Raw genomic sequence first — 122,961 nt, forward strand, 5'->3', positions numbered from 1 at the left:
GTTCCAGTAAGTAGACTTGAATATCTGTCAATAAGTGCCATGATAAATGTGAGTATAACTTACGTTTAACTTACTAAGTCGAGTAAAGGAGGTCGAGCCTTCTCATTTATAGCTCCTAAACTCTGGAATAGCCTTCCTGATAACGTCCGAGGCTCAGACACACTCTCCCAATTCAAAACTTGATTGAAGACCTATCTGTTTAGTAAAGCATAAACTCAATGCACCACTTAGCGGGTTCCCACACAGGTTCTGCATCTTGTTTATATACACTATGAACAGCAGCTACGCTAATTATTCTCTTTATTCTCCATTTCCATCTGGGGATACTCCTCCCGAGGACCTCAGACTATGCAGAGTCACTGATTCTATCCAAGACCAACGACGGGATGATCCCAAGGTTTCCATATCCTGGACCAGGCCGTATCCTGAGCAGCTACTGTGGTGGTCATGGAGGAGTGGAGAACATGAGACTGATTCCTGTGACGCTCCAGAGACAAACGAGTCTTCGCTGAAGCCAGCTTCCAGCCTCCGCCGCTGAGACTGCAGCTCTGCACAAGACGTTCGGCCAGCGGAGAAATTAAAATGGTCGTGCCCAACTGAGTCTGGTTTCTCAAGGTTTTTTTCTTCACTTTCGCCAATTATTGAATTTTTTTTCCCTCTCCGCTGTTGCCACTGGCTTGCATGGTTCGGGATCTGTAGAGCTGCGCATCGTTGGTTTTGCTCTTCAGTGTTTGGACTCTCAGTAGTGATTTAAACCTGAGCTAAACTGAACTGAACTTAAACACTACAAACTGAACTACAATGTTCCTATTTACTATGACCTTTTATGTGAAGCTGCTTTGACACAATCTACATTGTATAAGCGCTATACAAATAAAGGTGAATTGAATTGAATTGAACTTTCACTTTAGAATGGGGGGTCAAATTGCCTTTATTAGTACTCTGTTAATGACATTTTAGCCTTAATTATTAGCTTGTTCCAGTAAATAGACTTGATTATCCTTCAATAAGTGCCATGATTAATGTGAATATAACTTTCACTTTAAAATAGGGGGTCAAATTGCCTTTATTAGTACTCTATTAATGACATTTTAGCCTTAATTATTAGCTTGTTCCAGTAAATAGACTTGATTATCCTTCAATAAGTGCCATCATTAATGTGGATATAACTTTCAGTTTAGAATAGGGGGTCAAATTGCCTTTATTAGTACTCTAATAATAACATTTTAGCCTTAATTATTAGCTTGTTCCAGTAAACAGACTTGATTATCCTTCAATAAGTGCCATCATTAATGTGGATATAACTTTCAGTTTAGAATAGGGGGTCAACTTGCCTTTATTAGTAGTGTTTTAATGACATTTTAGCCTTAATTATTAGCTTGTTCCAGTAAATAGACTTGAATATCCTTCAATAAGTGCCATGATTAATGTGGATATAACTTTCCCTTTAGAATAGGGGGTCAAATTGCCTTTATTATTAGTGTATTAATGAAATGAAATTTTAGCCTTAATTATTAGTTTGTTCCAGTAAATAGACTTGAATAAACTTCAATAAGTGCCATGATTAATGTGGATATAACTTTCACTTTAGAATAGGATTAGTACTGTATTAATGACATTTTAGCCTTGATTAGCTACTAGCTAGTTCTAGTCAATAAACTTAAACATGATTTAAGTGCCATTATTAACATGGATACAACTTTAACTTTAGGACATGAGGTTAAATTGTGTTTATTAAAGTATTTTAGCCATATATATTTGCAAAACAGCAGTAATTAAACATAATTACTAGCTTATTGTTCAGTTAACTTACACAATGAATCAAAAAAATAATAAATGGCTTATCAAATTTTAAATAATGGTTAAAATGCCTTTATATTCAGTTAATCATGAATTATGTGTTTGCTCATGCTTAACTGATGCATAATTGTGAACAAGTTAATCATGATTTACAAGTTTAACTGAGCTTAACTAATGCGTAATTCGGGACTCTTAAAATATTTAGTTAACCATTAATTACTAGTGCTTTTGTTTTGAACTAATGCTTAATTGTGAACAAATTAACCATTCATTAATGCTTAATTAATGGACCCTTAATATAAAGTGTTACCAAATTAACTCATAATTATCTGTGCATTAGTTAAGCACTAATTAGTGCATATAAGTGCACCTATATAACCGTGAAACAAAAATTGTCCACCAGTGTCTGCATATTATAAGAGTGCTGATGGCTGCAATGACAAAAGAACTAACTAAAACTAACATAAACAGAGCAGAGCTTGGGGAAAACCCAGTCACTCGTATGGAAAGTTAATCTAATGGTCTTCCCTCTATAGACCCCCTGTAGGGCCAGGCCAGGGTGGGGACAGTCAAACGTGATTAACACCCAGGCGGGAACAGCTTGTTGGAACATGTCCCTTCCTGGGCTCCCTTTCTTTGACTGCAAACACAGATCTGGGATCAGCTTCTTTTGTTTGTCTGCTAAAGCATGCAACTCAATTAGCTGAGCTCAGATCAGAGGGGAAGGGACTGTCGGCACTTCTCAAGTCAGTGCTGTGGCAATTGGGAAGAAGCTGGAAGTGCTGGTCCCACAGAAAAGGCAACCCGTCGAAACACTAATTAGGGTCAAAGATTTGTTTGCAGAAGAACGCAATGTGGTGGACTAATTCTGAGCAAACGCATGAGAAAGCAATGAATCGGAGAGTTGAAAAGCCATTACATCCATATATCAGGGTGATTTTAAAGTTGGTATGATATAAATATTACGGTTATAATCAGAGTTTTTTCTGTTTTTTTTTCTCAAAACTCTGCTGATATTATTAGTAATACTGAGAAATGTTACTGTTGGAATATTCAATAAATTCTATGCGTGTTCAATAAAAAAGGTCAGGAGAGGTTTTAAAAATGTAAAAATCGCAACAATTTATTGGATACAAATGAATAATTTGATTCACAGAATTCTGTTATCCTCAATGCTATGCAAAAGTTACATTAAGGAGGTGCGCAACAACTTTCATTTCCTGACTTCAACTTACCTAGGCAGCTGATATTAACAGGTGGAGTTTAGTTGAATTCGTCCAACACATGCTCATTGTGAAAAAGAAGTCCTGCGGACATTTCTGGAGATTGCGAATTACGTAGCTGGAGGTACGTGTGGCTGCATTTCATTTTTTAAAACGTATGCTACAGGGCGGTGTGACGCCGTTCCTTTTCAAGCTTACCAGCTGACCGCGTACCTCCGTTTGGACGGCTTTCCGGTTGCAACCAGTTTGTCCCATTAGTGCACCATGTACGTCCACGGACTTGAGACGTAGAGAGGAGTTGACCACGAAGACAGGGTTCGAGTCCGGTGAAGAGCGGTTCCAGAAAGCAGGTAAGACAAAAACAGAATCCAAAAAATAAATGAAGAGCAGGGTGAGAATGTGGTAAAATCTGAAAATGTGGTAAAAAAAAAAGACATGAATAAATCAGACGAGGGCTTTTATTTATTTTTTGATTGCTTTTGAAACGTGTTGGTTGGGTTTAGGGAAGTAGGTGGGTGGGTCAGTCGACAAAATTGCTTGGGTTTAGGTAAGGGGGAGGGTGGGTCAGTCGATCGTTATAATTATCCAGCATATGATATTATGCTGCGGATGCCCTTCCAGCCACAATCCAGCACTGGGAAACACCCATACACTCCTGCACTCACACACATACACTACAGCCAATTTAGCTTATTCAATTCACCTATAGCGCATGTCTTTGGACTGGGGGGTAAACGCGAACACCAGGAGAACATGCAAACTCCACACAGAAGTCGTCCCACTATTACTATATTCTATTTTATAACTATATTACATATATTTTAACTTAATTTGAGTGGAATATTATTACCATACCGATATAACAATACAAACAAAAAGAGAATATCTTCAATACTTATCAATAACATAAGGTAATTATGTTGATGATAATTCACTATTCACACTGTGTTTTAGCAATTCTACATGATAAATAAATCCAAGATGGTTTTACCCTCTTAAATACAGGCATTTTTTGTGGACAGCTAATAAAGTTTGAATTAGGTCACTATTATGTTTTGCATTTTCCCAAGATTTAATTTTGCACCTTTAGCACATTTACAAGACCTTGACAGAATCCTCTCAAATGTGGCAGAAAGTGTTTGCAAACCTGAAAAAATGACAAGACAATCAAATCAGAAATTGTGAACGCAATCTTAAAACTCTTTAAAAACATTTTCACCCCAACCAATTCACAGACCAACCAATTTACAACTCTGTCTGCCACCCAGACTAAATACACCTGGATGTGGCGCGATTATTCACACTCGCTCACATTCCACCGTACATGGGGCACAAGCGCTTTACCACACTCTTTAGGAGCACTGTGCATGCAGATATACAGGTTGATATTAAATCTGATACCCGATGGTGTTTATCCTGCCAGACAGGGCAATCCAAAGCTGTAAAACACATTGAGGTTTAACTACACGCTATTGTTATCCGGTATGAGACTGTGAGAAAGACAAGGTTCAGCATGTTTAGTCCTGAGCTTGAGCACGGCTTGTGTTTCAAGTTAATTAACTCCATGTAACAGCAACCAACACAGTAAATCTGTGTAATAATGAAGCTGACATTAGCTTTAATTAAACTTGCATAGAATTCTGAACATTTATGTGTTACATATTTTACTCTGGATATAGTTTACAACATTTTATTGCCTTTTTATTTTTAAATTTTTGAAAATCAACACTTTGTCATCATGTTCGCCTAAACTAGGAAGAGAATTTTTTTACAAGGACTGAACCATAGGAATTTGCCCAAGACATGCATTGAAATTCATAGCTGTGAGAGATAAAGTAGATTCAGACTATGGTAAGCTTTCTGCCTTTGAGAGCTCACTGTAGGAGCATATGGGCAGGAGGTGATCGCATGTTAATGGGCCATGTGAATGTAGCGTGGAGGATGGAATTGGGCATGGCAAGGACCCTTGCAGAACGTCCACTGTCAACACCTCACAGAGTCTTTCCATGCCACTCCGCAAGAGTGGTTAACTCTTTAAGCCATTGAGTAGTGTTGTGCCAAGCTTTGTGAACCAGATTACAGGAACTGTTTTCATTCACTGTGAATCAAACATTATTGAATGTGGATAGCTTTGTGACAAAAAAAAAAAAAGTGAGAAAAATGCATAATATTAAAAGTAGTGCCTTTTCTAGCTGCATACTGTACAGTATTTGTTTGTGTGTATTTTATCCTTTGAATTATAAGGTTCTATCTGCGTTCTAAATGAATTTGAGATATTGAGCTTCAAAGTTTACATTCCAAATAGCAAACAACATGTGTGTAACAGTTCTCTTACATCAAGTAACATGACAGAGACCCTAAATGTACTCTAATTGTAAATTATCAAAACTCTCTTAAATTTGCAAATTGGGGTTAAAATAAAGCAGAGCAGATGGAAGCTTCTTATTCTAAAAAGTCATATTCCACTTGGAATTACAGGGTTCTGGCAGATCATTAATTAAAGCATTACTTATCAAGAAATACAATCAGTCTGCTTATTGATTTAATAATAATTAAAAAATGATGTTATTCCAATATGTTGATGTTTGAAAAAGCTTAATTTTTGCTTTCTATAACATTTATTCCATGATTTAGGATGAATATTTTTCTTGTTCAAACGAAGTATACAAGGCTGTGCTAAATATTTTGTCCAGCGCAGATGTTAATTTTATGTAATTAATATGGTAATACTTATTGAATTATATGCTTTATATGAATTATTGAATTTTTTTTTACTTATTTGCCCCATGAATTAAATTAAGTATTTGCCATTCAAGGCTTAATATCAAATTTAAAGACTTTAAAAGAAAATGAGCAAATTAGTTGCTTAACTATATATAAACACATAAAACTATTTCATATTTAATATATAACATTTTTAGCTCCTGTTTATTTTTCAGCAATGTAGCATTGCACATTTCATCTCAATCTCAAAACATGCATCTAAATCATCTTTTCAGTTCCAGGTTTCTTCTCAATTTTGTGTGGTGCGGCATTATTTAGTCGACTGTGATTTTGTGTTTCTTTCTGGTCTTTCCCGCTGTCAACAGAGCAGTTCAGTGGAATGACAAAGAAAGCTGATCCTGATTGGTCCTCATGCGTGCAACTGAAATTCTGATTGGCTCACAGAAAGAACCTTATATAGCCAAGCTAGAGTTCGTTTGTTTGCTCATTTGTTTTGTTTTTTTTTAACAAAAAAACCTAAAATGTAAACAACTTATATAATTCCATATAATTCTAGAACCATATAATTCAAGGTGATGATATAATTTCAAGAGTTCACATTTACTGTAGCTGACGATTGATTATAAAGCCTGTTTGGCATGCTGTCCCGGGAGAGAGTACTGATCTCATAAGATCCTCGAGCCTGGGGCTCCCTCCCGTTTGCAAGGCGAGAGGTGAGTTTGAGCTCAGGTAGATCTTGAGAACTCCCCTGCTGTAGTAGCTAATGAACAGATAGTGATTGCTCTTAGGAGATAACTACATACTAGGAGCATGTCTATGGTCCCGATTTGGATTAGTCAATTAACTTAAGTTGTGTGTTTTTGGACGGTGGGAAGAAAGCAGAGGAACCCAGGGGAAACCCATGTGAGCACGCAGAGAAAGTGTAAACTCTGCACAAAAACGTCGGCTGGCTTGGTAAGAACCAGTGACGTTTTTGCTGTGAGGCAACAGTGCTAACCACTGGGCCACTGTGTCACCCATCTAGGAAAGGAGGAGGAATAGAGGTGGAAGGGGGAATTCTTCAAAATGAAGATGGCTGATTTATGGAACTTAGGGTATTTATAATGGCTTAGGAATCGTCTGATTGGTGAATCATAAATTGGATAATGCAGGACCAGCTGGAAGCAATCATAAGCATGTGATCCTTTCGAAATTAGTTTATAGATAAACTATTTTTATCCCAACTTGTTGTGGCAAGTCCTGATAAAGAAGGAAGCCAAAGGAAATTTGTGTAACTCTTCATTTTTACACTTCTCTGATCATCTTATATTTTAGTTTTGGGAGACCAGAAGTCCCGTAACTCATTCTAGGGCATAACATTTCATCAATGGCAGAAAAGAGTTGTCTCCTAATTGATGAGTTATCCTCCCAGTGACGGGAGGGAGTCTGAAAAAAAAAAAACCCTGCCTTTTCTGAAGTGCAACAACTATGTTTTAATTAGCGCTCCACAGAAACACAACCAGTAAACAATAATTTCAGGGTGATTAATCAGTTTCGTGTAGATCAAGCATTGGGTCTCTGTCTGAACAAAAACAAATTCAGCCATATCACTTCTGTGGCATCAAAGCTTTCTACTGTGTGTCTGAATCCTACTGGGACAAGGGTCGCAGAGGGCTATGACCACAGCTCCTCAACATCTCTCATCGTTTGGACCTGATCGCCACTTCGTTGACATTCCTCCCTCTCCAGGCAGAACGCATTCCCATTTTCCAAACTCAGTGCCAGCGGCGCAGACCCCCCACCCTGAGGCTGGCATTGTGCCCGCATTAAGTGCAGAACAGGCTGGATGGCGCCACTGGTGCTTAAAGAAACATTTAATGTTTCATAAGGCAGTAGGAGTGAGGATTACACTCCACAGTTCTTTAAAGCCTGCGGTGCGGGAAACAATCAGTGTGTGGCTTTTGCCTCGGTACATGAGGGCACAGCTTGTTACGAGACCCGGCACTGGGGAATGAATCCAGATCTGGAGGGCTACACCTGCACCTGGCATGGGCATGAAATGACCAATAAAAACAAGGACTTAAAAATGCTCCCAGTGCCGCCAGACATTCGATCTAACCAAATGCGGCCCATTGCATTTACGTTTTCAAACTGCTTCACAACTGATAATAAAACCTTGTTTGGGAAGAAGAAGGTGCTTTAAATGTGGAGAGCTCTGTAGAGACACTCAACATGGCAGTCAACAAGAATGATGGGAGCATTATAGAATCTAAAGGGCACTGTTCTGACAAAGCTCAGAATCCCTTCAAAAATTATGCCCATCCATTGCATGTTCAACTTAAGGTGGTTATCCCATCATTTTAATTGCTATTTTCCCCATTTGTTGGTACAAAAGCTCCTATATCATCTCCTGAAACCTCAACAGTGCCTCCAGAGTTCAGCTCTTTAATGTACAACTTGCTTTCAGATTGTTTTGCTCTGTTTGACTGAAGCCAGTTGGGGAGATTTGGCAGACAGTGAGGTGCTGATAGGACAAGGTCCATAATGTTGCACACGCACGCCAAGGTTTTCAGTAATGGCAGCACTGACAAAAAAGAGAATTACAACGGGATGGCGTAGCTGAGAGGTTGCCAAAGGGGAACTAGCATTTTGGATGTGGGGATATTAGATGTCAGCATACCAAAGAAACCATATTCAAGCTATCATATAATACATGACCTATACGCCATTTGTGCCCAAATTTTTCTGAATGATATCATGCATATATGCATGTCATGTTGAAATAATGTCTAGAAAAATTTGAAAATAAAAAAATCAACAACTGTGAACTCTATTAAGTAACTGTAACCTGTTTCAACTATTCAGTAGTTGCCGACTGGACAGTTTACCCAAAAGTCTGTCAACATATAAAAGCGACAAGTCTGTCAAGATATATATATGTTGTTTCAAACTAGCATTTTAGCTCATTAAAATTAAAACCTTTTGTCACATTGGAATTATAAGGTTAAGGCCCAATCCCAATTCTATTTTTGGCCTTATTCATCTTTGTAAACACACCAAAAACAACATTAACATTATAGCAGACACTGTAAAAAGCCCATTGACAGCCACTAGACTTTTCTGACAGGGTATTCCAGCGTCATCGAGTGTCAGAATGTTGTGGGACTGCTGTACAGGAGTTATTATTAGGGATTTTAGATTGCAATTTTTATTTTAGCGGTTTTTTTTAAAGCATGATGGTAAAACACGAACGCGATGAATATCTTAAAACATAATGTTTGTCTGTTGTAAAAATTCGTAATAATGACAAAAAATACAAATTTGTGGATGTCATTTCCTCTGGGTGCAGCTGTGGCTGGTGTATTCTGGGAAATTTTTCTTACCCCTTGGTTTCGATTGTGGTCCGGAAAAATTTTTATTTGAAGGGGTGTATACCCCTTGCCCTTACTCCTACGCCTTCAAGCTAAAGAGAATTGGGACACCACTACCCCTTCATGGGCACACGCAAAACGAGGGGTAGGGGTAAGGGGAAGGGCTAGGGGTAGAATTGGGATTGGGCCTAAATCTAAATGTCATTTTTGTCAAAATGTTGTATTAATATATGATGTAGTTTTATGTATCGTATATTTATTTAAATATGTGTATATTTTGGGACTTTTCATTCAGAAAAAGTAGTCCCCATAGCATGTTTGCTATATAATGCAAATTTTAAAAAATAATGCAAATATAAAAAAGTCTCAGACCCACTTAGAATACAGATTGAACCCAAATTCAATAGTGTTTTTTGTATTATTAATAAAAACACAGGGGTTTAAATCTCTCTCAATACATTGAACAATTGTAACCCGTTAAAACCAGCCTGATCTCACGAGAAAACGTATTTTACGTTTTGTCAGTTTAGTGACTAATTCGTACGAATACGTACGAGTTCAGTCGTACGATATTGTATGATTTTAAAAAGGAGGCGTGGCACTAAACCCAACCGTCATTGGTGGATGAGCAAATCGTACTAAATTGTACAAATTAGATCGTATGAATTCGTATGAATTAGCCACTAAATCAAAAAGTTACGAATTGCCGTGAGATTGTGTTGGTTAAAACACTTGGATTTAACAGTGTGATTCACATGGTAATGTTTAACATGCATACATTTTTTACATAAGATTATCTTAATATGGATATATTAATATGGATTTTAAATTAAATTGTGGTGATTAAATCACAGAACTGTGCTTGAACTAATCCTTTAAAATGCAACTTGTGGACGCCACTGATCATAAATTCAGTTTAGATTCATATTCAGATGTTTTCTTCAACTAAGGGCACATTTATTCCAGTGTAAAATTTAAAAGCTTAGGCATAAGACCCCTAAGAACAGTGTTCAGCAATGCACATTCACACATTAAGGGAAAATAAGTTCAAGTTTCATTTCCATTACATCTCAAATTCTAAAGTGTTTAATAGTATTCTGTTGTGGAAATGACTTTTTAATCATTTTGTGTAGAAAATGCTGTAGGCTAGCATTTGTAAATACACAAAATTCTTAATTTTCTTAATTGAGGTGACAGTACAGAATTATGCTTTATTACTCTGTAGTAACTGTGTTTTTACTATAAAATAATCTATTTTAAAATTAGCTAGTTTTCATACTATTCAATACCTAAAAGTGCCAATGCGTTTTACAACATAAAATGGTTTCTAGAACAATATTTTGCAAACCCTAAATCAGCCTTTAGTCAGAATATGAATGTAATGACAATGCTAAGCACCCAACGTACATTTTTAGGTTTTACAACCTCAAACCTGAAGGCGCTCACTGGCTATTGTGAAGTTCACCCTGCATGCTCATGTAACCTAAGCTAGCAGTATTACAGGGGTCCCGACACCTCGCATTAGGAGGGAACTACATCTCTCTGGCTATAAACACCAAGGTAGACTCATAACTGTCCACACCAAGCACATTCCAGGGCTTTTGTCACAGCCACGCTTAAGATTAGCATTAAATTATTTGGGCAGTAACTAAGTAACTAAGTCATTTGGACTTAGTTAAAGCAGGAAAATAAGATGTAAATGTCTATACCTTAAGTAAGGAGAAAAGTAGGTTTGCAGTCAGTTTGCACTAAAAATTGTCTGATGCTGCCAGACGCGTATCATTAGCTGTTTCCATTCTAAGATTTATGCGCAAAACTGGAATAAAGCATAAAACATTTGCAAATAAAGCTCAGTTTTCATCCATTGAGTTAAAGAGAACAAAATCTTAATTTCTTGAGAAACTGGTGCCAAAAATCAAAAGGAAAAATTTACTTTGCTCTGGTAGGACAAGGCCCTGTGGCCCTTTTTTATATAATAAATTACTTGCACCTCAGAAGACGAAGCTAAATATAATCAACCCAGGTTCATTCTGAAAACATACCTGTATATACATTTACGAAGATCGTCAAATACATCCCAGGAGCTACGGTTTTTGCAGTTTTTGTTTTCGCGAATCCACTAGAGGCTGCTGTATACACTTTTTCATTTATTCATTCATTTTCTTTTCGGCTTAGTCCCTTTATTAATCTGGGGTCGCCACAGCAGAAGGAACCACCAACTTATCCAGCATATGTTTTATGCAGCAGATGCCCTTCCAGCTGCAACCCATCACTGGGAACCACCCATACATCCTCATTCACACACATACACTATGGACAATTTAGCTTACCCAATTCACCTGTATAATTTAGCTTACCCAATTCACCTGAACATGCAAACTCCACACAGAAATGCCAACTGACCTAGCCAAGGCTCGAACCAGCGACCTTTTTGTTGTGAGGCGACAACACTACCTACTGCGTGTACATTTTTTGAGATCTCAAATTTCCCTCGCGATTGCCATTCATGCCTGGTCTTCTCGTGTAAATCCACCAGAGAAAGCTGTTGACTGACTGTTTGACCCCACCCTTGATCCTCCTTGCCTAAATCCAACCAATAGTATTTCCAAAAGCACAGATCGACCCGCCCACCCACTTCTCTAAACCCAATCAACAATTTAAAAAAGTTTTAAAAAGATAAAAATATATATTTAAAGGTTCTAGAAAAACAAAAGCCCTCACCTGATTTTTACCACGTTTTAAGATTTTACCACATTCTCACATTGATTTTTACTCTGTAAATATTTCTGTTTTAGTCTTGCCCACTTCCTGGAACCGTTTTTCTCCAAACTCGAACCTCATTGTTGTGGTCAACTCCTCTCTGCATCTCAAGTCCACCAAAGTACATGGCGAGCTAACTGGACAAATTAATAACAGCGGGAAAGCCATCATACGTAGGTATGAGCTGGTAATCGGGAAAAGAAATGGCGTCATACCACCCCGTAGCGTTCGTTTTAAAAACGAAATCCATACGTACTTCTGGCTACATAATTCGCGATCTCAAGAAACGTATTTAGGGCTATGTTTTCAGAATGAGCCTGTGTTGAATATTATTTAGGCACAATGGCTTTCAGAGGCACAAGACCTTTCTTTGGGAACACAGTTACTCAAGACATCTCTGTGAGGTAATAATACCAAATACACCTTTAGAACGATTCGATTATAGAATGATCAAAATAACATTTCAGATGTTTTACAATGGAGTCGGTCCACTTGTATGTCCATTAATGCATGCCCCTTTTTGTTATCACATGATCTGTTAAAACAAATCACATTAGATTTTTGATGTGCATGCTGGAAATTATTCAGTAAATGTGTTACCGTCATGGTTAACCCACATTTTTTATCAGATAAAAAGTTCATCCGGTACCACTTTATAATAACTACACACTAAAAACCATTTATTAAGCATTAGCATCTAGTGAATTCCTTATCCATTAAGCATTAACTCTACATTATTAAATGTTAGTAAGCAGTTTATACCTGCAGATACTGATGCTCTATTCTTGACTTACAAACACATTTATAATGTGCTTAATGATTGTACTTTCATACATTGCTAATGATTTATTTTTCATAACTAAATTAAGTATTGCATTATTTACAAACCAGTTATTTAAGAGTAGTTGGAGGTTTTTAAGATAATTCAGAATTAGATAGTAAATGATTAATAAACTATTGAAATTAATGTTTATATGTCTTATTATTCAGGCATATACTTATAGTTAATTTGTATGTTAATAAGTGCTTTATTAACTCAACTTGATGCAGTTTTGTGACCTAATGTAAAGTGAGGCTATTTATCCTTTATAAATCCGTTATAAATAACAATTAAAGGCAAATGAACAATAATCTTTGCAATCTTATCTAAAAAGTAAAATTACTGTAAAGTTTAAACATTGCTGAATAACCGGAGTGTCAAAATATAACATCAAATTGGATAAAACAACAACAACAATATAATAATTTAACAATATAATAGGATGCAATATTAAAATCTGTACAGTAATTTTATTTTGGATAAGGTTGCAAAGATTTATTTTTTATTTGATGCAGTTTAATTTGTGTATCTTCAAACAAATAGAAATGAATAAAGTCATTTTTTTTTCTTTTTTCATGTTAAGAATATTACTGAGCCTTTAATTGTCATTTATAAGGAATTTATAATCCTTTATAATTTATAATTTATAAGTATAAATAATCCTCACTTCACATTAGCTCACAAAACTGGATGAAATTGAGTTAATTAAGCATTTATTAACATACAAATCAACTATTAATATATGCCTGAATAATAGTTTATTATCTTTAAAAACAACCAACTTTGCCTTAAATAAATAATGCAAATAATGCAAAAAAATTTGTAAATAATGCAATACTTAATTTAGTAATGAAAAATAAATCATTAACAAAGTATGAAAGTACAATTATTAAGCACATTATAAATCTGGTTGTAGGTCAAAGACACAGCATTTGTAGCTGCAGTTATAAACTGCTTACTGACGTTTATTAATGTAAAGTTAATGTTTAACAGATAATGAATTCACTGTTTGCTAATGCTTAATAAATGGTTCATAGTGTGTAGTTATTATATAGTGTTACCATTCATGCTACACTGTCAAAAAAATCCGTAATTTCATGGTTTATTTTTTAAAAACCGCAAAATAACGGCCGTTAAATTACAGAAATTTACTGTAAAATTAATGGAAATCAAATTACAGAAATGTCCTTAAATTTACATTTTTGGTACATTTCTGTAATTCAACCTCTGTTATTTTACAGCAAATTTCTGTAATTTAATGGCTGATAATTAACTTTTTTTCTGGCACTGCAGTTGCAGGTAATAAACCTTAAAATTACATATTTTTACAGTGTTTTCATCTTTGCACATACGTTGTTTATGCACATTTTTCAAAATGTACCTTTCCATTAAGCATTTTTATATAAGCATTGTTTGATATTCCAAAATGTGCATAAAAATAGGTGAATAGAAACATATTGATGACAGAAATGTATACATTTTGTATAAAGGACATCAAATAATAAATCTGTGCTACTTGATTTGAATTAATACAGACAAATTTATAAAATCAAACAGTGCTAAAATGCATTTCTGAACAAAAGCTCCCATTATTTATAAAAACTTTAACCTCTACTGATAACCGACTCATCTTTTAAGGACACACCCAGTGTTAACAAGTTGTACCAAATGCTATCAAAGACCTTCATCTCAGCTTTCCCAAACTGTAGGTGGCAGGTAAGATACTGTCTTCCTCCCATGCGATTAGTGACAGGCAGTAAACAAGCCAGGGGAGGAGATATATGCCCACATCACTAATTACTGTAAATTAGTGTAATTAGCAAGAAGCACCTTCTGTTTCACACTATCCCTTCTCAGTATGCATATGACATCCATTTAGCATCAGCACGCTAATTCTATATATTAGCCTTGTAAAACTAAATGTGTCAACTATCTTTGACTCAGCATATTTTCAGATAACATTATTATAACCTCTTGGAATTCTGAGTGACTTTACAAGCGTTTCTTTTAGCAAAAAAACATTTCTAAATACAGGACTCATTTGACACCATTGCATTCCAGTGCACTGACAAACAATTAAGACACGCAAAGGTGTGAATCTTGCGGAGTGGAATTGCCGCTGGTAGTAATACACATTCTTTACATCACCTAAAGGCTACATTTGGGCCACCATGCATCTCAAACCCTGCCACCATTTGCATGTGACAAAAAATGTTGCAAAATGGACCACCAAGACAAAAGCAACAAAGTCATGGAGGTGACGGCGCCTAAGCACAACAGAGACATCACTCTGGGCCATCTCCTCCTCATTCTTGGCCTCCAGTAGCTAAATTTGGCAGAAGTCGGTGTGTCTTCAGGCTGGTTTTCACACCTGTCACCCTATCACCATCCAGGTCTCAAACTCTGAGGTTACGTTTTAATGTCCTGTTGTCACAGGGTAGAGCCTCTGTGTGTGTTCCCCGGGACTCTCACCATGGGACACAAGCTAACACAGGGAGATCAAAGAGAGGACACTATGAAAATATTGTAATGCTGTGATCTTGGTCAGACTGTTGAAGGGTAGACGGTGTCCCCAGCAGAGGGCCAATACTGCTGCAAATGTACCACAGGAGAAGAGGAAAGAGGAAAGCTTGAGCTGCTGTGTTCTTTCCTCTTATTGGAGACTCTTGGTTCAGTAATATGTTATAGTGTCTTATGTGCACATTCGTTTTATTAACCCTCTACCACATGGTGCTGCTGGATTAGTTGACGGTTCATTCCGCTGTGGCGACCCGTGATGAATAAAGGGACTATGCCGAAAACAAAATGAATGAATAAATTAATATTTCTTTAAGACCGACGTTCTAATTTTTTTTTGTTGGAAAGACAAGACCTTAGTTTAGCCTAACATGTGCTTTGGATAAGTCACATGGTGTGCAGTGTTTTTCTGTGCAGTGATTTCTGACAGACTGGCATTTATGTGAGTAGTTGCTGAATGCAAATGAAAAAATCTGTCAAAACAAAGGATCAACTCATGTCAGATCCACAAAAACATCTGAAACATCACCTTCAGTAAGTTATGATGACATATTCACAACTCCAAAAAGTTCTTATCAAATTAGTTTTTTGTAAATTGATTAAATGTATGTGCAATAGTGGAATGTGCGATATTGCAATAGGTTAGCTCAACGCAATCTCACGGCAATTCATAACTTTTTTATTTAGTGGATAATTCGTATGATCTAATTCGTACAATTTAGTACGATTTGCTCATCTCGCAATGACGGTTGGGTTTAGGGGTGGGGTTAGGCGCCACGCCTCCTTTTTAAAATCGTACAATATCGTACGACTGAACTCGTACGAATTCGTAAAAATTTAACCACTAAACTGACAAAACGTTAAATACTTACGTTTCCTCGTGGGATCAGGCTGGTTAGCTACCTAGCAAGGTCAACTGTGATCTTTGAAGTTGTAACAATGACAACATGAATGCTAGTAATATAATGTTGATTAGTCATGTTAATGGATTAATTTTAATGGCAATGCTTTTGATTAGATATAAATACAGGGAACAGTGTATTAGCAAGGACAACCATGTTCTATGGTGAGTGAAAGAAGATAAGGACAGAACTGGCTCTTCCTGCAGATGAAAGTGAGGATGAGAATGATGCAGATTGGACGTTTGATAAGAGCAGTGATGCAGACAAGTAAAGTAAGTTAGCTCAGAGGGAGATAAGACAGGCGTAGTATAGTATTTAGCATAATATATAAACATTGTTAGCTAGTAGCTACATTATTCTGATGTATCTGGATATACTAGACTTGTTATTTATTTGTTATAATATTTACTGGAGGAAATATTTATGCCTACTGTTTTCAATAATATTCAGCAGAAAATGGAATAAATGAAATCTGTTGGAATATCCAGCCTGATCTCACGAGAAAACTTAAGTATTTTACGTTTTGCCAGTTCAGTGGCTAACTCGTACGAATTCGTACGAGTTCAGTCGTACGAAATTGTATGATTTTAAAAAGGAGGCGTGGCACCTAACCCCACCCCTAAACCCAACCGTCATTTGGGGATGGCAAATCGTACTAAATTGTACGAATTAGATTGTACGAATTCATACGAATTAGCCACTAAATCAAAAAGTTACGAATTGCCGTGAGATTGTGTTGGAATATCAGTTGTTGCATAAGGTGTAATTTAGAAGTTCTGTGTTAAAGCGTATAATACTGCAACACCAATTATAACATTTTAAACAACAAATTTATTAAATATAAGGTAAGTTTTATAAGTTGGATCCACTGTTGGACACTGTTGCCATTTGGCAACATATCATTAAGTACCTTAAAAAAAAAATTCCCCAATTTTTTTACAGCACTTCAAGTTAAGCCATTCTAAGAAAAGAAAAACAGTCAATTTTTTTATATAGATCTATCATAATGCATGCAGTACAGTAACTTACACGTCACAAATGCAAAGGCATTCAAAATGGATGCAGCGAGACTTTTTGCTCATCAGTAGGTTGTGTGAAAAGTAACACTTTTAACACTTTTTAAGTTTCTTTGACTTTTCTACAACTGCTAGCATCCACAACTCAGAATCACATAATGTTGTGAAATATAAAGATATTATAGAATATTTTGTAATAAACAATATTCTGGATTTCAATTAACAATCAGCATGATGCTTAAATAATAAGTTACTATTTTAACTGTTTCAGAATTGTTACATATGAATAAGAAACTGATTATGAGTAAACATTCAAACAAGAATATTGCTTTTTGATTCATATATCAGCAATTTATTGATATAACTTTAATGTAAGATAAGATGTGACCCATATAGGCTTCATATTTGAGCCGGTATGAAGAGATTTGAAGGACTCCAGGGCCGTTGAGTGCTGAAGGACCACACAGAGAGACCCCTGTCTCTTTCACACGTACCGTGCACTAAAATGTAGACCTCACAATTAACCTGTAATGTAACATAATGCACATTAAAATATTAGAAAGTGTTTGCAGTGCTCATGAATGTGTATATGAAACAAAGTCTTGTCTTGTTGGGTCCAGTGGTGACATCTTATTTTAACTCTAGCCAGAAAGTAAACCTGAGACTAGTTCAGTGAAACAATTCATGCGCATTGACAAACGCTGAATCACATCATGTTTGTGTCAACAACTTGGACTCTTTTTTTCTGAAATGTGAATAGGAACTCAGCAAAAACAGTACTCTATGACAGTTCCCGGCAGAACTTGCCTGTGGGTGGGCCAAACTGAAGGTGTACATTGATGACCACTAGTGGTGTTTTTATAGGGCTCCTCTTCAAAGTGTGTGTTTACAGGGGTGCCAGAGATTGGGCATAGAACACCAGGGATTCTGACACACAGAGTCAAGTGGGGGAACTTTTGGACCCTACTCCCAACCACCAATTCTAGCTATTCAGATCACAGAAGTATTCAGTTTCATTCCTGTATCTCAGAGTTTAGTTTCCATTTTAGGTCCTACTGAATGTCCTTCCCCCAACTCCCTGTCCTTGGCCACCTAAAAAAACATATAATCACACCATAATAGTTCATACACTTTTAATCTGACACTTATGTTTCATCCCTGTTGTCTATTGACTTTTATGTCGAATGAACACAAGAAACATGTTTGGTCACTGGCAAATAATTTTTAACACAGAGAAAAGTATGTGAAAGCTGTCTTAACTTATTAAATCATTTTGGAAAGGCATTTAGAATTTTAAGCCGTGGCTACATGGTCACTAATAAGCAAGGTATAGTGAAGTTCATGAGTAGGAAGTGGGCGGCTTAAAGCTCCACAACGGACGTCAGTGGAACAGCTACGAGGATGAGATGACTTTCATATGGTACAGGCGTCATCATCACTATTCAGAGAATCTCTTCTGAAATCTGAGTCTCTGATCAGGGCAACATTTCCACAGCTCTACCTCCCCAAACATTGCTCCCCAGCCTGGGCCAGATCATGCCTCCACAACCTTAACCATGACTCACATTCTACCCAATGTCAGAGAGCTGGAGCCTTCTAGTAACTTTACAGCCAAATGAATGGTGTAAGTGTTCGTGCAGCACCTCTAACATTCAAAACAAAGATGTCACCAGTGAAACTCTTATCTTTATTTGTTACTAACAAATTAGTTTTATAATAATAATAATAATAATAATAATAATTCCTTACATTTATATAGCGCTTTTCTGGACAATCAAAGCGCTTTACCCATAGGGGGGAATCTCCTCATCCACCACCAGTGTGCAGCATCCACCAGGATGATGCGACGGCAGCCATTTTGCTCCAGACCGCACACCACACACCAGCTGATTGGTGGAGAGGAGACAGAGTGATTAAGCCAATTATGATATGGGGAGGGTTAGGAGGCCATGATAGACAGACGCCAGTGGGCAGATTTGGCCAGGATGCCGGGGTTAAACCCCTACTCTTTTTCGAAGGACATCCTAGGATTTTTAATGACCACAGAGAGTCAGGACCTCGGTTTAAGTCTCATCCAAAAGACGGTGCTCACTGCAACCTAGCTTTCCCATGTGGTCTCCCAGGCAGGTACTGACCTGACGCAGCCCTGCTTAGCTTCAGAGGGTTTTATGTCCCTGTTGGCCCTGTGAGGGATGCAAATTTAAACTTTAATCAAAAACTTAGTTATATTTAGTAGTGAAACTTGCTAGGACAAGCATTTGTATTAGAACATATAAAGATTGGGGGTTTAAGAACATAATTACCACTGCATATTGAAACCAGGAACCCAAACCTGAAACAAAATGGTTTATGCCACAGAGGCCAATGATATATCAAATCATGTGGCTTCATGAGAAAATATTAGCTTTTAAGTAATAAAGTGTACTTTTTTCACATTTTTCCTGTTTGTATTTACACCACAAGTAGAAACTCCATGTCAAGTACATGTAAACTCTTTTTTAATTGGTGGGTGCAACATTAACAGTGAGTGCAGCATTAACATACATCAACAGAAATTCATATTGTACTGGATTGTACCTACTCTGAGGTAAGAGCTAATTTAGTCCCTTCAAGTAGGCATTCCTATTACTAAAATGTGTGTATGCTTGTGCCAAATGCTATAGAACCCACTGTACTTAATAACAACATTGCAAAAGTTGCCTATAGAGATTTGACCTTTAAAGACGTTGTATAAATTGACTTGGCTGAATAAGAAAACATTTAGCAAACACCAACAACACCTTAGAGGGGGAAAAATGCAAATAATGTGCCTTTTAGGGTACTGGCCATTTGTAATCTCTGAACCTTTTTTAATGAAGGGTTAGTATGGGAGTAGCTGATAATGCTGAAAACAACCAGGCATCTGATCATCTACCATCCCCATTTATCATTCCTTAATTCATAGCACATGACTTACACACACTGCCCCCCTTACACACTGAAATGAACTACTCTATATTTATCTCTTTAATGAGGGTCCAACATTCCACAAAGCTTTTGGCTTAATCATTGTGTCTAGAACAACTACGCCTGGACACTGTGTGCGCGCACATATCAAATCCCCATAACGCACGTTGGTCGTCAACAAGACGGCATCCAACTGACTCACTGTGCTTTTAACTACACCTTTACCAGCACTACAAACGACAGCTACTAGTTGAGATGCACACTCCGAAACCCCCTTACACAACAGTAAAGGCTCCCATAACACAGTCTTTCCACTGGGGATGACTTTAGGGACGGTGTCAAATGCCAGCTATGAAAGAGCGTGCCGACCGAAGGATTAGCTTTCGAGTGTTATGATCCATCATTGTATTTTTCTTTGCCCTTCTTTCCACCCTGTTTAGATGGCAATTAGTGAGCTGCCAGGTTGGGCCGAGTTGTGCGGGTGACGTTACTGGGTATTGTTTATAGACAGCTGCTGGCCCCGATAAAAGCTAAGGCCCATTGATGTATTCACCAGCTGTGCTTGTAAGCTAGGGCCTGCCTCCACTACTCTGTCAAGAACTGTCGAATGTGAAGAGTGACCCTTCGTAGTTCATCATACTTAGCATTGACAATTTGTACATTTGTTTTGGACAATAAATACAAAGTATGCTTTCAGAGGCCCTTAGTTTGATCGCCTGATAGGAGTAGTGTTACTTTGCAAAACTAGCCAGCACAGTGAATGTTACTAACATTTCCAGCCTCAAACAGTGTTCATCTTATCAATGGAATTACTGACAAAATATATTAACAAAAACAAATAGAGTGGTCCCTCGTTATTCGCAGGAGTTACGTTCTAAAAATAACCCGCAATAATCAAAATCTGTGAAGTAGTCAGCTTTATTTTTTACAACTATTATAGATATTTTAAGGCTTTAAAACCCCTCACTACACACTTTATACACTTTTCTTAGACGGGCATTAACATTTTCACACTTTTCTCTCTCGTTTAAACACTCTCAAACCTTCGTAGAAAAATAGTTGCACGGATTTGCATGAAACAAATCACTGTATTTTAATCATAACATAATTTACAGCAGCTAGCTCTCTGCAACTCTCACATGGTTTCCCACTGAAGCTAATCAGGGCTGCGCCTGGTCAGTACCCGAATGGGAGACCACATGGGAAAGCAATAGGTTGCTGCCAGAAGTGGTGTTAGTGAGGCCAGCAGGAGGCACTCAACCTGAGGTCTGTGTGGGTCCTAATACCCCAGTATAGTGAAGGGGACTCTATACTGCTCAGTGAGCGCCGTCTTTCGGATGAGACTTAAACCGAGGTCCTGACACTCTGTGGTTGTTAAAAATCCCAGGATGTCCTTCAAAAAGAGTAGGGGTGTAATCCTGGCAAATGTTCCCACTGACCTTGGTCCATCATGGCCTCCTAACCATCCCCATATAATAATTGAATTCATCACTCTGTCTCCTCTCCAATCAGCTGGTGTGTGGTCTGGCGCAATATGGCTGCCGTCCTGTCATCCAGGTGGATGCTACACAATGGTGGTGGTTGAGGAGATTCCCCTAATGTGTAAAGAGCTAGTGTCCACAAAAGCGCTATATAAATGTAAGGAATTATTACTATTATTATTATTATTATTATTATTAGTTGTAGTAGTAGTAGTAGTGGTAGTAGTAGTGTTTATTAAAATATAAGACCAGACAAGATCCTCAAGTGACTAAGACCTTTTTTTTCCTTAAATTTACCTATCTAAAGTGAATATATTGTTTAAAAATGTATTCACTCATAGTTTCCATCTGGATTTGAGTTGAGTGAGCCAGTGAACACCGGTAAACTGAAACACTTTGCTAGCAGGCTAACAGAAGCGCAGGATCTTAACCCAAGCTCATTTACTTTATTTACTAAAACAGAAGATAGATTAAAAGGCAAGACTCAATAAAACAACTCACTCAACAACTGACCAAACTTATATACATGGCTAAATAAGGATACAAGCAAGGCACAGGTGAACATAATCATTTAGTTGTTTAACAACAGAAACAAATTAGCAACAATAACAAAGAGAACAAGATCTAAAAACAAACAGGAAATGCAGGAACCAAACAGAAACAATGACACCAACAGAACATAACTATTATGCTTACACATGCAAAAAGCATACAAATTTTATTTTCCACACTGAAAAAAATTACCTTTTTTTTTTTTTGCAAACATGTTTGTTAATAAATTATTTGGGCTGAATTTTAACAAACAAATTAAGTTGAACATTACTAAATTTCATTTGCTTGTTTAAACTCAGCCCATATAAATCGTTTGTAACAGTTTCGCAGAAATCTTTTTTTTCTGTGCACTAAATTAATAGATTTAGATAATGTTTTATGATAAGCAAGCATATGGTGTGCTGTTCATTTTGGATATAGTTGGTGACTAAATACGACTATAAATACAAATAACATCCAAGGTGTTAATGCACCTTCTCTGTTAAAAACAAGTGCCAAGGCACTGTGATAAATTCCCAAGTCTCAGATGAGCAGGAGTTACTTCTTATATTTTGAGTCATACGATGAGAGATGGGCATTAAAAGCAAAAGGCCACATTCCAGTGCTGACGTGGTATGAATTTCCACACACACTCCCTGATGCCCAGGATCAACAACCACAAAAATAGCTCTAGAAATGAGTTGGTAAACTATAAAGGAGCAGACAGCCTCATTAATCTGAAATAAAACACTTGAGTGATTTTAAGAATGTATTAGAAATATGAGACAATATCCTTTAACAGTTTAGACTGTAATTGATAAATGGGATTGGATTTAAATGCTTGCGTAATGGCCCAAATGGACAGATCTTCCAAAGATCTAAAGGAAATTACATCCCATAATTACTGTGAAAAGCAGGATTTCAGGGCCATTTCTTTTTTTTAACTTATGTTTTCTTTTATGGGTAAAGATAAACCCAAAATAATTACAACTGCTAGATAATTATGAACATGAGCATACAGCTTTATAATAATTTTGATTATGCTAAACCATTACACAAATGCTCATTAAAGGATGCGTGAATCGTCCCCTGCTCAGAAAGAAAATGATATCCCTTTGGGTTAAACAGTTAAGCCTCTGCTGCATTTGGATAACATGAAGGGGGAGATGTCTAGCCTGTATTAGCCACCCTAGACTATCAATAAGTAAAGACAATACTGCAAGTCTTTAACCAGGCCAGACACTGCAGCTAGAGTCCTTGTCCCTTTAAGCCGACAGAGTTGAAGTCAGGCAAGACAAACAGCGTCTACGACTGACTCCTGGATGACATATTCATGAATCTGTTTTTGGGGGACTATAATCCCTGTAATGCTGCAACACGGTTGAGCCCACATGTCCAACAGAACCCTCTGTCCATTCATTGTCCATTGTGTAATCCGTTGGTAATATAATCTAGCGCTGGGGCTGTCCAAACACAGAGTCAGGGTTGTTGTTAAAATGTCTCATCAGGCCAGTTCACCATCTTTACAGCCCAAAGCAGGTGTGGAAATCTCTCGTCGCATCACCAACATGGATCCAAACAGAATTTGTCAGCATATGCTCGACATAAAAAATAGATTATCTTTCGCATGAAAAGCCATAGAAAGAAATTTAGGAATGTATATTGATAAGGAAATCTGAGCTCGAATTCTTGTTATTGCACTGTAAGAAATAATTAATTTATTTAGAATATGATTACTAAATCAATTAGAAAATATTGTGTAGTTTTATTGTTCTAAAACAGTTCTATTGAAGTAAATAAGAAGTGAAAATAAGGCGCAGTAAGTAGCGCTGTTGCCTCACAGCAGGAATGTCGTTGGTTCGAGCCTCGGCTGGGTCAGTTGGCAGTTCGCGTGGGTCTCCTCCGGGTGCTCCGGTTTCCCCCACAGTCCAACGATATGCGCTATGGGTGAATTAGATACGCTAAATTGTCTGTAATGTATGCGTGTCAATGAGGATGTATGGGTGTTTTCCAGTGTTGGGTTGCAGCTGGAAGGGCATCCGCTGTGTAAAACATATGCTGGATAAGTTAGCGGTTCATTCTGCTGTGGCGACCCCTGATTAATAAAGGGACTAACCCGAAAAGAAAAAGAATGAATGAGAAATTTCACAAATTAAGTGTCATTAATATAATAACATTTAATTTATTTTAAAAAGATGCTTATATATAACAAACTTTAAAACACCACAATTAAAACAATTGGGGTCAACATCTATATATTTTAATTAACAAAAAAAAATGTATTCATCAGGGTGCATTAATTAATTAAAATTTATAGTCTTAAATATACATTTTGTTATTTGTCATTTTGAACTTTCCAATGACTAAAAATCTTAAAAAATGTTTCAAGAAAAGTATTAAGAAGTGCATCTGTTTTCAACACTTATAATAATACTTTTATTTTCTCTTGATCACCAAATCAGCATAATACAATTATTGGAGTAATGGCATGTAAAACTTCAGATTTGCCACCGAAGGAACAAACTAAATTGCATATGTACACTTTAAAGCCCAAAAAGTTAGGGTAACTCGAACCATTTGAGGAAACCGATTGCAACAAACCATTTAAGTTCAAAAACTAATCCTAATGTGTACTGTGAACTTAATCCATTTGAGTAAATGAAGCAATTTAGTAAAGTAAAACCCAATAAATGAAGAGAACTCAAACCAACTGAGTACTGTAAAACCCAATAAGTTAAGGCAACTCAAACTGTTTGAGGAACCGATTGCTACAAACCATTTAAGTAAAAAAAACAAATCTATATGAGTACTGTGAACTTACTCCATTTAAGTTGAGGTAATGTGGTATTTAATTAACTCATTACTTTCAACATTGAGTTCAAAACTCTTTTCAAATGAGTAGAATTAGCTTTTTTTAGTAAATTTTGAGTTAACTACACTCATTTTATTTAAAGTGAGATAGTTGGGTTTTACAGTGTGTATACATGGAGTATATATATAATTGAAGTCAGAATTATTAGCCCCCCTTTTATTATTATTATTATTATTATTATTATTATTATTATTATTATTATTATTATTTATTTATTTTTTTTATTTTTTTATTTTTTATATTTCCCAAATGATGTTTAACAGAACAAGGACATTTTCACAGTATGTCTGATAATATTTTTTCTTCTGGAGAAAGTCTTATTTGTTTTATTTCGGCTACAATAAAAGCAGTTTTTTAATTTTTTTTAAACACCATTTTACAAACCATTTTACAAACAAACAAATTATTAGCCCCTTTAAGCAATTTTTTTTTCTGGTAGTCTACAGAACAAACCATTGTTATGCAATAACTTGCCTAATTACCCTAACCTGCCTAGTTCACCTAATTAACCTAGTTAAGCCTTTAAATGTCACTTTAAGTTGTATAGAAGTGTCTTGAAAAATATCTAGTCAAATGTTATTTACTGTCATCATGGCAAAGATAAAATAAATCAGTTATTAGAGATGAGTTATTAAAACTATTATAATTAGAAATTTGTTGAAAAAATCTCTTCGTTAAACAGAAACTGGGGAAAAAAATAAACAGGGGGGCTAAAAATTCAGGGGGGGCTAATAATTCGGACTTCAACAGTATACATACAGTTATATACAGGTTAATTAGGTTGACTAGGCAAGTTAGGGTATTTAGGCAAGGTATTATATAATGATGGTTTGTTCTGTAGACAATCAAAAAAATATATAGCATAAAGGGGCTAATAATTTTTGCCTTAAAAGGGGATTTTAAAAAAATTAAAAACTGCTTTTATTCTAGCCCCCAAAAAACCAAATAAAACTTTCTCCAGGAAAAAAAAAATATTATCAGACATACAGTGAAAATTTCCTTACTCTGTTAAACATCATTTGGGAAATATTTAAAAAACAAAAAAATCTAACAAATAAACAAATAAATAAATAAAATAAAACCTAAAACAAGACATAAAGAGATAAAATAATAATCTCAATATTAAGTTAAAAAATGGATTTAAACAACTGTAATTCAGAAGACAAATCAACATTTGATGAATTTTTGGAGGATATTTCAGGTGAAACAAGGAGCAGGACCAAGTCTTGAGTGTTTTTGGACAGCTGCACTAAGAAACTCACAGACAAAGACAAAACATGGACAAAAGGCAGGTGGTATCCTTGAAGGAGGTCTACAGCAAGCTGCCCAAATGTATGACAGCTCTGTTGCATCGTTATCTTCACGCATAAACACATCCCCACCACGCTGCACAAGGGTCACAGGCTGTGACCTATGAGGACCCAGAAATGTGGATCACACTTACAATCTTAATTCCAAACTCAAACTGAAATTTAGCCTGATCCGGGTCCATTCCCCAAGAGTGGGTCTGCAATTTGTTACACTTAAGTTTAGCTCGGGTCATTGTATATGTGTCTGAGAGGTGCAGAGGTCAAGTCAAGAGTGCAGGTCCTGTTGACCCAATGCTCAATGTACACTGAGTGTTCCCCTTTCTTCCAACCAGACCCAACTGGCCCCTGGGGATCGCCCAGTCCCTCATGTCAGTCATTCGCACTGAGGAGGGCGCAATGACACGGGCCACTGATGAAACAAGATACGAGTCCACCGGGGAGAGGGCAGGGGGGGATGCAATGAAGAGTGCGAAAGACAACCAAATCACTGAAGAATTGAATGAGAATGACTATTTTAGCTTTGAAAAACAAAGCATTTAAGAGTGAACAAATACGGTGTCCTGCAAATTACTTAACATAAAAGTCAATTTTTTTAGACCAATGGCAGAAATTGTGAACATAAAAAGAGGTGATGGTTATTGATCATAATCAATAGACGAATAAGTCTAATTAAGGGGACAACTCCATGACTTATCATCAAGGACTATCTTTTGCTATGTCTGTGCAGACTTTTCTAAAGAATCTACAGGTTTATGTTGAATGATTTTGACAATGTAGGAGCTGAAAACTTAACAATTAAAATAAAATAAATCTTATTATAGCTGATTAAGGTTTAAAATGCAAGAATAGAATGACTTGGTAAACAAATCTACAGAAAGACTCTTGTATAATACATCCACTAATAGGTGACAAAAGAAACTATTACTGTTCAAATAATACTGTAAATAAATCATCTCATCAACATCATCAACATAGGCATATTATTTAATAATCTTACCCTCTGCTGCACACATTAATACAGATACATCTAATACAGATAAATCTAAAAAAAAATATTGTTTTTCTTGGCTTAACTTGAAGTGCTGTTTTTTAAGGTACTTTATGATGTGTTGCCATATGGCAACAATGTCTAACAGTGGATCTAACTTAGAAATGTCTAATTTAGAACTTTCTTTACATTTAATAATGTTGTTGTTTGTTTTGATTGAATTGGTGTATTATAAGCATTAAAACAAAACTTATAAATGACACCCTATATATACTTCCAACAACTCATATTCCAACAGATTTCATTTATTCCATTATTTTTTGGTGAATATTATTGAAAACAAACCTAATATAGTATTGTCATGTATTCAACATACAGTAGGTATAAATTTTACCTCCAGTAAATATTATAACAAATAAATACAAGTCTGGTATATCCAGATCCATCAGAATAATGTAGCTAGCTAACAATGTTTATATATTATACTATATACTATTCTATGCCTGTCTTACAGTATCTCACGCTGGGCTAACTTACTTTACTTGTCTGCATCACTGCTCTTATCAAATGTCCAATCTGCATCTTTCTCATGGTCACTAAAACCCATCTCATCCTCACGTTCATCTGCAGGAAGAGCCAGTTCTGTCTTTTCTTCTTTCACTCACCATAGCTAACCTATTGCAATATTGCACATTCCACTATTGGACAGTCTTGCCATGTGGCAACACACATATTTGATCAATTTACAAAAAACTAATTTGGTAAAAACTTTATGGAGTTGTGAATATGTCATCATAGCTTACTGTAGGTGATGTCTCAGATTTTTTTGTAGATCTGACATGAGTTGATGCTTTGTTTTTACTCACGTTTTCATTTACATTCAGAAATTACTCACAATAAACGCCAGTCTGTCAGAAATCACTCCACAGAAAAACACTGCATATATGTGACTTAACCAAAGCACATCATTGGCTAAACTAAGGTCCTCTCTTTCCAACAAAAAATGTCAATGTTGGTCTTAAAAAAACAGTGGCAGGGAAATTAACATAAATATGTTACCGTATGGCAACACCATAGAGGGTTAATATAAAAATTAATACACATATATATATATATATATATATATATATATATATATATATATATATATATATATATATATATATATATATATATATATATATATATATTTACACAATACACACATGCCTTAAATTGTTTAGTTATTTCAAATTAAATTTTCTAGTCATCCCAACTTACATTAGTCAAACGGACTAAATATTAAGTTAAACCTTGTATAAATAAAAAGTGAGTTGAAACTAAAATGCATATATATGAAGCTTGTTTTAAGAAATTGTTTAAATTTAATAAACACAATCAAATTTAAATGATTGTTAATAACACTTTTTTAAAAAGGTTTTTTTTTTTTTATAAATACTATATTGTCATCATCATGTACAACAGTATTGTACACTTCGTTTTTAGTTAGACTCATTTGGTTCTAGATCATTTTGGTAGGAATATTGATAAATATTGATATAGTAAACCATACTAAAGCCCGTTATAAAGTAGGGCATGTTGCCCACAGCATCCACCCACATAATACCGGATGAACTTGACAGAATGAACGGGAAACGCTCGCGTGTTTCATCCTCCAAGAACTTTCAGCAACGTCAAAAGTTTCGTCAACTTTTAAAAATTGCAACATCTGTATCACATTTATTTCTTCACAATACGGAAATGCGACATATTATGTCATGTGAGGATAAACGAAACGTCTGAATCCACCGAGGACACCGTCGTTCAGTACTGATGTCCTTGCAGCGAAAAAATGTCGGAACCGAGAGTTAAGCGAATTAAAACTTGCCTTCCTCTTTGTAAAACACACGTATCTTCTGCTGAGAGTCAGGTGAAACAGAATTTCCCGAGAGTTGTGGAAGAAAGTCTGTGTGGAGTTTCCACTTTACTTATGGAGGTCTCCTACAAACTGGAAGCGCTGGTAAGAGCATTTAAACATGTTGCAGAGTTGACACATCATTTATCCGTGTTGATAATATTATGCTGTTTACATTTGCAGCATTGCTTCATAAGGATTATAGTCTATAGATTTGTGTGTTCTTAGTTAACTGCGTTGAAAAGTTCAGTAGTTCTGTTGTAGTAACTCCCACCCAAACTGAGCCAACCATCGTCATCGTGTTTCCTGTCAGTACCATCACACACGAACACAATGCAGAAGAGAATGTACGAGATTGGTATCTTTAAATATGTATAATGCAGCAAGTTTATAGAAAACAAAACTTTAAATTCAGATTGTTTTTAATAAGTTTGGAAAAGGTTCAATAAATGAATAATTAAATGACAACTGAAACATTTTTATCAGCATTTCACGTTTATTTACACACTCATGAGCATCTAAATGGGTCATCTTTGTTGCTTGTTTGAGAGCATGCTGGTTATACCCACATTATATTTGACAAACAGAAAAGCTTTTTGTTACATGCCCAAATTTTGAAACAGAGTTTGTATTTAAGTGCAGTATGTATTTATTGTAATAAATAATACAGATAATATTACAATTATAATAATAAATAATAAATAACAAATAATAAATGAATAATTTTGTTTTGAGTTTTTTTTGAGAAAGTAAACAAGCACTTCTTTACTTGCAGAAAACCACAAGGGAAACTGTGGTTTGCTAGATCATCTCGTTGTTTAGTGTTGTTGTTGTTGTTGTTGTTGGTTAAATCATACAAACATTATCAGATCTAAATCAAATCAGTCTAAATCAATCTAAATCCATCTTGCTTGCTTTAGGCCAGAATTTTTGAGCAGAGTAATTTGGCTTTACCCAGAGTGGCTGCGTATTTTCATCAGGAGTCAGTGAAAGAGCAAGAACGTGCCGAAGTGATGCTAAAATACATGTCACAGCGAGGAGGAAAGTACTGCAATAAGAACATTAAGGTAATTCCCCATTTTTTTTTTTTAAATGATTATATGCAGTTTTAAAATTATGGCTCAATTTCTCAGAACTCAACATACAAAACCCACAAAACCCACACAGAACATGCAAAGCATCACACACATCTATCAAAAGTGTATCGAGGTATAACTCTGGTTTTAGAAGTAAGGAGACACAAAATTGGGAAAATGTTTTTGATTTAAATCCCATTTCCTGCATTTACATACATTTCAAGAGTTCACACTTAGCTGATGAATAATTATAAGCTTGTTTGGCATGCTGTCCCGGGAAAGAGCCCTGAGCTCATAATATCCTCGAGCCCGGGGCTCCCTCCCATTGCAAGGCGAGAGGGGAGTTTGAGCTCAGGTAGATCTCGAGAACTCCCCTGCTGTAATAACCAATGAACAGCCAGTGAATGCTCTTGAGAGATAATCATTTACTAGGAGCATGTCTATATGTTGGTTTGGATTAGTCAATTAACTTATGTTGCATGTTTTTTTGGATGGTGGAAGGAATCCGGGAGAAAACCACGTGAGCACGGGGAGAAAATGCAAACTCCGCACAGAAATGTCTGCTGGTTTGGTAAAGCCTGGAACCAGAGACATTCTTGCTGTGAGGCAACAGTGCCAAGCACTGGGCCACCGTGTCACCCATCTAGGAAGAAGGAGGAGTAGGGGTGGATGGGGAGATTCTTAAAAACAAAGATAGCGGTGGTACGTAACCCAGGGTCAGAGGCGCAAAAATGGGGTATGCAGTATATGCAGTGCATAGGGGCGCCGCACATGGGGGGGCGCCATTGTGCCAAAACTATTTTTGAAATGAGCCTTTTTAAAAGTTTCAAATAATATTGAATAAATAAATATATTTGGTAAAAAAAGTTTATTTGGCATTTTATACGAGTTTAATATTGTATTTTATTAAATAAAAATAATATAATACCACCCCTCCCCCTCCGTAGACCAGTTGATTAATCCGTCACTTGTTTAAAATGGAGAGAAGAATGAAGAGGAGTGGTGCCCAAAATAGAAAACGAAAAAAAGAACATGTAAAACAATGCCTTAAAATGAAATCTGCTATGTCAAATTGGATAATCAGAGATTGGTAAGCTTATACTATTATTAACATACTATTATTTACCTTCTGTTTTTGGGAAAGAGTTCATAAATCATAACCGCCACCTAGCCTGGGCTTTACCCAGGGCCGGAGCGAGCTGAACTGGCGCTTTAGGCGAACGGCGATCACGCCGCCCTCAACCCGTAATGTTAAGTGAAAAAGAAAGTTACCGGTTCGCGAGGACCGGGGGGTTCGCTGACGCCGCCCTCTCTATTCTGCCGCCTATACTGTAGGTCGCCTCTATAGACGCGCCGTTCCTGCTTTTACCAAGCGTAAGAGCAGAGGAGGTGGTTTTGTCCAGGCAGGGGGACAATGATGCACGATCTCACCGTGGCTGCTTCCGAAATCGCATACTTCCATCCACTAAAGTATGTAAAAACAGTATAATTCGATGGGCTAAATACATATACCTGGCGTAAGTCCATGTGACTTTACGGTAGACGTTTGATAGTCGCAAATAACTTTTTTTGTGAAGCATATAACTGACAAGCATACTGGGTTATATGATAACACATGTAAAAGTCATAAAAATCAATCAATAAAAAATACATTACATATGGGGAGATATTTAAATAATTAGATTGTACAGATTATTATTTTTATTATTATTATTAGAAAGGTTTTATGGCCTTCTTGTATCTTGTAATTGAGGTCAAATAATTATAAAATATTTTAAAATCTTTACAGAAAAAAATAAAGGAGGAAGTTATAGACATTACTTTAACCTGTATGTGAAATTTCCCAAGAACAATTATCAACTTCAGAGCAATATTGAGTGTATTATAGCCAGTTTTACAGTTAAAAAAAGAAACATGCATTCGTCAAAGTTAGTTATTTTGTAAAATGAATTAAAAAGCAACCCTGAAACCTGTTTACAAAAATCATCAGAAAATGTACAAGTACAAAATAGATGTAAAAGACTTTCAGGCTCAGTGTTACAAAAAGAACATTTGTCTTTAAAATTTTAATACATATATTGCAGGGGTAGAACCTGTGTAATTTTTTTCAAATTAATTTCTTTTACCTTATTTGGGAGTAAAAACTTATTACTTGTTGACCAAATATCATCTACAAGAGGTAAAATAACAACGAATTCCAGTCAAACAGCCAAGTTTAAGGTGTTCATGTAGATGTAACTGTTTAGATTAAATTAAATAAACTGTCAAATCACACGAACAGTTGAAGTCAAAATTTAAGAAAACAAAATTTTTTATTTATTTCATTATTTTACCAAAATAAGAGGATCATACAAAATGTATCTTTGTTAAGTTAACCTGAATATATTTCATATACAAGAGAAAGTAATAATTGGTTTAAAAATAATTAGCGCACATAAAAGTTGCCATCCGCTGCGTAAAACATATGCTGAATAATTTGGTGGTTCATTACACAGTGGCGAGTAATAAAAGGACTAAGCCAAAAAAAAAAAAATGAATGAATAAATAGTGACAGTGTGAATGTTTTTAATACTATATTTTTAATAGTTTAGTAGAAAATGTCTTTGATTTTTTTGTTAAATATCTGGTCTATTTTCTCAGCCATGAAGATGGGGAGGGCAATGACAAAATAGCAGTAAATGAGTTCAGAGCAGGTGAAGAGAACAGGTAAGAAAGGGTCAGATTGTATATCTATTTTAGTTATGTTAAGAAACATTGTAAATTAAGTTATTCTAGACTTTGCTGATTAAATGTTATAAAACATCTGTTTTGTTTACTTAGTCATGAAGATGGTGAGGACAGAGAGCAAGAAAATGTAAATAGAGCCAGAGAAAAGAACAGGTAGGAATGGCCCAACAAAAATAAATGAATAAATGGCAGGTCAGGGTTTTGCAAATTTAGGTATTGTTTGTCTTGCAAAAATGTAGTGCATGGAAAGAGGGAGAGTCACATCTTCAGTATGACATCAGTGGGGAGGAGACAGATATGGCTGGAGAATGCAAAGATGCAACAGAGGAGGTAGCAGAGGAAAGACCATGTTCAGATGACCCAACAGATTGGCCTGCACCCCTTCAAATTACTGACACTTTTAGACAAAAAATGACTGAGAAAGGGCCTTTGAAATGTCCGGACGGGCCATATCCCAAATCTGAAAAGAGTAACAGGCACTTTTCAAAAGCCTATTGTTATCGCTTATTATCAAATGGAGAGAAAATTGAGCGAGACTGGTTGTTGTATTCCAAAAAAGCAAATAAAGTGTATTGCTTTGCATGCAAATTGTTTGGTGGAGCCAAAGCATGTGACAAACGTCTTGTGCTTGGATACAACAACTGGCAGTGTCTTTCAAAAACACTACAGCATCATGAAACAAGTAACCATCACATAGATGCTTATCTTTCTTGGAAGGAATTGGTAACTCGTTTGCAGTTAGGTAAAACAATTGACAGTGAAATGCAAAAGGTGATCACAGCAGAAAAGTCCCGCTGGAGGAATGTACTGACCAGAGTGATTGACTGCATTCTTTTTTTAGCTGAAAGAAACTTGCCATTGAGAGGAAAGAAAGAACAGTTGGGGAATCCTAAAAATGGCAATTTCCTTGGCTTAATTGAGCTTCTAGCACGTTACGATGTTACAATGGCAGAGCATCTCAGAGAAATATCTTCCAAAAAAAATACTTCTTACCTGTCCTGGTGTACTCAAAATGAGTTTTTGCAGTCTATATCTGAATGCATCGTCAGAAAAATCTGTACACGCATTAAAGAAGCAAAATATTTTGCTGTTGAATTTGATTGCACTCCTGACATTTCAAAACAGGAACAAGCTTCTGTTATTATAAGATATGTCCACACAGATGAAAATAAAAAAGCAAGTGTACATGAATCGTTCGTTGGCTTCACCGCTGTGAAGGACACAACTGGTAAAGGCTTAGCAGAGAATCTGATTCAAGTAATTGAGCATAATTTAGGTTTGGAGTTAATTAACTGTCGTGGGCAGAGTTACGACAATGGCTCCAATATGAGCGGTATTCAAAAAGGGGTCCAAGCCTTAATTCTAGAGAAAAACCCAGAAGCATTATTCATTCCTTGTTGCAGCCACAGCCTTAATCTGCTTTTATGTGATGCAGCATCCTCTAACAGAAACTGTTTAACTTTTTTTGGGACTCTTCAAAGATTGTATACAATCTTCTCTTCTTCAGTCAAGAGATGGGACATTCTGAAAGAATTTGTGGAAATTACACTGAAGCCACTGAGTGACACCAGGTGGGAAGCCAAACTGGATTCTGTTAAAGCTCTGCGCTTTCAGCTTGGGGGAGCTGTTGATGCTTTGGAAAAGCTTGAAAAAGTGGCGAAAGATTGTAAAATAGCATCAGAGGCTAAATCACTCTCTGACGAAATTGTGCGCATGGAATTTCTTGCATGCTTGGTAATTTGGTATGACATCTTGGCTGAGATTACACATGTAAGCAAGGCACTACAAGCTGCAGATGTGTCTTTGGACATAGCTGTTATGCTGATTAGTTCTCTGAAAGACTTTTTGGTACAGTATAGAGAAAAGGGATTTGAAAAATCCATGTCTGTAGCACGCAAAATGGCAACTGAAGTCGACGCGAGCACAGAGTTCAGAAGGAAACGGCTCTGCAAACGGAAAAGATTCCATGATGAAACCAGACATAGCAGCGAAGATGAACACCCTGAAAAGCAATTTAGGTGTAACGTTTTTAATGTAATTGTTGACACAGCAATCCAAGAACTTAGTGACAGATTCAAAAATATTGGTCATGTCTCAGACAAATTTAGTTTTTTAATCAAAATGAACACTATGACAAAAGAAGAACTGGAAGAATCTGTAACAAGATATGCACTTACAACAAGTGACATTTCAAGAGACATCATTCAGGAAATCTACCCTGCAAGCCGAATCCTCAAACGGCACACAAGAGCAATTGACAAGCTGAATTTTATTCAGCAGGAAAATCTTGACAAGGTCTTCCCAAATTTAACAGTGGCATTAAGAGTTTTCCTAACAATGCCACTAACTGTTGCCTCTGCAGAAAGATCTTTCAGCAAACTGAAACTTATAAAAACATACCTTCGTTCAACTATGCACAATGACCGCTTGTCACAGCTTGCAATCATCTCCATTGAAAACAATCTAGCAAGGTCAACCTCATTTGATGAAATACTTGACAAATGGGCAAGTACAAAAGCAAGGCGTGTTAAAGTGCAGTAATCATTTAGGAAGGAAATTAAGAAGAAATTAATTGAACTTTTACCACTACTTGTTCAGATTTGTAAAATGTATTTGTTATAAAATATTGTTTACAGCCAGAACACTTGTCTATGGACTTCTTTTATTTTTGTTTGTATTGTGTGTGTTTAGATGTGTGGTCTTGGTTAGCCCTGCATCCTCACAAATTTTGTTATACGTAAACTCTTAGGGGGTGGGGGCGCAAAACTTGATCCCGCATACCCCTCAGTAAATGTGCAGTTGCGCCCCTGCCCAGGGTATTTGTAGTAGCTTAGGAGTCGTCTGATTGGTGCATTGAGAATTGGATAAAGCGGATCCAAGCGCTAGCAATCATAAGCACGTGATCTTCTCGAAATTAGTTTATAAATAAACTTCACTTAGGGGCTATGGTGAGACAAAACCCAGGAAAAATTAAATCGGTTATTCCTTTATTGGGTGACGAACCATTGTAACTTCATTGTCATTGATTACAATTATAGTCATACTGGTACGTAAGTCTTGTAGTAACCTCCAGTAACACTCCAGGGATTTCCCAATGTTTATTTCAATGAGTTCCCTATAGAGATTTAAACAAACTATTATTTCAAATTAATCTTAAGGTTATATAGGCATATACTGAGCATTTTATAGCGATAGTTCACCCTAAGATGAAAATTCTGTCATCATTTACTCTCCCTCCACTTGTTCCAAATCTGTTTGAGTTTTTTTTTCTTGGGTCGTACACCAAAGAAGATATTTTGAAAATGCATGCTAATGGATAGCATTGTTCAAAATATCTCCTTCTGTGCTCAACAGATGAAGAAACTCATAAAGGTTTGGTACCACCTGAAGTTGAGTAAATAGTGAGTAGATTTTAATTTTGGGTTGAGCTATGCTTTTAAGTGTTCTTTGAATCTGTCATAGAAATAAAGAAGGGCTCCCGGAAGCATGCGTGACATCATGCTTTAGATTTTCAATGCAAAAACAGACTCCTTGAGGAAAATCGTGTTTTTGGGTTTTGTTTCAAGCTTTTCACACAGCAACAAAGGTGTGTTATTAATTAGCACATGAACTTTATTACAGACTTACCAAACATAATCAAGATGACTTTTAATATAGTAATGTGAGTTTGTATCAGTGACCTATATTGTTCATTTATTTCATTAAGGCATTTAGTAATTTATAATTTTTTATGACAATTTCAGAATTGCCAAATAGTAAAAACTGTGACTCTATTAAAACATTGTTATAAACAAGAGACTTTTTTTCCCCCCAAAAAAACTTAAGTTCCTATTCTCCTGTCTGTATGGGGCAGCACTCCATAGGGGGATGGTGGGCAGAGAAAAAGAGAAAGGTTGGGATAAACCAGTGGGGGGCTTTGCAGAAATCTCCCCTTTAATGCGTGTTAGGGTATACGTTTCCATGAGTTCCGGAAAATTGGAGAGATTAATGTGAAGGCGGAAGGACAGTGCATTAATTGTAGTTCCAGATGAATTCCATGGCACCCGTACTGCTGTCACCTTACACTGTCTTCTCTTCAGTTTTTTTTTCCACACTTCCCCCGATTTTATGACTCGTGTAAAATTGATCTGGACTGAGGCTGGTGAGGGTCCATCAGCAGCGATTTTGAACACCTTGTTATCCGGTCATCCAACATGGATGATGCTTGTGCACTATTGGAAACAACTGTGTGCTGTTTTTGTTAAATTGAGCTTAATTAAAATTTGGCAAATATTCTACTCAACTTGACACGTATTCATTTTAGATGTTTTTTTAACATTTGAGAAACAACAATTGCATAAATTTATGCTAATGAAATGAAATACAACATAAATGCAAGATGCATTCAATCATTCATTCATTTTCTTTTGAATGAATAGTCCCTTTATTAATCAGGGGTCGCCACAGCGGAATGAACCGCCAACTTATCCAGCATTTGTTTTATGCAGCGGATGCCCTTCCAGCTGTAACCCATCACTGGGAAAAACATACACACTTATTCACACACATATACACTACGGACAATTTAGCCTACCTACTTCACCTGTACCACATGTCTTTGGACTGTGGGGGAAACCGGAGCACCTGGAGTAAACCCACGTGAACATGGGGAGAACATGCCAACTCCACACAGAAACGCCAACTGACCCAGCCAAGGCTTGAACGAGCGAATTTCTTGCTGTGAGGCGACAGCACTACCTACTTCCCTACTGCGTCATCTAAATGCACGATATACATGCAAAATGTACTATGTCACTATGGTAACATTCGCTAACATTTAATAATTATTCTAATGACTTGTTTGCCTGAAAATGTAGCCTTCTTTTTTGTAAAGCCCAAAATAAATCCAAAGGTTCTCGGCAAAAGCACTGTTTAAATTAGATTATTTAAACCAATCACAACAGATTGGGCCCTCTGACCAATCAGAGCTGAGGATACTGTGAGACAAAGGAGGGGTTTAGAGAGTCTGGATACCTGAACCAACCATTTCAGACACTAATTAAAGAGGTAAATCTGCATTAAATTCAAGAAAATAACATGTTTCCTGACCTTAGATTCACATCCTATTGACCTTCAAACTAAATGAGCAAACTTTTAAATAATATGATATGTTTACAGGTATAGTACATCCAAAATAGTACATCCATCCTTTCTTCTGTTGAAAAAAGATGATATTTAGAAAAATGCTGATATCTGACAACAATTTCAATTCAGTTCAATTCAATTCACCTTTATTTGTATAGCGCTTATACAATGTAGATTGTGTCAAAGCAGCTTCACATAAAAGGACTTCCAATTGACTTCCATATTACTTATTTCTCCTACTATGGAAGTCAATAGGTGCCAGCAACCAGCATTCTTTAAAGATCTTGTGAAGTGTTTTGAAATGTGTATTTTTTATGTTTGCCATACTCTCAACTGAAACATGAAAACAGGGCAGGATATATGGTAGCTCCTCGCTTAAAAAAAACAGCCAATGTTTCATTTTTTTCACAGGTCTGCCATTGAGATTGGTTAAAATGAAGAGCATCAAATGAAAAGCAAATGAGCAATGTCTTGGAGGCGGGACATGTCACATACTAGAGAGAATTTGGTTGGTCAAGATTTGATGAGAATTTGAAGTGATGTGATGTCAAAAAAAGTTGATCCATTTAAGCAGAAGTGACAAATAACAATCTTTGAATGTTTATATCTTCTAAATGTGAATTTTGTCACAGCTTTGGAGCACACTAGCTTATAGACATACTGATAATAACATCTAAAAAAAATTACCTTTGAAATAGCTTCTTTTGTGTTCAGCAGTAGAAAGAAAAACAGTTAAAACCACGCAAGGGAGAATAAATTAGGGTTTTTATTTAAATTTTTGGGTGAACTGTCCCTTTAAATATACATTATGTAACATTTGCATTAGTAATTTTTTGTACATTTTTAAACAAACAGCTGTTTTTTGAACTGATAACATTAGCTTGATGAATTGTTGTGTGTTTGTGCACAGAGGCCTGGCACTGAACAGGTGTGTGCTGTTCTTCCTGCTCTGGAGATCATGCTTAACCAGTGGAAGGAGGAGATGAGTGTCATGCTGGAGATTAATCATCTGGCTCATGAGCACGACGATCCACACACTGCCAGTGTAATCAAAAGTCAGTTCATTGAACCCCTCATCCAAAAGGTCAAGCTCGTAGGCGACCTCTTGACCAACGCTCGCAGAGTGGGCTGCACCGATGACAGCACTGCTGGCTTTGGCGAGTTCCTCATCGACCAGCTACAAGAGAACCTGACGATAGCTTAGACTTGTGTTCATTTAGAAAGCATTATATATTGAATGAACAGATTGAGACAGATTATGTTATTGGTCAAGTAAGTTGTCAAATAAATGTCTACCATATACATTTTACCATATATTTACAGAAGACTGAAGTGTAACGGTAGTTCATACACCATAACGTCTTGTCATGTATATTTACAGCTGAAATTAGTTGATGACATTAAATTACTCCTTTATGTCTTAATGTGTGATCACACTGACCCCAATTAACTGTTAATTTGCAAATTTTATATGTTTTTGCCACTATCCTTCATCTCACTATGCTTTACCCAATTTTCACAAGATGCATTTTAGCAACAGTTATTTGAAGGAGGTTCATTAGAGGGATAGTTCATCTAAAAAATTTTATTTACTCACTTTTTACTCACCCTTAAGTGGTTATAAACCTTTATGGGTTTCTTTCTTTTGATGAACACAATTTTGTTGTACAAATACTATAGAAGTCAATTGTTAAAGGTTTTAACTTTTTTCAAAATAACATTGTCTTCAAAAGAGAAAAGCTTTGGAACGTGAACTATCCCTTTAAAATAAATACTTTAATTTGTACTAAAGCTATATAAAATAATGTATTAAATTTTCAGTTGATGTGCACACCAAAATAGCGCATCTTGTCTTTGACCTATGTAACAAGTCACTCCAAATGTAAATACTATTAATATAAAATAAATACTATAAATGTCATTTTTAATGCCAATAAAATGTGCCTTTTGTAATTGAAAATCAAATATGTTTGAATTAAATTTTTACATATAATAAATTCAAAATATTTATATATATATATATATATATATATATATATATATATATATATATATATATATATATATATATATATATATATATTAATTTCAAACTTATTTGAAATGTTGTATGAACTCTATTGTGTAACTGGTTTTAATAAACATGTTTATATATGCCATTGCTTATTTTTTCTTATTATTTTATAACATGTTATATATAACATTGAAAAAGGAAACAGGAAAATTGTTTTCTTAATATAATGACGTCAGTTATTTTTTCTACTTTGCTGTTATTTTTCAAAAAATGTTTAAATATATATTTTTATATAAAATATTGCTGATCCAATTTCAGCAGCCTGGATTCTAGCTAAAGATTTATTTGGGGCTTTTGAAGAAAATAGAAGTTTCATCTGGCTCTTTAACGCCCCCTTTTGTTGAACTGTTATTGAGACTGTCTAGCAGCTATTGCAAAGAAGGCTAAATAAAATGGGCCGCATTAAGAATAAATACTTAAATACATTTACTTCATCTGATAGACTGATCATGGTAAATAACCAAATAAATTAATAATCAAAGTGTCCCTTGGAAAAAAAAGTAATAATAATAATAACGAAATGTAATTTTCTTCATTGCGACTTGTTTACTATATTTTATTATACGTTTAATGTAAGTTTACTTCCAGTATTTCATTAAAAAATATTCCATACCTAAATTGATCAAGCGACCTTTATCTGTGCATTCTGAACATCATGAACTGAATAGCATTCATAATGTAATGCTAAGTTGTTAAACGTGTGAATGTTTGTGTGTATTTAAAAGTATTAGATTTGAAGTATTTATTACTCACATTTTTTTAAACATTTTCGATGCAGCGCTATGAGGAAAAAAAATGTCCATGAAGAAGTAAAAACAAAAAAAAAACAAAAAAACACATAATAATAAAACAACACTTTAAATGTTTGTTTTCTGTTGTTAGGGTATTTCTGTTACTGAATTATCCGTTTTATCAAACTCAGCACAAATAAATTATATAAATTAATTAGAAATGTATTCATTAGAAAGTAGAAACCAATTGCACTGGGTGTTTATTTTCATTAATAAGCAAAGATAAAAGCAAGATCATGCTTAAATTTTATTGTGAAACTGAAATTTGATGGAAAATAAACAAGTAGACATGAATTTAATTCGGTATACGCGCGAATAAAACTTCTTTATATTATTTCTAAGGGGAATTTATCATTCTAACATTTTTATGACACCATCATTAGCTACATGCTGTCAAAATCACGCCCCCTTGTTATCGCACATGTTCATTGGTCAGTCTGTCGTCTGTAGGACTTCCCCCGACAGGCTGGCCTGTTTATTATCAGGCCCTGATCTTTCACCAGCAAGAAGTACCTGAGGGGTACAAGCAAAGAAACCCTACGAGGACCTGCGAATTTTAGACTGTAGTCTTGAAATATACGTTATTTCGGGATCTGAAGGACTTTGTCTTACTATTCCTATTTTTATTTTTTACAAATTTACTACTTTGGAAATATTCAATTAAATATCTTGTTTATTAAAACTTTAACACAAAAAAGATGGAGTTGTCGGATATCCCCTTCCCCATCCCATCAGCTGATGATTTCTACGACGACCCTTGCTTTAACACCAACGACATGCACTTCTTTGAAGACCTGGACCCCAGGCTCGTTCACGTGAGCCTGCTCAAACCCGACGAGCATCACCACATCGAGGACGAGCACGTGAGGGCGCCCAGTGGGCATCATCAGGCCGGCAGGTGCCTACTGTGGGCATGCAAAGCTTGCAAGAGAAAAACTACCAATGCTGATCGTCGCAAAGCCGCCACCATGAGAGAGAGGAGGCGACTGAGCAAGGTCAACGACGCTTTCGAGACCCTCAAAAGGTGCACGTCCACCAACCCGAACCAGAGGCTGCCCAAAGTGGAGATTCTGAGAAACGCCATAAGTTATATCGAGTCTCTGCAGGCGCTGCTCAGGAGCCAAGAGGAAAACTACTACCCCGTTCTGGAACATTACAGTGGAGACTCTGATGCTTCCAGTCCGAGATCTAACTGCTCTGATGGCATGGTGAGAAACTTATTTTACATACTGAAGCTTTAAATACTGCAGCTACAGTATAATTGTGATGCCGTTAATTCATAAATCGTTTAGTGTTTACTTGGACAATGTATGCTGTTTTTGCACTGATTTTGGACTTTAGGATAATTTAGCTGAGATTATTTTTCAACATTCAAGAGAAAGATGGAATTCATGAAAGAGTGCGTGTAAATATTTTATCTCATGTGTTTGCAGATTAAATTGTCTTTTAAAATAAATTAAATTAAATTGTCTTTTCGTTTTCTAGATGGATTTTATGGGCCCAACATGTCAGACGAGAAGACGGAACAGCTATGACAGCTCTTACTTCAATGACACACCAAATGGTAAGTTCACAAAAAAATTAAATAAAATAAAATAAATAAATAAATAAATAAAAACAAAAATTGGTTAAATAATGTTTGTAACTATTATGCAAAGTTAAACTCTTCATCTGAACCAGTTCAAACTATTATGTTTCTAAATTCTCATTGTCAATAATTTCATTTAAGTTAAAAACTTAAAAACCTGTCTGTTTATTTGTTTTTTATAGCTGACGCACGGAATAATAAAAACTCAGTAGTGTCGAGTTTGGATTGTCTGTCCAGCATCGTGGAGCGAATTTCTACAGAGACTCCTGCATGTCCCGTGCTGTCAGTACCGGAGGGGCACGAAGGGAGCCCGTGTTCTCCGCATGAGGGGTCTGTCCTGAGTGACACCGGGACCACCGTACCGTCCCCGACCAGCTGCCCTCAACAGCAGGCTCAGGAAACCATTTATCAAGTGCTTTAAAAATCCGCAACATTTCAAAACAAATTGAAAGAGACAATCTGAATCAAGAAACTTTAAGCAGAAAAAGGCGAATCCGATCTTAAACGACAAAAAAGACTTTTGATCCACTACTGGAAGATTTCTTCTCTTTCTTTCTTTCTTTCTTTCTTTCTTTCTTTCTTTCTTTCTTTCTTTCTTTCTTTCTTTCTTTTTTTCTTCCTTTTTTTCTTTATGCTGTGGAAAATGTAATTCCAATATGAGAAAGACTCAGCAGACCATCAGAAGTGAGTTTCTTAACTAAGCTTATTTATATTATTATATCCACGTGAAAATGTGACCATATTTTTTCCCTTTGTGAATATATTTTCTGTCATCATCACCTTTTATTTTCCTAATTATTTACGGAAAAAAATCGTAATCCAGATACGAATAGCAGGACCATTTTTGTAAATGTGTAAATAAGATCTGTTTTGTTAAAGCGACGAAAACGAACAAACATATTATTGTATTTAATGATGCCTGTTTGAAACACTAGTTTGTTGTGTCTTGTGTTAAACTTTATATTTATACTTCTTAAACGAGTGAATGTCGGATTAATAAAATAACTATTTATACTGGAATATCTATGTGATATTTTTGTGATTTATTGGATGTTTAAACATTTACATGTGTTATATCAATTGTTCAAATCAAATCGGTTTTGCGTGACAAAATAAACAGGCCTACAATTCAGTTTCATACCCAATTTCACGAGGTTGTAACTAAAAGTGATACCACAATAAAGAAGACAAATTACGCAATTTTAAAATAAGATTATAAAGGTTTACATGTTGTTCCGGAGAATCTGAAACCTTTGAGTTCCTAGAACAATTAAATTATCCAGCTTATTTGTTTGATTATTATTGCACGTTAAACAAAGTAATCTAATTGAATCAATTAGCCGTTTACTACAACACAAAAGTGTGTTATAGAATTTTATTTATGTTGGACTGAGGGTACAGACATTTTCAGAGATGTATAGTAACGAAGTAGAACTACTTCACTACTGTACTTAAGTACTAAAAGGCAGTATCAGTACTTTACTGGAGTATTGTTTTTTTCTCCTACTTCCACTTTTACTTAAGTACATATTTTCGATGAGTTTAATACTTTTACTCCGATAGATTTTTTATGAGCTGCATCGTTACTCGTTACTAGAGGTGTCAAAATGGTCAATATCGGTTCAGTAATAGATCATAACGGGTTATTACGTACTGACGTCATTTATCTCCTATGTGCGGTGTCGCAATACTATGGCGAAGGACAGAGGCGCGAGGGCGAGTGAAGGCGGCACAGCACACGAGCCGCTATTTCACTACTACAGAGAAATGTTGTGAGACTCCATCTCTGCCTCTCTCACTTTGGACATTTGACCCGCTGGCCTGTTTGTGAGGTAACAAGGAGTTTCATCTCCTCTTGGCTGTTAAAGCGATACCTGTGGATCCAGACCTGGGCGTGTATGAGGTGCAAGTTTTCTCCACTGTGTCTATTATAGATTACCTGTGTGATAACCGCGTATTATACATACATAGACTGTAACCGCGGCTGTTCTTCCCGCCATCAGTGAACAACGCTTTCATTTCTAAAGCCGATAGCAGCCCTTTCTGTTGAGAAGGTGAAGACAATAACCAATCTAAGGGGTCTAAGACCTCGCCTGTCAGCGTTTAAAAAGCAGGCGAGAGAATATTTACATTTGTTTATTTGCTATAAATGCTCATGCTGTCTTCTGTGTATGAGTTTTGTTTGATACATTCAGAAAGAGTGTTTTCTTTGAACGGGTCAAATTAAGGGTACAGTTCATATATATTACTGCTGTATTAAAGGACACAATTTTATTACAAGTAACCATTTAACTGTCACACCAAGAAAAAAAAAACCAATAGAATTTTTTTATTTATTGCATTTCTTAACTCCTAATGTCGCTAGTTAACACAATCAATACATTTTCCCCCAACACATCCCATAATTTCTAAAATATCAGCCTCTACCAAATGGTTGAGATGTTGGTTTATGGTAAAAGTACCAGAATGAATAAATATACTATAAAAATATGAAGTTTAAGACCAATTTAATTAAAACAATCAAAATGAAACATTTTTGAATACTAAATCATAGCCATAAGCCATAAAATATTTCAGATTTTCATTTAATACAGTAATATACAGGTTTTCTTTTTTTTACAATAAAATCAAAATCAAGTGAATAAGAACGTTCGTTTACAGCGTTTACAACCAGTAAATTGTGCTCCAAAAATGGGTTTCAATAGTGTTTTGAGTGGATTATGGACTGTTTTTGTGACACACAACTTTGAAAGGTGTGTGTTAAAGCTGTTATAATCTGTCAGATCTGTGGTTCAAGCGTGAGAGAAAAACAGTATTGCAAGTCATGTTTCTTTTCGTTCTGCTTAATGACGTGCCCCCAAAAAAGAGATTTAAAATAAACAAAACAATATGATGTCTTTTGACTGCATTCTTTAATAACTACATTACACAATACTTGTACTTTTACTTTCAGTACTTGAGTAGTAAATTTTGAAATAAACTACTTGCAATACTTAAGTACAAAAATGTTGAATACTTTAGTACTTCCACTTAAGTATGGTACTTAAAGAGCACTTTTACTTCTACTCAAGTCACTTTTTGATAGAGTACTTGTACTTTTACTTAAGTCTGGGTCTCTAGTACTTTATACATCTCTGGACATTTTATAAGAAGATAAAATGTTTGGTCTCTATTTCGACGCTTAATCATTTTCATAAAATGATTACGCGTTCAGCAGCACGAACAGGTTCAATTCAAATAAACAGACGTCTTAAAGTACCAAAAGTATGCTTTCGCTGTGATAAAATAGCAGAATATTATTTTCCCTGAACAATTCAATGTAGTTTATAGGCTAATTGTTCAATGAACATTTACAAAAGATAAATATTTTCCCGTTCACTATAAATAATCTTTTTTATTGAAAGTTCTCACACAAGTAAAGGTTCTTCACAGAACCATATATAGATTGCAATAATAACTTAATAATAATAATAATAATAATAACAATAATAATAATAATGATGATGATGCTGATAATAATAATGATAATAATAACAAGATGTAAAAATCTTTTTTTAAGATGTAAAAATGGTTATTTGGATGAAGAAGCGTGATTGCCTTTACAAGTCTGTTCAAAAGGTTCTTCAAAAGAATAAGAGGTTTAGTATTTTGAAAATAATCTTGTATAATCTTTAAGTTCTTTTAAGAACTCAGTTTTGTGCAGTTTTATTGTATTATGCAAAAACTTTTAAGGTTCATAATGTTTCCTTTATTGGTCTAGGCTAATTATAAAATGATTCCGCGTTTGGATTTTGGACAAAAATGACTGATTTTATTGAAATTTATTATTTTAAGAAATCTTTTCCATGCAACTTGGACGAATAATAAAATTGGACATTGAAGACATGCCAATAGCACCATCTTGTGTACTGAGCTTCACGCACCATATGTCACCGACACAGCCTATTTTCCTGATTTTTTAGCTCATTGGTCTGACTCAGCATCATCATGAGTAACATGTAATAAGTTTTTCTAACCCACATAACATAGCTTATACCTATCTAGCCTTAATGATCAGACTATTAAAGATTTTAAAAAATCTGTTTAAAAGAAGACATGTATAGACGCAAGTTGTTCCAGCAACATTTTTTACACATTTAAGAGAGAGAAAAAAAACGTATTGATAGAATAATCTGTGACTCATTTCAACAGAATATTTCCCTTGTTTGTACACTAAAATAAATGAGGTTTAAAATGGCTTTAAAGCTCACAACTTTGTTGAAACGTTTGAATTGGCACCGCAATCTCACATTTGTTTGTTTGAGATAAAAACTAGGGCTTTTTCGTTGGTATAACTGAGGGAGGATGAATTTCTTTATCGCTTTTACATCTCGTGGTTATAAAAGACAGTGTCCCATTACTGGACACCGTGATATAAAAAAGAAAGAAAGAAAGAAAGAAAGAAAGAAAGAAAGAAAGAAAGAAAGAAAGAATAGTGCAAAAAAACTCGCAAATTCTCCGTGATTTTCTTAACCATAATATTCTAGAGATGCAGCAACAACCCACATCAACTTAAATTGCATGCAATAGGATGCACTGGTTGTGGAATTAAAAAGAGAAGGCCTGGGAAGACAACATCTAAAAACAAAAAACAAAACCTTTATTGGCGTTGTGGTATGAACAAAAGTCCCTAATGAGAACTATGGTTTTTAAACTGGTAACCACAAATTAAAATTCTGTCACACTTTAGCCATTGTAGTTTAGCAAACACATCAGTCCGTCAATTCTATTATAAATCTTACAATAATAAAACCATGGTTAATGATCGTAAGGTTTTCACGCTTTATTTACATGGCATATAAAGGAACTAGTTGAAGATGAGGGAGAGTAGGTTGATCAACGGTTTGCGGGTATCTTTCATCACTCTGGTGGTCTTGGTCTGCGGGGCGATGCACTTACTTTCTGCGACGAGCGGCGGCGCCCTTCTTGCTGCTGCAGTGCAAGAGTGAATAAAAAGTGAACAAAATAGATTTCTATTTACTTCACACCATGGCATGCACATACAGTGCTCAGCATAATTAAGTACACCCCATTTTCAAAATTAAAATTTTTATCAATTTCTCAGTGAATATAGGCAATGTATTTTGGTGCATTTAAACAGAACATATTTATTAAACAGACATATTTATTAAAATAATATTTTAGTCACTAAAAATATTTAGAAATTGAAAGATAATACAGTTAAACTCATGCTAAATATCGCAAAAAAATACAACCTACAATATTTAAACAATTTTTTTTCTCTTGATTTTTCCTCTTTTTAAAATTTGTATTTAATAAAAAATGTTTATTTAAAAGATAGACTTGTGAGGGGAGTACTTATATATGCTGAGCATAGGTTGTTCAAAACAGGCTTGAACTACTGTCATAATATCTGATGTATTTATAGCTGCTACAAACACAGCATATATATATATATATATATATATATATATATATATATATATATATATATATATATATATATATATATATATATATATATATATATATATATATATATATGCACCATATTTCTACTTGAGAACTCTTACACACTGAATCCATCACATTCAGGCCATGCACAACAGAGGGCGCTTTGGCATTCATGAAACTTACAATTTGCTGAGCTCCTCAACTCTCCTGCGCAGTGTAGTAACCTGATGAACATGAGGTTTGACGTCAGAATTAAAACTGATACTTCAAGATACTGCAAATCTTAATGTGTCCTATTTTCTGTCATGTCCGTTTTATTACCTCATACTTCTGTCTCTTCAGCCTCTCTATGTGTTCAAATTTCTCAGATTCCAGAGTCTTGATCCACTCGTACAGCTCTTGTGCTTTGTCCCTGAAGTTGATGACAAAGACCTAAGACCTATCCTGACATTTTACCAGGCTACTTTAACAGCAGTAAAACTCACCTCAGTTTGTCTTCATTGAGATGGTCAATGTTGAGGGGTTTGCGTCTCTCAGCCAGGATCTTTTTCTTCTTTTCTCTTTCTGTCTGTTTCTTGCCACCTTTCTTAGAGTCAGCCTGAAATACAATTGAGCCTGTGGTGTCAGTTACAGCTGATTCAATTAAATCTCTGTGCTTCATTTGAACAAGGCTAATCGACTAAATGGTATTGTTGTTGTCAAATACCAATATAATAGAAACTAAATATTAACCAAATTTCAGTTTAAGCATCAATGAAATTAGTCGTGGCGAGCATTCCTATTTGTGAGGTATAAACAGAGCTCACCTTCTGCAGATAGCTGCTGTAGTTGGAGCCCATACCGGACAGAGCTGATTTTTTCTTGGCATCTTCCTCTGCCTTCTTCTTAGCATCTGCCTCCTCCTTTCTCAACCTCTCCTCCTGTGAAGCCACCAAGAAACCGCATCAGTGTTTTTCTAGATTAGCCTATGTACATTTACTGGATTCAGAAGTCAGTGTTTCATACCTCACGTCTCGCATGACGCTCCTTATCCTTCTCAGTTCGAATCCTCTGCTGCTCCGCCCTCTCAGATCTGCGCTTTTCCTGTTCAGACATATTATCGTTTACATTTACAACTTATTGTGAGGATCAGGCCAGGCTCTAAAAGGAGGCTTCTTAGCAGTGCCACAGAAGGACCACTATTTGAGATTTCACATTGCACTTTAAGCTGTTTAGTATCTAGCAAAATAAGTAGAAAAATATTATGCACATCATATCAAAGATAAAAAAAAGAGCTATCAGAAATTATTTATTAAACCTATTAACTAAAAAAAATCTGCTCTTCATTAAACAACACTTGTGAAATTGTTTTAAAATAATTTTATATATATTTATTTGATCTGATTACATTGTTAGTGGAACAAACCGTGTTTGTCATTAAAATATCTCATTATATTATTTTGTCAAATAATATTTAACAGCATCATTCATATTTAATTATATTTTAATGACAAATTCAGCCTGTATCACCATAGTTGAGGTCAAAAAAATATTAAGTACGCTATTATGAAACTCAGATTTATAATGGCTTCATGACAGTCATGTTTATGACAGATTTATGACAAGTTATTCTGTCTTGGTAATGTCAAGTTGTCATGAGCAAGACAACAAAGGTTGTGGTGTATTTGTATGTCAAGTTGTCATAGCAAACAATTTCATCTTTACATTTAAAATGTCATAACAATACAATCTCCTTCACATTCATGACATGTCATCATTATGAACATTTAATATCAGTCTTATGAGCACCCCTTCAAGTAAAGTGTTACCGAATTGGCTTGACATTCACTCACAATTCTCTCCCGGAGAGCGATGAGTTCCTCCTCCTCCTTCTGCCTGTGCTCAAAGTGAGCATCAATGAGGCACTGCAGCTCAAGTGTATCCTTGTTGTGACGTTTTTTCTGAATATCCTGCATTCAGGCACACAGGGAACAATCTAATTACTTTGCTGTCAAATACTTGGCTGTTCGAGGAGTGTATGATTTCAAAGATAAAGAAAATTCTTACATCAAAGTCCACTTTCTCACCATCTGGGATTTTAGGGGCTGTTGGCCTGCAGTGAATTAATCACAGTGAGCAAAATATCTTAAAACAAATAATTTTATTCAATATTGATTTCAAAATGCTTACTTGAACTTTGGCTTCTCTTCTGTATTGGGAGTGAAAATGAGATCATGTTATTGAGAAATCAATGTTACTAAATTAACACATCAGTATTCAAACATTTGAAATATTGACTTGTTACACTTGTGCCCATAACGTTGTGCAAATATACCCTTGTGGTTTAAAAAATGGTAAACCAAATACCAATATGGTAAACAAATATGAAAATGTTTGATGGTTTCTTATTGAAAATAGAAATTACAGTATTGTAACAGCACTAGTTTCTGTTTTAGTGCAGATTATTTTTTCAGATGTTTTGAACAGCAGCTTGTCCTAAAAAATCGAGGATCCGTTTCGATTGTACACAGTCAAAATATTAGGTAACTGTGTATTGTAACATTACTTAAGCCAGTCTGATTTGTGGATAGCATTGTCCCAGTTATATCTAGTAAATAAAGCTTCAAGCCAATCAGTGCAGTTCTTGGTTCTTGCACTCTTGCTCCAATTTGTCACCCTTGAATAGCAGGGTGAAATTGTATATGTTGTCCACTAGGAGGAGACATCAGACTACTTTTTTAAGAAGCTAAAATCTGTATTCAACCCACTTTCCTTCATTATTATCAACTATTGTATATGGCAGAAATTTCCAAACTAGAGTTGGCCCATGGTAATCTTTAATTTGGCCCACCATCCCACATAAGAATGATGGGGAGGGTTGGGGCAAATGCCTTTAACAGAGATCATAATTTCTATTTGAACATAACTTTTTTTGTTTGTTTTATTCCTGAGCTATACAAAAAGCAAACTGAAAATAAATGTTTCAATTAAATTCTGTAAATGAATCTGATTTTTAAAAATTTACATGCTGATAAAGAACAATGCAGAAGATATCGACGAGCGAATCAAGGCAAAAAAACAGGTGCAGCTTGACTAGCTCGATTCTGTTATAAATGGGATTGTTTTTTGCTGTAATATGTTCATTATTAAAATTTAAAAACATATACTGCATTAGTTAATACAAAGCATTGTTTTCTAGTTATTTTAAAATAATATATAAATTAGGAAATCATCAAACACCAAGTTTGGTATAATTACCTTCGGCGCACCATCCTCGATCAAGTTTGGTTTTTGACCCCTCATAAGAAAGGGGATTTTTCTGGTATTTTGGTAATAGAAAGCATGTTTAATTGTTTGTTTAATTATTGCTGAATTGATTATTTGTTAATAATTCATGATTCATTCATTCATCAATTTTCTTTTCGGCTTGGTCCCTTTATTAATCTGGGGTCGCCACAGCAGATGCCCTTCCAGCCGCAACCCATCTCTAGAAAACATCCATACACACACACTCACACTCATAAACTACAGACAATTTAGCCTTCCCAATTCACCTGCACTGCATGTCTTTGGACTGTGAGGGAAACCGGAGCACCCGGAGGAAACCCATGCGAACACAGGGAGAACATGCGAACTCCACACAGAAACGGCAACTGACCCAGCCGAGGCTCGAACCAGCGACCTTCTTGCTGTGAGGCGACAGCACTACCTACTGCGCCACTGCATCACCTAATTCATTATTATTATTATTATTATTACTGGCAGTAGTAGTGTAAAAGTATTTACAAGACCTTCTAGAAAAGACTGTAATCATTGTAACATTTTAAATGAATTCTTTTCAGGTCTAGAAAAAATAAATCTCTTACATTTCAAGATTTTCCAAAACAGGTGGATCTGTAACTGGTTAATGAAGCAATCAATTGAAATAAGCCATGATGTGTGCTTAAATCATTAACTTGTTTTAAAATTATTTTGTACTGTTTAAATCATCTTGTTTTCTTAGAAGTGAAGCTCCCTAGTGGCTCCTAACTCCTGGCTGAGGACCACTCAGAAACAGGCCTGTACATTTTTTCTAATAACCATCAATCGGCAAATTGTAATTAAACATTTAACCAACTGTGTGCTTTAAATGAACCTTTTTAAAAAATGGAAATCAGCGTATTGTATGCCAAATGCAAATTGTCGAACTGTATTAAAAAATGTAACTGTGTGCTTCAAATAAACATTTAAAATAAATGTAAATAGTCATAATGTATGATATATGCAAAGCAAATGTCATTTAATTTTAACTTTCTGGGTAATAAAACCACACTTTGCACAATGACAGTGCCATGTAATACAAGAAGAATGAAGATGAATGAACAATGAGTAGGGAAAACTGATACTGATAACAAATATTTGCATTACTTAAATAAAAATAAGATTAAACTGGAAAATGTACTCACCCTCGAAATGCTGCTCACTGTAAAGAAAAAAAAAAGAAAAACAAATAAATAAGACACTAACATGCTATAAGTGCTCTTATTATGATCCAGTTAATGCAGAATTATGTTTTATAACCAAGAAATGTTCTGATACGTACATGTCCTCTGTGTCTGACATGGTGAAAGTGGACTTTGAGACTAAAAGAATAATGCACAAAACATTGTCATTATAATAATCATTACAATATATATCCTTCCTTTCAATGTTGACCCCTTAATGTTGGCTAACTGCACTACAAAAAAAAGATTGTCTTAGAGGTTTTGTCTTGTTTCTAGCAAATATCTAAAAAGTCAAGCAGAAAATTTATTTTTTAAGAGATAATATACCAGAATTAATTGAAAAGTATGGAAAATAATCTGCCAATGGCTTCCCAGTGTTGTGTTGTGGCTGGAAGGACATCCGCTTCGTAAAACATAAGCTGGATGAGTTGGCGGTTCATTCTGATTAATAAAGGGACTAAGCCGAAAAGAAAATGAGTGAATGAATGAATCTGCCAATGCACTGCAAAAATTGCTTTTCTTACTTATATTTTTATCTTCTTTCTAGTCCAAATATCTAAAAATTCTTAAATCAAGAAGAATATTCTAGACAAGCTAAACATAATGTCTTGTTTTCAGATATAATATGCCAATATTAAGTGATTCTTTCTTTAAAACAAGCTAAATAATCTGCTAATGGAGTAAGCAAAATAATCTTGCTTTTCCTTTTGACATAAGATTATTTTTCTCACCCCACTGGCAGATTATTTTGCTTATTTTAGGGGAAAACTCACTTAATTTTAGCATATTACCCTTAAAACAAGACAACACGTTGTGCTTGTCTAGAATATTCTTCCTGATTTAAGATTTTTTAGATATTTGGACTAGAAATAAGACTAAAAATCTAAGTAAAACAGGTATTTTTTTGCAGTTTGGGGTAAGCACAATAGTAATTTTTCTTTTAGATTATTTTGCTCACCCCATTGTTTTAAGGGAAAACTCACTTAATTGAAAATTGTTGAAAATATTTAAAACTTTATTTTTTGACTGTCTAGAAAATCTTGATTTAGGAATTATTAGATATTTAGATAATTGAAATATTAGATATTTGAACTAGTAACTAGACAAAACATCTACACAAGAAAAGCATTTTTTGCAGTGTGCGGCTTTTTGTCCAGGGATATAAAATGCAAATATTCAGTCCAAAGTTAAGTTGATGGGATACCAGAATATTAATTATATATTTTTATTTTTGATTATAGTATTCTCCTATGATTCACAGTTTTTTCACAGTCGTTATGTCAAAGCATTGACAACATTTTATTATTAGTTGACCTGTGAACCTGCTGACACAAGAGAAGAGTATTCATTCTCCCTTTTATGTGGCCATTTGTTTCCCACTTCGCCTGATAGATATCACTTTCTTTTAGAAGATTTTGTGTATAAAGGCATGTATAAACATATTATATATACTTTAAAAATATATAATGTTTTTAATTGTCTTTGTTGAAGGTTTTAACTAAAATGTATTGATCTATTGCAAGAAAAAAAAATACTTCTAATCCTGAAACAATTAACAGGATGGATTGGTTTAAAAATAAAGGAATCAATCAACTGTTAAATCATGGTTACTAATTAGAAAATGAATGTGAGCGATCCCCACAAGCATCTCAGGTCAAAAATAATATGACTTAGACAAGACAGCTGCACATAATAGACCCAAACATTGTTCAGGATCCGGTTTCCAAAGCCCAGCTCAGGTTTTTTCCTTTCTATATTTGGACACAGTTCTGAATAGATTATGTCATTCATTCAACTTTAAATAAAAGTACATTTAAAGCACATTTACTTTTAAACAACGTTCAGCTAAGGATGTGCATTATGACGGTATAGATTGTATGGACGAAATAAAAAGTATATAATTTCATATTGTGCACTTATTCCTATTATGCTTATTTTGTGGTGTCACAAAATACATTGTTTATGATAATACTTTCATAATTTATAAGAGCACAATAACGCCATTTTAAGGATTTAGACAGAAACATGAATAACGGCATTGTGGGAAAGTTGAAATCTTAAAAGTACAAAGTTTACATTTAGCATTTTATTCAGTGCTTTATTTTTATTTTTATGTTGGATTTGTAAAGATTAGTTTTTGAAAAATAATTATTTGATTTCTACATTTTTAATCAAACATTTGCCAACATTGAAGTTTTAAACAAACTGAGAAATATGATCACATATGAAATGAGTACATTTTTAATATGTAATTTAATATGTATGTAAAAAAAGAAAAGAAATATACATTTGGTCTATATATATATATATATATATATATATATATATATATATATATATATATATATATATATATATATATATATATATACTAGTAAATGACTGAATTTACAGAAATGATGCTGTATTGTTATATATATATATATATATATATATATATATATATATATATATATATATATATATATATATATATATATACATATATATATATATATATATATATATATATATATATATATATATATATATATATATATATATATATATATATAATTATCAGGATATGAGATGACTTTGCTCAGCTCTACTGTACATCCAACTTTATTCAATGCATAAATTATGGTTATTATGCCTTTGATGTATCTATATCGTATCTATATAGGCTGAGTGAACTTCGCAAGTTTCCATAAAATCTGATGAGCTCACATGTTAATTAATAGAAATTCCCTAAACCCGCAAATATGCACAATCATCCCTGTCATTTCAGCTCTCTCATCCACTGCACTCATGCCCTCTTTTACCCTTACCTCAGAAAGCTGAAGGAAGTGAGCTCCCTGTTGGTGGAGACTGGCTGTAAAGTTCAGCAAACATGCACGCATGAAAAAGTCTTTCTGTTATAGTGACACTTGATCCATGGAAATGTCCCATTGGTGGAGATTCCATAGTGGGAAGGGTTAAAAAGGGAAGGTTCAGATCTTGTCCACGGGCGCTGAATAAGGAGATGTGAGAGGGTTTGAAGAAATGCAGCAGAGGTGAAAGTTTGTTGCACTGTTGCTATATTTGCTGTGGTACCACGTAGGCACAATTAAAACATTCTCTGAATGAGCTGAACTGAAGTGTTATTGACTTGGCTTTGGTGTTGTTTTAAAGTATAATGGATAGATGCTTCAGATGAGGTCTGGGGTGTCCCACAGGGCTTGCTCCTAAGTCCACAAGGGTTGTGTTACAAATTCTTCTGTTATATGAAATTACAACCAATGCTAGTAATAACTGGTGAGCCATAGAGATATATTTGCATGTTATTATTGCAATTATCACTAATTTGTCATTACTTTATTCAGTTAAATTCATTCAGAAATTCAGATAGCTTTGATTTTGTTGTTAAAATGATTGATTTTACATGCGTTATCCTTACAATGAATATGTGATAATTTACTTCAAGTAAAAAATGTGCCTTAAAAGCAGCTAGTTGAATCTACTTAAAAAGTGAGTAAACCCATTGATTTAACTTAATTTTTATAATTATGCATATGGTTCATTTACTTTTTGGGTAAATGTGTAAATGCCAGAGCGGCCCACTACATACAATCAAAATGCTCCCCATCTATGCAGGCCCTTGAATATGTTTAAAAACTCCTATTCTATAAAAGCACAAAAGCCATATATTGGAAATAATCAGAGTTAACAAATTAAACACTTGAAAATTTTAATTTATTATTATAACAAAATTATAAGCCATGTTGGAAGTCCATCTTTTGTGTGCCTGTGGGTTTTGAGGGAGCCTATATTAAATTTTGAACATGACAAAAACTGCCTGCTAACGCACATTTAATGTTGATTAATCACATAAAGATAAATAATAAAAGCAATGTATCAGAGACGTTTAACTCAACAGTGAAACATCAAAACATAGTTTAAAGATTTAATATAATTGAATTAAAATAATTAAATTAACTTAAACTATTAAAAAGCAACAGATGTTTATGTTATATATATATATATTTTTTTTATAATTAATATTTAACTTCAAAACCAAATAAAAAATGTTATTAGTTCTGCTTAAGTTGCACTAGTTTGATTATGTATAAATATCATTATAACTATATTGTAGAAATATCATTATAACTATATTGTATTAATATTATTATAACTATAGACCTACAGTACATCATGCTAACAATCAAAAACAAAATTACATGATATCACAGAAGGGTTTTCTTCTGACATAGAGCACCTGAAAAGACATGAATGACACTTCTCATAGAGCTTGAGAAGCATACAGTTCTTTATTCAATTCAATTTGTTTATTTCTATAGCGCTTTTACAATGTAGATAGTATCAAAACAGCTTAACATAGAAGTTTTAGCAAATTGAAACTGTCAGTCCAGTTTTCAGAGTTCAGTTTAGTTCAGTTCAGTGTGGTTTAGAGTTCAATGCTGAAATTTCAAACACTGAAGAGCAAATCAATCGATGCACAGCTCCACAAGTTCCAATCCAAGGAAGCCAGTGGCGAGAATGATCTGCATAATTTGTAAAATAAAGGGCCCTATCATACACCCCGCGCAAGGCGCGACACAATTGTTGTTTGCTAGTTTCATCTCTGCGCAGGAGTCGTTTTGACGTTTTGCGCTACGCTGTTTAAATAGCAAATGCATTTGCGCTCAAATGTGCGCCCATAGGCGTTCTGATCTAAAAAGGAGGCGCGTTGAGGGGCATTGCTGGTGCGTTGCTATATTGAGGAACTAAAATAGACGGTTCAATTGACCAGATCAAAGCTGGTCTATTGTCCAGCGCAGAGCACGTTAGTTGTGCGCCTTGCTTACACATTGCTTAATGCACACAGGATGTACAGCAATACGCAAATATCTTTACAAATGAAAAATAATTAAAGGATTAAAATATTACAAAGAATATTATTTTCTAGCCTACATAAATATAAAAACAATGAGGAAAGTAAAGAATGAGGAGGCTCATCTCTCATTCTCGCGCTGTAAATGTTCAGTTTAACTGTTTTCTCTCCAGTGAAGTGTTCAGTTTTTCCTCTTACAAAGTCCGCCATGTAAATAGCAAATGCACTATGGCGCGACGCAACTGGCTCTTAAAAGGGAATGGGAGATGAGACTCTGATTGGTTTATTCTCAAAACACACCTATAACTCATAAAGAGAATAAGCACAACCCTGTTAGACCATGCGCCGCGGCGCAAAGCGTATTTTTCCGTCCTTAAAATAGCAAAAGTGGATTCTGACAAGCCCTTAATGCGTTTGCGCCCTGCGCTTTGGTCTTTGCGCATGGATCATCAAAATAGAGCCCAAAGAGTTAAGGAAACAGCATGGGAGGAAGTTGCTGCAGGCCTAGGTGCAGATGTAAAAATAAAAAGTGTATTAAAGTAACTAGATAGAACAGACAGAGATAGATTGATCTGTGCAACAGCCGCTGATCCGCTGCGCACTGCAGACGCAGTTGATGTGAAAGCCAAACGCCTGCGTGCTGCTCACGCTCTGCTTGGGCGTGTGGTGTGAAACAGGAGTGACTCTGTGTATGTGACAAATACACACTGACTTTGCACCCTCAAACAGAGCCAAGAATGGAAGTTTGTAATTGGGTCAACCCAATGTCAACAAAGAACCAATGGGCTGCAGATTACGTCATATGGGCCGCTCTGTAGAAAATAAATCTTACTTTCAGAGCTTCACAGATTACAACATCGTTAATTAATTAGGCAGAAAAAAATGATGGGCTGCAAAGCATTTTATGGGCTGATCAGATCAAAAGAAGATGATCATCCCAGACCAAAAAGTACGCACGTCGGCCCAGAGGAAAACTGCTCGGTCTGCCAGATGGCCAGTCCGCCACTGCTTTAATGCCCCATTCACACGGGGCGTCAGCTTCAACGCTTCCTATTCACTTTGAATGGGTGACATCAGGCATCGCCAAACTGCATTGTGGATCCGTCGGCGCCGCTTAAAGCTGCAATCACACTGGGCTTAGTGTGTGCGAAATTCTGTCGTACTGCGCTGTGAAAAGGGGCGGGATTAAACAAGATGATTAGACATTAAAAAAAGCAAGTTATTGCTCCATGTTTTAAATTTCTCTCCAAAGAGGTCCAGTTTTGATCCTCGATTGGTCTCACGCAGTCAAGTGACGCGATTTCGCAGGTCAGAGTTCACCAAGCTTGAACTTTGCACCGCAGCGACCTGCGCAACTTAGCACATGACCCTGTGTTTCCGGTCTGACGCATTCGTGTGCGGATGAATGGAAGTCTATGGGAGGAAAAGCCCAGTGTGACCGCAGCTTAAGAGGCGTTGCTCGCTGCAGATTTTGGGACTTTCTCAACTTTTCATGCGCTGACGGAAGCGTCAGCCAATCAGATCGTTGTATGCAAATACACCAGCTCAGACAGTAGCTGATTGCTGACTAATTTCATTGGCTGACGCTGCTTTGACGATCGCGTCAGCCCTGACTTCAGACACACCCTCTGTCAAGCGTTGATGCTGTGAATGGGGCGAAAGGCAACAGGTTTATTCACTTATTTTAAGTAAAGTCAACTAAAGATTTTGTTACACTGTTGAAGAAACCCAATAGAATCATTTATTAAAAATACTGACTTAGAGTTGCTTATTAGGTTAGTGGTCAGAATTGCAAAATTTGGTAACACTTTATTTTGATGGTCCATTTGAGTATTAGTACACGTAATATCTGCTGATTTTGCTCCTTCAACAGACATTTTACTGACTATAAGAAACTTTGCAAGTACATGTCAACTTGCACTAACCCTAACCCCAACCTAACAGTCTACTTATAATCTAATGAGAATTAGTTGACATGTAAATGCAATGTAACAAACAGACCGTCAAAATAAATTGTGACCCTACATTTTTATAGATGTTGATCCCTATATGTTGATATATATATATATATATATATATTCAGCTAAATAATGAGCTGTCTCCGAAAGACATATAACTGTATAACTGTGTATATATATACTTATGAAGAATTATTATCCCCCTTTTTTTAACAGAGTGTTTAATGGAGCAAGGAGATTTTTCACAGGATGTCTGATAATATTTAAGGTCAATATTATTAGCTTCTTTAAGCTATTTTTTTTCGACATCATTATACAATAACTTGCCTAATTACCCTAACCTACCTGGTTAACCTAATTAACCTAGTTAAGCCTTTAAATGTCACTTTAAGCTGTATAGAAGTGTCTTAAAATATCTAGTCAAATATTATTTACTGTCATCATGGCAAAGATAAAATAAATCAGTTATTAGAAATGAGTTATTAAAGCTATTATGTTTAGAAATGTGTTGAAAAAAATCTTCTCTCCATTAAATAGATATTGGGGAATAAAATAAACAGGGGGGCTAATAATTCTGACTTCAACTGTATATATGTTATAACATATAATTAAATGATAAATGATTAATTTATGCAAAATCTGGTTTTCATGCCTACAATTGTAGAATAGTATACATGCTATTGATGTTTTCCACTATTGACGCAAACAAATAAATTTGTCACAGTTGAAGCTCTTCCACCCTGCCAAAATTAATAATTGAATCAACAAACACAAGAACAGAAATTGTATAAATAGGCATTAATTGAAACAAACAATATATTTTAATAAGTAAAATAAAACATTTACATATATCTGAGGCTCTGACAGTGGGTTCCACTAATGGCAAGTGCACTGTTTAGTTTCACGCCGGAAGGACACAATAATTCAGTCACAATGTTCTCTGATAAACAAATGTAAATGTTAGCCTATTTTGTCAAGTGAACTTGAGTCTGTTTTTTTTTTTTTGCACAAGCTCATTGAAGAAATCAAGTCAGTCTTGCTTTTTATTCCAACTGTTACTACTTGTCAGAGGCTTCCATTAATATTTAGATTCACAGGTTTAAGTTTCAGCTAAATTTGAATACAAAAATAAGTGGATCAAATTGTTAAAAAAAATCAATGCACTCACATAGGTCCTTATTCTACATATTTTTTTATATATAATAAACTTATTAATTCCAACAGCTTGTTCCTTTCTGTGCTTGTTTTACCAGTGATTGTGATATGCCCCATGTGAAAATCAACGCAACATGTTCTTTGACTATTAATGATGTTTCTTCTTGACAGCAGAGGGCGCTGTCCTAGTAGATTGTGGAAATAAGGGTGTGCATTTGGTTCCATGGGGGAAGGGGGGCAAATCTAAGGTGACCTGGATCCCCCCTGCTTCGGTGACGGTTCCCTCTACACCGTCACCAGTCAGTGTGCATTCTGAGTAACAGACTCAGGGTTTTATTTTTGGACTGCTATGGAGCCTGTGCCTTCCATTTGAAGGAAGGGGGAATAGTTGAACTCAACATGAGTCTCCCGTTCTGACAGTCTAAGCTGGGACAAGCAGGCAGCCGCCGGACACCCCTGAACAGCAGACACACAGGTATACAAACCACTACAAAAACTGCTTGAAATCTGATATTTTGGTCTGGTTATTATTATAGGAATGTCTAGTTTGGGTGTGCATACCATTTCTGTCCCTTGGGGAAAGGGTTAGCAATTTGTTGCAAGCTAACTTGAGTCTTTGGAGGCTTTTGGTACAGGGAGTAAAATATAACGCTCTAACCACATTTAATGTTTACTTTATGCATTTCTGTACAATGATATAATCCATTTTGAATGAAATACAAAATGAATTATGCATGTTTATGTTTATAGGGGACCTTGGCTGAAGTGTCTTCAACTGTCTTCTGTTATCTGGTGGTAAGTTATTATCTTTATTTTTACACTTGAAGGCACATAGAGCATATATCATTACATGTACAATGCCTTTTTTAACAGGTGGTTGCTAAGAAGCAATTATGCTGTGCATGATTTTACTGCTTTGCTATTCTTGCCCTTTCCTCTTTTGAACTTGCGTCTTGGAAATTCTCCAAACTGCCCAGCCTACCAGTGCCTTAAAAGGATGACCTCCTCTCATATGGTTCTGTGTGTCACTCTGGGCTGGAGGTTTCTTTTACAAGTTCCTACAGGTGGCCTACATTTGCACTATTGATAACTTATTGTGTCTTATACAGGTACAGAATTATTCGTTTTGCTTAGCATTTAAAGCATTTGTGTTGCATTTAATTTATACACTGCAAGTTGGGTTTAATCTTAGTTGGATTTTTTTGTCTCGTTTCTAGTCCAAATATCTAAGAATTCTTATATCAAGAAGCATTTTCAAGGCAAACAAAACATAATGTCTTGTTTTCAGAAATAATATGCCAATATTTAATCGGTTTTCCTTAAAACAAGCTAAATAATCTGCCAATGGGGTAAGCAAAATAATCTTGCTTTTCCTTTTGACATAAGATTATTTTTCTTACTGCATTGGCAGATTATTTTGCTTTTTTTAAGAAAAAACTAACTTCAATTTGGCATATTATTTCTTAAAACAAGACAATATGTTTTGCTTGTCTTGAAAATTCTTCTTGATTACATTTTTTTTAGATATTTGGACTAGAAACAAGACATCTAAGTAAGAAAAGCAATTTTTTTGCAGTGTAGCAGTCGGATATTTAAAGACTGCTGAAAGAAGATGCATTTACTCATGAAGCAGAAGTCGCTAAAATCAGTGAAGTCTATGCTTATTTTTGTTTTTAATTCATATAACATCATGTATTCACATCTTTTGTATCTGTACAATTCCATAAATGCGCCAGGTTAATGAGTGTTTCGTGTATTTAATAATTCAGAAATAAGATAGTTGCGACATTTTTATAATAGTATTTTTATTATATTTTTATAGCAAAATAGATTACTAAACGTATAACTTCAATTCAATATGGTATGAAATAAATTATAAACAACTCTGTGATATATGATCTATGCTTGTGCGTCAACAGACACCCTTGAATCTGATTGGTAGTAAATTTTCAGTGATTTATTACGCAATTTAATGTAGTTGTCCCGCCTATGTTTAAAGCAGCGGCTGCCTCCGGATCACTTGGCATTGGTTTACAGCGAGGGTGGAGAGTGGCACCACACTGTGTGACTCGAAGCAGATGACCGGCTCATTTGCTTTCACCCTAAAATTAGGCCAAGGAGCCACCCTAGACGTGTTGAAGAAAATTACTGCATTTCAACATGTCGCACACACACAGACAGAAGTCAATAATAATAATCATAAAAATATCAAATTTATTGAAAATAACAAGCGATAGTGGGCTACAAATCACATTCTTATTATAACCATTCTCAATACCGATCTGTAGAAAAAAGCTTTTAATTGGACAAACAAAGGTTTATATTAATAATATAAATATGATAAATGGACTAATTCCAGTGTTTTCTTGAAAAACAAAATGTGTAGCTGATTACACAATACAATGACGAACAAGAGCAGAGATAAGACAATTATATAACAAGACAAGGCAAAACAAAGATTGATAATGACTTAGAATACAATGCAAGAATGACTTGTGTTGGATTGTTCTACTATTTAATTGTATTTAATTGTATCAAAGCCTATATAAATGTAAACACAAATGGTCAAAGTATAAAAATAGCATAAGTAATCAATATAAAAACATGACAAATATGGTAATTGCTGTATCTATTTGATGTTCACATTCAGCTCATACTAACATACATCTTTAATATGAGCATATCAGCACAGATACTGCAGAAAAATTCAGAGAAAAAGAGAAACCACAAGTTTATATTCTGTGGAATTTGATCAGATATCTGACAATAAGTTTGTTTTTTGCATTGTAAATGTGACAAACATTTCTACATCCTGCTTTCATCATCAGAAATTAAAGACAGAAATCCAAATAAAATGCAATGCAACTGTTTCTTCCTTAATCGATTGAATCTATATGTTAATGTATGTTCTTTGTGAATCATGTTTTCTTCACAAGTCATCGTTGGATAAGTCACCTAAAAAAGAGAGGGAAAACAATATTAGTGAACACATTTATTTGCAGATATACAGTTGAAGTCAGAATTATTAGCCCCTCCGTTTATTTTTTCCCCAATTTCTGTTTAACCGAGAGAAGATTTTTTTCAACACATTTCTAAACATAATAGTTTTAATAACTCATCTCTAATAACTGATTTATTTTATCTTTGCCATGATGACAGTAAATAATATTTGACTAGATATTTTTCAAGACGCTTGTCATGTTCAAAATACGTAATATCTGTTATTATTTATTTCAGGGGGCTGAAGATTTAATGGCTGTCAATATCGGTAAGGCTACCCAGGCAGGCCTGCTTTCCCAGCAGTACCCACCACCTTTGCTTCCCAAACCTGGAAAAGAAAATGTCCGGCTCCAGAAACTACAAAAAAAAACAGCAAAGAAAAAAGCTGCTGCCCAAGCCTTACAGCCATCAGCCCCCTTCCGCTCAAGCCTCTCTCCAGTAAATGAAGCAAGCCCTGACCTGGAGCACAGCGATCACTCAACTCCTCCTAAGACTCCAGAGACACCTTTCTATATTAGCACGGTACATCCACGCTTCAACGTCCGACCACTATATCAGCATGTATCGTCTCCTTATCCTCATCACAGAGGATTCACTTATGGCCAGACAACAAGATTTTCGCCACAAACACATGTGGCTCCCGGCCACACCACATACACAGCCTCGCCAGGAATTGACATACATGTTACAGCTCCAATCACTGTTCTTCAAATTTCACAAAGAGCGGAAGTCAGCTCAGCTCTTACGACCCATGTAATTACCTCTAAAACTCCAAGCCCTCAGCTAAATGTTCCTAGAGCAGCAAAGCCGTTGTTTGAAGTCCCTCAAATCACCAATTACACTGCTAAGTCAGTAGTTTTACAAATACCTTATACATCAACAACAAGGAGTAAAACACCTACTGCAGAGTTACTGAGAGGCCCAACACCAACATTTGAGGTTAGAAGAATAGTGACACCAACATCTGAAATTCGAGACCGAACACCAACCAGGGAAATCAAAAAGGCTACAACACCAACTTTCGAAATCAAGCGGATGACAACCCCAACTTCTGAAATTAAGAAAACTCCAACTTCTGAAATCAGGAAAGAGACGATTCCATCTTCTGAAATGAAAAGAGTCAGTACTTCTGCTTCAGGTATTACACAAAATGGAACAGAGACACTTGAGGCAAAACAGGGTACAACTTCAACACTTGAGCCGAAAGGGGTTACAACACCAGTAAGAGTAAAGACACCAACATATGACTTGATCTCAATAAGAACGCCTATGGGGCGACCCAAGACACCCTCAGATCATGTGTCACGTGTTAGAGTATCTGTGATTGAAATTTCACGACCAAATCCACTTTTATTTGCTGTGTCTCCTGTACATATGGAGGGCAGAAGATCCAAAACACCAACTTCAAGTTTGATTGGTCCACGTGATGAAATTAATAAAGTTTCAACTCAGGTTAATGGCACCAGTCATTCAGAAATATATCAAAATGGGGACATAGATGCTAAATCAGCTGAACCCTTAAAAGAAAAACTGGATAAGACCCTTTCAGAAAACCTCCCAAAGCTTGAGTCTTCAAAGCCAAAAACCCAAATACAGGAAAGCCCAAACCTTAATGCAAATGAGCATCCAAAGCAGGAAACCCCAACAACACTCAAAATTGAACCCACACAAACTCATTTATCTTCAGTTGACTATCAAAGGCCATTATCTAAAGTCCCTCCATTTGCAGGTCAAAGACCCAAAACACCAACAGCACCTAAATCCAAACCAGCCTATTATGGATTGACACCTGCTGAATATGCAGCCCATGGAGGAATAAAGAGTTTCTCGCCCAGCTTTAGCATTTCAACACCAACTGTTCTACCAAGTGTAGAAGCAACTCACCTTCCCAAACAAGTACCAGTAGTACCTCAAGCTAATGAAAATGTGACCACACCTAATAAAAACTCTGAAAAACAAGTTAAAGTCCAGCCACCTCAGACGGATGTTGTCAAAGATAAAATCACTGTGGTGCCTTCACTTCTAGACATTTCGAACACTACAGGGGACATTCCTAAGCAACCTGTGCCAGAATTAAAAGCAAAAAAGGCTGATGTTAAAATCCCAACTATTGTGGTATTTGTAGCTGACACGCCATCATCAGAAGCAAAAGCAGTGGCAATAAGTACCGTGACTCCAAGGGTAAGAACTCCAACCTATGGGTCTCCCAGACTTTCCCAAATGACACCAGCCCTTCCAACTGTGAAGGAAACTACTAAAACAGAAAGTAAGGCTGTGCTGTTGTCTGACCAAGATGTGGACAAGCCAGCACTTTCAAAAGTGTCGGAAGGTAAAGTAAATGCCATACCTACCAAAGAATCAGAGAAGCCAACAGAGGCAAAAATGTCTCTGTTAGAGAGAATTAAGAAGCAGAAACTTACACCTGCTTCTGAAAAACCTCCGGAAAAGGTTGAGGTTAAAGATGTGGTTAAGCCTTTGGCTGAACCAAAAGACCAAAAGGACATTGAAACAAAGGACGCTCAACCTGAGAAGGTTGACAAAGTGGACACAAAAGCTAGTCCCCAAGAAGAGATCCAGCCTGCAGTGGAAAAGAAGGAGAAAGATGAAGGATCCTCTCTTCCTGCAGAGTCTCTCTTGAAGGTGATGCAGAAACCAAAAGGAATGAAGTCAAAGCTCAGTGGCTGGTCTCGTCTTAAGAAACATATGGTGGTTGATGTAGAGGAACCCAAGTTTCCAGAGACAGAGCCTGGGTCAGAGAAAGATGTCCCTGCCACCACTGATCAAAATGAAAAGCAAATGCAAAATAAGCCTGAAGACAAAGCTAAGCTTAGTGAGAGCCAGGGCAGTAAAGACCCCCCTAGAGCAACGAAAATGTGGGATGCTGTCCTCTTCCAAATGTTCTCAACCGAAGAGAACATAATGCAACAAATAGAATCAAATAAAACCGAGGAGCAAAAGATGATGGAGGCAGAACAAAAGACGCCAAAAGAGATTCCCACATTTGCACATCGTTTGCCTGTTCTCCTGTATAGCCCACGGTTTGATGCCAGACGACTAAGAGAAGCAGCTTCACGACCAGCAACAAAGATTGCAACAGTTTTTGAAATGGGACTTATAGGCCGTAAAAATAAAGATGAAGAACCAAAAGACTTTAATAGAACAGCCAAAGGCTTCAGTGGTTAAACCACTGACTTGACGGATAACATAAATATTTGTTGTTAGTTTTAAATTCATCGGTAGAGTTCTGTTTATAATCCAATCCCATTCTTTACTTCTAGCTTACACTTTTATAACTTTATAACAGATCAGTTGGCAAACGAACTAAATAACCATTTTTCAAATGCACAATAACTAATTTGTAATATTGAAGCAATTGCCCAGTTGTCAATTGGCATTTAATTAGTTACTTAGAAGAATAAAAAAAAGCTTTATTTTTTTTTTTTTGAAAGTTTTAAATTAAAGACATTTTGCTTAAGGATTTCAAATCTTGCAATTTCTTTATAAGCATGTAATGTATTGATATTTATAAATAATACTTAAATACTTGAAAAGAAAGACAATTAAGTGTAAAGAACTACACTGACTCAATCCAGCCACTAGACAAAATACTAAGAGAGTATTTCTGGCTATGAAAATGTGCAATATGTGACGTTTTTAGGTATCTAAAATATCAGGTTGCCTTATTGCATTTTTTTTTTATATAATGAAATACAAAATGGATTTTTCACAGGAAAAACTAAATCCACAGCCAGTATTCTATAGTGCTTACAGCATGAAATGAAGGTAAAATGTAGATAAAATTGCATTAAAAATATTTTCAGAATAAGCTATATAATTACGTGAAGTTAAGCGTGTAGGAACAATTGAGCGTGGTTTAGATGACTGAGCAAGTGGATAAGATAACCAGATAAGAAAGAATGAAGAGATGGTATAAGAAAGACATGTAAACAGTAAGTATGGTAAGATTTAAAATTTTGCTTTGCCTTATTAGTACTGAGCAAGGCATGGTGCACTCTGCAGACGGCAAACATGGTTCTCATTGTTGACAAATAGCTTTTACTGATAAAGCCCTAAAGTTGGTTTTCTTTTCCATTGCTTCGACATGATTAGATGAATAACAGTGATTGCTGATTGTCAACACATGCATGTTTTCATTTCAGGCTTAGGTAATGTTCAATTTTAGCCTTGGCCGTTTTGCATGTTTATCTTTTGTTGCAGAAACTGTCAGAATGAAAATATCTTTTTTTTCCTTCCTGACAGTTGTGTATAATGCTTTGCATTATAAGTTCACTGTACTAGATTAAATGTTATTTTATATATATTTTTTCTAATAAAATACTTGTTCTGAGTGACAATATTTTTCTTTTTATAACATTAACTGAATGAAGATATTTGCATTGTGTTAGCAGCTTGCTGTGATGCACAGTACAGTGTGTTTTAAAAATATTGCCAGAAGCCTAAAAACATGCACACTGCAAGACTTAATATAAAATGGATATAAAAAATAAGTAAACCCATTGTAACTTGCAATTGTTATGTTGATTTAACTTAAGGTTTATACGGTTTATCATTTACTTAATAATTTTAAGACAACGTGTTTACTCACTTTTTAAAGTACAATCAACTAGTAACTTTTTACAGTTGAATGAATTAGGTGAGTTTAAAATCTTTTTAGGCCTATCATGAAAAAAAAGCATGCTTAAACTTGTAAGGAAATGAATAACATCACTTTTTTGTTTTTGTTTTACAATGTTAAAATATTTAGTATTATAAATATAGTCTTAGCTAGCCTGTTATGAAATTTGATACAAGCCTAATAACTTGTTAGCATCTATACCTAAAACTCACCACATTTTTTTTTTTTGTGAAGCGTTTTATTTCATATTGTTTATTTATTCATGTAAATATAACAAGCAGTAACTCACAACTGAAATAACTGTTAATGTTTAATAGAAAAAGGTTCAAAAATGTAGTACATTATGTAAAATAGAAGAAAGGGTCTTACTTGATTTTCCATTTGGGTAAGCACTGTAATGATCACCATCACCGGGAATTTTTTCATATTTGCCATGGCCTGTCACAACAAACTTGTACCGTTTGCCCGAGGAGGAGACCTAAAAGGTAGGTGAAAGAACAGTGGAGGAGGTGTTAAGCAATGCATTTATCATTTCCCTATGTTTATCAATGTGTGTTTTAACAATGATGATGCTTATCTGAATATTTACCTTTCCTCCCAGACCTGATCTCTCCGCTGCAGAACCTTCTCCGATAATTTCCCACATGTTCTTTTTCCGCATAACACCTCCAGATTTGACATCCTGGAAATGGACATGAGAAAGCATGCTTGAAAATCTCCCAAGACTACGTCCATCACTCAATACATGATGTATCATATCCCTTTAAACTTGTTCCAAACCTACTTGCTTTTCTTTGCTCTGTTGAACACAACGTATGTTTTGAAGATTGCTGAAAAACCTCTGATGTTTATACAGTACTATAAGTTTTTCCCAGTATGTTACAGCTTTTTTTCAGAATATCTTCTTTAGTCTTCAACAGAATAAAAAAACTCAGAAAGGTTTGGAGCAACTTGAGGGTCAGTAAACAGTGAGAAGTTAATAGCTTACCATCACTGTTAAATAATTGACCTTAAATTTACAGTAAACTACTGGCTAATAATTGCATAACTTTCAGAGTAAATTACTGTGAGGTACTTCATAATTCTGTAAATATTTTTAAATATAAAAAGTGCCTGTACTAGCATAAACGTTAATGTGTATTAATTTCTATGTTGAATAAAATATTAATAATGTTTGAATTCCTAAAACTAACATGCAAAAGTTATAGCCATTCTTACATCAATTTGCTGTAAACATGATGCCTGCCTTAATTTCACAATAAAATTCTGAATACGTAAAATTTAACAGTTAATCCTGCAAAGTAACGCTAATGTAATTTGTGAAAAATTACAGTAACATGTTGTAAAATTCTAGGAATTTATTACAGTGTAAATTAAGTTCAATGCAAGAACCAGATCAGGGGTGCATCGTTTGGGAAAAGAACAATGTAGTGACGAGTGTTTCCCAAAACCCGTAGTTTCTCTGTTGTAGATCCATCGTTTGAACCACGTTAGTTATAACGTAAAACACCTATAATTATGCTCTAAACAGGGTGGAGTAACTACTTCTTTAGAGAAGAACTTCTTTTGTTCTAAACAACAGGCCCATGTCATATACAGTACAGATACTTAAGACTTAGGTCACCTATTAACAATCACCTATAGCAGGGGTGTCCAAACTCGGTCCTGGAGGGCCGGTGTCCTGCAGATTTTAGCTCCAACTTGCCTCAACACACCTGCACGGATGTTTCTAGAAAGCCTAGTAAGTGCTTGATTAGCTAGCCCAGGTGTGTCTGATTGGGGTTGGAACTAAACTTTGCAGGACACCGGCCCTCCAGGACCGAGCTTGGACATGCCTGACCTATAGCTTTAGTCATGAACCACGGCTGTGTTCAAAATGACATTGATGTTTTCAAAGTGCCCTGCGAAGGGAGTGTAATTTTAAACATGAAGATGGCTAAAACTGAACTGTAAAAATACTTTGAAAGCAAATTACACCTAAGAGAGTTGACTGAAATAATTTATTTATAAAATCATTCCAACGTTAAATGTTAGAATCTTCTAAATGAATAGGGGTGCATCGTTTGGGAAAAGAACAATGTAGTGACGAGTGTTTCCCAAAACCCGTAGTTTCTCTGTTGCAGATCCATCGTTTGAACCACGTTATTCATGGGTTCACGTTTATTGACCCATAATTATGCTCTAAACGGGGTGGAGTAACTACTTCTTTAGAGAAGAACTTCTTTTGTTCTAAACAACAGGCCCATGTCATATACAGTACAGATACTTAAGACTTAGGTCACCTATTAACAATCACCTATAGCTTTCGTCACGAGCCACGGCTGTGTTCAAAATGACATCGATGTTTTCAAAGTGCCCTGCGAAGGGAGCGCAATTTTAAACATGAAGATGGCTAAAACTGAACTGTAAAAATAATTTGAAAGCAAACTACACCTAAGAAAGATGACTGAAATGCTTTATTTAAAAAATCATTCCAAGTTTAAATGTTAGAATGTTCTAAATGAATAGGGCATAGGGGGCATAACTGAGAATAGAACACAGCCATGAACTATGTTTCTAAGTACAGCTCCAGAGGTGTAGTTGCAAGTACACAAGTTTGCAGTTTGCGAATGTTCGTTGGAACGATGGATTTGGGAAACGGCAAATAAACGAACTACGTTTGTAACAATGAAACTTGTGACCTTAGTTGGCTAATGATAGTTTTCGGAAACGTACCCCTGGTCAGGCCAACACAGAATCTAACTCAAAAGAATGATTAGAATGATTAAGAATGATTCACAATTTGGCCATTACAGATTATTCCAGAAAATTGTAATAAACAAGACAAATGATCAGGCTGACGCAGAGATTTTACATGAATAGCGGGTATAATTTTCCTGTTTCTCAAACAAAGCAATCACATGACTTCAGAAGATATGAAATGCATCGCACAACTCTTCTGGATTATTTTAATGCTATTTTATAGTGTTTTTTGTTCATCTTAAAAGCTCTAGTCTCTTTTAACAGTTAAATACAAAAAATAAACACAAAAGAAAGAAGCACAGTCTATAGAAGTACTCCTTTTGTCTTCCACGAACACTGAATATCACCCAACATAAGGCAGAGTAAATGATTTTGGAAGATTTGTTCAACATAAACTAGAGGCTTGTCATGGTAAACTATACCTAATTTTAAAGGTATGTAGAATCATTCAATAATGATTCAAAGATCACGCAGCCCAATAATTTTCCTAAAGACAGAAACAGGCAATGTTTTCTCTTAAAAACGCTTACGTTTGATAGAAACAATGTTCCTTACATCTGGAAATAATGAACTGAAGGTTTTTTTTTTCTTTAGACCTTAACCGCCAACATTGTAAACCGCATATCCACATCACAGAACACTGCAGTTTATAGGGCATAGTGATTGATGAACTGGATTTTGTGAAAATGAATAGGAAAGTTGCAGTAGATCCTTCTGCCACAAGGTGGCACAACACATTAACCATTTTGTGATTTTACAGTGTATATATGTTTTCGACTATATTTAAATACAAATATAGACACATACATACATACATACATACATACATACACACATGCATACATACACACAGACACACACACACACACACACACACACACACACATATATATATATATATATATATATATATATATATATATATATATATATATATATATATATATATATATATATATATATATATATATATACATATATATAAATACATACTACCAATCCATAAATCTCTGGCCAGCTCTTTCTTTGCTATCCAATCATTGCATATTCATTAATAGACTTACAGATGGTGCAGAAGGGGAGTGTCTGTTCCCACCTTCCGGACTTCCTTTTACCCAATGGTTGATCAGGTTCGCTACACCTACTTTTACACAGTCGGCATCCTAAAAATATAAAACCAAACATAAATGTACACACATGTAGAACAGCATATGGTGCGAAGAATTTGTTTTTGGTATGTTTAGGTTCTTGCTTGACTGTATATGCAATCAGGCAGAATTCACAAAGCCGTGATTGATCTGGCTGATGTTTCCCAAGAATTCTTACTCAATAGCGTCCCACTGATGGATCTTTAAATGTGTCAGACTCAGGCAAACTGATAGTGTGAGCGAGAAAGTGTAAAGAACAGATGTTGTTCCACACTACATGACTACATGACCTATCTCACGCTGCTGCTCCAACACTGGGGCCGCCTCGTGACCTCCATGCTTGCACAATCTGATACTCATTCAGAGTAATAATAGAAGTGCCCTGACATCACTGTTTTCCTTCATAATGCTGAGAAGCATGCATAAAGATGATTTCTTATTAGTTTGACATGTTTCAGATCCACTAACTTTCAATCAGGATTAAAATACAGCATAAGGCGACATTACACCATAGTTTTTAAATAAAGATAGTAAATTTTTAGGCATATAGACAACATTTTAGGGGCAAAAAATGCAAATGCAAACTTTTTGAAAATGTTTTTTTTTGTCTTTAAGAAATTAAATTGTTGTTGTGTTTGTGTAAAACATGATTGATTTTGTAAAAAAATCCTTGTTAGCAATGGCAGACTATGACTGCAGATTTGTTTTTTTCTTTACAAAGTGACTGGACTAACATTCATGATACATACAGAATATTGTCAGTTCATTGTGTCTGCATTAACAGGGATTGTTTCCACAATTTAAAAAAAAAAAACATTTTTAGCACTTCATTATCACAATAATACCCCAATAGTCCTCTTTTATAATTTTTTCTTTAAATTAAATCTTTAAATAATCAGTACGCTATCGCAACACTACAAAAATGACCAATGAATGACTTCCAGAACACAAAGTTAAGTTAAAAGCTACAATTTCCTGCTCCATTCAACCTCTGTGACTGGATCATTGAGTACAGAATTCAAGCAGTGGAAATTGGAAAGTGGAAACTGTAATTATTTAAAGTTATTCACAATTATAAATCGTTCATCATCAAAAAATCCTGCCTTAAATTTTTAAGCTGAATCAAATTAATATTATGAGTCCATTGAACTTAAATTATGTTAACCTGACTTAAAACAGCTTGCATAACTTATAAAATTAAGTTAGAACATGATTAACTTAGTTTAATAAAGTTACAATGAACTAAAAACATATGCTGTCATGACTAATTGATCACATAATTTTTTTACAGTGTAGATATTAGACTAAAATAAACAAGTCCTTCAGGATTTGGTTCCATTGCAGTCTTTTCTCACATGGTCAGACTGACAGTGTTCATGTTAACAAGAACCAGTGGAGTGAATGAAGACAAAGGTTTCACTGTGGGTGTGAGTCAAAAATGAACATCTCTGATTGCTGACCTTAGAAGGTGTTCCCTTTAGACTGGTTTGACCCCAGGCTTCCCCTCCTTCAAACAGATTTTTTTTGGAGGCCACCGGAGCAGAGACACAGGGCATGTCCACTACTGCTGACTTAGGTGTTTTTGCTTCTTTAGAAGAGATCTGAAACACATTTGATGATCAGGATCAGTGAATCAGAGGAATACATTGTTTTCAAGAAAGTGCCGCAAATATAACAAGACAATGCCTCTGGAGGCATCAATGAAACTCTACATAAACCATCTAATCTGACTGCAGGCAGAGACAGACCTGAAAGCTTTAAATAAAACTTGAACTTTTAAAGATCATTCTTAAACAAAGCATTTGATACTTAAAATACAATGTAAACTACATTTGTATACAATGTATACAACATTTAGTTGACTTAAAAAAAGTGAGCAAACCTGTTGTTTTTAAAGTAATAATCTAATTAAAAAAAGTGAATAAAACTGTGGCCTTAAAATTATTATAAGCATAATCATAAAAATTGATAAGTCAATTTAATGTTGACATCAGATTACATATTTATTTTTGTAGTGCTTTGTGTGTTGAGTCAAGTTTCTCCTGTCTTCCAGCTCATAAAAGTTTAAAAGAAAAAGAGCTTTTTTATATAAACTGTTTGAGTGTATTTATGTGCCATAATTGACCAGGGGTGCATTTCACAAACAACGATGAACCCTCAGCTGAACTATCATAATACGATGCATTGGTTGGGAAAAGAACGATGTAGTAACAAGTGTTTCCCAAAACCCAGAGTTTCCCTGTTGCAGATCCATCGTTTGGACCACGTTAGTTATAACGTAAAACGTTCATAATGATGCTCTAAACGGGGTGGAGTAACAACCTCTTTAGAAAAGAACCCCATAATCTGGCTGCCAAAATCACTTGATGATAATTATTGTGGAACCAACATCACTACTTGCCATACACTTTTATAAACATATACACTTATTTAACAACACACTTTACCTGCCAATTTGCACATAACAGCTGCACATATAACGTTGGATATAGTAATATTTCTGTACATACACTTGTCAATTTGTACATTTGCATTCACTACTTACTTCTATTTTTCAAATATATTTATTATCTGTTTTTTGGTCCTGTCTCTGAAATCCTGTTGCACTGTAGAAGTTCTGTCACGAAAACAATGTGTGAACATACCTGGCAATAAAGCTCTTTCTGATTCTGATTCTGACAATTTCTTTGTGCAAATTTTATTGTTTTACACGCACACGCATTAAAAAAATCCAATATTTTGCTAAAAACATGCACTCGCTTTGCATATTAATTGAATTATATGCAAATAGCACATATAGGGCTTGTGTTTCCTTTACAAATATTTTTGAGAACATTACATATTCTATTCTAAATTAACATAAAATCATCACAAAAGCTAACACATATTCTAATTCCATATATAAATCAAATAAATAAATAATGAGGCTATTTATTAAAAAAAATGAAATTTAATATTTATTATTTATTAGCAAATGAAAAAAATCCTACTTTAATAATAAAATAAATAATATTAATGATGATGACAATTATTATTATTATTGTTATTATTATTATTATTATTATTATTATTATTATTATTATTATTATTATTATTATTATTATTATTATTATCAAGTAGTATATTGTTTATTTATTATTTTTGGAAAGTCTACTTTTACAATTTGACACATGCAAACCACTGCAGAAATGTGCTAACCAACAGGCCCATGTCATATACAGTACAGATACTTAATAAATAACTTACTATAAATTAAAAGCATTAACATACGCTATAGTTTCTGTTTTCAGAAGCTTTGGCGATGTAACATAAATTCCGCTTTTAAATAATAGGTCACCTATTAATAATTCATTTCAATTCAATTCACCTTTATTTGTATAGCGCTTTTACACCTATAGATTAATAATCACCTATAGCTTTCATCATGAGGCTGTGTTCAAAATGACATCAATGATTTCAAAGTGCACTGCGAAGGGAGCGCATTTGTAAACATGAAGATGGCTAAAACTGAACTGTAAAAATACTTTGAAAGCAAATTACACCTAAGAAAGATGACTGAAATGCTTTATTTAAAAAATCATTCCAAGTTTAAATGGTAGAATCTTCTAAATGAATATTGCATAGGGGGGCATAACTGGGAATAGAACACAGCCAGGAACTATGTTTCTAACTACAGCTCCAGAAGTGTAGTTGCAAGCGTACAAGTTTGCGATGCAGTTTGCGAATGTTTGTTGGAACGATGAATTTGGGAAACGGCAAATAAACGAACCATGTTTGTAACGATGGAACTTGCAATGTAAGTTGGCTAACGATGGTTTTGTTAAACGCACCCCTGTTTGAATTTTGTGCCCATTTAAACATAACCAGATAGTTCTTCATATGTGCTACCCTCCTCTTTACCTCCACCTCTTTGTATAAACATATAGCAAAGAGATAAAGAATATGATTCTTTGCATTTGAACAATGAAGTGATTCTAGCATCTGCTCTGTGATCTGAGGTAGAGGTTCACAGGTGTCCTTACACAGAATCCCAGCGTCAGAAAAGGCAACAGCTAAATAGGTTACTTTTATATATGAAAGGAATGTCCAAAAATAATAGGCGAAAATGTTATTTTGTGTGTAATTTATACAATATGACCTCAGGCAATTTCGATGTTGGACTCAAATCAACATTCCATTTAAACAATGTAGCTGTACCTACAATTAGTCTGAAAGATGGAAGTATTTTTTGTGTGTGTATAATTTGTCTTTGGTTATCAAATGCTAGCTTCAGAATCAGATCAATATCACTCATGTGCAGAGCTGAGTTTGTTAGTGTGGTGTTGTACTGTGGATGATTTATACTTCTGCGTCAAGCTCTTGCGTATGGTCGGGCGCAGCCTTCGCACGGTCGCATAGCCCTGGCCGTAGCTGACGCGCACCTCTCAAAAATGCAACTACACGTCGCAAGCTCTGTGATTGGTCAGCTTGGTAGCTGTGCAGAGTGTGGGCGGTGCTGTGAGCCAGATGGAGCGAGTGTTTACAAGTGTTAAGTCCTGTGGAGGAGCTCTAGATGTTTGTTTTGTGTTTATCTTATGATTAAAGTTGTTGCATGTCAGCCGGTTCTAGCCTCTGAATAAGCAAGTTTTATCTACTTGTACATTAAGGTTATCATTAACGTTCAGAAAAAACAAAACACCCACGAAGAAACTCGACACAGAGCAACATTAAAACCTCACTGCCAGCTAGCCTTTCGGAAGTGTTGTTGCAGAGCAACACAAACAGCACACAGAATTATAAATGCACAGCTACACACAAGGCAGGCGCCATTGGTCATGACAATCACTCTTCACTGAAGTATAAACCAGCCTTAACCAGCTAGGAAATTAGCAGTATTTGTTAAATGCACCAGTGTTACTTTTTAAATTTATAGATGTTTGTTTGAATACATTTTACATTGATAATGGTGGGCTGCATTGTCAAGCAATGATACATTATACAGGAGAAAGTTTGTCACTTTCTCACATTTATAATGTGGAAACAGCTTCAAATACTCCTTCATGTCAGTCATACAGCAAAACGTGTGCTGTGCTGGTTTAGCTTATCATCAGAGAGAGGCGTAAAAGTAGCAGATCATTAGCATTGAAATAGATATTAGGAGAAACAGTGTACTCTGGAGGGAGGTAAAAAAGTGTGTTTGATTACTCTACTGTTGAGAAATGTAACCAAAGTGAATTTAAAAACCTAAAGAATTATATCAACTTGTGTAAAATGCACATCTGATGACATCTTTAACAGTTACATGTTACAAAATATTTGCTAACTTTCTGAAGAAAATTCAATTTGCACTTTTAAGGCAACAGGTTTAATTACTCCTTAAAGTAGCTAAATTAATTATTATTACTTATAATTAATATTTTTTACTCTAAATGTTTATACAGAACTAACACATAAAAGCACAACAAATAGCAAGATAAGACGGAACCTCGATGGCATGTGTGTATTGTTCCAGCTTGTCATCAATCTTGGGCAGCAGTACAGGTCTCTGTGTCTTCTTGAAACTGTTACTGTTTTCAAAACAAAGAATCATGATTAATGGACATCACTTTCAGTATTTAAAATAAAGTTAGTATAAAATACTGTACAAAATAAAACTAAATCTAAAAATAAACTAAAATAAAAACTAATTACATAAAACACTTAAACTATGATTTTTATAATATAAAAACATGTTTATTCTTACATTTTAATATGTATGAATACAGGATATATGGTAAAATAAAATATTGAAAATACTATTATTAATTTGTGTCCTGAGCTTTTAGTGTGCATATGGTGATAAGTATTTTAATCCACAGCAATATCTTACTAGACAGTAAGAAAGTCAGTAAAAGTATACACTCCACATCTGGTTAAAGTTAGTCGACCCATAAATCATAGCCGACAAGGCGATGGATTAACAAAGTATTACAACGACCCATTCCACCTATGTCAATATTTACTTTTAGACAACAGCCATTTTGCCAGAATACTTTCAAGTTTTTATCAAGAATCTGCCATTTAATATACAGCAATTCTCAGAGACCAAGAATGTCAAACAGATTTCACACATGCTCATTCACTGTGTTTTATTAGTGTTTTATGTTGCTGAATGAACCTACCTCTTCTTTAAAGAGCGATTCAGGGATTCTGTCCTCTCAGTTATCTGGAATGTAAACAAAAACACTTTAGAATGAACAAATATTACCAAAATGTTAGAAAACAAAGTTTATTTTTTAAATTAAAATGTGTTTTAGCTACAATTTCCTGCTCCATTGAACCTCTGAATCATTGAGTACAGAATTGAAGCAGTGTAAAATTTAAAGAGTAAAAATTGTAATTACAGTGCTCAGCATATATAAGTACACCCCTCACAAATCTCTCTTTTAAATTCATATTTTTCATAGGAAGCTATACAATATTATATTTCTGTATGTACATTAGATTAGTCAGTACTGAAGCCAAATCTGGAGCTTATCTAACAAAATAACTTACAATTTTATATGTTATGAAAAATATAAAATACAAATAAAATAAAATAAAAAAAAATAAAAAAAAAATTTGTTTTGAAGATTGTAATTGTTATGAAGCGGACAGGAGACAGAGGTAAGGAAACGTTAGGGTGTTTATTAAATGACAACAAGGAGCACATGAAGGATAGCCAGGAGGATCAGGAATGATGTTGGGGTCTTTTCCTCCGTGGCTGGGTAACAGGAATACACGAGGATGGACAGCACACACCAGATACAGCTGACAGAGGATGACACAGACTTGGAAGGACTGGAAGACAGGACGATTCGGGAGGACCAGGAAGACTAGGAGGAATACAAAGAGAACAGGTAAGTAAATCGTTTGTTTAGCTGAGGATGACTACGCTGAGTGGTCGCTCAGTTGTCCGCTTTCGTCGAGACGAGCCCGGACAATGAGCGACTGGAGTGCTGTGCTTTTATCTGGTGCTCGTGAATGTGATGCAGCTGTGTGCTCATTAGAAGTCAGGTGATGGTGATCTTCGTGAGTGGGGGTCGTGAGAGCCTGACCAATCCATGACAGTACCCCCCTCCCCAGGGCCCGCTCCTGAGGGCCGACACCTCCGACGCCGTGGTGGTCTCCCTCTGCCTCTAGGCGCTGGGAACTCAGGGTGGCTCTCATGAAACTCCACCATGAGACTAGGATCGAGAATATCAGCTCTGGGAACCCATGTCCTTTCTTCGGGGCCGTACCCTTCCCAGTCCACCAGGTACTCCAACTGGCCACCACGACGTCGGGAACGCAAGATCTCCTTCACTGCGTAGACGGCTCCTTCTTCTAGGAGCAGTGGAGGAGGGGGTTCCTCTTCGTGGTCAGGCTCTGTGGAGGGAAGAACAGGATCGTGATAGGGTTTCAGGAGTGATACGTGGAATGTAGGGTGAATACGGTAGTGAGAGGGTAATTGTAGTTTGTAGGTGACGGGGTTAACCTGTTCCACGATGGTGAAGGGACCAACAAATCGGGGACTTAACTTGCGAGAGGGCAGTCGCATGCGTATGTCCCGGGTGGATAGCCACACCTTTTGTCCGGGTGTGTATCTGGGTTCTTCAGACCTTCTCCTATCGGCGGTTACCTTGCTTCGACGGACTGCCCTCTGCAGATGTTGATGAGCCTCGTCCCAGACTCTCTCGCTCTCCCGGAACCAGTGATCCACTGCGGGGACATCAGATGGTTCGCCATCCCAGGGAAAGAGCGGTGGTTGGAAGCCCAGGACGCACTGGAATGGCGTGAGTCCGGTGGAGGGTTGCCGCAGTGAATTTTGGGCATATTCTGCCCAGCCCAAATACTGGCTCCAGGAGTTCTGGTGACCACTGCAGAAGGTCCTCAGGAACCGTCCCACCTCCTGAATCTTCCTCTCTGTCTGCCCGTTGGTTTGGGGATGATATCCAGAAGAGAGGCTGACGGCCACACCTAGGAGCTTGAAGAAGGCTTTCCATAGACGTGAGATGAACTGTGGACCTCTGTCCGACACAATATCTTCTGGAATACCAAATGACCTGAAGACTTGATTAAAGATATTGTCGGCAGTTTCAAAGGCTGTGGGAAGACCTTTCAGAGGGATTAGTTTGACAAACTTTGAGAATCTATCTACTATGACTAGAATACAGGTATTACCTTCTGACGAAGGGAGGTCAGTGATAAAGTCCACTCCTAGGTGTGACCAGGGACGGTTCGGAATCGGCAAGGGATGGAGCTTTCCAGCGGGTAGATGACGTGGGCTCTTGGATTGGGCACAGTCCTTACAGCCCTGAACATATTGCCTCACATCCCTTGCCATGTTTGGCCACCAGAATCGTTGGGATACTAGCGAGAGAGTATTGTTGATCCCTGGATGTCCAGTGCCTAGCGAGGTATGTAAGGAGTGGATCAGATCTACCCGGTGTTCAGGTGGTATGAACTGCCGATGAGGAGGGCATCCCGGCGGAGCAGGGGCTTCCGGAGTGGCAACGACTGGAGGAGCGTTCCAGGTGATCGGACAAATGGAGATGTGTTCGGGAAGAATCTTCGTTGGGAGTTCTTCATGATCGTGATGCTCGTGTAAACGAGAGAGAGCGTCTGCTCTTAGATTCTTGGGTCCTGGACGATAGGAAATGGAGAAATCAAAACGTGAGAAGAAAAGTGACCATCTGGCTTGACGTGGACATAGTCTCTTGGCCTCTTTGATGTATTGGAGGTTTTTGTGATCTGTGATCACCTGGAACGGATGTTTGGCTCCCTCCAACCAGTGACGCCACTCCTCCAAGGCTAGCTTGATTGCTAGAAGCTCCCTGTCTCCTATGCTGTAATTCTGCTCCGCCGGGCTCAACTTCCGAGAGAAATAGGCACAGGGATGCAGTCGGGGCGGTGTATCATGATGTTGAGATAATACTGCCCCGACGCCGGTGGTGGATGCGTCCACTTCCACCACGAAAGGAAGATTTGGGTCAGGATGAGTCAGGAGTGGGGCCCTTGTGAACTCCTTCTTAAGAAGGCGGAAGGCTGCGGCTGCTTCTTTGGTCCACTCCAGTCCTTTGGGTTTACCCTTGAGGAGATTAGTGAGAGGTGATGTAATCCTGCTGTAGTCCTTGATAAACCGTCTATAAAAGTTAGCAAACCCAAGAAACCTCTGGAGCTCCTTAATGGAAGTGGGTTCTGACCAGGATAGAACAGCCTCAATTTTCTTCCCATCCATACGTATACCGGTTTGGTCAATGATGTATCCCAAGAAATGAATCGACTTCTGGTGGAATGAGCATTTCTCCGCTTTGAGGTAGAGGTGATGTTCTCTCAATGTGTGTAGGACCTCCGCAACGTGTTGGCGATGTTCGGCCTCACTCCGGGAGTAAATGAGGATGTCATCTATGTACACTATTACACAGTGGTGAAGAAACTCCCGGAGGACTTCATGAATGAAGTTTTGGAATACGGAGGGGGCGTTGACCAGACCGTAAGGCATGACCTCATATTCATAGTGGCCAGTAGGGGTCACGAATGCTGTCTTCCATTGGTCCCCCTCACGTATTCTTATCAGATTATACGCGCTGCGGAGGTCCAATTTAGTGAAGACTTTAGCTTCTCGGAGCTGTTCCAAAGCGGCTGGTACCAGAGGAAGGGGATATCGGTATTTTACTGTACCGTTATTTAGGACCCTGTAGTCGATGCATGGACGCAGCCCTCCGTCCTTCTTGGCCACAAAGAAGAAGCTTGAGGCGGCTGGTGATTTTGAGTGACGTATGTACCCCTGACTCAGAGCCTCCCTTATGTAATCTTCCATTGCCTGATTCTCTGGAAGCGAGAGCGGGTAGATCCTACCTCTTGGCAACTGGGCATCTGGAACTAGGTCGATCGCGCAGTCCCATGGCCGATGCGGCGGTAGCTGGGAAGCTCTCTTGGGGCAGAAGACATCATGAAAGGAGCTGTACTCCTTAGGAATGTGGATAGACTGCTTCTCAGGAGGGCTCTCGACCGATGTTGCAAACAAAGAAATGGGGTTCCGACCTTGAAGAGGGAGATTTGGAAAACAGGCAGGTGTACATCCAGATCCCCATTTCTTTATCTCTCCTGTGCCCCAAGAGATGATGGGATCGTGCTTCACCAGCCACGGGCGCCCTAGAATGATGTCCATATTTGCACCCTCCAGAACCAGAAATTGAATCCTCTCTTGATGTAACAACCCCACTTGAAGAAGGATGTCTTCGCATTGTCGATGGATACGGGTCGAAGATCGAGTGCACTGGGTTATCGGTTGTATCTGGTATATATGCGAGGACGCCTCAGTACGGAGGTGGAGTTGACGACAGAGGGATTGGGAGATGAAGTTCCCTGCTGACCCGGAGTCGATGAGGGCTGTGACAAGGAGAGAAATAGAGGCAGTAGTTATTTGTACGGTGGTAGTAAGTGGTTTACATTGTTCAATATTCGTACTGAATACACTCACTGAAGTCCGAATGGGACGAAGGGGACACTCCATACGGGTGTGTCCACTGACACCGCAGTATAGACACAGACCCCGGGTCAGCCTCCTCTGTCGTTCCGCTGATGTCAGTCTTCCAGACTCTATTATCATGGGTTCTGGTTCTGGAGAGGCTGTTGACTCAGGCGATTGGAGGAGTGCAGACGAGGGGGTGATGGTGTCCTGTTGATAGGAACGGAGACGATCGGAACATCGGAGAGAATGTTGGATGAATCTCTCCAGACCCATTGTATCATCTAATGTGGCCAGTTGGATTCGGAGCGTGGGTTCCAAGCCGAGCCGGTACGTGGTCAACAACGATCTCTCATTCCATCCACTTGCAGCTGCTAGAGTGCGAAACCGGAGAGCATATTCCTGTGTAGATAGAGTACCTTGCTTTAGATGATACAGCTGCTCTCCAGCGGCTACTTCCCCATCAGAACGTCCAAACACCTCTTTGAAATACTCCGTGAAGGTAGTGATGGAATTCATGACCGGCCCGGCTTGGTTCCAGATCGTCTCAGCCCATTTAAGTGCAGGTCCAGAGAGTAGAGATACGATGTAGGCGATCTTCGACTTATCTGTGGGATATAGAGAAGGTTGCATTTCGAATATGAGGGAACATTGTAACAGAAAACCATTGCACTCCCCCGCTCCGCCTGAGTAGGGCGCTGGTCGGGCCATGGGACTGGAAGGAAGGGCCGAAGAAGAAACTGTGGAGGCGGAAGTGCTCGGTGCTGGTGGTGCGTTGGAAAGTGGAGCTGGTGGCTGTAGAATCCGCTTCAACTGGTCCACCAGCTCTTGAAGGTGATCGGGGGTGCTCATGTTGTCGTCGTTAAGGGTCCGGGCTTCTGTTATGAAGCGGACAGGAGACAGAGGTAAGGAAACGTTAGGGTGTTTATTAAATGACAACAAGGAGCACATGAAGGATAGCCAGGAGGATCAGGAATGATGTTGGGGTCTTTTCCTCCGTGGCTGGGTAACAGGAATACACGAGGATGGACAGCACACACCAGATACAGCTGACAGAGGATGACACAGACTTGGAAGGACTGGAAGACAGGACGATTCGGGAGGACCAGGAAGACTAGGAGGAATACAAAGAGAACAGGTAAGTAAATCGTTTGTTTAGCTGAGGATGACTACGCTGAGTGGTCGCTCAGTTGTCCGCTTTCGTCGAGACGAGCCCGGACAATGAGCGACTGGAGTGCTGTGCTTTTATCTGGTGCTCGTGAATGTGATGCAGCTGTGTGCTCATTAGAAGTCAGGTGATGGTGATCTTCGTGAGTGGGGGTCGTGAGAGCCTGACCAATCCATGACAGTAATTTTTATTTTGTTTTATTTTTATATTTAGTTTGAGCTTAATTGTATTATCTTTCAATATCTAAATATGTTTGGTGACTAAAATATTATTTTAATAAATATATCTGTTTAATAAATCTGTTTTGTTTAAATGCATCAAATACACTAACTATATTCACTGAGAAGTGGATAAAAATATTCATTTTCAAAATAGGATGTACTCAATTATGCTGAACACTGTATTTTAAAGTTATTGTAATCACAATTATAATAAATAGTTGACTTGTTAATCTGTTCATCATTGCAGTGCATTTAATTTAACCCTGTGAAGGGGAAATATATCATTATTATAGTAAAATAAATAAGTGTGTAAATAAAAAGTCCTTCAGGATTTGTACAAATGAAAAAAATCCACACACTGGTTCCATTCCGGTCTTTTCTCACATCCTTAGATTGACAGTGTACTTGTTAACAGGCTTCTGTTCTGGACACACAAAAGGATCCCTTGTGTTGATGTTGAAACCTGCTGACTGTTTAACCTCTGCTTACTGAGAATGTACTTTCAAACTGTCAATCAGTCCTGTGCAAGCACTGGAAGGGTTATGGTCCCCAAAACACAGACTGCAAAAAGCTCATCTAAATTTGAATTCCAATAAAAAAGTCAAATGCTTGTGTATTATTGTGTTCAGTCTATTATTATTAACTATTACAGGTAGCCTCGTCTTAAAGGAATAGTTCACTCAAAACTGAAAATTCTGTCTTACTGTAATTTACTCACCCTTACAGACCAGATTTTTTTCTTTTCCATTCCAAATCTGCAACCACAGACTTCCATAGTGTTTTTTTCCCAACAGATTTTTTTTTTTTTACTAGATTGTATTTTTGGGGTGGATACGATACTTTACCATGGCATAATTACACATCAGGGCTCGAAATTAACCTTTTTGCTAGGAAGCACTGGTGCTCTTCAAACATTTAATTGCGCCAGCCACAATTTAGTCACACCAGCCAAAAATTCTGAGCACAGTTACTACAAGTGCTATATTAACAGATTTAAATAGAATAGAAATGTAAATAGAACCTCACACACTTAAAAAGTGTAGATGTGGCAACCGTGGTAATGCAGTCCCACTCTGTCACACAAACTTTACGGTAAATGGCTTTAGTCCTTTTCATAGCGGACTTTAACCCAATGACAGTCATTTATCCATTCTTTAAAAAAGTGTAAATAGTGGATTAACATTCACCACATGATCACTAATCAGATGTGTCATTATTTATAACTTTAGGTGGTTTCTAAAACAAAATCGGTCAGTGTTGTTCTCATTCTTATCTTCAGCACTTTACATTTTCATGGTCATATCTCCGTCATTTAAAGGCAGAAGGAATTGACTGAGTGATTGACAGCTGATATTAACCAATCCATTTGCCTTTAGTTACAGAGCAGAGGGCCAATAAGAAGAGCACAAAGACGGGGCAAGCATTGTGGGCTTTTGTTTACTTAAACAAGTTGACAACTGATTTAAACCATTCCTGAGCCCTGCATTTCACATTCTTTGGTGCAAAGATGCACCCTGTGTAAATGTCTCCTATATCTGCGCATGCTGTGAACATTTTGCTGTGAAAACTGTTCGCACGGCAACAATTTTATGCACTCGCCTAAATGCTCCAAAATATTATTTTGAGGTCGCAAAGATTAAATTTCGGGTGCATATGCGACCAAAACGGTTGCAATTTCAAGCCCTGCACATATAGAAAACATGTAATAAATGTAATATGTAATGATGTAATATGTAATAATATGCAATAAACTATTGGAAACACTTTAGTTTAAGTAATTCAGATTTTTACACAATTCTTATAAGTACATCATTTTATTCTACATTAATTATTTCATAATATTTTTTGGCTTAGTCCCTTTATTAATCAGGGGTCACCACAGCGGAATGAACCGCCAACATTTCTAGCATATGTTTTATATGCCCTTCCAGCTGAAACTCAACACTGGGAAACACCCATGCACTCCTGCATTCACACACATAGACTACGGACAATTTAGCTTATTTAATTCACCTACAGCGCATGTTTTTGGACTGTGGGGGAAACCGGAAACTCTACACAGAAATTGCGACTGACCAAGGCTCGAACTAGCGAACTTCTTGCTGTGAGGCGATCGTGTTACCCCCTGTGCCACCGTAATGCCCCTCTAATCTTACCCAATTCACTGTAAAAAGTAATCCTTTTCTTAAAAAAGTGATTAAACCCATTATAACTTTGAACTATTAAGTTGACAACATTTTTTTTATAATTATGCACATATTTAATTTTCTTTTTAAGGCAATAGGTTTACACATTTTTTAAAATTCAGCTAATCTCTTTAAAAGCTATATGTTTACTCCAGTCTGATCTCACGAGAAAGCGTAAGTATTTTACGTTTTGTCCGTTTAGTGGCTAATTCGTGCAAATTTGTACGAGTTCAGTCGTATGAAATTGTACGATTTTAAAAAGGAGGCGTGGCACCTAACCCCACCCCTAAACCTGACCATCATTAGGGGATGAGCAAATTATACTAAATCGTATGAATTAGATCGTACAAATTCATACGAATTAGCCAGTAAATCAAAAAGTTACGAATTGCCGTGAGATTGTGTTGGTTTACTCACTTTTCCTAGTTGCTTTTCTAACTACTAGCTTACTAACTACTGTATTTATAAACAGCTATTTAAGAGTTTGCTGAGCTAAAAGTCATAGTTAATGGTTTGTTAATAGTGAGAACTGTAGCTTAAAATAAAGTGTGACCCAAGTCTTTGGAATGCAGTAAAATACTCTTGAACTCTTGTGAGATATTGCACAATGAACAAGAATAAACACCTCCTGTTGTTTGAGATGAAGATGTGTAAATCTGCGTTGTCCTCAGGAGCTTCCATAAAGGTTCGCCATGTTCAGATATATAGCCACTGTCTGGTTCAAGTTCTTGTGATGTATGAAATGACTCTTAATGTTATTTTTCTTGTGTTTTCTTTTCTCAGATGTAAGTTTTGTACAATGTGACAGCTATAAATTTCAGCTTTGGTAGACTCATGAGCTATAGTTTGTGTTCAGACTGAGCCACTGAGAGGCTGAGTAATTTCACTCTATTTATGTTGGTAGGATTTGACTAGAAGTTGATCCCCTTTAAACAATAAAGAGTCTGCAGCACTTTTTTCCCTGGACAAATATCATTGGCCTAATACTGGGTAGTTCCCAGAGTGGTTTCTTGGTGGTTGCCATGCCACAAGTTTATTATTCTGAGACCTCTAGTTAATATTTAGAGTTTGTTTGTTTGTTTGTTTGTTTGTTTTGCAAGCTCTACTGGTTATAAATTCTACTATTATAAGGGACCCATTATGCCATTTTTCCCATGTAAAATAAGTCTCCGATGTATCTAGAGTGTTTATGTGAAGTTTCAGCTTAAAATAATCCACAAATATTTTTAATAACTCTTTAAAACTGCCCCTTTTAGGCTTTGAGCTAAATGGTGCTGTTTTGGTGACTGTCGCTTTAAATGTAAATGAGATTTTCAAAAAAGGCAGAGCTTAAAACACCTATGTGTCAGCATAGTGGCAGATTAAAAACAGGACTAAAGTTATCTCTGTGAAAAACTGAAAATGTAAAAAAATGTGGCTTAGAAGAAGAAACGGAAAATAGTGTTCATTTTGTGCAACCTAAAACTTCACACTTCTAATCCTCTAAGACTCTCATCAGCAGGTACGATGTAAAAACTCTAATGGCTGAAAGTTGCTTCTCACTCAAGGCTGTTTATGCTAATGAGGGAGAGATCGTCACTAATGGGTGGGGCTTTCCCCCTCTGATGACACGTACAAAAGGAGAATGTCAATCAAAGTGTTTTTGACTGTTTTTATGAAGTATGCTGATAAAAAAAAAAAAAAAAAATATATATATATATATATATATATATATATATATATATATATATATATATATATATATATATATATATATATATATATATATATTTATTTTTTAACCATTAGAAGCCAGTTATATTTTCACACTGTTGCTACACAACTGTGTCTAAATAATATATAAAAGTGAATTTTTGCATAATAGGTCCCCCTGTTTCCATATTTTTCGACAGCTTTAAGACTGACAGTTCATCAATGAATAACTAATGCAAATCCTGAATCAATGCAGAATGTCATGAAAATAAAAATTATGCAGTCTCTGCATTATGTTTTACATTTATTTAAGGACTTGATAAAGTCAGTTGTGTCCATACTGTCAGAATCTTCTAAAAACTGAAAGTTTCCATGAAATGAAGGAAAAGAGAGGTTTTTGTCTCTTGTTAACACTCCCGCAATTCCCCCAGCTCTTAGTCCCACTCACAATTTGTTTGTTTGCATAAATGTCTCATAAACTCCAATTTTTAACTCATTTATTTATTTATTTTCTTTTTGGCTTAGTCTCTTTATTTTTCAGGGGTCACTCCAGCGGAATGAACCGCAAACTTATCCAGCATATGTTTTACACAGCGGGTGCCCTTCCAGCTGCAACCCAGTACTGGGAAACATCAGTTTACGCAACATTTTTTACACAATTCACCTATAGCGCAAGTCTTTGGACTGTGGGGGAAACCCACACCAACAGAACATTCAGTCCCTACACAGAAATGCCAAATGGCCCAGCCTGGACTCAAACCAGCGACCTTCTTGCAGTGAGGCGACAGTGCTAATTACTGAGCCACCGTGTCACACAAGTCATTAAGTGTTAGTTAATAATACTATGTGTTCATGTAACTGTTAAAGAGAATAGGTGTGGATCATGCAGCATATACAGTCCAAAACAAAGCACAAACTCTGCTCTTACTCACTCAATAAGTGCACATGTAAAAACACTGACAGGTTTCAGAAAACGCAACAAAAATAACAAAAAGGTCACACAATTCTAATAGCAAACAAACGATGTGTAAATTATGAAAATGGCCTTTAAGAAAATGTAAATAAATGTAAACAAAATGAATAAGTATACTGTATAAATAAAGGAATATTCCAAGGTCTGTAGTGAGATGTGTATTGAATGTTATATGTATTCAAATTTTAGTCCACTCATAAATTAAAATTATGTTATTAATTATGTATTAACCTCATGTTATTCCAAACCCTGAGACCTTTGTTCATCTTCAGGACACGAAATAAACATTTTAGATGAAATCTGGGAGCTCTCTCATTCTCCATTGACAACAAGGTTTATGATTCCAGACAAATACCTTAAACATCCTCAAAACAGCCCACGTGTCTTCAGTGGTACAATCAGAATATGTTTATAAGCTATGAGAATACTTTAATGTGCACATTAAACAAAAATTATGACTTTATTCAACAGTTCTCCTTAGTGTCATAGTGCATATGCTCACATATCGCACTAAGATGCGTCTATAAGGCCCCGTTTACACTGTCAGGTCTTGATGCCCTATTCCGATTTGTTGCCTATATCTGATTTTTTTGTCAGTCCGTTTACACGTTCTTTTAAATGTGACCCATATCCGATTATTGTGTTCACACATTTGCTATCCAATTTACGACGTCGCGCATGCGTAATGGCGGGTTTTAGCATCTGCGCCACACTAGCCACGATGGAAAAAATTGTCTTGCGTTTAGCTCTACGAGATATGCAAAGTTCACCCAACTTTAAAATAATTTTGAGGCAGAGGCGGAGGAGGAGGGAAGGGCTGTCATCGCAACTTGCTCCTATGGTCTATATATGGTGTCCTCCACCATTCAGAGGAATTTGTGGATACGAGAGAGGTCTGGTGGGAGCAAATTGTGGCGACTGACCACTTTCCTCCTCCATGTTTCCTCTGTTGTTGTTTACCACGTCGGCGTCTCCATACACGCTCTTCCTTCTACATCATTAAACCACGGAGAAGCACCACATTGTCGCAAGTTTAATGATGTACAAAACACAATGCCTTAATAAATCCGATCTGCCTGTTTACATGATAGTCACATTGTCACATCTTCAATTTCTATCTGATTAGAAGGCCTAAAACTGATCTCTGAATATCTGAATGCATTCATTTTTTTTCATATTTACACAGTCATAGAACAGATGAATTCTTTATTTGAGTATAGTCATTAATTTTGTTTAATGTGCATGAAAAGGTATTCGTGTCCAGTGTTGGCGAAAGTTACATTTGAAGGTGATGCATTACAATATTGAGTTACTCCCTAAAAAAGTAACAAGTTGCACTACTTAGTTACTTTTCATGGTAAGTAATGTGCTTCGTTAATTTCAAGTTATTTTTTATTAGGCTTGATCTCCTTCAGAACTTGTATTTTTTCGTCTTTTTTTAAATAGATGAGTTCTGCAATTAAAAACGCAGTGCATAACCTGCATTTACCCTTTAAAAAAGACATTAAAACATTAAAAAAAAAAGCTTTACATGCCATATATACAGATTATTGAAAGTTTAAAGCAATGCGTTTGCTACTTTTGTACTGTTTGTCTTAATAAAATTACTGTCTATTGAAACGGTCCACTTTTCTTTTTCTTCGATGCGTTTAAAATAATTGACACATTCTCTCATTGACTGTGTGATTAATTGTGACTATTTTAATTCAGAATTAAAAAAAAAATCTGAATTATTAATCTGAAAAGTAACTCAAATATTACTGCTATTTTGAAAAGTAATGTGTTATTTTACTCATTAATTAGAAAGGTAATATTACTATGTTACTCCCACACTGTTCACGTTGCTTGATAAAATTCCAGTTGAAGCACTAAAGTCATATGGCCTGTTTTGAGGATAATTTTTGGTACCTTTCTGGACTTTGTAAGAGTTAGGAACCTTACTGTCTAAGGAGGATGAGAGAGCTCTCTGTTTTCATTTAAAATATCTTAATTTTTGTTTCCAAGACAAATGAAGGTCTCAGGGGGTTGGAATGGCCTGAGGGTGCATAATTAACATAATTTTCATGTTAGGAGTCAACTATCGCTTTCATATGTTTGTTCTCACATAAATAAGAGTCATAATAATTTTCTGTGGCACAGAACATTTATTTAGAACCTGGAATATCCCTGTAATCCATTTCCACAGATCAGCACATGAATATGCATGCATGAAACTTGACTCAAAACGTGTTCAACCACTTATCATTTACACTGAAAATATGTAGGTATGATTACAGCACAACAAGCATGAGCAACTTACAAAATAAATTGGGGCTTGTATTCTGAAAGAAAGAATGGGATTATTTATTATTGTCATAATCGTTCACATAATCGTGTCATAATCGTGTCTGTGAAAAATGTATGATTTTCTATGCACTTTCAACAGAGTATAATGGGTTTACATTTGCACCATGGTATTGTTTGAATACCTTAAAGTATCATGTCAAAAAAATACATTTTATGAATTCCATCAGTTTTATAGTTTAGACTTTTGAGATTGGTGCAATCTAAAACTAAACTTAACTGGCTTGCCAGCTAATCCAACTTCATGATACAGGCCCCTGGTCCTGCAAGATCAAATACAGGCTGTCTATTGCTTATTATTTTGATTGAAATGTGCATATGAACAATTGAATTACTATCTGATATCATTGCTGTCTAATTTTATTCAGTGAAAGATTGAAAAATACTTGTGCAAAGATATACAGTTACCTTGAATGTTGGACTCATGGGGTTCAGCGGATTAAATGGATCATCACCATCAGTGGGAGAGACATTAATATTTTTCATCCTCTTTTCCACTGCTTCCATCCTCCTCCTCTCGATGTCCTCCTTCATCTGTCTTTTGTCCTCCTGTAGTTGTAAGATACAATGCTTTTACAGGTGGAAGTTAGAATGCAAATATTTAAATAATGTTCTACACCGTGAAACCTGATAATTTATAGTAGTTTGAACAAACAGAAAATGTCATTTTTTAAGTGTAGAACTTGATTTTATTTTGTACTACAACAATGTTTTAGGTGTCTCTGATCAACAATGATTTTCTTGGTTCTCTCTCTCTCCCTTCTCTCATTTCAGCCATTATTCACTCTTCTCCTTCCACTGGAACTGTTCCTGCTTCCTTCAAAACTGCAGCGATTACTCCAACACTCAAAAAACCTGGTTCAGACCCATCTAATTTTAATCATTTACAACCTATTTCTAATTGACCATATATCTCCAAAATCCTCGAAAAATTGTAGCAACATAACTCCAAACCCACTTATCTCAGAACAACCTATAGGAACAGTTCCAGTCCGGTTTCCGCCCACTTCACAGCACAGAAACTGCCCTTATTAAATCACTAACGACCTTCTTATGGCAGCTGATCCTGGACTAATATCTATTCTTGTTCTCCTCGACCTGATTGCGGCCTTGGACACTATTTGTCACAGCACCCTCATCAATAGACTATCTTCTCTTGGCATCACCAATATCCAATTTGACTGGTTCAAATCTTATCTCTCTGGCCGCACTCAGTTCATTCAACTCAAATAATTCACTTCTCAGAATTTTACAGTTTCCTCAGGTGTACCCCAGGGCTCAGTCCTGGGGCCCCTGCTATTTATTATTATCTATCTCCTTCCCCTTGGTAATATTCTCCGTAAATATAACATACAGTTCAATTGCTATGCGGATGACACCCAGCTCTATCTCTCTGGCAAACCCTCTTCTTGTTTTCCACCTACATCCCCTACAGTCTGCTTAGCAGAAATCAAATCTTGACTCTTTGTTAATTTTCTCTAATTAAATAGTTCAAAAACTAAGGGTTTGCTAACTATTTAATCAATAGTTGGTACTAAATCAACACTCTCCAAAACTGACAGCTTTGCCCTTTCTATTGGTAACTGTTCTATTTATCCCTCTAAACAGGTTAAGAGTCTGGGTGTCCTTATAGACTGATTTTTGCATAATAGGTCCCATTTAAAGTTTGCCTTTCAACCCATTCTCAACTAAACCACAGGCTTTACTCTTCTTCCATTATGATGGTAGGCCAACAAATTCCAGCAGAACATAAACTCTGTAAATCCTACTAAAATAAACGTACAGACTATTTTATGTCTCCCTGTTAATCACACACATTCACTTCATTTCAGCACTTAATTTCTTCAAAATCTGCTTCCATTCCAAAAATCTGCTTCCAAGTTCACCTTTTATCTTGTTTCTGAACTTTTAAAATATTCATATGAACTTATTTCATTGGTTTGTTTCCCCATTGGGTTTACACCACAACCAAAATAGAATAGGCTAGTATTTCTGTTTAACTCAGCCACCTCTTTTTTGGTTTGTTTCTGCTGTTCCTCTTCCTCTCTCCTCCGCTCTTCTTCTTCACGGGTTTTGCGCCGTTCCTCTCTCTTCTTCTTCAGTTCCTCCAGCTCTAGCTCAGCCTCGGCTTGGCGCTGCCGTAGATGCTCCATTTCCTGATTCTCTTTTTCCTGATGGCTACGTCTAATCTTCTCAAGCTTCAGCTCTGTCTCCAGGCCACCATGCGTGTCTTTCTTATTCTCAAAGGCCTGATTGGTATCTACAATTCTGCTGTGGAATAGTAATAAGATTGAGGTTAGTCATGTAAGTTTTACGTTTGCACTGCGATAAGTCAATCATTTGGTGTTTGATTGTTTGAAGAGATTATTTTTTCACACAATTATAAACATACTATCCTAACCTCCTAAGCCGAAATGTCTGGTTGGTAGCTTTAGATGTTCATTAAATGTCTCTTTTTGTTAAAGTGGGTAATTCTAGGCCAGAATAAACATTAGAGTGAGCCAAACCTTACGGTATTAGTTAAAAGTCTGGATATACAAGACCAGATATTGACTAACTCCCTTAATAGCCCTTTAGAAAGCTTCCTGGCAAATACTTTTTTTGGCAGCTTCAGCATTAGGTCATGTCTATAACACAAATGACATAAGACTCTAAATTTAAATGGACCAGATTCTATACTGTTATTCTATACTGTTATTAAAATACACTTACAGTATTTGAAAGGCTATACATTTACCTATATGCAGTTATTCTGTGCATTTCAAAAAGATTATGTAAAGATTTGTTTATTTTTTAGTTTGATTCTATTTACTATACCTTTCATACAGTACTTTTCCCTATATATTTATATACAGTTGAAGTCAGAATTATTAGCCCCCGTTTTTTTCCTGCAATTTCTGTTTAACGGAGTGAAGATTTATTCAACACGCACCTAGTGGCTGTTTCTCAAATAGCAACAAAGTGTTGCCTCTTGGTGATTCTATGCTCTTTGTTTATATATATATATATATATATATATATATATATATATATATATATATATATATATATATATATATATATATATATATATATAATAAAAAATATTCTGGTTACCTAGGTGATCTTTTGGTTTTGACTGGATGTGATGTCGCTTCCTCTGGCGCTGCCTCTGCTTTGCCATTAGGAATCCTCTCTTGCTGTAGAAAGACTTTGGATGTGTATGAAACCTTCACCTCCTTCCTCTCCTCTTTAATCTGTGAGGGATTGCATTGATTTAGACATGCTGCGTAATGCTCTGTAATGCTGAAAATATTATTTCTACTACTGTAATGCTTCTGACACCTTATTCTCCGTTGGGGGGTTTATTTCTGGTCTTCTTTTGCTGTGGTCAAGCCAATCCTCTGGTCTCTGAGAGTTCAGCCTCTCACTGATCTCCACTGGATTCTTAGTGATACTGTCTGGACGTTTCTTCTCTTCTCCTCTGTCCTGAGTTTGATGATGCTCTACAGAGCTGGTATAACTGCTCTTCTCTATTTGTTTAGGTCTTGTGTTTACATTTTTCTTCTCCTTTTGCAACTTCTCTCCATTGGCCGTCTCTTCCATTTTGAGCCGTGTTCTCTGTTCCAGCTTCTGGGTCCAGTCGCTAAAACCTTCATCCTCATCCAGAGCAATGGGACTGGTGGGTTTGAATTCACTTTCAAAGCTGAAAGAAACAGCACACTTATTAGCAGAGTTATTAAAGTTAACAACATGTATATATGTACATGTATGAGCATTGAACATCATCATATCATTCATTCATTCATTTTCTTTTCAGCTTAGTCCCTTTATTAATCAGGGGTCTCCACAGTGGAATAAACCGTCAACTTATCCAGCATGTTTTACACAGCGGATGCCCTTCCAGCCGCAACCCAACTCTGGGAAACATCCATACACTCTTGCACACACTCACCTACACTGGCTAATTTATCTTATTCAATTCACCTATAGTGCATGTCTTTGGACTGTGGGGGAAACCGGAGCATCCGGAGGAAACCCATGCCAACACAGGAAGAACATGCAAACTCCACAAAAAAATGCCAACTGACCCAGCTGGGGCTCAAACCAGCAACCTTCTTGCTGTGAGGGAAATGTACTACCCACTGCACCACCGTGCCCCATCATCATAACATGTAACATTAAAAAAACTTATTTTCAAATATTAAATCCAAAAATGTGGCATCACAGTGGCTCAGTGGTTAGCACTAACACCTCAAAGCAAGAAGGTTGCTGGTTCAAGTCCTGGCTAGGCCTGATGGCAATTCTGTGTGGAGTTTGCATGTTCTCCCTGTGTTGGCGTGGGTTTCCTCCAGGTGCTCTGGGGCTAATAGTTCTGACTTCAACTGTATAGGTGAATTGAATAAACTAAATTGTCCAAAGTGTATGTCTGTAGATGAGTGCATATGGGTGTTTCCCAGTGTTGGGTTGCAGCTGGAAGGGCATCTGCTGCGTAAAACATATGCTGGAATAGTCGGCGGTTCATTCCACTGTGGCGACCTCTAAAATAGAGACTAAGCTGAAGAAAACCGAATGAATAAAAAATCCAAATACATTAGCAAAACACTCTCTTGAAATGAATTATACTTGATTGTCTGATATGCTTTAAGAAAAACTAAAACATTTAGCTGTAACAAATTACAGTAATTTTTGTTAAATTGATTCAAAGTGTAATTTTTTCAGTGTATAAGTCAAAATTATCTAGTTTTTGTAAAAATTCTTCTGTAAGTTTATCAAAAATAGATTTTTTTTAGATGTTTGTTTAGTAATTTGCTTTGATTAGAATGTTTTTTAATCATTACTAAATCAAAAATTACTAAATCATTATTATTGCTAAAAATATTTTTTGGAACCTTTCAGATTTTCAAGTAGTGTCAGGGAGAACGGGGCACAAAGGAACACGTTTTGGTTTTGGTCTACTAATGAACAAAGTAATGGGGTTAGACAAACCATTTTTTTACCAATAACACACAAGCTTCTCCTACAAATGAACACTGAAATTATGATCGCCAGAACTATGGTTTCTGTGCAGTTTTGCCAAAGGTGCCAGGAGTAAAAATTTTACTATTTACCCCACCTGCTGGGCAATTTAAACTCAGTTTACTTTAAATAGGAGCTCGATTTCCTCAGTAATTGGCTCGTTTCTTTTTTATTCTACATAGCACAGTATGTTTATTTAGTTATTTGTTTATTGAATAAACACATTTGAATTTATTTTCATTTTTATCCATTTATCCATTATTATACAATGCATTTATTTGCATTATTATCCATTTATCCATTAATATACAATGCATTTATTTGTATTATTAGCAATAAAATATTTTTTTTCTAATAAAAAAATATTTTCTATTAAAAAACATTTTTTTATTTAAAAAGTATTTAACATTACAAAAAAAAAAAAAAAAAAATTATATATATATATATATATATATATATATATATATATATATATATATATATATATATATATATATATATATATATATATATATATATATATATATTGATAGTTTAGTTGATGTCCAACAGTGTGTGGCTTAATTGTAACACCCCGTTACAACTAACCCCACTGTGTTGTTTTCCTCAAAACTGGCTAGAAGTCACTGTGGGGTTTTTTACATCTTTCAAAATGGTTTCAACTTTTAGCCTAGAGGATGATAATCACAACAATATAAGATTTTATGCACATACTTAAAATAAAAAAATATTGACTACAATAAAAATACTTTTATGCTGCAAAAATGGTTTCCCCTGTGTTTCTCATCCAAAATTCACCGAACTTTTTCCATAATTCTGCCGACACTGTGGTGAAATCCTCGGAAGCATGCCATGGTTAACCCTGAGCAAATACCTTAAAACTCTGTGTTACATTTGACCCCACGTTACTTTGTTCCCCACACTCCCCTATCTCGAATAAATATTGGATGACTGACTTATCCTAAAAACAATACCATCAATGAAAACCCTATTTATCATTCATAAATCTCAATTTCCAAAAAACTGACCCTTACGACTCGTTTTGTGGTTCTGGCTCAGATTTATGTGTGACATTGGATCTTTTTACAAGCACGAGAGCAGACCTGTATAATTACATCCATGGCAAGTTAACAGTCAGTCAGGCATAAAGAGTTGGAGTTGGTGAAAGCACCTAATGGGCCCATGCACCTGTGATGGCGTTACTTTGCTGAAAGTAACTATGTGCTGAAGTGCCTGTGCCAGCCTATTAACAACAAAGGCCGACTTCAAACATGCTCCTCTGGAAACAGATGTTTGAGGTGCGTGTGAGGATCTGACGTGCGCTTGTTTGTTGTTGTTTTGTTTCGCTTACAGGGGCAACCAGATTCAGTATTGACAAGAAACATGTTTGAAGCACTAGTAAATAGTGTTTTGATAATTTTAGAGTTTTGTCATTTTAATAAAATAACATACACAATAGCACTCAAAAACGTTTGTTTTGTTCAAACTACTTTTTTAAAACAACAAGAAATTAAAACAACAACATTTACAACTTGATTGATTTATGTTCAATCCACTTAAATGTGTAAAAATGATTAATTTAATAGATTTGTGTTGGGACAACATGATGAAATTGTGTGGAACCTAGGCATGGGACGATTACAGGTTATAAGGTTTACCGCGCTTTTGAAAAAAAAAATCAAGGTTTTAAAACCATTAAAATGTTCTGTTATACCTTTCCTGAGGTATTTGCTTTTTTCTTTTGCATGTTTTTTACGACTATTTTATTGAGTTTTTTTAGGGCAACAGTATCTCCAGCAGAAAAGAACCCTCCACACCAAAAGCTACTGGTCAGGCCTTGATTCAGGAAACATTTGAGAAACAAATTGCTTAAAACCTACATAAAAGCATGCTGTAGACCTGAACAGTGCAGTGACTTACTTTATATTCAAAGAAAAGAAAGATATCCAAAGATGCCTTGTTGTAAAGTTGTAAAGAAATCTAATGGAGACAGCAGAAATTAATGACTTAAATTAATTATTTAGCCTGACATGTTTATTGTTTCAAACTATTTTAAATGTTAAAATAAAATATACTATGTTCAATGAGGAAAAGGTTTGTTGTTTTGTACCCAGACATAAAAAAAAACACATTTTAGAGCAGTAATCACAATATCGTGATATTGTGAAACCGTAATATTTTTATCCAAGGTTATCATACCGTCAGATTCTTATACCGGCCCATGCCTAGTGGAACCCAGCATTTTTTACAGTGTAGCCTAACATTATTTGTATTTAATATAGCATTATTAAGTCCAAAGTACAATTTTACTTAGATTTTCATTTTAAAAAGCTCTTATTTTGCATTATAAATGTCATACTTTGGTTTTGGGAGTCTCCAACAGCAGGCTGATATGCATGCAAGGTTAAAAAACACTTTCATTGTCTTATAATATGCATTTATTGTCACCTAATTGTCTCAACGACTCCCACGACAAACTCCCATACATAAAAGTCTCTGCTGCTCCTTTCTTTAATACCAATTGGCCGACGAATCCCACATTGCAGCGTAAGTTATTGTATAAATCATCAGAAAAATGACAGGAACAAACACAGCACATGGTCCGCTATACTGTGGTTTTGTTATAATAATGAACTTTAACACTTTATTCTCAGCAGCCGAATCCCATCTGTCAGCGATCATCATCTTCGTGTCATGATCAGTCCCGTGACCCCCCGTGCTCTGCTAGAGTCTAAAAGGAAAGGCGCTTTCACGTTTTACCTGATCCAGTACTACATATTTGGTGATGTACCGACGTCAACGCATTCAGGAAAAATATTCGAACACAATTCATTTATTAGACTCTGAGTTGACTATTTCGTTAAAGAATCAATAGTTTTAAACACGGTGCACTTTCAGATTCAAACCTCAGCTGGATGTTTTCATTCACTTAGTGCTGTGTTACACACTGCATGTAAGGTCATTGTCAAAAACCCATAATAGGGGCTCTTTAATTTGAACCAAAGTAATTCAATTAAATCATGGTCTATACATTTTATAACAATTTTACCTTTGAGTGAATGCATGCATTTTTTTATTCCTTGTGCAGAATATATATGTTTCTATATTTTCAGTTTCAAATAAGACAAAGCTATACAGTATACTAATTAGAGGGAAATTTATAAACTTAGCTGGAACAAATTAAAGTATTTTTAGGTTGGTCCAAAGCTAAATTATTCTATGATCTAAGCGTAATACTAGTTAAGGGTAATAGTGTTAATAGTTAATAGTGAGAAATGTTACTTAAAGTCTTGCCTTATTACGATATTAACTCTTCTAGCACTTATAAAGTATGATCTAACTCTACATCTCTAATCCTGCCCAATACCAAAACCTAACTACTACCTTACTTCATATTATAAGCAAAGTCGAGTAAAGGAGGTCGGGCTTTCTAATTTATGGCTCCTAAACTCTGAAATAGCCTTCCTGATAATGTCCGAGGCAAACTCTCTCAGTTCAAAACTAGATTAAAGACCTATCTTTTTAGAAAAGCATACACTCAATTCATCACATAGCAGAATGATGCATAAATGTGCTCCACGCATCTCATTTATATACTCTATGAACAGAAGATATGCTAATTATTCTCTTTATGCTCTATTTACACCTGGGGATACTCATCCCGAGGTCCCCAGAGACTATGCAGCGCCACTGATGCGATCCAAGACCTGTGAAGAGATGACCCCAAGGTTTCCACAATCTCGGACCAGGCCGTATTCCGAACAGCTACTGTGGTGGTCATGGAGGAGTAGAGAGCATGAGTCTGATTCCTGTGAGACTCCAGGGACAAAAGAGTCTTTGCTGAGGTCCAGTGTTCTCCAGCCTCCTAAACTGCAGCTCTGCACAAGACGTTTGGCCATAGGAGAAATGGTCGTGCCCAACTGAGCCTGGTTTCTCTCGAGGTTATTATCCTTCACTTTCACATATTTTTTCCTCGCCACTATTGCCACTGGCTTGCATAGTTCGGGACTTGTAGAGCTGCTCATCGATGGATTACTCTTCAGTGTTTGGACTCTCAGCAGTGAATATTAAACCACACTGAACTGAACTTAAACTCTGAAAACTGAACTGACACTGTTTCAATTCACTATAATCTTCTATGTGAAGCTGCTTTGACACAATCTACATTGTAAAAGCGCTATACAAATAAAGATGAGTTGAATTGAATATTAATAAGCAGCTAATAAGTAATTTATTGAGCTAATAGGCTAAGTTAAGGGTTTGTTTATAGCTTGAATTGTACATTGAAACAACGTGTGATCCCATTTTGTTTACTTATGCTTGATATAAGGTCATTGTATGTATGCACTGCTTGTTTTAATGTATTTTTGTTTACTTTAGATAAGAGTGTCCAGTATCTGACCCATTCATGGTATGGTTACCAGGGTAAATTTGTGTAAGGGATTATTCAAAGGGTCACAAAAGGTTTGAACACACACACCTGGATTGAATGAATAGCTTAAAATAGAGATAAAAGGAAATGCTTTTTTACAGACACATCTCCCTATTTTCTATTCATTGCAAAGCCTTGAGTTAAAATCTATTTCATCTGCCCAGGAGCTGCCGGAAAGGAATGCAAAGCACATTCCTTAAGATTATTAAAGCAGATTTTCAGCAAAGCGTAACGACTGGACATCAACAATCGGTCAATATAATTCAGCGGAAAAGAGTTTAAGACTAGTTTTAAAACTCTTGCTCTGGCATTACCGAAAAACCTCTTTCCATGTTAAACTGACCTAAAAAGTCTGGAAAATGATTCATGCGTCTCTAAGCCAAGAGTGAGCCTCTAAATCTTCTCTGATCAAAGATAATTACAAAGGGGCTCTAGACAGCCTATTTTTGGTTAAACAGGTTGACTCAAACAGCTGTGTTTATCTTCACACATGTAAAAAGTTTCTCAGAGTAAAAGCAAAGACGTATTGTGTGGTATATGACATAAATGCTGTTCCATAAGCGTGCCTGCTTTAAATTCTTCAGAGATTAGGTCATGATGAGAGAACAGCCGTGCCACTGTACCTATGCACATGTGTGTTTGGTTGACAAAAAAAGAAAACTAAACTAAACTTTTCTAAAGCCCCAACTTATAAATCAATGGTGCTGTTTTCTCCCTTTATCATTCATTCATTGTCCTTCGGCTTAGAGAATTATTTATTAGGGGTCGCCACAGCGGAATGAACCGCCAACTATTCCAGCATATGTTTTATGCAGCAGATCCAGCCGCAACCCAGTACTGGGAAACATCCATACACTCTCACATACTGTACACACACTATAGACCCTTTTGAGGGATGTAAACAAAAACAATAGTCCCAATGTATTTCCTGTTTTACATTTTTAATTTCTAAAGCACTAAAGAATCCAAAAAGAGCCACATATTAAGAAATAATGTAATGATAGCTGTTTTAACAGTAAATTATGATTAAATTGCCTCTTTTTAAAGTTATGAAATAGTTTGATAACAAGCAGGAAATGTTCATTGGCTAATGACATGAGCACATTGAAATGGTCTATAGCCATTTAGTTCATCCAATTCACCTATAGCGCATGTCTTTGGACTTTGAGGGAAACCGGAGCACACGCAGGAAACCCACGACAAGAAGGGGGGAACATGCAAGCTCCACACAAGCCCAACTGGGACTCGAATCAGCAACCTTCTTGCTGTGAGACGGCACTGCAAACCACTGAGCCACCATGCAGGCCTTTCCCCCTTTATATCTGAATTAATTAAAAATATATATTACAAATCCAATTTATTAATTTTTCCTTCGACATAGTCCCTTATCTATCAGGGGTCACCACAGCAGAATGATCCGCCAACTATTTCGACATATGTTTCACACTGCGGATGCCCTTCCAGCAACAACCCAGTACTGGGAAACACCCATACACTCATTCACACACACACACACACATTCATACACTATGGACAGTTTAGTTTATTCAATTCACCTATAGTGCATGTCTTTGGACTGGAGCACCCACGCGAACATGTGGAGAACATGCAAACTCCGCGTACAAATGCCCAGCCGAGACTCGAACCAGCAATTCTTGCTGTAAGGCGACGGTTATTTTTTAGGTCTATCAAGAAAGGAACAATATGTACGATTTTTTAATTAAAAAAATAATAATATATAATAAGGGTTATATATTTGCTGACATATGCACTTACATAATCCGAAATATTTTAAAGAATGTTCAAATCCAGAGAAATGGAGTGTTTCCTTGTCTAGTCAACCCAATTAAGCCTTTGAATTGCACTTTAAGCTAAATACTAGTATCTTTCAAAATAACAAGTCAAACATCATGTCATGTCATCATGCCAAAGACCAAAGAAATTAGTTTGTTCTGTTTAAAAATCTTCTCTCAGTTATACATTATTTGACCCAAAAATGAAGCAAACAGCAGTCATTTGCCATACGTGTCAGTCAGACAATCTCCTTCTGCCTAACTGGACAGCTCTTGGGCAGAATAACCCTCAATGAGAACCAGACATACTGCAAGCCTATACTGCAAGCTATATTCAAATGGAAATCTGCCAGGCTACAAAACAAGCCTAACAAATACCAGATGAAGTGCATCGAACAGAATGACGTCCACACTTACAGGCTGGCCTCAGGTGGGTTTGCGCTGTCCTGAGGGGATCCAGCAGATCCAGACAGGCTGTGCTGATTTCGGAAAGCCTCCCGGGCACGACGGCGCCTTTCTCTCTCAATCTCCTCAGCATCTTCCATACTTCGTTGAGCCGTTACTCTGCAGGAAGAGAACAAGACCAGTGTTACACCACAAGACAACCATTTGTCTTTCTTGACCCATATGAAATGATGAATAACCCTAGAAGAGTGATGTTGACTATGATGCATGGATCTCTTAAAGAAATCTCTTGCAAGGGTTTGTTTAGTCCAATGCTTGAGATTTGGAGCCGGCTTAACATCTGCTCTGGCATTCGACATTGCAAGTTTTCGAGTGATAGAGAGTTATGACCCTTCACATTCTGTGTTTATCTAGCCTGTAAACACACAAATACACTCTTTATCCTACACTGAAATTAGTGGAATTACAATGGAATTGGAATTACAATTTTTTTTAATGTAAGTGGTTGCAAACAATTTATATTTACATAATTATAATTATATTTAGAATTTACATTTATAATTATATGATTTAAATTCAGCCCATATAAATCATTTGCACCCACTTACCTTTAAATTATTAGTAAATCCAATGAATCAATTGTTTCAGTGTGCGCTGGGAAAATGTGTGCCAGACAAATTAGTCATTAAAGGCTCTATTTTAACGATCTAGGCGCAAAGTCTAAAGCACATGGTGCAAAAACATTAAGAGCATGTCCAAATCCACTTTTGCTCTTTTAAGGATGGAAAAATACTGTTTGCGCCCTGATGCATGGTCTAACAGGGTTGTGCTTATTCACTTGATGAGTTATGGGTGTGTTTTGAGCATGACCTGCATTAAATCAATCAGAGTGTCATCTTCTATTACCTGTAAGAGTCAGTTGCGTCATGCCATGGCCCATTTGCTATGGTGGACTGTGTAGGTGGAAAAACTAAAGGCTTCACTAGCGAGAAAACAGTTAGACAGACCCTCTACAGCACGAGGATAAAGAACGAGCCTCCTCCATTCAGCCTCTTTACTTTCTCTTTACTTTACTTTTACTCTTTACTCCTTTACTTTCATGGAAAAGGAAATGGTGTTGTACTCACTCCACCGAAGACATCCATTAGCCTATATATTTCATTTCATTTGTTAAACACAAAGATTTGTTTCAAAACTATTTCTAAATTCAGTTCTAATTTCCAGCAAACAAATAAATGAACAATAATAATGAAGTGTGGTCAAAAAACTGAGTTATATTCAAACATACATCTTATTCTTATGCCATATGGTAATGCATAGGTCTCCTAAACCTGACAGATGGACAAATCAAAATTTATTTTTATTAAAACAAATGTAAATATGCACATAATAGGGCTAATAATAACATTATACAAATGCAAATTATCATGAATAAACTGAAAAAAGCCCCCCGAGATGAAAAAGGTTTTTATATTTATGTAGAAAATAATAATTAATCCTTAATTATTCCTTTAATTTTTCATTTGCAAAGATATTTGTGTATTGCTATACATCCTATGTGTATTAGGCATTGAGTAAGCATTTGGACCTGCATAGGCACATACCTAATGCATTCTGCGCTGGACTTGAAGCCAACTTTTAGTACAATGGTCAATGGTGCAGTCTATTTCAGTTTCTCAAAATAACAACGTGCCAACAATGCGCCTTAACACACCTCCTTTATAGACTAGCACACCTATGAGTCCACAAAGTTCCGCAAATGAATTAGCTATTTAAACAACATGATGCAATATGTGTGCTGATCTGAAAATAGCAACAAATCGCACCATACACATCTTGCCCTTAATGTCATCAAATTATTCTTGTTCTATACATCTGATGAGATTCATAAGGGTTTTTTTTGGAAGTCATTATTTAGTCAGGTAGTCAGATATAAAAATAAATCAAATTTAGGCTGTTTTAGAATTTGCTTTAATGCTTGTAAACACCTTTTCACCTTTGACCCCTATACAATGGAGATCAATGGTTCAGTGCTGGTATTCCCCAAAGAAAATCTTCTTTTGTGTTCTGTAGAGGAAAGAGCATCACATGTCTGGAAGGACATGAGGTTGAGTAAATACTATTTGGGTGAACAATTAAGGGTGAACACAGGTCACCAATGACCCTCGGAAGAATTTCAGGCCAGGTTACAGCTGAGGTCACAGGCTGCTGCAATGGCTTTACGACTAGCCATAAAACCATATTGACAGATGAATATTGCCTTAAAGGGGTCCTATTATGTTTTTTCACTTTTCCAGTGTTAGTCAGGATGTAGTGTGTGAATGTTTAGGAATAGAAAAGATCTACAAAATCAAAAAGTGATCTCTTTTTTGAGTTTTTTTTTTATTCTCTTTTCAAAAACTACAATTAATGGTTCATTTGGACTACCAAGAGATGTTTTCCGGGCCTAATGATGTCAGAAAACGGCATACAGTAAGTCTGCCTATGGGAATTTAAATGGATGTGGGGTTGAGAGGGTCAAAATGACAATAACATTCTACCAATCTGATACGTCCTGCTATATCTGTGTGTGCAAACATTTTGCGCAACCCCTTGTCCAATATTCTCAGCTCAAATTGATTATATTGTGAAATATCAGATATTCCAATTCTCAGATGTGTGCAAGAACATGTATTTTGTTGTTTCATCATCTTAATAATGATAACAGTAGTTTTATCTATGACAGCTGATGGATGCCACCATGATAGCCTGTGCTGCACTGGAGAGATCACAGTTCAATTCAATTCAATTCAATTCACCTTTATTTGTATAGCGCTTATACAATGTAGATTGTGTCAAAGCAGCTTCACATAAAAGGTCATAGTAAGTTGGAACAGTGTAGATCAGTTTGTAGTGTTTAAGTTCAGTTCAGTTTAGCTCAGTTCAGTGTGGTTTAATAATCACTACTGAGAGTCCAAACACTGAAGAGCAAATCCAACGATGAATTCATCAACTTTTCCCAAAACACATGAAAGCTAGTGGCTGATTAACTGGGAAAAGAATAAAGTAAATGTTTAGTTACCTAAACAGTGTGTTTATAATGTGAATAACACAGATCATCAGATTATGTGTAAAATGATTATCATTGCTGTCTACACATGCTTTAGTTTTTCAGAAGGCATGTCTTCATTAAACCCGGAACTAGTCCATCCGTTTGTGCCAGGCTGGGAAGAAATGTATTGTAATAATGTTTTTTCAAAGCATCATTCGTGAAAGCATGTTCTAGTATACTCCAAATCAAAATCAAGACTTCATGAAATAACATTATAGGACCCCTTTAAAGTAGGCTTCAATCAAAACCAAAATTTAGTTTCAGACTGATGCCATTAATTACATCTTATAAGTTCCTCAAGTTCTGTTTGAAAGTGTTTAATAAATGGTTTATGTAGTGTGCTTTAGATAACCCAGAAACCATGTTTTGATATAACAAACATTTAGTGAGACACCAATAACTTTCTTTTAATTGCCAAGGAATGAGAGAGGAACTCAAGAACCAAATCCAATAAGAGTTCTTCAGTGAGGTTCTGCTATCACATCAACTTTCAAATCAAATCTTACTTTATTAGTTCACCCTAAAATTATCATTTACTCACCCTCACAGTTCCAAAGGACTTAAAGATTAAAAAATATTTTATGTTTTTATATTTAAGACTGGAAATTTATTTGCTATTTAAACAATGTGGTGCAAAACGTGGAAATTACAGCCTCGCAGGTCTGAAAATAGCAACAAATCGCGCCAAACATTTCTTGTGCCTTAATGCGCCGGTTGTATGATAGAACCCATAGATTCTACCTGACCTAATTAAGGTTATGTTTACACTAAAACGCTGCACTACAAGTTTTAAAGGTTACAAATGAAAACATTATGAAAATAATTCCCATTCTCATATTATTTATTCACATGACTGAGCCAAACTGTCAAAAACAGTGACGTGACAGACAAGCAGATACTTATGAGTGTGGACGTAAGTACTGTGTGTACATGTTAACTTATTCATTGAAGGTCAAGCTGATTTAAAGTTCCCGGTTGACCCTGCGAATGTTATGGCTGACCAATCAGAATTGAGTATTCCAGACAACCATGTAATAACATTAGTTGATGCATAGTTAACAAGAATGAATAAAGACTATAATAAATGTACTGTTCATTGTTAGTTCATGTACATAAAGTAACTTTAACTAATAGAACTAGTGTTATTGAACAGCGGTATCATCTCATCAAGATGTTTTGAATTACATCTTGGCAGGAGTTATCTGTGGTTCTCAAGATGCAGAAACACCAGGGTTTTAAAGAACAAACAGGTTTGTATTCATAACCCAATTACAGTATAAAGACCAGACCAGCTATAGTTTCATGAACAGCTCATGGCAGAATCTGATGTGTCACACACAGTTCCCGTGACTGATTATTATAGGCTGTTAATCACTCAGTCAGGGTTACTTCATTTTTTTGGCAGGAGCCACTCGGATGATGTCAGTCCTGCCAATGATGTCATTCAAGATCTGATTTATTTACCACTATCATTCTGATTGTGTAGCCTGCTTTTCTTTTTTCCCCTCATGTTGGAAATACCGTCTTCCAAGAATTCTGGAAGTGAAAACAGATTTTCTGTGGTGATCGCATTTTCAAACGCAGACTGACAAAATGGTTCTCAGACCCATTTCTGAATTAAATGGGAATAATAAAGTGAGAGGCGGAGAGAAAAATGTCTGGCTTATGTTCAGCATGTATCACCTCCCCTGACAATGTGTTGACTAAACTTTCACAGACTGGTGCCCTGGGGCAGAAAGGATTTGGAGGGTTTGACGGATTGGGAAATGTTTTTTCGCTATTGTTGCTTGTCCTAAATTACCTCAGCCAAGTCTGGACTTGCAGAGCACAGTCTGACCTACATGGGTCAGTCACAAATGGGTCACATGGAAGTTGACCTTTGGCCCATGTTTCCCTTTCTAGCTCTTAACCTTAATGGGATAATTCACCCAAAACCGAAAATGACTTCATCATTTATTCGCCATCATGTGATATTTAAACCTTTTCGTGTTTCTTTCTTCTCTTGAACACAAATGAAGATATTTGGAAGAATTTTGGTTATAGTCACCCATTGACTTATACAAATAACTATTGTGGAAGTCAATCTATGCTGGACATCAGCATTTTTTCAATTTTTTTTTATTTCAAGAGTTCACACTTAGCTGATGATTGATTGTAAAGTGTGTTTGGCATGCTGTCCCAGGAGAGAGCCCTGAGCTCATAAGATCCTTGAGCCCGGGGCTTCCTCCCGTTTGCAAGGCGAGAGGGGAGTTTGAGCTCAGGTAGATCTCGAGAACTCCCCTGCTGTAGTAGCTAATGAACAGATAATGATTTCTCTTAAGAGATAACTACTTACTGGGAGCATGTCTATGGTGCCGATTTGGATTAGTCAATTAACTTAAGTTGCATGTTTTTGGACGGTGGGAGGAAACTGGGGTACCTGGGGGAAACCCACGTAAGCACATCGAGAACGTGTAAACTCCGCACAGAAACATTGGCTGGCTTGGTAAGGACTAGAAGCAGTGACGTTTTTGCTGTGAAGCAACAGTGCTAACCACTGGGCCACCGTGCCACCCATCTAGAAAAGGAGGAGGAGTAGGGGCGGATGGGGGGATTCTTCAAAATGAAGATGGCTGTGATATGGAACTTAGGGTATTTATAGTGACTTAAGGCCAGCTCACACTGCGAGATTTTTTATAATCCTGAATGATTTTAGCATATCAGACTGCACGAACATGGTTCCCATGTCACACTGTAAGATCTCAGCTGTCATAAAGTCAGATTGAACGACAACGAAGATGTGCAAAACACAAAAGAAAACGCTCCTGGAGTTTGAAATCATTCAACCATGACACTTTCACTATCCCACATTCTGAAATGATTCCTCACAGCAAACATAAACAATCTGTAGCGGCAATTTTACACACGGCGTGTCTCAATAATTAAACCAGGAAGAAAAAAACTGTTTTGACGTTTCCACACGGTCATTTGATTTGTCGCATAGATTGCATCATCAAATTCGGAGCGCCTATTGGCTCTTGGATTGTCGCTCATCGCAACTGTTATCACACTGCAGGAAAGTGTCTGAAATCTTCTGACACTGCCAGAGCTGTCTGTGAAAATGTCAAAATAAAGATCAAAGATCACAGATTTTAGCCTAGGATTTCAGGAATCTTTTAGGAGTTCCCAAATTTGTCTCAGATGACAAAATCCTTGCTGAAATCTCACAGTGTGAGCATGGCTTTAGGAATCGTCTGATTGGTGAATCATGAATTGGCTAATGATTGTCTCGATGGTCTCGAAATTAGTTTATAAAAAACTTCATTTTGTGTTCAACAGAAGAAAGAATTTTCATTTTGGGGTGAATTATCATTTTGATTATTAAAGTGAAACTGATCAAAAAAGATGGATTGTCTTCAGGCGGTCGATATTTATATGAAAATATGAGTGTATGGGTTTCATTCTTCTGCAGGACACAAAAGATGCACATTCTGTAGTGTTATTATTGTATTTTTTGTGTTTTGTGTATTGACTGAAGGACTATTTCATGCTGCACAGAAAAAAGACTGTAATACAGGTTTGGAACAGCATGAGGGTGAGTAAATGACGGACGGTGTTTTGATTTTAGGTGAACTATATCTTTAAGGCCTGTGTTTACATAAGCAACAAAGCAACTTGAATTTGTTCACTATTTAGTCGCAGTTGATTATTTGTGGCAATGTGAATTTAATAAAAGAGAGTAATGAGGCTAAATGCTGAACAGGTATTTCAGTTTAATAATTAGATACTAGGTGGCACAGTGGCTCAGTGGTTAGCACTGTCGCCTCACAGCAAGACGGTCGCTGCTTCAAGTCCCGGCTGGGTCAGGTGGATGTTTGAGCGGATTTCCTCTGGGTGATTCCCCCACAGTCCAAAGACAAGTAGGTGAGTTGAATAAACTAAATTGGCCATAGTGTGTGATGTGTCTGTGTATGGGAATGAATGTGTATGGGTGGTTCCCAGTACTAGGTTGCAGCTGGAAGGGCATCCACTGCGTAAAACATATGCTGGAAAGGAAAATTAATAAATTAATAAATGTTTCTTTGTGCGTGAGTTACAGAAATGTCATGAAAACAAAGGTAAGTGTCTGTGAACAAAGTGTGTGAAAGGTAATCATGCCAACACATATGGTTTGCCTGTGCAAAAGGGACAGCGTTTCTTTATTTACTGTGCCCTAGACATGTAGTTTATGAAGTCTGACCTTGCTGAGGTGGTGCTTCTTTTGAAAGGCATATACTTACATATTTATGTCAATAATTATGTTATCTTTCATAGTTTGTATATGTACACGATATCCCAATGTATAAGTATGTTGCTTATGTAAATATAATCTTAAACACAGTGATTGTATGAGCTCCTGGACTTGTTGAAACATTGACCTAAATTACATGTTGACACAATCAAATTTTACATTTAATTTATGGCCTTGTTCGACTTTCATAGAGTGAGGGGCTATCCCAGCTAACATTTTAGTTTGTAAAAACGTTGCTTATTATTAATGTTCCCATTAAGTTATACAGTTAAGTTATATTTAAAAAAAAAAAGTTCTTAGAATGTTTAAAAATTAAAAAACAAAAATTGGTTATAATAACATTATTCAAAACTTCTTAATAACATTTGACTCTAATGTTATATTTTTATATTAATATTCTCAAAATTTTGTTTAGAAACATTATCAGAACATTCAATTCACATTATAATAATTTAAGAATGTTTTAAAAACTAATTCCAATAAAAAAAACATTGTCAATAAGGTTTTATCAACGTTACAAGAACATACAGAACATAATTTGATAATGTTATGTGCTAACATTTACACAACTTTTAAGGAATGTTAGAATGTTTCCTGTTAGATGGGATTGTGCATGATGTGTCCTTCATAAACTGAGCATGATACACTCAAAAAAATGAATCACGATAAAATTTTATCTCCATATTATTTTTATTTAATTTGTGAGTTTGTTTTTAAATGTAGATTCATTAGAATCAATCTAAACCTGTTTAAATTGAATTCTATTAGATTTAATCAATTTAAAGAAATGAATGTGTTATAAATATATCTAGATGTAGAAAAAGCCAGATCCAATCAGTCAAATTCTACAGTTTATAGTAGGGGGCAAAATGTAGACATCTCCATATTCCGCACAATAGGTAAATTAATAAGAAGCATTTAAACACATTGGATTTATTGATACTATTGCATAAATCTTGTTCCTATTTGTTTCATTTGTGTTTAACTAACAAATATCAATCACATAAAGTTTTTTTGTTCAATTATTTTAAACGTATGCATCCAAATGAATGGAAATCTTATATGCAATCACAGCACACAAATCTTATTTGTTAGGCCTAAATATTTTTAGCGTGTATGTCTCTTTCCTCTTTATCACATGTTACATCACAGACAAGAACACTGAAAAAACATAAAATGGATCACTAAATTATAAAGTATGTTACAATTTTCTGGGGCAGCACGGTGGCGCAGTGGGTAGCCATGTCGGGTCACAGCAAGAAGGTCGCTGGTTTGAGCCCCAAATGGTCAGTTAGCATTTCTGTGTGGAGTTTGCATGTTCTCCTTGTGTTGGTGTGGGTTTCCTCTGAGTGCTTTCCGTCACAAATCCAAGACATGCACCATAGGTGAATTGAGATTGTCTGTAGTGTATGTGTGTATGTCCAACACAATCTCACGGCAATTCGTAACTTTTTGATTTAGTGGCTAATTCGTATGAATTCGTATGATCTAATTCGTTCGATTTAGTACAATTTTCTCATCCCCCAATGACGGTTGGGTTTAGGTGTGGGGTTAGGTGCCACGCCTCCTTTTTGAAATCGTACAATTTCATACGAATTAGCCACTAACCTGACAAAACGTAAAATACTTACGTTTTCTCGTGAGATCTGGCTGGTATGTCCTAGTCCTCCAGGTTGGGGGTGGAGTGTTGGGCTAACAACCCACCTCATAACAATTAGATGTTTACGAAACACCAAAATGGTGCAGCTAAATATTAACTTCGATATAAACGGCCCTGGGAGTAAGTACAATTTACTGAAATGTATCCTATCTAATAAATTTGCTGAATCATGGAAAGACATCAAGAGAAATGTGATGTGATTTAAACTTCCAGTATGTAAAACAACAAAGAATCATACTAGCTGAAGCCAGCTTCATTGACAAACACACTAATGTCCATTTAAACGTCTTCAGTTTTTCCACCTCACCTAAAACGTCAAGAGCAAGAAGTTCCTGCTGTACTGTACCACATTGTTCTCAACTTTACCGTTTTCTGATCCTCATTATTAAAAAAAGAACAACTCGTTGTTCTTAATTGAAGCCATCTAAATGATCCCTTTTGTTCTCATTTACAAGGAAGCAAATCCCTGCTTTGTTTGTTTACAGGGAAACTAACCCTGCTGTTTGGGATCTGAATGATGGATGCTGTAATTTCCTCCTCTCTCATTTTCTATCTGCACTGAGGGGTGTATGGGCAGCTGTGAGCTTTATTGACTCTGTGAGTCAGATGATGTCATCAGCACAGATTTAAAGAGATATTTTCCCAGGCATGTTAGTATCTTCCTGCTGTCAGTGTGTGGTCGCATCAGCGCAAACCTCACACATGTTTTCCCAGTGATCCCTGAATGACTGAAGTCATTTCAAAGCACTGATCAAAGATGTGGAAAATGCGCAGTTATGAATTATGACATCTGTAATTATGTCATTTGAAAGGAGATGTTATTTAATTTTTAGCACACTTTCTTTAACTACAGGGAACAAGGAGGGAAGAAGCAGGACTTCAACGCACAAGTGTATATTTGAACAGTAAGAACTGAAACTACAGCAGCAGTTTTAATTGATTGAAGGCCAAATTACACACTACATTTTTCTCTAAAGACATCAGCTATACCTTCACTGAAGTGCAACAGTTGGATCCCCTCTCTCTGCAAACAGCAGTAAAGATGCTAGCCTGTTTTAATCTGCATTGAGCCCTGACGGTAGGCCTATATCATGCAAAGTTAGCCTATTTGTTGATAGTGATGTTGAGACATAGCAGTGGTGAGATCGACGAGTAAACATTCATAAGGTAAGTAGTCTATGGAAATATATTTTTATATTGAATTGCAGATTTTAAATACATACTGTACATTATACAATACGGTTTCATAATTTCACAGGCTGTAAACCTTAAACATTAAACATCCCAAATAAAACCTAAGCACTGAGGGTACTATTATTAATGTACTTATGGAGGTGTTCGCAGGTTGCATTAGGTTGTCACCACCCTTGCATCATTCTCAATATGTATACGATACTTAAAGAAAAGTACATCGTAAATTCGATATTCCTACCTGGCACTTTGCGTTGAATATCTTATTGTTACCTTTCTTGTTACCCAAACATTATGGTTTGTTCCATTGCAATTCATAGAAAAGTACACCGTAAATTTAATATACTTACGTGGTACTTTGTGTGTTGCATGTCTGGTTGCATTACAGTTTCTTCCATTATACCTACGCATACATTCTTTATAGTTATATTATATGTACAGGAAAGTACACGTTTTTTCACGTGTCAATTGTGTCCTTGACATGTCAATTGTGTACTTACGCTGTACTTTGCGGGTTATAAAAGAAAGTGTTACCAGAAAATCTAATGTTTTTTTTATTCTGGACAGTGGGGTAAGATTTTGTCAAATTACTAGGCTCTATTAGTACAATAAATTCATTAGTTCACCCAAAATGTAAATCCTGTCATTATGGACTCAGTCTTAACTTGTCACATAATTGAGTTTCTTTTTTCTGTTGAATACAAAAGATGTTTTTCCTATACTATGGATGTCAATGGTGACTATTTCCAATATTCTTCAGAATATCTTCTTTCGCATTCAACACACAAAAATAGTAAGTATATATGAAGAGTTCAGATGCAAAAACCTCTAAGTGCCGTCTGAATCTTGAATAGAAAATTACCATTATTCTCATCCACCTTTATTTGTGTTGAAATATTTTACTTTAAAGACCAGGAAGAGGACTTATTCTTTGCCATAAAAGTGATGTTACTGAACATACACGCAGAAGCTTGATAAAAATGCACATTTTAGAGGAAAATTTCAGACGGCATTTAGAGGTGTTTGCATCTAAACTCTTCATATTAGTTTATTTCGGGATGAGCTATCCCTTTAACGCACAACTACTACTACAGAATGAGATTTTTTTATGCATTTTGGCCATTCGTTCACAAATTTAAGGGTCTAAAAGCACACTTTTGAAAGCAGATTTCAAACTGCTTTATAAACAATTAAAAATGCTAATTTTTGTGAAACGCAACATGCATAGTTTCACGTTTTTTGTCATTTTCATGGACTGAGTGGAGATGTTGTCGGTATTGTTATATGTACATGAAATCAGTCAATAAAAAAGTTTCCTTTTGTAGTATATTGTCATGTATTTTAATGGTTCCCTTTATGTTAAGAACTTGTTGCACATTGGTGAAATGTCAATGATCAATGTCAAAAAATAACCAGTGTCTAAATATATATTCCATATATGCAGATGACCTGCTAAACTACTAACAATTATTCATTCATTCAATTATTCATTTTCCTCCTGCTTAGTCCCTTATTTATCACAGCGGACTGAACCACCAACTATTCCAGCATATGTTTCAAGCAGTGGATGCCCTTCCAGCTACAACCCAGTACTGGGAAACACTCACACACTCTCACATTCACACACACACTTATACACTACGGCCAATTTAGTTTATTCAATTCACCTGTAGTGCATGTTTTTGGATTGTGGGGGAAACTGGAGCACCAGGAGAAAACCCATGCCAACATGGGGAGAACATGCAAACTCCACTCAGAAATGCCATCCGGCCCAGCTGGGACTTGAACCAGAGACCTTCTTTCTGTGAGGCCACAGTGCTAACCACTGAACCACCGTGCTACCCTAATAAACAATTTGTGATAAATTATAATTTTTTTAATTACATGACAATTTGCTTTCAATGCATAACTATTTACATCGGGTATTTTTAAAGATTTATAAATTTTTATAAATTATTTTGGAAAATCTGAATAGCATAATAGGGCATCACGGTATAGTAGTGGGTAACATGATCGCCTCACAGCAAGAAGGGCACTGGTTCGAGCCCTGGCTGGGCCTTTCTGTGTGAAGTTTGCATGCAAGTCACCATGCTCGCGAGTGTATGGGTGTTTCCCAGGTTGCAGCTGGAAGAGCATCCACTGTGTAAAAACATATGCTGGATAAGTTGTTGGTTCATTCCGCTGTGGCGAACCCTCATTAATAAAAGGACTAAGCTGAAAAGAAAATGAATGAATGAATAGCATTATAAAGAACAATTTGTGTAATAATGGAACCATAAAAAAATGTCATAACAATAGGCAACAGAATGGCTGGATTTGTGTTGTAAGATGACTGTGTATTAATAAGTTGTTATTCTTGGTTGGGGTTAATAAGTTGTTTTCTCATCACATATTAACCTTAAATTTAAATCTCTCTTATTTCTCATTGCCTAAAGGGTAACGTTGGTGGCACATCTTACCCCACACCCCTGGGGTGTCCACAAGACCCTAATGCTTAACTAAACGTAACACAGTGCTCTCTGTGTTTATTCTACTCCTGCCTGAAACCTTCAAAAAACAGAGCCGGTAAAGTTTATTCCCCCTTTCAGTCAAATGTCTAAACCCCTGCATTCCAGCAGCCCTTATCAGACTATCGTAAATAGAAGAGCAGCTCGTGCAAAGTCCATGGATTAGGGGGTCATGGCTTTCCCCACAATGAGAAAAAATGTTTTGTGGTAGTTAAAAACAATATAAATGAATCTTTAGAAAGTATGCATCCTACCAACTCTAAAACAGTTAGGTGTAATGATTTTAGGTGGAACGGCTGTCAGTTTGACATATTGTGTGAATGGTAAAGATTATAATGGTTTCTAAAACATTGAGACAAGTGTAAACAAAACACAGTGCTGTAACTGACATTTCCGAAACGTGTTTCAGAAAACCACACATCGGCTTTTGGAGAATGTAAGCCGTTAATGGAGAAAGCACCTTGCTGAGTGTGAGAATAGGCTGTTTTTGGCAGCTTTGAAAAGCTTAGGGGAAGTAAATCCTGTCAGACAATGATCCAACCTGTTTGTGTTTGACAAAGAAGAGCTGATCCACCTTAAATCATTGCTTTTAAGAACCGAATACTATACACATCCTGAGAGTTCATGTCTTTTATATTGTGTGTCATATTTGGCACTATATAAATGAGTAATAGACAAAAAAAGGGCTTTCAAGCATCACAACAACACAACCGTACTACATTTGTACTTTTATTTTCATACATTAAGATGAACAGCGTCCTGTTAAGGAGTTATTCTTTTTTGAGCAAAAAATTTGAAAATATTATACATTTTTACAATGATTTTAGAATCATTTGATGACATTTGATATTTTAAGGTACATACCTAACTAATAATACTATGATTTTACCTCATTAAATGGTAACACTTTATTTTGATGGTCCATTTGAGTATTAGTAGACTGCTTAATATCAATAAATTTAAATTTTGCAGCAAAACGTAAAAATAAAATTGTAATAAATAACTTCTCACTTACATACGCTATAATGCTAAATGATGTTGAATTAATCTTGTCATTTTTGAAACATACTATTTTAATATGCATCTAATATGCTTTGTATATTTGTGTGAATTAAAATTATTATTCATTTATCATTTACTTCTCAGAAGAAAGCCATGCATGTTTTCGGTGTTGGAGAAAGGCACTTTTAAAAGTAACATATAACACTCTTGTTCAGAGAGTGGGACTCCTTTTCAGCCCTGGAGAATCTGCTGCATAAAACAAATGCTGGATAAGTTGGCTGTGATTAATAAAGGGACTAAGCCGAAAAGAAAATGAATGTATGTCAGACATGTTCCTACAGTTAAAAAAAAAATAATCTAGATTCTATATTCTGTATTTTCCGTTTATTTATGGTTGTGAATTGCATTATGGGATGTTGATCACTGCTCTGTCGACTTTTGATGTTGAAAGTTCAACTCCGCAGTTTATTAAAGTGACTTTTATTGACATTTTAGTAGTCTGAGACAAGATATTATTGAAGAAATAACATATACAGTAGAGAACTAAGTTTGTAAAATAGCAGATCATGTACTGGCAGCTTTACCAGATTTTTGCAGTGTAATATACAACACCAACCCAGACAATATATCACTTCAAACTTTTAAAAATGTTCATAAAAGACACTTTTTTAAACTTTTCAAGGTTAAAAGTTGCTGGAAGAAAGATTAAGATCCCATAATGCAATTTAAAAGCATAAATAAGTGAAGAAAAAAAAACATGAATCACAAAATATGGAAAACTTCAATAGACATAAATTTTTTACAGTGTATAAGAGAAAATATACTGCATTACTAGTTACTTGAAAAAATAATCTGTTTACGGTACTTTTTTGAAGAAGAAACTCAATAATGTGGCATACTTTACTAGTTAATAGACAAAAAGTTATCTGCTACTTATCACACGCTATTTGAAATGGGTTTTGTAACGCTGTAAACAAAGAGTGTTACATAATAGGGAGTTAAAATCTTTTAGAAAAACAAAATGAATCCACGCATTCACGTTTGTTGAAAAAACAGACAGGTAGAAATAAGGTTTATATTATTTAAATTGGTACATTGTGAAATGGCAGTCTGGCCGTTTACAGTAAACAGTTTTAATTACAGTTGATTTGAAGATAACTGTTCATATCAATGCCAATGAAGGTCAGCAGGTCACATCTTTAATTACAGTGGACTCAACCCTCCCTCCCTTCTCATCCATCCACAAACCCTCAGCACCTCTGGAAGAAACAATAAACCCTCATCTGGAGCCCTGACAACATTCCAGCTTATTAAAGTCATAGTAAACTACACATCACGCATTTCTCTATCAGACAACAGGCTATGAAGGTATGACAAACTGGTGCGTTGTAATAAATGTGCTTAAGCATTTAAGTATGTTTTATTTACTTCATGGCAAAAAAAAGATTTTCTTATTCAGAGTTTGTGTCTTGTTTCTAGTATAAATATCTAAAGTCTTAAATCAAGAAGAAAATAGAAAATACACAAGCTGTTTACAGAAGTAATGTTAAAAATTTATTGTATTATTCTTTAAAACAAGCATAATAATTGGACAATAAATTAGGCAAAATAATCTCTTTTTTTTTAAAGGGAAAAAAAAGAAAAAAAGAAAATTAATCTTGTTTTCGCAATTGAAATTTGAATGTTTTTCTTATCTCATTGTCAGATTATTTTGCTTGTTTTAAGGAAAAACACTTCAAAACACTTAGAAAATGCATCTTGGTTTTAGAATTTTTTGATATTTGGACTAAAAACAAGACATGAACTCTAAGAAAGGTATTTTTGTAGTGTTCTTGACTTGTTTATTTGCCAATTTATTATTGAAACCAAACAAACACAATGTTATTAGAATGTTATTGTATAAAAAGATAATTATATACAGTTGAAGTCAGAATTATTAGACCCCCTTTGATTTTTTTTTTCTCTTTTAAATATTTCCCAAATGATGTTTAACAGAGCAAGGACATTTTCACAGTATGTCAGTATGTTTTTCTTCCGGAGAAAGTCTTATTTGTTTTATTTTGGCTATAATAAAAGCAGTTTTTAATTTTTTAAAAAACATTTTAAGGTCAATATTATTATCCCCTTTAAGCTATATTTTTTCTATAGTCTACAGAACAAACCATCGTTATACTGTAACTTGCCTAATTACCCTAACCTAATTAACCTAGTTAAGCCTTTAAATGTCACTTTAAGCTGTATAGAAGTGTCTTGAAAAATATCTAGTCAAATATTATTTACTGTCATCATGGCAAAGAGAAAATAAATCAGTTATTAGAGATGAGTTATTAAAACTATTATGTTTACAAATGTGTTGAAGAAATCTTCTCTCGGTTAAACAGAAACAGGGGAAAAAATTTAACAGGGGGGGCTAATAATTCAGGGGGGTTAATAATTCTGACTTCAACTGTATATTCAACAGTATAAAACATTTACATATTTCTGCACACATTAATTAAGAAACATCTGTTTAATTTAGGCAGTACTCATGCCAATAAAATAAGCTGAACAAATAAACTAGACAAAGATATTATTAAAAATTACAGACATAGATCAATTTGATTAATTAGGGAAATAAATATGCATAAATATGTAATAAAAACCTAAAAAATGATTATCAGTAAAATACCTAATCTATAAAATTTCCTTCATATGTATATTTAAAATATGACCACCAAAACGTGATCTTCAATTATTGAATAACCATTATTGTAGTTTATTTTTAGCAAACAAAGGTTTGATTTGACCATAATAATTAGTAATTTCTGACTTTTTAAGTGTATATTCAATACACAAATAGATATTGTCTTCCCATACTGTAACAAAGGCTTATAGGTTCTTAAAGAACACAACATCTCTTTGAAAAATATGCTGTAATCCCATATAGCACCTGAAATATCAACATTAATCGCTCATTTGATAAAGGAACAACCTATGTTGCAATATCACCCACAAAACTGACATTAACACTTGCTCAAGAACAATTGTGCCAATGATGGGCACACCTGAGATCCCAGCAGTAAACCTTAAAGGATTCGATGCGAAAGTCTGAAACACAAAGCCCTTACCTCAGAAGATTCTGCAAACCTTGCTTGCTTGAGCTTCGTCTCATGATAGCACTTGACATTGTTCTTTCTTCTCCGAGGTGAATTCTGGCAAGTTTTGTATCCAGTGAATCTGTTTCAGAAACACTCCCGCTCTTTCCTGTGCTGCTGAGCTTTTGAGGAGAGATCCACGCGGCACTCAGGCTGCTCTCACACACACACTGTCTCCTCCTCCTCCTCCTCTCCTCCCTCTGGGTGTGTGTGTGAGTGTGTTTTTTTTCTTTGCTGCATGTGGTTCTCATTGAAAGAGCTCAGAGCATAACCTAACATCTTTTCTCCCTCCTTTTCCCTCTTTTCCAGGGTCATGTGGCCGTCCCAAGGGAAAATGTAAACTGATACCCCTCACCCCATGCTATGAATCCAGAGCCCCACAAGACCCCCGTCGAAAACCCAGAAATCAGCCTTTCTTTTATTCTGTTTACATGAGTGAAGAAGCTCTCTGAGGTGCTTACAAACAAACAAATCTCAAATAAAGGCTGTTTTCTTAAACCTTTGAATTTTATTAAAAGCAAAACCTTAATTAAGAATGTATCAAAGTTTCCACATAAAAAAAGCAGCACAATTGTTTAAACATTGATAATAAGAAGTACTTGAGCACACAATTTCTGAAAGTAGAAGGATGGATTCAACAGCTGCTGGAAATTGAGCTTTGTGTCAAGTTATTTTATGTTTAGGATATATTGTAAATAGATTTCTAAAAAAGCTGTTGACATAAAATTGACCAAGATTTTAGTTAAAATCCAAACACAAATAAAACAACATCAAACAAAATCTGAATTTTTTTTATGTGTATAACAATGGAAAGACGAGAACATACGGAACTACTGAAAGCAACCCAGCAAGAATTTTTTTGTCTTTAAAAGATGTCTAATAGATGTCTAGTAGACGTCTAAACATAGTTGTCTTGGCATAAACAAGGCTAAACTTGGGCTGTCAGTGTGAAAATCTAATAGACATCTAAAAATATGCTAAAACTAGCCTAGTCATCAAATAAACAGAAATGAATGACTACACATATAAAGGCGCAATTCCAATTCTACCCCTTAGCCCTTCCCCTTACGAGTTTTGCGAGTTCCCGTGAAGGGGTAGGGGTGTCCCAATTCTCTTTAGCTTGAAGGTGTAGGGCTAAGGGAACGGGGTAAATACCCCTTCGAACAGAGATTTTTCAGGACCACACTCGAAACCATGGGGTAAGAAAATTTGACAGAATACACCATCAACAGGTTGTAAGGGTCAAGGGGAAGGGGTAGGGGTACAAAAATAGAATTGGGATTGGGCCAAAGTCTGTCTAATCTGTCTATTTGACGACTAGTATAGTTTTTGGCTATTCTTAGGTGTCTGTTAGATTTTCACAAGTTTAGCCTCGTTTTAGCCAAGCTGTCTATGTTTAGATGTCTATTAGACATCTATTAAACATAAAATTGTTTGCTGGGTATTTAATAATAAATAAATAAAATTATAAATTAATAATAAATAATAATAATAAATCAATAAATAATAAATTTCTGTGAAGACAGCTTTAAAATGCCTCTTATATGGAGAATGGTGTAGCATGCATTGCTCAGGTGTGATTTCTTTCTCATATATCAACAGACTCTTCTAATCTTGTAGTTCAGTGCGTTTCTTCTATCAATTCTGATCTTTAGTTCTTATTTTCTATTGGCCATTCTAGTATCTTTATTTTCTTTTTCTGAAACCGGTTGCTTTTTAACTCCTGAGAGATTTCAGCTGCTTACTGGGCTTTCCATGCCTTTTTAAACCTCCCTTTCTTCATGTGTTCAATAATTTTTTCCGTGTCATTTCATGTTATTACACATAACTTAATTTCTAAACTAATAAGTTTTGTTTTCTTTGAATGTATTGATCACTTTGGTGGTTGTTACCAACATGTGATGAAAAATTTCAAGTCAGTTGCACCTTCGGAGAAAATTTTGCTGACATGACAGACTTTTGCTTTTGCATCTATCTAACACAGGCTCATTCTGAAAACGTAGAACTTTACACATTTCTGGAGAGTGCACATTATATAGCCAGAACTACGTATGGCTGCATTTCATCTTTAAAATGCTACAGGGCGGTATGACACCGTTCTTTTTCGGGCTTACCAGCTGACCTCTTTCCTCGATATATACGGCTTTCCCGCTGTTACCAGTTTGTCCAGTAGCTCGCCATGTATGTCGGGAAACTTTAGATGCAGAGAGGATGTTCGGGGTTTGGGTCTGGTTCCAGAAAGCGAGTTAGACAAAAACAGAAGCCAAAAAATAAATTAAACAAATAAATAACAGGGTGAGAATATGGTAAAATCTCAAAATGTGGTAAAAAATAAGGTGAGGGCTTTTGTTTTTCTGAATTGCTTTTTAAAACTGTTGGTTGGGTTTAGGGAAATGGGTGGGCGGGTCAATCGATGCTTTTGAAAACACTATTGGTTGGGTTTAGGGAAGGAGCAGGGTGGGTCAGTCGAATGGTCAGTCACTCAGTCAATCGACAGCAGCCTCCGGTGTATTTACGTGAGAACAACAGGCACGAATAGCACTCATGAGAGAAATTTGAGATCTCAAAAAGCGTACACAACAAGCTCTGGTGGATTTGCAAAAACAAAAACTGCAAAAAAACGTAGCTCCTGGGATGTATTTGGCACTCTACAGAAATGAATATAGCGGTATGTTTTCAGAATGAGCCTGGGTTGCATCTATCGCTCATGAAAGTCTGGATGCTCCCCTTTGGTGTTTGGTGTCCTTTTTTCCTGAAACAAACTGAATTGTATAGTTGGCTGATCAAACCACAGGACACATTTCCACTGTCTTTTTGAAAATCTGAGATGATTTCTGGCCCAGGAAACCCATGGCAAAGAGCAAATAGGAAAAAATTTTATACTTTAAAATTTCACAAGATGGCTAATAAGTTTGTCTTCAACTGTGCCTCTAACTGTGTATCCTTTCTGAGATATGGAATAGTTGGTTATCTGTGTTGATGATCCCGTTCTTTGTGTTTTCAATACACATGGTGAAAACCAGTTGAGTGAGTTTGAGGCTGATCACTCACCTGATGGTGACAACAGGGCAAATGCTGATGCTGACTTTATCTGTGGCTTTCAACCATAAAAAAACTGTTTTGCACATGTTCTAACAAAATCTTAATTCCAATTTCAAGTGAGACATGACATTTCTTGTTTTAGCATTGGCCATAACAACAGCAATAATCTAATATTATAGTTAGTTCAATCCAAAAAAGAAAATTCTGTCAATCATTACTCACCCTCATGTTGTTCCGATCCCGTGAGACCTTAGTTCATTTTCTGAACACAAATTAAGATATTTGAGATGGTTGGCACCAATGGTGTAGTGGTTAGATTGTCTACACATGCACTCCGCTGTTCATGGCAACCTGAGTTCAATTCCCACCTCGTGGTCCTATGTCAATCCTTCCCCTCTCTCTGCTCCCCACACTTTCCTGTCAATACTCTCTACTCTCCTATCAATGAAAAACCCCAAGAAAAAAGATATTTGAGATGAAA

The 122,961-nt window shown here is 36.0% G+C and overlaps 5 protein-coding genes across 6 annotated transcripts; 3 read left to right on the plus strand and 2 right to left on the minus strand.

Moving 5' to 3' along the window:
- Window positions 1–28,834: 28,834 nt before the first annotated feature.
- Window positions 28,835–40,036, plus strand: zgc:172145 (Ferritin light chain, oocyte isoform-like). Its single transcript, XM_056452406.1, has 3 exons — window positions 28,835–29,239; window positions 30,055–30,201; window positions 38,972–40,036. Exons 1-3 carry the CDS (start codon window positions 29,072–29,074, stop codon window positions 39,263–39,265), a joined length of 609 nt encoding a protein of 202 aa, XP_056308381.1. The 5' UTR covers window positions 28,835–29,071; the 3' UTR covers window positions 39,266–40,036.
- Window positions 40,037–41,445: 1,409 nt separating this feature from the next.
- On the plus strand, window positions 41,446–43,536 carry myod1 (myogenic differentiation 1). The gene is made up of 3 exons (XM_056452189.1): window positions 41,446–42,134; window positions 42,412–42,490; window positions 42,697–43,536. The coding sequence occupies exons 1-3, from the start codon at window positions 41,625–41,627 to the stop codon at window positions 42,933–42,935; spliced, it is 828 nt and encodes a 275-aa protein (XP_056308164.1). The 5' UTR covers window positions 41,446–41,624; the 3' UTR covers window positions 42,936–43,536.
- A 3,596-nt stretch (window positions 43,537–47,132) lies between these two features.
- Window positions 47,133–55,392, minus strand: tnnt3a (troponin T type 3a (skeletal, fast)). The gene is given in 12 exon segments (XM_056451562.1): window positions 47,133–47,485; window positions 48,152–48,192; window positions 48,290–48,380; window positions 48,454–48,566; window positions 48,775–48,888; window positions 48,974–49,051; window positions 49,801–49,917; window positions 50,015–50,060; window positions 50,138–50,156; window positions 52,393–52,409; window positions 52,530–52,569; window positions 55,242–55,392. Coding segments are annotated over 12 exon segments (849 nt in total). The 5' UTR covers window positions 55,378–55,392; the 3' UTR covers window positions 47,133–47,448.
- Window positions 55,393–60,679: 5,287 nt separating this feature from the next.
- On the plus strand, window positions 60,680–66,874 carry prr33 (proline rich 33). Its single transcript, XM_056451559.1, has 3 exons — window positions 60,680–60,871; window positions 61,147–61,191; window positions 63,634–66,874. The coding sequence occupies exon 3, from the start codon at window positions 63,649–63,651 to the stop codon at window positions 66,577–66,579; it is 2,931 nt and encodes a 976-aa protein (XP_056307534.1). The 5' UTR covers window positions 60,680–60,871; window positions 61,147–61,191; window positions 63,634–63,648; the 3' UTR covers window positions 66,580–66,874.
- lsp1a (lymphocyte specific protein 1 a) lies at window positions 62,603–119,615 on the minus strand. 2 transcript variants are annotated; one of them, XM_056451561.1, is made up of 13 exons: window positions 119,412–119,615; window positions 102,596–102,742; window positions 94,280–94,640; window positions 94,052–94,191; window positions 92,965–93,223; window positions 91,364–91,504; window positions 78,063–78,106; window positions 77,387–77,468; window positions 73,383–73,523; window positions 71,839–71,937; window positions 68,622–68,714; window positions 68,402–68,510; window positions 62,603–63,351 (listed from the first exon to the last, which is right to left on the minus strand). In XM_056451561.1, the coding sequence occupies exons 1-13, from the start codon at window positions 119,468–119,470 to the stop codon at window positions 63,326–63,328; spliced, it is 1,701 nt and encodes a 566-aa protein (XP_056307536.1). In that variant the 5' UTR covers window positions 119,471–119,615; the 3' UTR covers window positions 62,603–63,325. The 2 variants fall into 2 exon arrangements, with proteins under 2 accessions (XP_056307536.1, XP_056307535.1); XM_056451560.1 differs by having other exon boundaries at window positions 62,604–63,351; window positions 92,965–93,226; window positions 119,412–119,614.
- Window positions 119,616–122,961: the final 3,346 nt, after the last annotated feature.

Source organism: Danio aesculapii, chromosome 25 (genome assembly GCF_903798145.1).
Source record: "Danio aesculapii chromosome 25, fDanAes4.1, whole genome shotgun sequence".
Lineage (NCBI taxonomy): Eukaryota > Metazoa > Chordata > Actinopteri > Cypriniformes > Danionidae > Danio > Danio aesculapii.

Bases quoted from the DNA above. Each gene is read 5' to 3' on its own strand.
- zgc:172145 (XM_056452406.1), top strand. From the start codon at position 29,072: ATGTCGGAACCGAGAGTTAAGCGAATTAAAACTTGCCTTCCTCTTTGT. The intron at 29,240-30,054 runs GTAAGAGCATTT...TGCTTGCTTTAG, and splicing joins CCTACAAACTGGAAGCGCTG to GCCAGAATTTTTGAGCAGAG. The intron at 30,202-38,971 runs GTAATTCCCCAT...GTTTGTGCACAG, and splicing joins ACTGCAATAAGAACATTAAG to AGGCCTGGCACTGAACAGGT.
- myod1 (XM_056452189.1), top strand. From the start codon at position 41,625: ATGGAGTTGTCGGATATCCCCTTCCCCATCCCATCAGCTGATGATTTC. The intron at 42,135-42,411 runs GTGAGAAACTTA...TTCGTTTTCTAG, and splicing joins CTAACTGCTCTGATGGCATG to ATGGATTTTATGGGCCCAAC. The intron at 42,491-42,696 runs GTAAGTTCACAA...TGTTTTTTATAG, and splicing joins CTTCAATGACACACCAAATG to CTGACGCACGGAATAATAAA.
- prr33 (XM_056451559.1), top strand. From the start codon at position 63,649: ATGGCTGTCAATATCGGTAAGGCTACCCAGGCAGGCCTGCTTTCCCAG.
- lsp1a (XM_056451560.1), bottom strand. From the start codon at position 119,470: ATGTCAAGTGCTATCATGAGACGAAGCTCAAGCAAGCAAGGTTTGCAG. The intron at 71,938-73,382 runs GTCAGCAATCAG...TTATATTTTTAG, and splicing joins TAAAGGGAACACCTTCTAAG to GATGCCGACTGTGTAAAAGT. The intron at 68,511-68,621 runs GTAAATATTCAG...CCTACCTTTTAG, and splicing joins GATCAGGTCTGGGAGGAAAG to GTCTCCTCCTCGGGCAAACG.